This window comes from Durio zibethinus, chromosome 11 (assembly GCF_047325235.1).
Source record: "Durio zibethinus cultivar Kanyao isolate XHJ-2024 chromosome 11, ASM4732523v1, whole genome shotgun sequence".
Classification (NCBI taxonomy): Eukaryota; Viridiplantae; Streptophyta; class Magnoliopsida; order Malvales; family Malvaceae; genus Durio; species Durio zibethinus.
Window position 1 is genome coordinate 10,738,791 of NC_143172.1, and position 121,898 is coordinate 10,860,688.

At 39.0% G+C, this 121,898-nt stretch overlaps 6 non-coding genes and 7 pseudogenes across 6 annotated transcripts; 8 read left to right on the forward strand and 5 right to left on the reverse strand.

Moving 5' to 3' along the window:
- Positions 1-23,159: 23,159 nt before the first annotated feature.
- Positions 23,160-24,862, forward strand: LOC149516054 (18S ribosomal RNA; annotated as a pseudogene).
- Positions 24,863-25,153: 291 nt separating this feature from the next.
- LOC149516055 (5.8S ribosomal RNA) lies at positions 25,154-25,309 on the forward strand. Its single transcript, XR_016346747.1, has one exon. It is a non-coding gene; the product is annotated as a 5.8S ribosomal RNA (ribosomal RNA).
- Positions 25,310-25,542: 233 nt separating this feature from the next.
- On the forward strand, positions 25,543-28,913 carry LOC149516056 (25S ribosomal RNA). Its single transcript, XR_016346718.1, has one exon. It is a non-coding gene; the product is annotated as a 25S ribosomal RNA (ribosomal RNA).
- Positions 28,914-38,297: 9,384 nt separating this feature from the next.
- On the forward strand, positions 38,298-38,451 carry LOC149516057 (5.8S ribosomal RNA). The gene has a single exon (XR_016346720.1). It is a non-coding gene; the product is annotated as a 5.8S ribosomal RNA (ribosomal RNA).
- Positions 38,452-38,648: 197 nt separating this feature from the next.
- LOC149516058 (25S ribosomal RNA) lies at positions 38,649-42,007 on the forward strand. The gene has a single exon (XR_016346723.1). It is a non-coding gene; the product is annotated as a 25S ribosomal RNA (ribosomal RNA).
- A 5,462-nt stretch (positions 42,008-47,469) lies between these two features.
- On the forward strand, positions 47,470-49,246 carry LOC149516059 (18S ribosomal RNA; annotated as a pseudogene).
- Positions 49,247-49,537: 291 nt separating this feature from the next.
- LOC149516060 (5.8S ribosomal RNA) lies at positions 49,538-49,693 on the forward strand (annotated as a pseudogene).
- Positions 49,694-53,343: 3,650 nt separating this feature from the next.
- Positions 53,344-53,450, reverse strand: LOC149516061 (small nucleolar RNA R71). Its single transcript, XR_016346753.1, has one exon. It is a non-coding gene; the product is annotated as a small nucleolar RNA R71 (small nucleolar RNA).
- Positions 53,451-62,074: 8,624 nt separating this feature from the next.
- On the forward strand, positions 62,075-65,410 carry LOC149516062 (25S ribosomal RNA). Its single transcript, XR_016346717.1, has one exon. It is a non-coding gene; the product is annotated as a 25S ribosomal RNA (ribosomal RNA).
- A 2,216-nt stretch (positions 65,411-67,626) lies between these two features.
- Positions 67,627-69,212, reverse strand: LOC149516063 (25S ribosomal RNA; annotated as a pseudogene).
- Positions 69,213-69,567: 355 nt separating this feature from the next.
- On the reverse strand, positions 69,568-70,674 carry LOC149516064 (18S ribosomal RNA; annotated as a pseudogene).
- Positions 70,675-94,931: 24,257 nt separating this feature from the next.
- LOC149516065 (25S ribosomal RNA) lies at positions 94,932-97,274 on the reverse strand (annotated as a pseudogene).
- A 650-nt stretch (positions 97,275-97,924) lies between these two features.
- Positions 97,925-99,720, reverse strand: LOC149516066 (18S ribosomal RNA; annotated as a pseudogene).
- Positions 99,721-121,898: the final 22,178 nt, after the last annotated feature.

Sequence of the window (121,898 nt, forward strand, 5' to 3'; positions counted from 1 at the left end):
GCAAATGACCCTAAATGACATTTAAATACATGGGAACATCCCTAAAATAAACTAATGGCGCCTGACCTAATCTAAATGACATAAAAAGAAATGCTTGGGAATGTAAACCTAGATTAACATATCAATTAAAATTTATCAAAATTTTAAACTAACCTAACTGAATGATAACTTAACCCTAAATGCGCCTAATCCTAAAATGGGTAAACCAAGCAAACTAAACTAGCAAGAACCAAATAGGCATTAACTAATATGACTTAAAATCCAAATCAACAATTAATCACACAAGCAACTGCATATATATTGTAAACTTTAACAACAAAACATGTAAATCAAGCTTAAATTAACTAACATATAAACATAAAAGCAAGCATACTTGAAAATGCAAGTTAAAGGCATAAATTAAAGATTAAATTTAACAAGTTTAGGGGCTGGAACAGTACCTGGAACAGCAAGCAAATAAAAAAAAGACAACCTAACAAAAACGAAAAAGAAAAATTTATCAAAGACTTGGTAAACTAACCTAAATGGACATTTACACAAGCCTAAACCTGCAAGACATTGAATACCTAATTTAAACATGAATAAAACTCAAAGATATAACATTTTAACACTATAAACAGAAATAAACACTAACCTAAAACAGTAAAGAAAAACCAAAATACCAACAAGTAGAAGCCATGCACACATATTAATATACATTTAATGATCTACATGACAAACTACTTAAACATGAGATCTAATCTAGATGACATCAAAACAACCTAAATAAGGCATTATACAAATAGAAAATACATATTTAAAACTTAGAAAACCACTTAGAACCAACCCAAAACAACTACCATGAACAAGATTAGAATAAACCCTAAAAATATACCAATAAGCTAAAATGTAAAGGAAAATCAATGAAAACACATGGAAACATCAAAACAAAATACATGAAAATAGAATAGATCTAAAATGCATCAAAAAGACTTATAGGAACTAACCCTTAAAACCGAATAGAATAGGGACAAAAACAAAGTTGAAAATACACCATGAAAAATGAGAACAACACAGACCTTTTGGCCTAAATGCTAGCGTAACTTAGGAGACATGCAAGATACACTAAATCTAAAAGCATATCTTTAAAATATACTTAAAAACAAGCAAAAAAAAAATGCATAACATATTCAAAAACTGAACACAGATGGGTGAAAATCTAGGTTGAAAATAGCCATAGAAAGCATAACTTAATTGGAGATAAGATAGAGCCAAGCCATTTTAGGACCCTTTCATGATGTCTCACATGTAAGGCCACTTTAGGCTTTCATACCCAAGCCAAAAAACAAGATGAAAACAAAACACATAAGGAAGAGAACACATGAAAACCGAACTGAACAAGGTAGAAAAAGAACAAAGCAAGTAGGATTGGAAACAAAGTAAATGACAATTGAAATTCCATTAGTAACACAAATGCTTGAAATTTAAAGTGAGGTTTAATAAAAGAAAGTTAAATGAACAAGTAAAATGGCTAAAGAAATAACAAGAAAATAATGCTAAATGAAGCCTAAAAAGAGTAGAGCATGACCATCAATTGTGTACCTGTAATGTTGCCTAAGGGCTGGAAAGAAAAGAAAAATACAAAATGTAAGGGAGGCTTTCTCTTTTAGCCCTGTAATGCCCTAGTTCAAGGTAAAAGATAAATCTTTTCTTAGCCAATGAATGGCCTTTAATAATACATCTCAACGTTAAATATTACAACTTAAACATGGACTATTTTGAAAATGATAAAAATCAAAATTGCCATTGCTCTTTTATCCATGTCATTCATCCTTTATGTTAGCTTGTATGTGTGGTCCAATGGAAAGGTAACAAGTAGCCATGTGTGAGGTGTGTTGGCAGCCACCTAAGCTTATCAAAGGTTAATTTTTGAAGCCCTTTAAGTCCTTAACTAGTGACCATCTCAATTTTGGTAGCATTAGGAATAATGATGTAGCTCAACTCCATTTCATGCACGTCACCTTCCTTCTTATACAAATTCTTTTCAAGCTTGTTCCTTGTTTACTCATATCCCTCTTTATGAATTTTGCAACTAAAAACCTTTCTAAAAAGTCAAAGGTTACTATAATGGTAGATATCTAGCAGCATAGAATATTATTTGACAATTCAAAGTTGGAAGCTTTAGCTCCTTCTTTGCATAAGGTTAATGGTCCTTTGTGTGGTGATTCTTGTGCCTTCTTACCATTTAATGAGAGAAGAGGAAAAATATCAAATTAGCTATAAAGATTCTATTGGTAATATGCCCTAAGACCCATCGAATTATCTATAGGATACATGTCATATTATGTATCTATTATTATCAAAGGTATTTTTTATCTATGAGATTGTAGACACATAATTAATATTACTTCTTATAGATAAAGTCCTTGGAATAAATATGCTTTGTAAGGGAATTACAATGAGATTGTAATTATGAGATCATCATTGCATTAAAGCATTATTCCTAAATTATTTCTAATCGATGCTTTGTCAAGAAAAGACTTGATAAAAGCTGTTGAAATGGCATATGGATATGCTCTTACTTATAAAGCAAACAATTGATCTCATAGGTTGAAGTCTATATAAACTTGAGTTAACGTGTGAGTGTTTCTTTTAAGAACAAGTTTACTGAACATAACCTGAGATGAGAATGCTACATGGTAGTTCACATAGTGTCTAAGTTATATTCTCATGTAATGGTTGTATAAGTGATCCTTTGACTTGAGATTACTTATGATCTTATATGATAAATGATATACTTTGACTTTACTTTACTTATAGTTCTAACCAAGAATGCTTTAGTCGAGTATTGTTGGGTATAAGATGAGGCATATAAAGATGCATGAAGTAATCAAGATGGGATTCATCACCTTATGTGATTAAGAGAGCATTTTAATTGGTCTTGATCGAATTAACTTAAGAAATCTTTGGCCAAAGTGAAATAAGAGTTTATAATTATTATAAAACTTATTTGTGAGTTAATATCAAGGATAAAACTTAACATGATTAAACAAAAATTGAATAGACACTAAACAATGCTCAATCTTCAAATCAAGATGCTTAGTGATGAAAGGGTATTAATTATACGTAAAGACCATGCACGGATAGGTTGTCAAGCTATATTGACTTTCTTCAGCAATTGAGGGTCATGATAATGTAGTTAGCGTTGATCATGATCTATAAACATGAGATTGGCTAATTAGAGAATTAGCAAGAAAGGCAAAAGGTTTGATTCATCTAAGTCTAAATATTAAGAATTACAATGCTTATATTTGTTGTTAACATGCTAAGGAGCCAATGGGTCACGCACAATAGAACATGTTGTGAAAGATTAAAATTAGAATAAATTAAGTTGGGCTTAATTTATTGTAAAATCCAATATAAAGAAACATAAAAAAGTTCATTACTAAATGGGATATTGTATGGCTGGCCAAGTAAGTAATCCTATTAAAAATAGGACTTGGTTATTTAATTGAAAATAAAATTAAGCATAAGGAAACCTTAATACCATAGGCTTTTGAATTGCTCCTATCTCTATATAAAGAACTCAAATTACCCTAATCTCTTATAGCATTATAAGAGAATAGGCATCTCATGTGTTGAGAACAATTGAAAAAAACCACAAAAAGGGTAATTGACTAATCTCACTAGCTAGAGATTTTAGTTTTGCATTCTTTTCATCCCTTGTAGAAGGTTTTTTCAGTAGATCATCATTAGAAGCTAAATGTTTAGATAGCTCTAGGCTTTCTAAAATAAATCTGATTGAACTCTTACTTCGTGCAAAGTGAAGTTGGCACAAGAGGCAATATAGTACTAGCTAAAACTAATTATTGTGTTTGCATGATCTTATTGGATGATCTTATCTTATTGAATGATTGTAGCTTTAAAGAGTTAAAATTTTTTAAAATTTTACTGCTAATACTCTGTATATTGATACATAATTCTCTTAAGCAACTAAAACAAAAAGTGGCCAAGGTGAATTATTGTGTGTGACCCATTAAGTTTCTTAGCATGTAACATAGGCAATGATCTACTATTAGATTCCATTATGCTAAACTCTTTTAGCATCTTGACTACATTTATGGATTAGGAGAGTTATGCAACCCTTTGGATTTATCCTTATAGATTTTTATCCCATTATGTGCATTGCCTCTCTTATATCCAATATGAAAATCTTCTTTGGATAGCTAAATCTACTATAAGTTGTAGCATAGGTACTTTGTTCCAACAAGCTATATGTCATCCACATAAAGCTTTATCAAAATGATTATACTCCCATTAACTTCTTGTACACAAAAGGTTCATCTTAGTCTTTAATGATATAAAATTCTTTTGATTATCTCTTATAACTGAATGTTTCATCCTTTTTTGTAGTTTCATCATTTATGAGAAATACATATTTGTCCATAAAAAATCTATATTTCTTAAGAGATTAATGTATCCTACTTGTCCTTTGGGGTTTATGTATACTTTAAGCTTTCGATTGTGCACTGAATGCCTTAGTCTAGAGAGACCATGTTCCATCGAAATGCTTAGTTTTGTGTTCTTAAACTTTTCAAGTTCAATTTTACTCCCACTACCTTTTTTCTAGAAGGGACAATTCTTTTTAGAAAATGGCATGCAATAGAACAAACACGTTTTTCATTGAGATTGTAGATTTAATATCTAACCTTTTAGATATCCACAGACTTACATTTATCCAACCAAGCTCTAAGCTTGTTAGATGATGCATACTTCACATAAGTCATGCATTGTTCAAAATTTTTAATTATGACATGTGTGGCATTTACTATTCCATATCTCATTTCTTATCATGACAATGGATTTGGATGAAACTTCTATTTGGTAGGTAAGTAGTAATCTCTAGGGTATAGTAAGCTTATATATCAAAGATCAAACCATGTCCAACAAGGTTCAATTTCTCCACTTGGAATTGTTATCTTAGGTTGTAGAGTTTCCAATGGAGTCCATTATGAGAGAATCCAATTCTCTTTTAGATAATTCAAAGTTCTTGTCTTAAGCTCTCTACCTTGATTTAATCTTGGTGTTAAGATACTTTGCCAATTCAATTTTCAATCTCACTTCTAAATTCTTTGAATGTTTTAACCATATAACAAAAGAAGAGTTTATTTGCACATGAACTGTCCCTTGTATTCGGCCAAAGAGATTTATTTCAAGAGTGATTATTTTACTTAGCCATGAAGGAATTTTGCTTGCATAATAACTTTATATGCACTCAGTTAGTTCACTTCCAAGAGGAGATTAAACACACATATGATATTTGAAGAATTTCAAGCTTAGAAGGAAAAAGAAAAACTTTCGGCCAAAGTGTTTTCATCCAAGAAGAACTTTATCCATTCATCAATTTCAAATGCAAGAAAAGATGAAACTTAGTTTGAAAGCTTAATAACTCTCCAATCCTTATCATATTTAGCCAATACCTAATTCAAGAAGGACTTTATGCAATTTTCACCAATATGGAGGTTAGATATATTCAGCCAAGAAGAGTTTAAGAGGAATCATGACACTTTAACTTTGCTTTGAAAAGTTTTACTTAGAGGAGGAATTTATCTCTTCAAAGAGTTGGATGAAATTCAAATCCTTGCTTTGGAAACTCATCTTAGCAAAATCCAAGAGTGGAGATTTATCAAGATTTCATCATACATTGATCAAAGGCCAAGATCTTTTCTTCAGGACCCCATTTAGGAAAGTATTCTTGAGAAAGAGGAGTCTCATTCCACCATGCCTTATTAAAATATGAAGATGAGCTCTATCATCATGTATTTGAATTTGAATCAAAATCTTATAATCCTATCCACCTTGGTTGAATCCTTTATTATAAATAAGGAGGTCATTTACCTTTTTCCAACATCTTATTCCTTACTTCTTTTTTTTTTTTTTTTTAAGTTTTTAGTTCTTTAGTTCTTTTCTTTTATTTTAGTTTAGTTATTGGCTTAGGTGATAGATTTGCCAATAACCAAACTTTGTTCTTTAAAATTCTTTTATTTCAAATGAAAAAAGTATTTTCCCAAGATCTTTTCTTTCATTATTTTAATTCTAAATCTTGTTTTTTACATTCTATATTTTGACAAAACATTTTCTTTGTCCTACAAGTTTGATTTCCAATCTCTTTTACTTTCTACAAGTTCGACCATTAGTCTTTTAGTGGTATACAAAGTTTACTTTTATGCCACCTTTTTTTTTTACAAGCATTCAGCAATCACTCTATCTTGTTCTCAAGCTTTCAATTATTATTCTTTTAGATCTAGTTTATCGCTATACATCTTTAGCTTACAAAGTGACAGTTGGTTAAGTGAGATTTAAAGCCTATATTACTTTTCCAATCTTCTGTTTATTTAGATTTGCAACCAAACCCAAGTTTTCATTTGTTTAGATATAGGAATATAAGATCTCACCTTTGGTACTTAAAGAGCAACCCAAAATTTACAATCTACAATCCCTTGAGAGATGATACTAAGATACTTTCATTATTATTGCTTGATTTGTGCACTTACAAGCTATATGAAAAACAACAATAACAAGATGCAACAAGAACAAAAGTACCTTTGTGGTGTTGTTTTAAAAATTTAGAACTCATGGTAGCCAATATCATATATATGGCTTTATCAATATCATCTCTATGATTTTGATAGATTTCTAATCTCTTATTATCCTCAACATGGATAAATAGAATCGAACAAACAATTTCCTTTCTTGCTTGAAAACTATTCTTAAGTTTTAGTACCAATCCAAGAAGTTTTGGTCAAGTTGACATCATTTATGCCTTAAAGTGACAAATTATTATTTTATATTAAAAAAACCATATAAGTATAAAATATAAGCAAGTAAAAATCATTTTGTATTAAAACAATTTAGATATGGTTTCTTATATTTTAATTTGTTGCTCATACTATTTTGGATCAAATCAATAGCTCTCATTATCAAGTTGAAAAAATCTTTTTTTTCTAGTGTGTGAGTATCTTATTTAGTTTATCATAACCTTGAGTATAGTCTTACAAGCCATGATAAGTAAATTAGGTAGATAACTTACTTATCAATCACATCCCATGTGACTCCTAAATCAATTAGTGCAAGATTAAGTGTAGTTTTACCATCACCAAGTCTTCAACTTGGTACTGCACATCTTATCACTTGTGATTTGCCCATTTCTTACTTTTTTTGGCTACTTTGTGTTGACAGATTCTTGCAAGGTCTACTTGCTTTTGCCAAACCTTGGCAAACCTATAAGCTGCTGGATTAGGTCCAGTGTAGCCTGTTGTAATAGCTCTTGGAATGAGTGGCTGCTGGTTTATCACTAACTCAAATGGACTCTGGCTTATTGCCTCACTCCGTTTCAAGTTGTAAGAAAATTGAGCAACATCCAATAGTTTGGCCAGTCATGCTATGTTGCACTAACATAGTGCTTGAGGTAGACCTTCAATAACCTATTAACTCATTTAGTTTACCCATCAATTTGTGGATGCATGCTAGTGGAAAAGTTCAAGTCTGACTTCTAACTACTTGAATAACTTTGTCCAGAATCACTTAGTAAAATGCCCATTTCAATCACTAATGATAGTTTGTAGTATGGCCCAATACTTCACCATATTCTTCAGAAATAAGTAGACTTTCTATTCAACTTTGCACTTTTTGGTTGTTAGAATGAATGTTTCATACTTGAAAAATCTATCCATCACTCTCTATCCATCACTACCATGATGTTCCCAAACTTATATGACTTAGGTAGTCTAACTATAAAATCTTACAAAATGCTTTCCCATGAATGCTTCGATATAAGCAATGGCTCCAATAGACTAGCTAGTAACTTCTATTGCACCTTTTCCTATTGGCAGACTAGACAAGTTTTGACATAAGCCTTAATGTCATCCTGTATGTAAGGCTACTAGTATTGGTCTTGCACCAGTGCTAAGGTGCAGTGCACTCCAATGTGGCCAACTCACTTTAAGTCATGGCATTCCTACATAACTTCCTTGCGGAGTTTCCCATGCTGTTGCATAAATATCTTATTCCCTCTGGTGAAAAGTGAGTCATCCTACAACTAAAAACATTTGGTTTTATCTTTTTGAGCATACTATATGAGTATCTTAGTTATAGGATCATGGGCTAGTCCTTTTTTAATGTGTGACACCAAGGAACTATTAAGATTGTTGATGGTAGCAAGCATCACCTTTCTACTAAGTGCATCAACCATTAAGTCAGCTTTTCCAAGCTTGCTTTCCATGCTAAAATCAAACTCTGTAAGGAAATCTTGCCATTTACCTACTTGAAAGGTAGCTTCTTCTGAGTTTAGAAGGAGCTTGTTGTAATATTATCGGTTCTAACCATAAATATGGATCCCAATAGGTAATGTCTCTATGTGGACAAATAGTGCACCATCGTTGTCATTTTTTTTCTTAAACTGTGTACCTATACTCGATCTCATTGAGCTTTTGGTTTTCAAAGGCAATCGGATGGTTTTCCTACATCAACACCCTTTTAATGGCAAAGTTTGATGCATCTATATACACTATATCTGTTTAGTGTGATTTGCTAAAACAAGAATAGGCTTTTTAATCACTGTATGCTTTAGTCGATTAAAGGCTTACTGGCACTCTTAACTCCAATCCCACACTCTCACTTTCTTGAGCATGTCTATTAATGGTGTGGTGATTGTAGAATGGCCTTTGATGAAATGTTTGTAGTAGTTCACCAATCTAAGGAATGTATCAGCTCTGTGACCTCGATTGGTGACTATTAATCTAGTATAGCCTAGGCTTCGCTTCCATCCATTCAGATCTTGCCACCTTCAATAATGTGGCCTAAGAATGGCACCTCTTTTTGAGTAAAAAAATATTTCTCCTTCATCATGAATGGCTCATTTTCGTGCAATACCTGGAACACTTGCCTAAGGTGCTCTATATACTCTTTCTATAACCATAAATCATAATATTGTCAAGATAAACCATAACAAAATGGTCTAGGAATGGCTAAAGTACCTTGTTCATTAAGAAACAAAATGTTACTAACGCATTGGTCAAGTTGAAGAGTATCACCAAGAACTTATAAGATCCATAGTAGGTGACACAACTGTCTTAGGCTTATCCCTCTTAACAATTCTGATTTTGTAGAACCCTAACCATAAGTCTAGTTTGGTGAACTATCTAGCATCTCCAAGCTGGTCAAACAAATTTGTAATGAGTGGGATTAGGTACTTGTTCTTCACTATCAGCTTGTTCAATGCCTTGTAATCTATACATAGTCGTAAGGACCCATCATGCGTCCACTAGAACAACACTAGGGTGCCAAATAGGGCTTTTAATGGTCTGATATAACCTATATTAATAAGCTTCTTGAGTTATCTCTGTAGGTCCTTCAACTTTGGGGTTGACATTCGACATGGGGCTCTAACTGGTGAGACAACATTCAACACCAACTTAATTTCGCGATCCACTTCTTTCTTTGATGGTAGCCTCTTGGGCAATTCAGTGGGCATCATGTCTCTGAATGACTCCAGTACCTTTAACACCTCTAAGAGGGTGTCAACACTATTCTACTTAGACTCTTCCATCTTCAAGGTTGCAAGAAAAGTTTTTCATTCTTGCTCACTCCTTTGGCCAACTGTATGACAGATAGCATTTTGGTCTATGACCCTAATTCTTATTTCATTGGCATAATGCATATGTATTGATGGTCTAGTATGCAAATAAAATTGACAAAAGACACAACAAGTGCACTAATATGGTCAAGAAATTCTAAACCAACAAGAAGATCATAATCATTTAGAGAAATTACCTCAACTAATTCCTTGCCTTTCCACTCACCAAGTTGTAGATCCACTTTATGGGCTATGCTAATTGTTGGGACTTTTTTAGAGTTGACTATTTTAATTATACTAGCCCATTTCTATGCTTTTAGGTTTAGCTTCTAGGCTACATCTCTAGGTATAAAATAGTGAGATGTTTTTATGTCCACAAATGCATTCAGTTTTTTTCCTATAATAATCAAGTTGACAAACATCAGTCCTTTCTGCTTGTGGCACTCTTTGGCCTAGACTGAATTTAGCATTATCGAGCCAAGCTTCATGGTTTCCTTCTCTGACCCCTTACCATCCTCCTTATTAATGGTAGATAGCTTAGTTTTTTTGGGGTAATCTTTCGACAAGTGTGGATCTTCACAAATATAACAAGTTAATGGTTCATGATATTTGTTGTTCCACTGCTTTGGCTTTCACTTCCCAGATGGTGGCTTGCCTTGACTATTCTTGGTCTATCGTCCTTTGTCCCCATCCTTGGACTATCAATCTTTCTCTTCCTCTTTGGACTATTGGTCTCTACCATTACCTTTTGGCTTGAATGACTCAGACTTCTTTTATGGCCAGATTTCCACCAAGGATTCAATAGTTGTCATGGCTTTGACTAGATCTTTGACACCTTTTCACTGTAACTCATTCTTAGCCTATGGTTTGACTCCATCCATGAAACAAAAGAGACTTTCCTCTTTTCCAAGATTTGAAATCTAGAGTATTAGTTTTAGAAACTTTCAAACATACTCTCACACCTCACCTCTTAACTAAGCCTATAAAATTTACCCTTGCCTCATCATTAGCATACTCAGGGTAAAACTGCTACTTAAACTCTACCTGAAACTCCTTTTAAGTCCAGACAATAACATCTTTGTGGCTTGCATCATTACACTTGCATCTCTACCATAATAGTGCAATGTCAACCAAATACATAAAAGCTGTGCTTACCTTAGTGGCATCCTCATCAATGCCTATGGCTCAAAAGTATTGCTCCATTCCCCATAGAAAGTTGTCCACATCTTTTATGGACTTAGCTCCTTTATACTCCTTTGGCTTTGGAACTTTTACTTGAGCCTTAGTTGTTACAGCTAACACACCATTCCTAATAGCTACCTCGCATGCTATGAGCTCCATTTTGAGCTCATTCATCTCCTTGTGCATCACCTTAACCATGGCCTCCAAGGCTTCATTCTTTTAGGTGAACATGTTGATGGATTCGTTGAGGGCACCATGGAATTGTTCCTTGATCTCCTCTTCAGTCTTTTTGAACCTCTTTCTAAGATCTAACACTATTACCTCTATCTTGGTTAAACGACCATCCAGGGTTGACATCATGTCCCATGGGGTAGCCTTTTCTTCTTTTCCATGGGTTGGCTCTTGAACCTCTAGCTTTTGGCTACCAACATCTCTTTGAGATGCCATTCCCTCGAACACCTTGAGTGCAAACTAAACACAACCTTAAAGCAAACCTGCTTTGATACCAACTGTCATGGGCCTAGGACTTATGCCAATGCTCCATGCAACCTTAAGTTGGACTCTTTTCTTGTATGCCCAAGTTAGCCTAAAAACATTCTTAAAGAGTGAGCGCTCAGAAGAACATTAAAAGTCACTCTAAAGCTAGAAAAGACTAAAGAGAAAGAGATGCTTGAAAATGCTGTAACTTGTATTCACTCAAGTGTTTCTGTACATCCAATGAAAGTAGAAAGGCCCTCTATTTATAGTTGAAGACCCCATGAATCAGTGGCAAGAATGACTCAATCCAATGGCTATTACAGAGTTTAAGATTACAAAGAGATTACATGAGATATATATCAAGAGTTCAAATTGTATAGGAAACTATACTATCCTTGAAAGTCTCTAGATCCTTTTAGAAAGTTTTTTCTATTAGGTTTGCTTGGGCTTGGTGCTTTGTTGGGTCTGATGTGGCTTGGTGTGCCCATAGTGGGGCTTGGTTTGCATGCATTAGGGCTTCGTCCATTTGGGGCCCTTCTAGAAGTGTAACTTTGGTTTAAGAGCTTGTGCAAGCATTCTATGCCCTTGTTTTAGACCTCAAGCTTAAGCCCTCATCAGAAGTGCCTCGACCATGTTATACACGTATGGGCTGTGACACTGGCACTTGGTGCCAATACTTACCTTGACCATCGTTAGCACAAATGGGCCCTTGGTGTGGGTTTTTGCCTCGAACACCTCTTTGGCAGATGTTGGCACTTGGTTTAGCATGTGTATCATGACTTTCTTACCCAAGGCACTTGTTTGCCTCTTGATCGCCATTGACACCAAATGACACTCAATGCATGTGTCACGAGCTCCGGTCTTAAGCCAAACTCATACAGCCTTAGATAAGGAATTGACACTATCTACCTAAGTTAGCCTATAAAACCTAAGTGCTCAGTATAATTTTAGCTTATCAAAGATTGTATTATAGTACTAGGCTTTTTAGAAGCCCACAAATTTGATCCTTCCAAGGTTGTGTTTAGGTGTGACCACACCTGGGTCTAACTATGTGCCTGCGTATCACTCACTAGTGCCGACATTAGGGCCTGGCTCAATTCTACTAAACTAAACATCATGCTTGAGCCTTTAGAGTCTTGATCACTGCCTATGCCATTATTTTGGGCTAGTTTTCCATGACCTGGGCCTTTAATAGGCTTCAAGGCCTGGTTCCTTTAGTTGTCAAACCCTGTCCCACTAGAACTTGAACTATTTCTCAATTTGAAAGGAATCTCTAAGCCTGAACCAGTTTACGGACCATGACACATACACATGCCTCGACCACCATTAGGACATGTTGGCCTTTGGTCTCAGCACATACTTTGACCATCATCAACACATGCTAGCTCTTTGTATGGGTAGTTCCCTAAAACTCCATTGGCATATGCTAGGCCACATACCTCACATGGGTATCTTGGGCCCAAGCCATGCACCATGCACACCATGATTGGGCAGTAGGTAGGTTTAGGCACTTCTTTATATTTTTCTGTGCCAATGCCATTTTTATGGCTTGTAAATTCATGTAATGCTCACCAACGCTTGCACCTAGGCTAACCTCAATTCTGTCAAGCCTGAACATTATGCTTGAGTCTCTAAAGTCTAGATCACTACTTATACCACTATTCTAGGCTAGTTCCATGTGACTTATCCTTCAATAGGCCTCAAAGCCTAGTCCTTTGGCTATTAGATCCTGTCCCATTAGAATTAGAATTGCTCTTCAATTAAAAAAAAACCTCTGAACCTAGACCAGCTTGTGGACCATGACACATGCACATGTTTCGACCACCATTTGCACATGCTGGCCATTTGTGTGGGCAGTTTTCTCTAACACCATCTGCACATGCTGGGCCATACATTGTGTATGGGTATCCTAGGCTTGGGCCATGCTTCATGTACAATACAATTGAGTAGTAGGTAGGTTTAGCACAGCTTCATATTTTTGTTGTGGCATGCTATTTTTATGGCCTGTAAATTCACATAAAGCTCACCAGAGTTGGCATATGGGCCTGGCTCAATTCTGCCAAACCTGAACATCATGCTTGAGCCTCTAGATTCTTGATCATTATCTGTACCACTATTTTAGGCTATTTCCCCATAACCTAGACTTTTAGTAGGCCTTAAGGCCTGGTCCCCTTGGCTATCAGACTTTGTCCCACTAGAACTAAAACTATTGCTTGACTTAAAAAGAACCCCTAAGCCTAGACTAACTTGCAAACTATGACATATGCACATGCCTTGACTGGCATCGGGATATGTTGGCCCTTGGTCTTGGCACATGCTTTGACCACTATCAGCACACGCTGGCCCTTTATGTGGGTAGTTCCCTCAAATGCCATTAGTATATGCTAGGTCGCACACCAAGCACGGGTATCCTAGGCTTGAGTCATGCATCATGTGCACCATGATCGGCCAGTGGGTGGGTTCAGGCACATCGTCATATTTCTACCATGCCAATGCCATTTTTATGGCTTGTAAATTCATGTAAAGCTCACCAATGCTTGCATTAGGCCTGGCTCAATTTTGCCAAACTTGAACATCATGCTTGAGCCTCAAGAATCTTGATCATTGCCCATACCACTGTTCTAGGCTAGTTTCCCATGACTTGGGCCTATTGTAGGCCTTAAGGCCTAGTCCCTTTGGCTATCAGACCCTGTCCCACTAGAGCTAGAATTGCTCTTCAACTCGAAGAGAACCCTTAGGCCTAGACCAACTTATGTATCGTGACACATGTACATGCATCGACTACTATTGGGACATGTTGGCTTTGGTCTTAACTCATGCTTCGATCACTATCGACACATGCTGACCCTCTATGTGTGTAGTTCTTTTGAACACCATCGATACATGTTGGGTCACGTACCACGTATAGGTATCTTAAGCTTGAGCCATGCACCATGCACACCTCGATCGAGTAGTAGGTAGATTGAGGCATATTTTTATATTTTTATATTTTTATCATGCCAATACCATTTTTATGGCTTGTAAATTCATATAATGCTCACCAATGCCGTACCTAGGCCTTGCTTAATTCTACCAAGCTTGAACATTGTGCCTGAGCCTTTGGAGTCTTGATCACTATTTGTACCACTATTTTAGGCTAGTTTCCCATGACTTGGACCTTTACTATGCCTCAAGACCTGATCTTTTTAGCTATTAGATTCTGTCCTGTTATAACTAAAATTGCTCATCGACTTAAAGAGAACTTTTGGGCCTAGCTAGCTTATGGATAGTGACACATGCATATGCCTCGATTGCCTTTAGGGCATGTGGGCCCATAGTCTTGGCATATGTTGGGCCATGCACCAAGCGAAGGTATCCTAGCTTAGGCCATGCATCATGCACGCCTTGATCAAGCAGTAGGTGGGTTTAGGCACATCTTTATATTTTTACCATACTAATACCATTTTTTTGGCTTGTAAATTCATATAATGCTCACCAGTCCTGCACCTGGGCCTGTCTCAATTCTGTCAAATTTGAACACTAGGCCTGAGCCTTTGAAGTCTTGATCATTGTCTGTACCATTGTTTTGAGATAGTTACCCATGGCCTAGACCTCTAGCACCCTTCTAGGCTTGGTCCCCCTAGCTATCAAACTCTATCTTGCTAGAACTGAAACTACTAATTAACTAAAAAAGAACCTTTAAGCATAGACTAGCTTACGGATCATAACACATGCACATGTCTTAACCACCATCGGGACAGTTGGCCCTTGGTCTCGATTCTTGCTTTGACCACCATTGGCATTGCTAGCCCTTGGTGTGTGTAGTTCCTTCAAACACCATTGGCATGTGCTAGGTTGTGCACCATGCGTAGGTATCCTAAGCCTGGGCCACGCACCATGTATACCACAATCGGGTAGTAGGTGGGTTCAGGCACATCTTTATATTTTTACCATGCCAATGCCATTTTTATGGCTTGTAAATTAATATAATGGTCTCCTTAGCCCTCATGTGAAGTTTTACGGTAAGATACTTATTTTTTATTTTTCATGATTTTTAAAAATTTTCATGGTTTGAGATTTTTTAAAAATTTTTTAAGGAGTTCTGGCTCCAAATTTGTATACGTGATCCTTGTATTTTTGTTGGCATCCATAAAAACATTTTGCTAAAAAATCAAAGTGTAAAAGATTTTATGGCCATTTGAAAAAAACATCCTTATTTTAAACACTTGAATAGCTACTAGCTACAAACCTAGAAATGCTCCTATGCTCTTTAAGGGGGCATGAGTTATTGAGGTTCCTTGAGGGATAGGTAGCCAATATAAGGGCCAAGGACCAACACCCATCACACATCATATGCATGCACCCCCAACCCCCTTCTCTAATTGTTAAACCTTCAATGCTATCAGTTAGGTTCTGTGATGATGGTGCCTTGGCAAAAAGATGCAACACCAGTACATGCTTCAGCCTAGCATGTGCACCATGGCCTAGAATTAAACTTTGGCCAAGGCCTTGAGCCTCATCGGCACATTCTAGTGCATGGTACGAGAACATGCCTCGACCATCATTGACACAAGTTGGCCTTTGGTATGGGCACTTGCCTCAACCACCATCGACACAAGCTAGCATTTGGTATAGGACACTTGCCTCAATCACCATGGGCACATGCTGGCCCTTGGGTGCAGGCACATGCCTCGATCAACATCGGTACAATCTAGACCTAGTGCAAGAACATGCTTCAATCAACATCGATAGAAGATGACCCTTTGGTGAGGCCAGTTGCCTCGAACATTATTGGCACATGTTAGCCCTTACTATAAGCACTTGTCTTAAACACCATTGACACATGCTGGGCTTTGGTGCAGGCACATGCCTCAACCACCACCAACACCTGAAGACCCTTGGTATGAGATATGCCTATTTCAAACACCTTAACTCTATTATTAGCATATCTATAAAATCTCTTATGCTTTTTAGAGAGTGGTTGTAAGGGCTTACTCTCTCTTTCCCACAGAGGGAATAGGTGTACATGATGGGCCTGTCATTGTGTGCATCCATGGTAATGTCATTAGAGTAAAATCTAGGCTGTGTATGCCTTTTGGCTATATTGTCAGGTGACTGGTTGCTACGATAACCCACAAATGCCCATGGCCTCAACTGGTTGGGGTGCATATGAAAAAAGAGCTCAATTATGAAAAGCTCAAGCCCGTGCCTGTGATTGATGCTACCCTAGACCATAGACCAAGTCCTTGAATTGGACTACGACTCTTTGGGGTGGTGCAAGCAAAAGCTATAGTCGTAGGCTTAGTTTGGCCAAGTCTCTTTGGTATTTGGTAATCTCGTGGTCCCTTCTTATTAACCATAAAAATGCCTAGGCCTAGCCAAGCCTATGCATACAGCTAATGCTACTCAAGACCCCAAGAATAAGTCCCTAAATCAAGCAACGTTCCCCTAGGTTGGTGAAAACAGAGTTTGCTTGTGTGATCTTGGCTAGACCAAGCATTGGTGGTGCCATGCCATTGTTGCTTGTTGGATGGCAGTGGTAGTATCATGGCCTTTGCTTGTGTTTTTCCTATGCCAAGAAGTTGTGGCATGGCTTTGTACATCATTTCCACCATTCTCTCATTGAGTAATTGATTGAGCGGGTTATGGATTGGTGTATGTGGAAACTGCCACTTGTATGCAATAGGCATATGAGTGGTGCTATGGTTATGTATGTTGGTAGGCTTTATGCTTAATGCATCAAACTACTGACCCATCATCCTTTTCAATCTCTTTTTATGTGGTCATCGTACCCTAGGGGCATAATCGGGATCTTGTGTTGCATACCTAAATCGATGGAAACCAGATGTTTTGCTATCTTTCACCCACCTTATGTCCTTAAGGGCTGTGAGTTGAATCACAATTGTGCCCTGTGTCCCAAGTGTGCCACCAAAACCCCCGTGGTTGCATTAGTGCACTAGTGTTCGATTGTACTCTCAGTGCAAAACGTTTTGTAGTGTGGGCTCTCAACCTTTGTTTGTCTAATGCTATGCATTATATGTGCTTAACACACACGGTGCTTATAATTCGTGTTGGCTTTCTTCACTCTTGGTCAGTGTGTTGAGGCCCATATGGTGCCAATGCCTTAAAGGAATGCTACCTGGTTGATCTTACCATTAGTTATATACTTGTCTTAAAGATTAAGCCATGCATGTGTAACTATGAACTAATTTAGATTGTGAAACTATGAATGGCTCATGAAATTAGTTATAGTTTATTTGATGGTATCTACTACTCAAATAACCGTAGTAATTCTAGAGCTGATACATGCAACAAACTTTGACTTTTGGAAGGGATGCATTTATTAGATAAAAGGTTGATGTGGGCTTTATCTGTTGCTCTGATGATTCATAATAACTTGTTAGATTGCATAGCATTTGTGTTGGTGACACATCATTCAAAATTTTTCCCTATCAACTTTTGATGGTAAGACAGTGGCCTACTATGGTGGTGATGGGTGATAGAGAATTAAGGTTCGATTCCAAAAAAAGAGCATAAAAAATGGCTACTACATCCAAAGAAAACAGTAGTTGTACAAATTACCCAATCCTGACATAAGGAGGTAGTGACAATAAATAACAATATCGGGCTTTATAAGTCTGGTAATTAGAATGAGTACAATCTAAATCCCTTAATAAGGATTAATTGGAGGGTAAGTTTGGTGCCTATAGCTGCAATAATTCTAGCTTTAATAGTGTATATTTAAATTGTTGCAATTAAAAAGCTTGTAGTTGGAACTAGGGTTAGGTTATTTGGTCTACCTCACAATGAGCACCGTTCTACTTGTCTTTATTGTCAATAATGCACTCTTGGTTGAATGTGGCTCTAGGTTGGCTATTGACTAGCATTTGTGTTATGCCTTTGGGTTTTAGGCATGATAGCTTGCAGATGATCCAAGCAGGGTATTAGGTTCTCACCATGCCAATATGAGATAATATTATGAGAACTGGGGTTGTGCACCCTTATGAGCAAGGTGGGTTGGTGCTTTGGACCTTGATGCCCATGTCATGGGCTGAGGGCTTAAACCTAGCACTCATGTGGCCTTAGGCTAGAAATTACCATCCATGTGTCGAAAGTCAGCTTTTTTTCTAACTTTATGCCAAATATTTATGCCATGCACTCCATTAGCTCCCTAAGAGCTTGGAGAAAGCTAGAAAAGAGGTTAAAGCTTGTAACTTCTATGTACTTGATGCTATATACAATTGCTCAATGCCCTTATAATGACTCCTAGTCTATCCCCAAGTCTCTAAGTATGGCTAAGTCTATGACTTGGTTCCTCTTACTTTTTTCTTATTGTTTACAAATAAGAGAGAGGGCCCCTATTTATACTTGAGCCTCTCTAGCATATATGGCCCTTATTGATCAAAGTGTGTGGCCCTTATAGGCCTTCTAGATGCTTTCATAGTCCTTAGACACTTCCTAGGTTGGCTAAGGCCTTTGTAAAATCCAGCTTGTTCTAAGCTCCCCACTGAGCCTCAGGTTTGGAAGAGTTCGGCCACTCTTGCTAAGTGTCCATACCTAGTGGGTTCCAAAACCTTTCCCCTTTGGTTGCTACTTTACCTACAGCTAGGGCCTTCCAATCCCTTCCTCATCTAGGTGTTATAGTACCGATTACTATTCCCATGCTAGGCCCTTCTAGAACCTTTGGTGCTTGTGCACTTGGCTGGTCTTCAGGCTTTTCTAAACTTTTTTACCCCTACACACCGAGCCTATCTCCAAGCTAATCTAAAGCCTTTTATGCCTATTGCCTGTGCCATTCTTCTAGGGCATTCTAGATCATTCCAATGAGTAGTCCCCATTCTCGACACTTGGTTACTCACCTTGCCATGCTCTCATACTTTAGCTTAGGCCCTAGTCTAGACACTTAGGCCTCATATATGCCTTTAAGACCTTGTTCTCAATCCTTCCCAATCCTTCACTTGCATCAACTCAAACAAGCTGTGTCTCTCAACCCATTCGACTTAGGACTTGTGCATGGACTATGACATTCTCCCTTACTTGTTCTAGCAATGCCCTCGTTGCTAGAGGATGTCATTCTTTCATGGCACGAATACACTAGATTTATGTCCCATTCTCGTTCTAATGGTTCTTGGCACATGATGGTTATTTGTCCATAATGGTTCTCGATACACCTTCACTGTCATCCTTTATTTTAATCATAATCAAATGCGATTCCCATGACACCAATGCTTGTCAAAGTAAGCAGTGCCTTAGCTGGTGACATGTAATTACCTTTTTTCTATGCTCAATGGGCCCTTTGAGGAATGCAATGCTTATGTCCCATAGGCTTCTGTAATTCTAGCTTGTCAAAGTGTGTAATGCCTCAATGTTTGATGTGCCATTATCCTTTCCTCTAAACCAGGGGGTCTTTTGCCTCTTCTCTCACTTAATGAGCCCTTTAAGGTGTGTAGAGCACACAGGTGCAAGGCATGCAATGCACATGTCTAGGCTATTACCATTTCTTTGACAAACTATCCATCTCTAGAGCTAGTGGCTCTTCATAGCCACACTCACCTTGCCTTCATCAAAAGCTTGAGAGATCTTCTTCTGTCGACTCAACTGCCATCATGACTCTTGCCATTGGACTTTCCCTAAGTCTTCACAATGGCTCAAAGCTTTTTCTACTATGGGTGTTCCATGGCCTTATACGGTCATAAGCATAAAAAGTAGTTAAAAGACATGGTCATTGTACCTTTATCCTGGATCGAACCCTTGGTCATTGCCTTCCAATGTTATGGTTCTTCATTAGCCTTCTCTTCCCCTAAAAATATATTACTCTTATCTTTCTCACTCAGGCCCTTACCCCTAGGCTCAGCCCTTACCCATAGGCTGTAGAGACTTAGTGTACTTAGCCCTGACCATCGACTTAACAATGGCAATGCTCTTGCTTTAAGTCTCGCACCTTCCCATTTCACTTAGCTTTTATCCATGGCTTTTACCTTTTTTTGGACTCCTTGCATGTGGAGTCTAGCACTCTTATATGATCTTTGGTGTCATTGAACTAGCATTCATAGATGAGAACCTCTCACTCATACTAGCCTTTCTCTCTTTGTTTATGGGTAAGCGACCTTTATGGACATCACTTGTGCACTCAGCCACAAATGTAAAGCTTGAACTAAGGATCTCTTACACATATTTAGGAGCACTCAAGTGTCCATGTGCTCTACTCTCAACACCTATTACCAATAATGCCTATAGCTTGTAACTTTAAATGCAAGTTAATAGCCTAAGTGACACATAAGCATGGAAGCTACACGTGCACTCTAATTGACACCAACACTGGTCATTGCCAAGGTTCAAAACCTTCTCTAATACTAATTGTCATGGGTGGGGGGCTTAAGCCTAGCACCCATGTAGCTTTAGGCTAGAAACTACCATCCATGTGCTTAAGTTAGCATCTTTTCTGACTCTATGTTGAATGCTTATGCCATGTACTCCATTGGCTCCCTAAGAGCTTGGAAGAAAGCTAGAAAGAAGAGTTAAAACAATTGTAACTTCTATTTACTTGATGCTATATACAATTGCTCAATGCCTTTACAATGACTCCAATATCTATCTTTAAGTCTTTAAGTATGGCTAAGTCTATGACTTGGTTTCTCTTTCTTTTTTTTTGTTGCTTAAAAATGAAAGGAGGGCTTCTATTTATACTTGAGCCTCCCTAACACATATGGCCCTTATTGATCCAATTGTGTGGCCTTTATAGGTCTTCTAAACCATTCCAATTCCTTAGACACTTCCTTGGAAGACTAAGGCCTTTACAATATCTAGCTTGTTCTAGGCTCCCCATTAAGCCTTGGGTCAGGAAGAGTTCAAACACTACCATTAAGTCCCATGCCTAGTAGGATCTAGAACTTTCCCTATTTGGTTATTATTCTACCTGTAACTAAGGCCTTCTAAAGTATTCATTGTTTGCTCGCTACAGTACCCACTATTGTTCCTATGCTAGGCCCTTTTAGAACTTTTAGTGCTTGTGCACCTTGTTGGCTTTGGGCTACTATAGACTCTTCTATGCTCACACATCTGGCCTATCTCTAGGCTAATCTAGAGCCTTCCATACCTGTCTACTTGTGCCATTCTTTTAGGGTATTCTAGATCCTTCCAATGAGCAGTCCTTATTCTCAGCACTAGGTTGCTGACCTCACCATGCTTTAGTACCTTAGCCTAGGCCTTAGTTTGCACACTTGGGTTACATAAGTGCATTTTTGACCTTGTTTTTGATCTTTCTTGATCCTTCATCTGCATTAACTTAAAAAAGCTATATCTTTCAGCCTACTTGGCTTAGGACTTGTGCATGGACTATGACACCTACAAATAGAGATGGGTGCTTGAGGCCACCTTGAGAATCGTGAGCTATGAGTTGATAAGAATTAGGTTCATTTCTATTAAGTTTGAGATTGTTGCGTGTGACTATACGGGGTTAGAACTAGGAAGGGCTCATGAGTATACGGCTTGAAGGATTGAGATATCGAGTTATCCTTGAGAAAATGGACTCACGAAATGTTGACCTTGACTATGAGTAGTCTTGGTGCCAAATGAATATGTGGTTTCAATGTAAGGAACACATGGCTCGTGAAACTGGGCCTTGGTATAGGTACATGCCTCAATGACCATTGGTACCTATGGACCCTTGGTGTAAGATATGCTTGTTTGAAAAAAGTGTTTCCATTATAGACACTTTAATGTCTACTACTAGTATATCTATAAAATCTTTTATGCTCTTTAAGGGGTGATTGTTTAGGCTTTCTTCCTTCTATGAGAGGAAAAGGTGTACGTGATGGGCCTATCATTATGTACATCCATGACAACATCTCTAGAGCAAAATTTAGGCTATGCATACCTTTTGACTGTGTTGTCTGACAACTAGTTGCTTCAGTGACCAGCAAGTGCCCATGACCTCAATTGATTGGCGTGCATATAGAAAAAGGGCTTGGTTATGCTGAGCTTAAGGCCATGCTTGTGATTGTTGCTGCACTAGACCAAGTCCTTGAATTGAGCAATGCTTCCCTGGGGTGGCAAGCAGAAGTTGTGGTCACGGGCTTGGTTTGGCCAAGTTTTTCAGGTATTTGGTAGTCTCATGATATCTTTTTATCGACCATAAAAATGCTTTGGCCTGGCCAAGCCTTTTCATACAACCGATGCTACCCAAGACCCTAGGAATAACTCCCTGAATTAGGCAATATCCCCCTGAGGTGGTGACAATAGAGTTTGCTTGTAGTCTTAGCCAAACTAAGCAATGGTGGTGTCATGCCATTGTTGCTTATTAGATGATGGGGCAATCTTGTAGCCTTTGCTTGTGTTTTTCCCATGCTAAATGGTTATGGCATGGCCTCGTACATCATTTCCTCCACTCACTCATCGAGCAATTGAGTGGGTGGGTTATGGATCGGTGTGCGTAGATGCTACCACTTGTAAGCAATGGGCATATGAGTGGTGCTACGGTTGCTTGGTTGGCATGCTCTATGCTTGATGCATCAAACTGCTGACCGTCATCCTCTTTAATCTCTTTCTATGTGGTTATCGTACCCTAGGGGCATAATTAGAATCCTGTGTTACAAACCTAAATCATTAGAAACCAAATGTCTTACCATCTATTATCCATTTTATATCCTTAAGGGCTATGAGTTAGACCCTAATCGTGCCTCGTGTCTCATGTGTGCCACCCAAACTCTTATGGCTGCATTGGTGCACTGGTATTCTACCATGCTCTCAAATATGGAATGTTTTGAGGATATGGGCTCTTGGTCCTTGTTTGTTTGATGCTAGCATTTTACGTGCTCGACCTACATGATGTTTGTGCTTTGTGTTGGCTCTTTTCACTGCTTAGTCAGTGAGATGAGGCCCATGTAGCACTAATGTCCTAAAGGAATGCTACCTGGTTGATCTTGCCAATAGCCATATGCTTGTCTCAAAGATTAAACCATGCATGTGTAAATATGAACTAATTCAGACTGTGAAACTATGAATGGCTTATTAAATTAGTTATAGTTTGTTTAATGGTATCTACTACTTGGATAACTGTAGTAATTCTAAAGCTTAATATGTGCAGCAAACCCTAACTTTTGAATAGGATGCATTTATTTTATAAAAGGTTAATGTGGGCTTTGCCCATTACTTTAATGATTCATGATAGCTCGACGGATTACATGGCCTTTTTATGCCGGTGACACATCATTCAAATTTCTACCCTATCAACTTTTAATGGTAGGATAATGGCCTACTATAGTGGTCACAAGTAATGGAGAATTAAGGTTCGATTCCAGAGAAAGAGCATGAGAAATGGCTACCACATCCAAGGAAGGCAACATGCATGCAAGTTACCTAATGCTAACATAAAGAGGTTGTGATAATAAATAACAATATATTGGAGGGAAATCTAAATCCCTTAATGAGGATCCATTAGAGGGCAAGTCTGGAGCTAGCAGCTATAATAATTTCAGCTCTAATAGTGCATATTTAAATTGTTATAGTTAAAAAGCTTGTAGTTAGAACTAGGGTTAGATCATTTGGTTTGTCTCATGATGAGTATCAATCTACTCATCCCTACTGTCGGCAATGCATTCTTAGCCTTAATTATTGGGTCATTCCTTCTGTGCCATTACTTTGAAAAAATTATAATGCTCAAAGCTAGCTTATGTTTGTATACATTAGCATAGGATAACATCATAAGATTTTGGTGCTATTGTGTTGGCCTTCAGGATCAAAGTAATGATTAATAGAGATAGTAACGAGCATTTTTATTTTATAGTTTGAGGTAAAATTCTTTGATTTATGAAAGATGAACAACTGCCAACGCATTTGCCAAGGATGTTTTCATTAATCAAGAATGAAAGTTAGGGGCCCAAAGATGATCAAATACCATCCTAGTCTCAACCATAAACAATGTCGACCACGGATTAACAGATGTTATTTTTAGGACTCTACCAACACCTTAGAGAAATCAAAGTCTTTGGGTTTTAGGGAGAGTATGCTTGCAAGGATGAAACTTACATAGTAAGGATTGATAGACTGAAAGTTTTCACTTGATTCTATGGGTGGTGGTGCATGGCCATTCTTAGTTGGTAGAGTCATTTGTCTAGTTAATTTTGTTAACAAATAAGACCTCAGCTTGCTAACTAGCTGCATGGAGATGATCCTTTATGGCTGGCTTCTTAAAAGGACTATGGCCGGTTAAGCTAAAGAAGTTTGAGGCATTAACAGGTCTATGAAGCCTTTAGATGTTATAGGTTGCATGCGTACTACACTGATGTATTCAATGAGTTTATAGCCTTGGCTGATAGGTCTGCGTAATCTTTAAAATTTCATCATGATGGGGATAGATCATTGCAGTTGTTGGTTTTCAACAAGGAATTCCTAGTAAACATGAGTCATCAGCTTGCATTAACTATGTTCTTTCCCTTTATAGGCACCATTTGTGGTTTCTACTGATTGAATGATTTGGTGAAGCATTTAGATCATGGTGACATGGATGGTTTGATGCCTGCAACATCACAAGAATCCATTGAAACCTTATCATTTAAAGGAAGGAGAAGTTGTAACAAGATTTTTGTAGGAGAACTTATGAAAGGATCATTGTAGAAACCCGCTTAATGAATGACCCATGAATGCATTAATGAAACACTAAGGAGGCGAGGGTGTCTCCATGCTTTAAGCCCCTTTTGGCCCTCAACAGGATTGATGGTCACTTTGTTCCACCTCTAAGGTAGGTGAAACAATTGGTATCATTACCCCCAATTGAATAACGAGCCCTCAGCACAAATCGCACCAAGGAACCAAAATGAAAAAGAGCTCATATGCCGTCGCCATCCCTTTTGCAGTGCATAAACGAGTGGCATCATGACTCCTTTTATTATGAAAAACCAAGACAACTCTCGACAATGGATATCTTGGCTCTCACATTGATGAAGAATGTAGCAAAATGCGATAAGTGGTGTGAATTATAGAATCCCATGAACCATTGAGTCTTTGAACGTAAGTTGCACCCTAAGCCATTAGGTCGACGACACACTTGCCTGGGTGCCATGCATCATCGCCCCTTCCAACCCCTTACCCATTGGGCTATGGGTGAAGGGGCTGGAAAATGGCCTCTTATGATCTCATCGATCGTGGTTGGTCTGAAAGTGTGTCACCGACAATGATAGCACCATGACCATCAGTGGTAAAGCTCCTGACGTGCCTCGTCTCTGGTGACACGTGCTCGTTGTCCATCTAGACCCCATTGGAGCCCTCATATAGCTCGGTTGATGCTTGCATCATGACTTTAGGTTAGGTAAAATCACCGTTGAGCTTAAGCACATCAATAAGCAAAGGAAAAGAAACTTACCAAGATTCTCCTAGTAATGTTAAGCGAACCAAAAAGAGCCTAGCTTGAAAATCAGTGTTTGAATTGTAGTCTGAAGAAGCATCCTCAGTGGTAGACCAAGCCTAAGTCCCTAGAAAGGAGCACCAGAGAGGGTGAGAGCCCCATTATGCTTGGACCCTATTACACCATGAGGCACTATTTATGAGTTGAGTTGTTTGGGAATACAGCCCCAATCGGGCAGTAAATTCTATCCCAGGCTAAATTTGGGTGAGAGATTGATAGTGAACAAGTACCATGAGGAAAAATGAAAAGGACTTTGAAAAGAGAGTTAAAAAGTGCTTGAAATTGTTAGGAAAGAAATGGATAGGGCCTGATGATGTGCCCCAATTAGATGTGGGATTGCGAGAGTCAGTCCATCGATCAGCTCGGGGCATGTACTAATATGGATCATAGTGGCAGCCCAAGCTTGGGCTTTCAATATGCCCGTTGAGACGTCATCACCGTGATCATGGAATAAAGTACGTGCCATCTTAACCTACCTCAGCACCTATACACTTTCGGTGTCACTTTGCGAGCTCCCTATCCGACCCATCTTGAAACACGAACCAATGAGTCTGAATGTATTCAAGTTAACAGGCTAGAAAACTCATAAAATATAAGGAAGCTGATTGGTAGGATCCCTCATGGGTGTACCAACGATTGACCGTGATCTTCTGAGAAGGGTTCAAGTGTGAGCATGCCTATTGGGACCCAAAAATGGTGAACTATGCCTGAGTAATGTAAAGCCAGAGGAAACTCTAGTGGAGATTCACAGTGACATTGATGTGTAAATCATTCATTTGACATGGGTATAGGGGTGAAAGACTAATCAAAGCATCTAGTAACTAGTTCCCTCTGAAGTTACCCTCAAGATGGCTGGAGCCCTTAGCGAATTCTATAGGGTAAAGCCAATGATTAGAGACATTGGGGGTGCAATGCCCTCGACCTATTCTTAAACTTTAAATAGGTAAGACGGCATGGCTGCTTTATTGAGCATCACCAAGAAATTGAGAGCTCAAAGTGGGCCATTTTTGGTAAGCAAATATGATGATGTAGGATGAAAATGAAGCTAAGTTATGGTGCCTAATTATGCACTAACCTAGAACCCATAAAGGGTATTAGTTACTTAAGATAGTAGGACGATGGTCATAAAAGTTGAAATTTGCTAGGGAGTGTGTAATAACTCGCCAAATAAACTAGCCTTGAAAATGGATGGTGCTTAAGCACACAACCTATACCTGGCCATCAGGGCGAGGGCCATTCCTCGATGAGTAAGAGGGCGTGGTAGTCATTGTAAAACTCAGAATGTGAGCCGATGTAAAGTGACCATTAGTGCAAATCTTAGTGGTAGTAGAAAATATTCAAATGAGAACTTTGAAGGTCGAAGAATGGAAAGGTTCCATGTGAACAACTCTTGCATATGGGCTAGTCAATCCTAAGAAATGGGAAAAACCCATCCAATAGCACGTCTAGTACAAGCTTCAAAAGAAAATCTGGTTAAAATTCTTGAACTAGGACATAGTGGCTGACGATAACTTTAGGGAGTCTGGAGATGTTTGCTGGGGCCTTGAAATGAGTTATCTTTTCTGTTTAACGACTTGCCCACCTGAAAATGACTCAGCTAGAGGTAGGGTCTAGTCATCCAAAGAGCATTGCATGCCATGTGGTGTCTAGTGCACCTTCAACGGTCTTTGAAAATTAGGAAGATCGAGTGCCATCCACGCCTGATCATATTCATAACTGCATCAGGTTTCCAATGTAAATAGCCTATGGTTGATGAAACAATGTATGCGAAGGAAGTTGACAAAATGAATGTGTAACTTTGAGAAAAGGATTGGCTCTAAGAGCTTGGCATAGGGGTCATAATCCTGAACCCGTTAGCTACCGATGCATTGCTCGAGCTACTCCCATAGTGAGAATGGGTCATCGCATGCTAGTCGAGGGACAAACTAGGAATGACTCCCTTAGGGTCCTTCCCCATACAATGAATAGTTATCTCAAAATTGGTATGGACAAGGGGAATTCGATTGTTTAATTAAAACAAGGCGTTATGATGGTCCCTACAAATGCTCACTCAATGTGATTTTTGCTTAGTGCTCTGAATGTCAAAGTGAAGAAATTCAACCAAGTGTAGGTAAATGGTAGGAGTAACTATGACTCTCTCGAGGTAGCCAAATACCTCATAATCTAATTAGTGATGCATATGAATAGATTAGTGAGATTCCTACTATCCCTGTCTATTATCCAATGAAACCACAAGTAAGGGAATGGGCTTGGTAGAATCAGTGGGGAAAGAAGACCCCATTGAGCTTGATTCTAGTCTAACTTTGTGACATGACTTGATAGGTGTAGGATAAGTGGGAGCCTTCAAGTAAAATCATAATACCACTACTTTTAACATTATTTTACTTATTCTCTGAATGAAAAGAAAAGCATGACCCCTTCTTTTAGACCCATGGTCAACCTTGGTCAGTCAATCTGAGTGAAAGACATTTTTTGGTAGGGAGTTTGGCTTGGGCAGCCCATTTATTAAAAGATAACACAAGTGTCCTAAGATAAGCTTAACGAGAATAGAAATCTCGTGTGGAACAAAAGGTTAAAAGCTCATTTGATTCTAATTTCTAGTACAAATATGAACCATGAAGGCATGGCTTATTTATCCTTTAGATCTTCATAATTTGAAGCTAGAGGTGTCAGAAAAGTTACCACAAGGATAATTGGCTTGTGGTAGCCAAGCATTCATAGCGATGTTGCTTTTTTACCTTTCGATGTTGGCTCTTCCTAACATTGTGAAACAGAATTCACCAAGTGTTGGATTGTTCATCCACTAATAAAGAATGTGAGCTAGGTTTAGACCATCATGAGATAGGTTAGATTTACCCTACTGATGGCAGCTTCACAACAGTAATTCAACCTAGTACGAAAGGAACCACTGATTTGCACAATTAGTCATTGCACTTGGTTGAAAAGCTAGTGGCGTAAAGCTATCATGCTTTAGATTATGACTGAATGCCTCTAAGTCAAAATCTGGGCTAGAAGCAATGTACATGCTCATTGCTCAATTGCCAACCTATAGTAGGGGCCCATAACCCCTAAGGGTATGTGTCATAGGTGCAGCCCTCATGGCGGACAAGCCATACGTGCCTCTTTGGAGCTCAAGTCCCACCAAGCAGAGGGTAAGAATCCTTTGTAGACAACTTAAATATGTGACAGGGTATTGTAAGTGGTAGAGTGGCCTTACTGCTATGATCTTTTGAGATTCAGCCCTTTGTCACTCTGATTCATCCTTCCCCTCCATACCTATTGAAGTCCTTTCGCTTCATTTTTTTACCCCATACCCCTCTAAGGTTGGGGATGAATGGTATTCTTCATTGCAACCCATTCGGCTAGGTGATCACATCCCTCCCTCAAGCGTTCAAGTAAATGACAACCAAATGCCCTTGGTATTTGTTAAAGGGATGGGTTCACCTTTGGTGTGGGCACTTGTTTTAAACTCTATCGGCATATACTGGCCTTGGTGTAAATTGTTGTCTTGAACACCATCAATAACATCTAGCCTTTGGTTGGTGCGAGCAATTACATCCAACACCATCAGTAGATGTTGGCCCATTGTTGCTTTAGACACCATTAGTAGATATTGGCCCCTTGGTGGGATATGTTGCCTCGAACATCATCTCTAGATGTTGGCACTTGGTGAGGGCACTTGCCTCAACCACCGTTGGCATTAGTGGGCCCATGGTGTGAGCTATTACCTTGGACACCTATTTAGCATATGCTAGAACTTGGTGTGGCATATGTGTTATGAGCTTCCCACCCAAGGCACTTATCTGTCGCTCAATCGCCATTAGCACTAAATGATGCTCGGTGTATGTGTCACGGGTTCCAATCTTAAGCCAAACTTCATGCTGCCTTTGATAGGGAATTGACTTCATATGCCTAAGTCAGCCTAAAAACTCAAGTTCTCAACATAATTCTAGCTTGCCAAAGATTGTGTTGCAGTACTGGGCCTTCTAAAAGCCCACGATTTGATCCTCCTAGGGTTATGTTCATTAATGCCTGCACTTAGGTTTGATTATGCGCTCATAGCTAGGTTTGACCATATGCTCACACCTCAATCATCAATGCTTACACTGGGTCTGGCCTTGCACCCACACCTCAATCATTAGTACATAGATCTGACTGTGTGCCCATGCATCTCTTACCAGTCCTAGTACTTGGGCTTTCTTAATTTTGTCAAACTTAAACACTATGCCTGAGTCTTTGAAGTATTGATCACTGTCATACCACTATTTTGGGCTAGTTTCCCATGACCTAAGGCTTCAGTAGGCCACAAAGCCTAGTTTCCCCTGCTATCGAACCTTGTCTTGATAGAACTAGAACTGCTCTTTAACTCAAAGAGAACTTTAGGGCCTTGACCAGCTTGTGGACTATGACACATGCACATGCGTTGACCACTATTGGGACATGTTGGCCCTTGGTCTTAGCACATGCTTTGACCACCATCGATACATGCTAGCCCTTTGTGTGAGCAATTCCCTCGGACACCATTGACACATGCTGGGCGATGCACCATGCATGGGTATCTTGGGCCCAAGTCATACACTATGCACACCACGATTGGGTAGTAGGTGGATTTAGGCACATCTTCATATTTCTACCATGCCAATGCCATTTTTATGGCTTGTAAATTCATATAAGCACTTACCAGCACTTGTACGTAGTCCTGGCTCAATTATGCCAAACTTGAACTCTGAGCTTGAGCCTTTAGAGTCTTGATCACTGCCCATACTACTATTTAAGCTAGTTCCCCATGACTTGGGCTTCTAGTAGGCCTCAAGAATTAATCCTCCTAGCTGTTGGACCCTGTCCTACTAGAACTGGAATTGCTTTTTGATTCAAACAAAACACTTGGGCATAGACTAGCTTACAGACTGTGACACATGCACATGCCTCAACCACCATTAGGACATGTTGACCTTTGGTCTCGACACATGCTTCAACCACCATCGACACATGCTAGGTCGCATACCATACAAAGTATCTTGGGCTCATGCCATGTACCATGCCAACCATGATTGGGTAGTAGGTGGGTTCATGCACATCTTCATATTTTTGTTATGTCAATGCCATTTTTATGACTTGTAAATTCATATAAGCACTCACAAGTACTCGCACCTGGGCTTGGCTCAATTCTAATTGACCTTAACATCATGCTTGAGCCTTTGGAGTCTTGATCATTACTTGTACCATTATTTTGGGCTAGTTCCCTATGACCTAGGCCTTTAATATACCTTAAGGCCTGGTCTTCCCAGTTGTTAGACCCTATTATGCTAGAACTAGAATTGCTCGTCAACTTAGAGAGAACCATCAGGCTTAGACCACTTTCAGACAATGACAGATACATATGCCTCAACCACCATCAGCACCTAATGACCTTTGATGCATGCACATGCCTCGACCACCAATGAGATGTGTTGTTCCTTGGTCTTAGTACATGTGTTGACCACCATCGACACATACTGGCCTTTAGTGTAGGTTGTTGGCTCAGACACCATTGCTAGATGCTGACACTTGGTGCAACCTGTGCACTATAACCCTTTCACCACTCTTATATCCCTACCAAGGCATTTGTCCCCACTTGAGTGCCATCAACACCAAATGACTCTCAGTGCATGTGCCATGAGCTTTGGTTTTAAGCTAAACTCTTTATGGCTTTAGATAAGGAGTTAACTCCATATGCCTATGTTAGGCTATGAAACTCAAGTGCTCAACATAATTCCAACTTGTCAAAGATTGTGTTACAGCATTAGGCCTTCTAGAAGCCCTAAAATCTGATCCTTCCAAAACTATGTTCAGGTGTGCTTGCACCTGGGTCTAATCATGCACTTATACCTAGATCATTAGTGCTTTTGCTTGGGTGTAACTGTATGCCTGTACATTACTCACCAGCACCCACACTTGGGTCTGGCTTAATTCTTCCAAACTTGAACACTGTGTTTGAGCTTTTGAAGTCTTGATCATTACCTATACCACTATTCTAGGCTAGTTCTTCACAACCTGGGCCTTCAATAGGCCTTTAGGCCTGGTCCTCTTGGCTGTCAGAACTTGTTTTGCTAAAATTAGAATTATTCCTTGACTTGAAGAGAACCTATTGGCCTAGAATAGCTTGTAGGCTACGACACATGCATATGCCTCAACCATTATCGAGACTTGTTGGCCCTTCATCTTGACACATTCCTCAACCACCATTGGCATATGCTAGCCCTTGTTACGGTAGTTCCCTCAAACACTAATAGCACATGTTGGGCTATGCACCACACATGGGTATCCCAGGCTTAGATTGTGTACCATGTGCACCATGATCAGGCGATAAGTGGGTTCAAGTACAATTTTATATTTTTGTCATGCCAATGCCATTTTTATAGCTTGAAAATTCATATAACAGTCCCCTAAGCCTTCATGTGATGCTCAATGGCAAGATGACTTATTTTCTATTTTTCATGATTTTTAAAATTTTTTATGGTTCAAAATTTTTTGAAATTTTTTTAGAAGGATTTTTGGACCCAAATTTCTTTTACATGATCCTTGTATATTTATTGGTGTCCATAAAAAAATTCAGCTAAAAAATTGAAGTGTAGAAGATTTTATGGCCATTTAAGAAAAGTATCCTCATTTCATACACTTGAATGCCTACTGGCTTCAAACATGTAAAAGCTCTTATGCTCTTTAAGGGGGTACGAATTGTCAAGGTTTCTTGAGGGATAAGAGGCTAATATAAGAGCCAAGGACTAGCACCCTTCGTACATCATATGCCTACACCTTGACCCCTTTTCCTAATTATCGAAACCTTTAATCTTGTCGGTGAGGTTCTCTGACGATGCTTCAATGATGGTGCCCTAGGCAAAAAAATGTGGTACTAGCTCATGCTTAAGCCCACCATGTACATCATGGCTCATAATCAAACTTTGACCAAAGCCTCAACCATCATTAACATATGCTGGTGCATGGTGCAGGCATATGCCTTGACCATCATTGGCACAAGCTAGCCTTTGGTACAGACACTTACCTCGACCACCATCGACACATTTTAGCCCTTGGTACAAGTACATTCCTTGATCAACATCGATAAAAGATGGCTTTTGGTGTGGGCAGTTACTTCAAACATCATCGGCATATGTGTAGATAGTTGCTTTGAACGCCATCAACATATGTTGGGTGTTATGGTTAGGCCTTGGTGTGCCTCGATCTTGCCATGACTAATCTTAAGCTAATTAGTGAATGAGGCTTTATGGTTGGGATAGTGGTCTTGAAACTATGCACAAACAGTGTAAGCCCAGAAACATATTGCTAATATTGTGTGTGGGTAATGTGAGCCCTAGGCCCTAAGATGCACAGGCAAGTGCAAGCTATGGGCAAGTATTTTAGAGTCGATAGCTAGTCAGGTGTTATTGGTCAAACCTATATGCATGCACCCTTGAGTGGGTTGGTAGAGTAACAAATAGAATGTTGGAATTATGGTGACCAAGAAAAAAGTCACCGGGCCTTGAATTCGATGAAGAAAGGCCTTGAGATGGCTGAAGAAAAAAGTGTCTCCATTTCAAACAGTCTTATGATTCTTGGTAGGATGGTTGGGAAATCTTTTTTGCTTTTTATAAGGAGATGACTAGTGTTAGCTCTCGACCACCCCTTTAGCTAGTAGGCATATAAGGGCTTGGCTAGTTTGAAGTGAGCTACTCTTAGGCACATGTGGTGTCCAAGTGGGCGGGTATTATCGAGTCATGAGTATGGCACAGTATCTCCTTGGGATATGGTAAACCCAATGATGGTTATGGCTAATAGGACTTGTATTGCACATCTATGTTGAACCATAGGGTTAGGTGATAACATTCACCATGCCTTTTGATTTTCCCTCATTGAGCTGGTTTGATCAGTAACGAAAGACCATGAAATGGTGTTTACGTAAGAAGGGCACCATTGAGCTTGAAGGATGAGCAGGCTTGCAAACAAGCATACTACTAGACCCTTGTGGCTAATTAGTAAAGGTATATTATGGCTAAGAGAGCACACCTGAGTTCCCCAAGGTGGGACGAGCATGATGTTGGGTGTCCATCATGCGTGTGGGTAGCCTAGAGAGATGTTAAGGGCTAAGGCCCTGAGATATGAGTTTTATGGGATGAGATGAGCCTAGTATGGTGTTGGGCTAGCTACTGACCAGCATCTATGTTATGCTTTTAGGTTTTAGGCATGAGAGCTTGCGGATAATTTAAGAAGGCATGGTGTTGGGTTCTTACCATGCCAAAATGAGATAATATTATGAGAATTAGGGCTGTGCACCTTTACGAGGAAGGTGAGTTAGTGCTCAGGACCTTGATGCCTATAGGCAAATATGGGTGCTCAAGGCCACCTTGAGAATTATGGGCTGATGAGATGATGGGAGTTAAGTTCCTCCCTGTTGAGTTAAAGAATGTTGTGTGTGACCCTACGAGACCAAAGACAAGAAGGCCTCATAAGTATAAAACTTGAAGGATTGAGTTATCAAGCTATCGAAGAGAAAATAGATTTATGAAAGGTTGACTTTAACTATGAATAGTCTTGGTGGTGCACGAACAAGTTGGTTTGGAATAAGGAAAACATGGCTCATGAAAGTTGGTATTAGAGCCTAGTTTGGATCAGTGGTGGGACTAACATCACCTTAGATATAGGCATGATAATGATAGGCCAATGTGGTGCTATGCTCAAAGAAAGTTATCAATGTGCAGTTGTGATAATGTCACTATATGGGCTCGAGAACAAGCTGTTGATGCATGTTGTGGGAAAAATTAGCCTAAGTGGAAGGCCTTCGAGTGGACACTTGGATACCAAGTGAAAGGGCATGAGAGTTTAGCCTCACCTAGTGAATGGTGTTTGCTTATACATGCATGCGATGCCCATCGAGTGGTGGATAATAGATGAGACTGATATGCAAAATGGGCATGCATCATGGAATGGTGCTAGGCAAGGCCATGTAGGCCAGGATGCATGTAGTCTTGAGGGACATAAGTTGAGCTTTATTGAGATTAGTTACTAATACATACACTTATTATGTGGTGCAAGTGCCTTAGCAGGGGTACGAGCTGATTATAGTGGCCCAAAGCATAGAGCCACTTTGCAGAGGCAACAAGCTTGAGTTGGTTAAGGATTAAAACCTTGAGTTTGTGATAGTCAATGGACCAACAGTTATGGTGGTTAAAAGACCATGAGATTATGTTGGTTAGTGGACTATGCTTGTATTGGTTGAGAGAGAAAGCCTTATGAGATATGGTGGTTAATGGACCACGACAGTGTGTAGTTTAGTGGAACAAGCAAGTGAGAGTTGGCCAGTTGATAAGGCCATATGAGTTGTGTGGTCAAAGGGCCGATCGAGTTAAGTAAGCCAATGGTATTAGCATTTAAGTTGCATTTGTTCAATAGATTGGATGAGTTCGAGCAAGGCAAAATAGAGCTGATTAGGATTATGAAACCTTTTGAGTAGATATTGGCCTATGGGATGGCTTTGAGTTTGAGTAAGTCAACAAGTATCGAGCTGGTTGGTAAACTTTGAGATGGAGTAGTTAGTGAACAATGTGATCAAGTGGATTGGTGGATCATGGAGCATCAAGTTGGCTTTGAGTTGCCCTTTGAGATATGCAAAGTCAAGGTAGATAAGTTATGGAACAATCGTGGAGACATGGTTACTGTAGAACCAAGCTGAGTTCAAATGAAAGTGGGGGAGACTTGTGATTTTTGGTGGTATTGAGCTAAGGTAGTGGAGCATACAAGTATTAAGTATGTGATTGAGTCTAAGATAGCATACGTTAAGGTGTTGCCATAAGGGCAGTTTGCCAGAGGGCCACATCTAGAGAGGTGACCTTGGAGGGGCTGAGAGGACCCAAGTTGTAAAATGAACAAAATGTTTGAATGCCACCACACTAGGGTCTATTGTGGGTGGTGCCATATAAGTGTAGTTGACTTAAGCACCTTGTCTAGAGGGGTACATTGAAGCATCGGTGCCATAGGCATGTGTTTGGTGTGATGGGTCACGTCCAACAAGGAGCACCAATATGTGGCAAGGTAAGTGGTCTTTCATTTTACTGAAGGTCATGATCGACAAGGGTGCCTTAAGGTTCTAACATTATTAGATCATGAAAGAAGCTGTGTAATGGCACATATTGAACAATCAAGATAGAGTCTGATGGTTAGATAAAGAAATCACATAGAGGTGCAATAGAGTTAAGATGAGATCCATCTACATCGATAATGAATGAGTACTATGAACGATGCTTTATAAGATGAGATCTTGACCCAATCGTGATGGCACAAGTGAGAGACATGAAAAAATATCAACTGTGTACTACATGAGAGTTGGGTGTGGTTTTAGCATTGATAAGGGCATCAACATAGTAAGTGGGGAAGAATATCAAGGTTAGGCCCAGATATGCCTTGATCCTGTCATGACTAACCCTGAGTTGTGCAATAGATGAAGCCTTATGGCCAAGATAGTGGTCCTGGAGCTATGTATAGGCAGTGTAAGCCTGATAACATGTTGATGATAGTGTGTATAGGCTATATAAGCATTAGACCCTAAGATGCATGGGAAGTGCGAGCCAATGCGCGGGTACCCTAGAGCCTGGTAGCTAGTTAGGTGCTGTCGATCAAAGCCATGCACTGGCATGCATGATTGGGTTAGTGGAGCAACAGGTGGAATGCTAGCATTATGGTGACCAAGAAGAACGTCACTAGGCCTTGAGTTAGGTAAAGAAAGGCCTTAAGATGGCTAGGGAGAAAAGTGTCCTTATTTCAAATAACATTATGGTTCCTGGTAGGATGGTTGGGAAATCTATTATGCTTTTTATAGAAGATGATTAGTGTCAGCTCTCCACCACACTTTTAGCTAGTAGGCAGGTTAGGGCTTGGCTAGTTTGAAGTGAGCTACTTCTAGGCACTTATGGTGTTTAGGTGGGTGGGCATTGTTGGGTCACGAGTATGGCATGATGTCTCATCGGGTCATGGTAAACCTAAGGATGATTGGGGTCAACAGGCCTCGTATTGTGGCTTTTCGTTGAACCATTGGGTTAGATGATAACGTTCACTATGCACCTTAATTTTTTTTCTTTGAGTTAGTTTAAATAGTAACCAAGGATCTTGAAATGGTGTTTGCATAGAAAGGGCACCATCAAGCCTAAAAGATGGGTGAGCTAGCATGCAGGCATGTACTAGACCCTTGTGGCCAATCAATAGGGTGTGTTGCAGCTAAGGTAGCACACTTGTGTTCCACAAGGTAAGATGAGCATGATGTTGGGTGTCTATCATTTGTATAGGTAGCCGAGAGTAAGGCTAAAGTCTAAGGCCCTAAGATATCAATTTCATGGGATGAAATGAGCCTAGTGTGGCTTTGAGCTAGCTGTTGGCCAGCATCTATGTTATTCTTTTGGGTTTTAAGCATGAGAGCTTGTAGCTAATCTAGTCGGGCATGGTATTGGGTTTTCACCATGCCAAAATAAGATAATATTATCAGAACTAGGGCTATGTGCCCTTATGAGGAAGGTGGGTTAGTGCTCAAGTCCTTGATGCTTATAAATAAAGATAGGTACTCAAGGCCACCCTAAGCATCATGGGTTGATAAGATGATGGGTATTGGGTTCCTCTCTATTAAGTTCAAAAATGTTATGTGTGACCTTATAGGGTTAGAGCGAGAAAGAGCTCTCGAGTATACAGCTCGAAGAATCAAGATATCTAGCTATCAATAAGAAAATAGACTCACAAAAGGCTAACCTTTACTATGAGTAGTCTTGCTACCACATAGACGTATGGTTTTGGTATAAGAAACACCCAGCTCATGACATTGGGCCTTGGTGTAGGCACATGCCTCAACCACCATTGGCACTTATGGACCCTTGGTGTAGGATATGCCTATTTGAAAAAAGTGTCCCCATTATAAACACGTTAATGTCTACTGCTAGCATATCTGTAAAATCACTTATGCTCTTTGGGGGGTGGTTTTTTGGGCCCTCTTTCCCTTATAAGAGAGTAGGTGTGCGTGATGGGCTTGTCAGTGTGCGTGATGGGCTTGTCAGTGTGCGTGATGGGCTTGTCATTGGGTACACTATAGCAATGTCCCTAGAGGAAAATCTAGGTCGTGCATGCCTTTTGGCTGTGTTGTCTAGTGACTAGTTGCTCAATGACTCGTAGGCACCTATGGCCTTGACTGGTTGGTACATATAAGGGAAAAAGGCTTGGCCAACCTCAAGCCCATGCCTACAGTAGATGCTATCCTAGACTGAGTCCATAAATTAGGCAACAGCTCTTTGGGGTGGTGCAAGCCAAAGCTACAATTGCAAGCTTGGTCTGGCAAAGTCTTTTGGGTATTTGGCAGTCTTGTGGTCCCTTCTCATCAACCATAAAAATGCCTTGGCTTGGCCAAGCTTATGCCTATAGTTGATGGTGCCCAAGACCCTAGGAACAAGTCCCTAAGTTGGGTAACATCCTCCTTGGGTGGTAATAGCAGAGTTTGCATGGGCGGTCTTAGCCAGACCAAGCATTGGAGGTGTTATGCCATTGTTGCCTATTGGATGGCAGGGGCAGTCTCGTGGCCCTTGTTTATGTTTTTCCATTGCCAAGTGGTTGTGTCATGGCCTCGTGAAAATAAAAAATGACTCTCGACAATGGATATCTTGGCCTTACATCAATGAAAAATGTAGCAAAATGAGATACTTGGCGTGAATTGCAAATCCGATGAACCATTGAGTCTTTGAACATAAGTTGTGCCCTAAGCCATTAAGCTAAGGGCATGCCTGGTTGGGTGGCATGCATCGTCACCGCCTTTAACCTCCCACCCATTGAGCTCCTAGTGAGGAGGCAAAAGATGGCCTTTCATGATCTCACGGGTCATGGTTGGCCTAAAAGTGAGTCCCTGGCAACAATAATGCAGTGATTGTTAGACGTAAAGCTCCTACTGTGCCTCATCTCTGGTGATGCATGATCGTTGCCCATCCAGTCCCCATTAGACTCTAAGTCAACCTGGATCACCCATTAAGTTTAAGCATATTAATAAGTGGAGGAAAAAAAGCTTACCAAGATTCCCCTAGTAATGGCAAATGAATCGAGAAGAGCCTAACTTGAGAATTAAGCACCTTCAACATCCAAATTGTAGTTTGTAAAAGATTTTTCATGGCGGACCAAGCCTCAATCCCCTGAAGGGGGCATTGGAGAGGGTGAAAGCCCCAATGTGCTTGGACCTTGTCGCACTAATATTGGCTATTTGTGAGTTGGGTTATTTAGGAATGTAACCCCAATCGGGTGGTAAATTCTGTCCAAGGTTAAATATGGGCAAAAAACCATTAGTGAATAAGTATTGCGAGGGAAAGATGAAAAGGACTTTGAAAAGAAAGTTAAAGAGTGCTTGAAATTGTTGGGAAAAAAATGAATAGGGATCAGTGATGTGCCCCGATCGGATGTAGAATAGCGAGAGCTAGTATGTCGATCAACTTAGGACATGGACCAATGCTAGTTGCTGTTCCAGCCCAAGCTTGAGCTTTAAATATGCCTATAGAGATGTTGTCTCCATGATTGTGGAATACAGCATGAGCCATCTTGGTGTGCCTCAGCATGCATGTGCTTTCAACATTGACCTATAGGCTCCCTATCTGACTCGTCTTGAAACATAGACCAAAGAGTTTGACATATATGTGAGTTAACAAGCTAGAAAACCCGTAAGGCGTAAGCAAGCTATTTGGCAGTATCCCTAACGGGTGCACCACCAATCAACCTTGATCTTCTAATATGGGTTCGAGTGTGAGCATGCCTATCAGGACATGAAAGATGGTGAACTATGCCTAAGTGGGGCGAAGCTAGAAGAAACTTCGGTAGAGGCTCGCAGTGATACTGACATGCAAATCATTCATCTGACTTAGGCATAGGTTCGAAAGACTAATCAAACCGTCCAGCAGTTGGTTCTTTCCAAAGTTTCCCTTAGGATAGTTAGAACCTTTAGTGAGTTTTATTAGGTAAAGCCAATGATTAGAGGCATTGGGGGTGCAACACCTTTAACCTATTCTTAAATTTTAAATTAGTTGGATGGTATGGCTGCTTTGTTAAGCTGCGCCACAGAATTGAGAGCTCTAAGTGGGCCATTTTTGGTAAGGAAAACTGGGGATATGGGATGAACCAAAAGCTAGGTTACGGTGCCCAATTATATGTTAACCTAGAACCCACAAAAGGTGTTGATTGATTAAGATAGCAAGACGGTAGTCATGGAAGTCAAAATCCATTAAAGAGTGTGTAACAACTCACCTGCCAAATCAACTAGCTCCAAAAATGGATGACATTTAGGCCTACGACCTATACCTAACCTTCGAGACAAGGCTAAACCCCGATGAGTAGGAGGGCACGACAGTCACCATAAAACCCTTGGTGAAGTGACCATCAGTGTATATCATGGTGGTAGTAGCAAATATTCAAAGAACTTTAAAAATAAAAAAAAAGAAAGGTTCCATATGAAAAGCACTTGCACATGGATTAGTTGATCCTAAAAGATGGGGGAAGCCTATCCTATAGCGCGTCTAGTGTGAGCTTCGGAAAGGAGTTGGGTTAAAATTCCTAAACCAGGATGTGATAGCTAGTGGCAATGTTAAAGAGTCCAAAGCTATCAGTGTAGGCCTTAGGAAAGGTTATTTTTTTTTGTTTAATAGGTTGCCCACCTTGGAAATGGCACAACTAAAGGTAGGGTCTAGCAACCAAAAGAGTACCACACATCACACGGTGTCCAGTGCACCCTTAATGGTCCTTGAAAATTAGGAGGATAGAGTGCCATCCATGCCCGATCATGCTTATAACCATATAGGTCTCCAAGGTGGACAACCTCTAGTCAATGGAAAAATGTAGGCAAGGAAAGTTGGCAAAATGGATCTATAACCTTGAGAAAGGGATTAGCTCTAAGGGATTGGCACGAGGGTCATAGTCCCAAACTTATTAGTTGTGGGTGCACTACTCGTGCTACCCTATGATGAGAGTGGGTCACCGTTTGCTAGTTGGGGGATGGATCAGGAACGTTTCCTTCGAGGTTTTTCCTCGGGTGATGAACAGTCGACTCAAAACTAGTACAGACAAGGGGAATCCAACTATTTAATTAAAACAAAACATTGCAATGGTCTCTATAAATGCTCATGCAATGTGATTTCCACCTAGTGCTATGAATGTCAAAGTGAAAAAATTCAACCAAGTGCAGGTAAATGGTGGGAGTAACTATAACTCTTTCAAGGTAGCCAAATGCCTTTTCAGTTAATTACTAATGCTCATGAAGATTCCCACCCATTTTGTTTACTATCTAGCAAAACCATAGCCAAAGGAACGGGCTTGGTAGAATTAGTGAGGAAAGAAGACCCTGTTGAGCTTGACTCTAGTTTGACTTCGTGAAATGACTTGAGAGGTGTAGGATAAGTGGGAGTCCTTAGGCAAAATTGAAATATCATTACTTTTAACATTATTTTACTTATTCTATGAATCAAAGGTAAGGCATGACCCCTTCTTTTAGACCCAAGGCTAACCTCGGTCGATCGATCTGGGTAGATGACAATGTCAAGTGGGGAGTTTGGCTGGGGTGGCACATCTATTAAAAGATAATGCAAGTGTCCTACAATGAGCTTAATGGGAGCGAACATTTTGTATGGAATAATGAGTAAAAGCTCATTTGATTTTGATTTCTAGTATGAATACAAACCATGAAAGCATGGCCTATCGATCCTTTAAACCTTTGGAATTTAAAGCTAGAGCTGTTAAAAAAGTTACCACAAGGATAACTGGCTTATAGTGGCCAAACGTTCATAGCGTCATGGCTTTTTGATCCTTTGATGTCTGTTTTTCCTATCATTATGAAGTAGAATTTGCCAAGTGTTGGATTGTTCACCCATCAATGGGGAATGTGAGCTGGGTTTAGATCATCGTGAGATAGGTTAGTTTTACCTTACTAATGGCAGCATCATAATAGTAATTCAACCTAGTATGAGGGGGACTATTGATTTGCATAATTGATTATCGTGCTTGGTTGAAAAGCCGGTGGCTCAAAGCTACCATGTGTTGGATTATGATTGTATGCCTCCAAGTTAAAATCTAGGCTAAAAGTGACAGAAGTGCCTATCGCTTGATTGCCAATCCGTATTAAGGCCCCATGGCCCCAAAAAGCATGTGTCATAAGTGTAGCCCTTATGACAGATAAGCTGCGCGGGCCTTTTTGGAGCTCAATTCCCACTGTTCGATGGGTAGAATCCTTTATAGATTACTTAAATATGAGATAGGGTATTATGAGTGATAGAATGACCTTGCTACCATGAACCACTTCGATTCAGCCTTTTGTCACTTTGATTTATCCCTTCCCCCATACTTATTGAAGTCTTTTCACTTCATTTTTTTACACCGCACCCTTTTGTGGTTAGGGATGAATGGTGTTCTCCATTGAAACTGATTTGGCCAGGTGATGACATCCCTCCCTTGAGCATCCAAGTAAATGATAACCAAATGCCTTAGGTATTTGTTATAGAGACGGGCTTGCCTTTGGTGCAGGCACTTACCTTGAACTCCATTGGCATATGCTGGCCTCTGGTGAGGGTTGTTGCCCTGAAAGCCATCAACAACATCTAGCCCTTGGTTGGTACGGGCAATCACATCTAACACCATTAGTAGATGTTGGTCTATTGTTGCCTCGAACACCATTAGTAGATGCTAGCCCCTGGGCACAAGATGTTGCCTCGGACACCTCTTTGGTAGATTCTGGCATTTGGTGTGGCATGTGTACCATGACCTTCCCACCTAAGGCATTTGTCTGCTCATCGATCACCATCAACACCAAATGATGCTCTATGCATGTGTCATGAGCTTTGATCTTAAGCCAAACTCTGTACGGCCTTGGATTGGAATTGACTCCATCTACCTAAGTCAACCTACAAAACTCAAATGCTCAGCATAATTCTAGCTTCTGAAAGATTATGTTATAGTACTAGGTTTTGTAGAAGCCTATAAATACTGATCCTCCCAAGCTGTGTTCAAGCGTGCCTGCACTTAGGTTTAACCATATGTACACCCTCAATCTTTAATGCTTTCACCCAGGTCTGACTCTGTACCCGTTTATTGCTCAGTAACGTTTGAACTTAGGTTTGACTATATGCCTATGTCATAGGCTGAGACTTAACCTTTGGGCCTATATAGCTCTTAGACCTAAGCATGCACTCCTTCGATGTCCCAAATCCGCCTACCTACCATGGTTCACACCCTTGTTAGGTATTGTCCATTCTAGCCCCTATGGCCTTATGGTTTTGTCCCACAAAAGGTTCCTTACAAGAAAAAGGTGGTGTGAACCCTTTTATACCCCAGTGACTCCCATTTTATGTCCGATGTGGGATTGGAGTACCCTACCTACTTTTCTTTAGAGCGCTTAGCATGACATTCTCCCACACCCAACCTTGTGATGCCCTTATCATAGAGGTTGGCCACCATGCCTACCTTTCTTGAGGCATTTGGCATGTGTCAAATATCTAGGGCCTGTTCTGATACCACTTATCATGGGCTGAGACTCAACCTTTAGGCCCGCGTGGCTCTAAGACCTGGGCATGCACTCTTTCGATATCCCAAATCAGTTTACCTACCATGATTTACATTCTTGTGAGGTATTATCCGCTTTGGCCCCTCTAGCCTCATAGTTTTATCCCACAAAAGGTGCCTCATAAGGAAGAGGTGGTGTGAACCCTTTTATACTCCAATGGCTCTCTTTTTATGTCCAATGTGGGATTGGAGTGCCCTGTCTACTCCTCTTTGGAGTGCTTGGTGTGACACCTGTACATTACTCACCAGCACTCACTCCTAGGCATGGCTTAATTCTACCCAATCTAAATACTGTGCCTGAGCATCTAGAGTCTTGATCATTGCCCATCCCATTGTTTTGGGCTATTTCCCCATGACTTGGTTTTCTAGTAGGCTTCAAAGCTTGGTTCCTTTGGCTATTAAACCTTTTCTCATTAGAATTGGAACTACTCTTTAACTCAAAGAGAACTCTTAGGCTTGAAGCAGCTTATGCACCATGATAGATGCACATGCCTTGACCAATATTAGGACCTAGCATTATGTAGGGGTATCTTGGGCTAGGTCACATACCATACACATTACAATCAGGCATTGGGTGGGTTCAGACACATCTTTATATTTCTACCATGCCAATGCCATTTTTATGGCATGTAAATTCACCTAACTCTCACCAGCATTGACACCTGGGCCTGGTTTAATTCTGCCAAACCCAAATATAGTGCTTAAGCCTTTGGAGCCTTGATCACTACATATACCATTATTTTGGGCTAGTTTCCTACAACCTGAACCTTCAGTAGGCCTCAAGGCTTGGTCCCCTTGGCTATTAGACTCTATCCCACTAGAACTAGAACTACTTGACTTGAAAAGAACCCTTAGGCCTAGACCAGCTTGTGAACTATGACACATGCACATACCTTAACTGCCAATGAAACATGTTGGTGCATGTTTTTGACACATGCTTTGACTACTATCAGCACATGTTGAACCATACACTATGCATGAATATCCTGCACCCAAGCCACACATCTTGTACACTATGATTGGCAATAGGTGGGTTCAGGCATATCTTCATATATCTACCATGCCAATGCCATTTTATGGCTTATAAATTCATATAATGTCACCAGCGCTCGTACCTAAGCCTGACTCAATTCTGCCACACCTGAACACTATGCTTAAACTTTTGGAGTCTTGATCATTACTTGTACCATTATTCTAGGCTAGTTTCCCATGATTTGGACCTTTAGTACACCTTAAAGCCTGGTTCCCCTAGCTGTCAGACTTTGTCTCGTTAAAATTGAAACTACTCTTCAACTCGAAGAGAACCCTCAGACCTAGACTAGTTTATGGACTGTGATACATACACATGCCTTAATCACCATTAGGACATGTTGGCCTTTGGTCTTGGCACATGCTCTGATCACCATCGGCATATGCTGGCCTTTTGGGTGGGTAGTTCCATCAAATACCATTGACAGATGCTAGGCCATGCACTAAGTGCAGGTATCTTGGGCCTGGGCCTTGCGCCATGCTCACCCTGACTAGGCAGTAGGTGGGTTTAGCATATCTTCATATTTCTGCCATGCCAATGCCATTTTTATGGCTTGTAAATTCATATAACTCTTACCAACGCCCGCACTGGGCCTAGCTCAATTTTACTAAACCTAAACACCAAGCCTAAGCCTTTGGAGTCTTGATCACTACCTGTACCATTATTTTAGGTTAGTTCCTCATGACTTGGGCCTCTAATATGCCTCAAGGCCTAGTCCTTCTGGCTATTAAACTCTGTCATGCTAAAACTAAAACTATTTCTCAACTCAAAGAAAACCTTAGGTCTAGACTAGCTTACAAACTGTGGCACATATGCATGCTTCGACCACCATCGGGACATATTAGACCTTGGTCTTAGCATATGCTTTAACCACCATCAGGACATGTTGGCCTTTCGTGTGGGTAGCTCCCTCGAACATCATTGGCACATGCTGGGCCATGCACCACTCATGGGTATTCTGGGCTCGGTGATGCACTATACGTACCACGACTAGGTAATAGGTGGGTTTAATCACATCTTCATATTTTTGCAATGCCAATGCCAATTTTATAGCTTGTAAATTCATATAATGGTCCTTTTAGCCTTCATGTGAAGTTTCATGGCCAGATGACTTATTTTTTATTTTTTATAATTTTAAAAATTTTTCATGGTTCAAAATTTTTTGAAATTTTTTTGAGGTGTCTTGGCCCAAATTTTGGTATATGTGATCCTTGTATTTTTGTTGGCATCCACAAAAAAAAATTTAGTTAAAAATATGAAGTGTAGAAGATTTTGTGTCTATTTGAAAAGAGCATCCCCATTTCAAACACTTGAATGGCTATTGGCTATAAACTTATAAAAGCTCTTATGCTCTTTCTAGGGGGTGTGAGTTATCGAGGTTCATTAGGGGATAGGGGGCCAATATAAAGATAGGGACTGACACCCATTGCACATCATGTGAGCATACCCCCTAGGCCTTCTTCCTCCAATCATTGGTAAAAAAATATGGCACTAGCACATGCCCAAGCCCAACATGTGTATCATGGCCCAGAATCAAATTTCAGCCAAGGCCTTGACTTGTCAGCACATTCTAGCACATGGCATAGATGCATACCTCAACCACTATTGGCACAAGTTTGCTTTTGTCCGGGTATCTACTTGGACCACCATTGGCATAAGCTGGCCTTTAGTATGAAGCACTTGCTTTAATTACCATCGGCACATGCTGGCCATTGGTATAGGCATATGCCTTGATTAGCATCGACATAATTTGGACCTGGTGTGGGCACATGCCTCAATTAACATGGGTAAAATATGGCCATTGGCATTGGTAATTGCTCGAACAACATTGGCACATGTTGGCCTTTGGTATGAGCACTTACCTTAAACACCATCAACATATGGTAGGCCTTGATGCGTGCACGTACCTCAACCACTATCAGCACTTGTAGACCTATGGTATGGGATATGCCTATTTGAAAAAAATGTCTCCATTCCAGACACCTTGATGTCTACTGCTAGCATTTTGTAAAATCTTTTATGCTCTTTAAGGGATGGTTGTTAAGGCCTTCCCTTTCCCTTCTACGGGGGAGTAGGTGTGTGTGATGGGCTTGTCATTATGTACATCTATGACAATGTCCTTAGAGCAAAATCTAGGCTATACATGCCTTGTAGCCATGTTGTCAGGTGACTAGTTTCTCTGGTGATCCACAGGTGCCTATGGCCTCAACCAATTGATGTGCATGCAAATAAATGGCTCAACTATGCCAAGCTCAAGCTCATTCCTATGGTTGATGCTGCCCCAAACCCCAAACCCCAGACCCTGACCCCAGACCAAGCCTTTGAATTAGGTTATGGCTTCTTGGGGTGGTGTAAGTAAAAGCTATAGCCGCGGGTTTGGTCTAGCTAAGTCTCTCGGCTAGTTGGCAATCTCGTGATCTTTTTTTGTCGACTATAAAAATGCCTTAGCCTAGTCAAGCTCGTGCATGTAGCCAATGCTACCCAAGACCCCAAGAACAAGTCCTTGAATCAAGCAACGTCCCCTTAAGGTGGTGACAGCAGAGTTTGTTTGTGCAATCTCCACTAGACCAAGCAATGATGGTGTCATGCTATTGTTGCCTGTTAGATGACAATGGCAGTCTTGTGGCCCTTATGTTTTTCCCATGCCAAACGGTTGTGTGGCCCTATATATAGTTTCCTCTACTCGCTTGTCGAATAATTGAATGGGTTGGCTGTAGACTAGTGTGCATGGATGCTATCACTTGTATACAATGGGCATACAAGTGGTGCTATAGTTGTGCATGTTGGCAAGCTCCATGCTCGATGCAACAATTTGTCGACTCATCATCCTCTTCAATTTCTCTCATGTGGTCATCGTACCCTGGGGGCACAATCGGGATCCGTTGTTGCATACCTAAATTGATGAAAATTGGATGCCTTACCATCCCATATTCGGCTTGTCTCTTTAGGGACTACAAGTCAAACCTCAATCATGTCCCATGTCCTAAGTGTGCCACCCAAACCCCATGGCCGCATTGGTGCACTAGTGCTCGATTGTGATTTTAGATGTAGAACATTTTGCAAGCACGAGCTCTTGACCCTTGTTTGTCCAATGCTATGTATTTTACATGCTTAACATGCACGATGCTTGTGCTCTATGTTAGCACTCTTCATTGTTCGGTTGGTGCTTTGTGCCTATGAGGTGCCAACATTTTGAAAGAATGCTACCTAGTTGATCCTACCAATAGTCATATGCTTGTCTCAAATATTAAGCCATCTATGTGTAAGTATGAATTAATTCAGACTGTGAAACTGTGAATGGCTCATTAAATCAATTATAATTGTTTGATGGTATCTACTACTCAGATAACTGTAGTAATTCTAGAGTTAATACATGCTACAAACCCTGACTTTTGGAAGGGATGCATTTATTAGATAAAAAGTCGATGTGGGCTTGATTTATTAGTCTAATGATTCATGATAACTTGATGGATTGCATAGCCTTTGTGCCGATGATGCATCATTTAAAATTTTGCCCTAACAACTTTCGATGGTAGGATAGTGGCCTACTATAGTGGTGACAAGTGATGAAGAATTAGCGTTCGATTAGCACATCTAAGGAAGGTAATAGGTGTACAAATTACCCAATCTTAACATGGGGAGGTAGTGATAATAAATAACAATACTGGGCTCTATAAGTCTGGTAATTGGAATGAATACAATCTAAATCCCTTAACAAAGATCCATTGTAGGGCAAGTTTGGTGCCAGTAGTCATGGTAATTCCAACTTCAATAATATTTAAGTTGTTGTAGTTAAAAAGCTCGTGGTTGAAACTAAGATTGGGTCATCTGATCTTTCTCATAGTGAGCACCAGTTTACTTGTCCCTACTAACGACGATGTGCTACTGGCTTTAACTAGTCGAGTTATTCCTTCGATGCTATTATTTTGAAGAAATTAGAATGCTCAAAGTAGGCCTATGCTTCTATACATTAGCATAAGATAACAACATAGGATTTCGATCCTATTGTGTTGGTCTTCGGGATCGTAGTGATGATTAACAATGATAAAAAAGGGCATTCATATTTCATAGTCAGAGGTGAAATTCTTGGATTTATGAAAGAGGAACAACTACAAAAGCATTAGCTATGGATGTTTTCATTAATCAAGAATGAATGTTTGAGGCTCCAAAACAATCAGATACCATCCTAGTCTCAACAATAAATGATGTTGACCAATGATTAATGGATATTACTTGTAAGACTCCATCGGCATCTTATGAGAATTCAAAGTGTTTGGGTTTCAAGGGAAGTATGATCGCAAGGCTAAAACTTAAAGAAATTTATAGAAGGGCACAATTAGGAGTGAAGCTTGTGGCTTAATTTGACTTAACACAAGGAAACTTCTTAGTTCCAGGCATAGTAAGGATTGACAGACTAAGAACTCTTTCTTGATTTTATAGGTGGGGTTGCATGGTTGTTCTTAGTTGGCAGAGCGATTTATCTAGTTTATTTCATTAATGAATGAAACCTCAGCCTACTAACTAGCTACACAAAGGTGATCCTTCATGGCTTGCTTTTTAGAGGGACTATGGCCATTTAGGCCAAGGAAGTTCAAGGCAATAACAAGTCTGTGATACCCTTAGATGTTCTAGGCTACATACATGCTACATTGATTTATTCAATGAGTCTATAGCTTTAGCTGACAAGCCCAGGTAATCTTTAAAATTTCATCATGATGGGGATAGATCATTGCAATTGTTGGCCTTCAATAAGGATTTCTTAGTAAGCGCGAGTCATCAGCTCATGTTAACTATGTCCCTACCTTTTGTACACACCACTTGTTACTCCTGTTAATTAAATGGTTTAATGAAGTGATTAGATGGTCACAATGTGGAGAGTTTGCTGCCCATGACATTGTGACAAGTCCACTGAATTATATCATTTAGAGGAAGGAAAAGTCATAACAAGGTTTTTGTAGGTGAACCTGTAGAAGGATCATTATTGAAACCAGTTCAATGAATGAGCCATGAATGCATTAAAGAAACACGTAAAGGGAGAGGATGCCTTCGTATCTTAGGCTTTTTTTGACCTCGGGTAGGTGTGATGGTCATTTCATTTCACCTATCAGGCGGGTGAAATGATCGGTATCATCACTCGTAGCCAAATAATGAACCCTTGATGCAAATCATGCTAAGGAACCAAAATGAAAAAGAGCACGTGTGCCATCATCATCCCATTCGTGGCACATGTACTGGGGCCACCAGGACTTTTTTTGTTGTAAAAAACCAAAATGACTCTTGGCAACAGATATCTTGACTCTCATAATGACGAAGAATTTATCGAAATACAATACTTGGTGTGAATTGTAGAATCCCGTTAACCATCAAGTTTTTGAATGAAAGTTTTGCCACAAGCCATTAGGACGGGGGCATACCTGCCGAGGTGTTTTGCATCTTTGGCCTTTCAACCCCCAGCTTATTGGGATCTAGGTGAGGGGGCAAAAAATGGTCTCCTATGATTTTGTCAGTCATGGTTGGCCCAAAAGTGAGTCCCTAGCAATGATAGTGCCTAACTATCAGTGGGAAAGCTTCTAGTGTGCCTTGTCCCTAGTGGCGTGTACTCGTTGTCCATCCGAAACCCATCAAACCTCCTTTATCGCTCAATTGATGCTTGCATCGCAACCTGATAATTTTTTTTTTTAGAAATATCATGTACTTATTTGGTTAAATTTTAACTTAATTTAATTTGGCTTGATTATCCACCTAAATTCTCCAAATTTCATGTGTAGAAAAAAAACTAAACACCATGCTTACACCTAGTATCATCATCAAGAAATGGTCAAACCTAGTTGGAAATTTGCAAAGGCAATTGAAAGGCTTTTAGCTGATTTCCATGAGAAAATGGAGCCATGAAGAAAAAGAAAAAAAATGCCAAGCCATGACCATAAAACCCTAAGTCATGAGCATTAATAAAGGCATGCGAAACTTTCCTTTCTTACATAAAATGGCTTCTTTGAAATGAGCTATTGTACAAGGTGATTTGAAGGATCTTCAAGCTAAGTTTAGAGCTAAATTGATGATAAAAAGCAAGCCAAAAATCAAACAAATTTGACCAAAGAGAATCGACAAAGAAGGAGAGAGTAGAAGGAACAAATTGCAAGTCAACAAGTGGGAACACAATGAAAAATAAAAGTCAAGCATGGCTACAAGTTTGTATGGCTCAAGAAACTATTTATTGGTTGAGAAAGGACCTAGGATAGGACTGGAAAATAGGACATTATGAGGAGACAAAAGGGATAGCTGAGCATGTCATTGCTTATAGCATTTTTTTTTTCTTCCAGTTTCCTATTCTAACATCATTGGCAAGCCGCCCTTTGTGGATCTTGCCTTGACTTTTAGGGGATTATTTCATCTTGCTTGGATGTATTTAATAAGAGCTTTGCTTATGCTTTAGAAAAAATTTTTGGCAAAAAGCTTGGAATTTTACATTTGGCTCTTGTTTCCTTGATGTTTTTTGAATGAAATTTTAGCTTTCATATTGGTTTTCCCAGCTTTGATTTTTATTATTTTCTACCTTAGTTCCTCTCATTTCCAGCTTTACTTTGTTTCATGTTTAAGCTTTTGGTTACAAGAAAAGGATTTTCCAAGGTGGCCTTTGTTTAAGGAATTTCCCATGGGGGCCTAAGGGACTTGATTCTTCCATTTTAATTTCATTTCATGTTTTGTTACATTGTGATATTTTTTGCCCAATTTTATTTTCGTTGTGTTCTATTTTGTAGGTTTTGTGTTATTTTTTTACATTCTATTTTTGTGACTTTGAGTGGATGAAAATGTTGGTTATTTGATGTTTATTACATGCTTGCTAAACTAACTTTGTTATGGTTTTTGCTTCCAAGCATTTCCATGCATTTTGATTATCATTTTTAACCTAGTTTTTCAACTGGTTTTGATTGTGTTTTGGTGAAGTTCCCTTGATTATTTTTTTGTTGAGTTTCATGTCTATTTTAAGATTCTAGGCTTAGATTTCATGTTACATATGTGTATTTTTTATTTTGGTAGTGTTTAGCCTATTAGATTTTCATTTTAGGCCTTTGTTTTGCTTTTGGTTTGAACTGTTTTACTCATATTTTGGTCAGTTTTAGCAAAGATTTCCTGCAGTTTTTTTTGCTTGTTTGCATGTCTATTTTAAGTTATTGAGATAGTTTTGGTAAATGCTTTAAGTAGGATTACGTTTGCCTAGCATTTTAGTTGATAGGTCCTAGTGTCCATGCATTCTAGTATTTAGGTTTGCATTTAATTTTTGCATTTTGTGTCCTATTTTAGGGAGGGGTCACATGCATCTTGTTGTTTTATTTTTGAGTCTATTTTAAGGTAGAAAAATAGCTTTTACAAATTCCTTAGGTAGGGTCAAATTTGCATAGCATTTTAGGCCATAGGTTGCATGTAGTGTGCATTTTTTCATTTGGTTTTGCACTTTAAATTTATGTATTTTTGGTTGGTCTTCAAACCTATTTTCATACATCATTTTAGTTCATTTCTAGGTCTATTTTTATTTAGTTCAATTAGTTTTTACAATACCAAATAGATTTAGATCATTTTCATTCGGTAAAGCAAGCTAGGTTGCATTTTAGTTTTCATTAAGGTGTTTAGAAATTTTTATTTATTTTGTCTTGTTCTACATTTTTATTTGTCATTTTTATTAAGATTAGCTTAGACTTAATTCTGGTTGTATGTCTTAGGATTTGGGTTAGTTAATTGAGGAGTTTGCATATAGTATACTAGATGTTCGATGAAATGCCTCAATGAAATTTGATGGCCATTTCATTTAGGATTTTAGTTTAGCTTTTAGGTAACCTTTAATTTTTTATTTTTAAGACATCATTCCATGCATTTCCATGTTATTTTCATGTTTAATTTTTGTTCCATACATTTCATACATTCTAGGATAGATTAGGATTTTTAAGTAAGTTCATTTATAAATTAAAATGCTAATTATATATATATTTTTTATTTTGTTAGGTTAATTTCAATTTTTTCTTGCTAATTCCAAGTTTTGTTTTCCATCCCTTTGCTCTTAAATTTCAATGTTAAGTTATCTTTTTAATTATGTTTAATTTAATTTTTGGTTTTGCTATTTTTCATTTTTAGTAACCTGCCATTTTAGGAAATTATTTTTTTTTAATAATTTTCCTTAAAGATCTTTAACCTCGATAATTTGCAGTTAAATTTAGTTTTTAATTGTCTGGTAATTTTATTAGATTAATCTTAGGTTAATTAGATCATTAAAAACAATTTCATAGGACCAGATATACTTGAAAGGTTGAAATTGATAATTACCCTTAGGTTTAGAACTTCTAGATCCTTGAGGAAATGATATCCGGAATACTTTCAATCTTTATTACTTTTACGAGCGTACACTTATAGTACTCTTAATGGGTAGCAACAAGTTTTTTGCACCATTGCTAGGGATTTGGTGCATTTAGGCTAGGGTTAATATCAATAGAGACATGTTAGGGTGGAGTTTGGTATTTTTGTAAATATATTTTAATTTTTAAAAAATATTTTATGTATTTTCTCTATTGGCCTGTAACCCCATGGTTGGTGCATGTGTAGGTCTATGGGTCTCAATCTTCTACCTTTGGGCTTAGAAATAGAAAAGATTATTGGAAACCTTAAGAAAGAAAGATTTGGCAACTCTACCCCTAAACAATCCATGGCCAACTTACTTGATCATAGAACTTTACGAGATTATGTTGTGCTCGACATTGATGGATTCCAAGCTAGTATTAGAAGGCTAGCAATCCAAGCAAATACTTTTGAAATTAAGCCCACCATTATCTAGATAATCCAAAGCTTTGTCTACTTTATAGGCTTAGCTAGTGAGGACCCAAACACCCATCTTAGGAACTTCTTTAAAATCTGTGACACTTTTAAGAACAATGGCTTTTTTGATGACACCATTTATCTTAGGTTGTTTCCATTTTCCTTACGAGATAGGGTTAAAAGTTGGCTTACCTCTATGCCTTGTAGATCAATCACCACATGGGATGATTTGGCACATAAATTCATGGCAAAGTTCTTCTTTCTGTAAAGACAACAAAAATGAGGAGTGACATTACTACTTTCTCCCAACAAAAGTATGAAACTCTATATGAGGCATGGGAGAGGTATAAGGAATTGCTTAAGAGGTGTCCCCATCACGATCTTCCACCATGGCTTAAGATTTAGATTTTTTACAATGGACTTTTAGGACCCCACTGACTCGTCATAGATGCTATTGGAGGCAAAGATCTGATGAACAAATCCTTTGAAGACACATATGAGCTAATTAATGAGATGGCTGTGAACCACTATTAGTGGATATTTGAGAGGCAAAATCCTCAAAAAGTTACTCGCATGTATAAGATTGATGCCATTACTTCTTTGATTGCTCAAATAGTAGCTCTTAGTAAGAAAATGGACACTTTGGGATCTAACCATACTCAAAACCCAATCCATTCTATTAGCCTAGTTAAGTCCATTAGTCCTTTTTGAAGCTGTGAGATGTATAGGGCAACCATTCAGTGGATCGTTGCCCTATTAAGATAGATCCTATCCATTTTATCACTCACCCTAGTGGGCAACAAAACAATCCATACTCCAATACATATAACCTTGGTTGGAAGAATCACCTGAACCTTTCATGGTGAAATACTCAAGGTCAATCCTCTAGTTTTAAACCCTAATACCTTACTGGTTTCTCTTAGCACCTAGTGCCCTAGTACACACCACACCTTCTCCCACCTCAAGAAAAAAAAATTCCTTTAAAGACATATTCTCTTCCATTCTTCAAAACCAAAACAACATGTTGATGAATCCGTTACACTCCAGATTCAGGCAACTGCCATTAAGCAGATGGGATAGATTGCTAATGCCTTAACACTTGCCCTCAAGGTAGCCTTCCGAGCAACACTAAAACCAACCCAAGGAAGAAAGGAAAAGAACATTGCAAGGCAATTACCCTTATAAGTGGTAGGCACTTAACTCACTACCATAGCTATAGCATGTTTTAATTCTCCCACCCAGCCTATCCTTATTGATGAGAATGAGTAAGAAAAGGAAAGACAGTCAAAGAAAAAAAACAATGTAGGTGATGTTGTGATTCCTTAAAATTTCTTTAAGTAGTGTTTGTTTCTTCACCCAATATACTAGAAACCTACTGACCTCCAATACCATTTCTCTAAAAATTTTAAAAGCAGAAGAACAATTTGCAAAATATCCTAGGATTTTAAAGAAGTGCCAATTATCCTAGGCAAAACTTTCCTTTCTACTGGTAAGACCATCATTAATGTCCATAAAGGGTAACTCACTATGCGAGTCTAGAATAAGGAGGTGAAGTTTAATGTCTTTCAAGTAATAAAATATCCTAGAGACTTATATGACTATTTTAAGGTAGATACAATGAACAAATTAGTTCATTATGCTTTTTAAGATGATCACCCTAGTAAGCCCTATGAGTCTTTCTTTGACAATGAGTTCTATGATAGTGTTAAGTGGGTTAAAACCACCAATTAAGGTCCTCAGTGTTGATTTAAGTCATTAAAAGTGCCTTTGTCTACTAGCCTTCTAAAACCTTTCATAGAAAAGCCTCTCTCCTTAGAACTAAAACTTTTGCTGATCATCTTAGGTATCCATTCTTAGGAGATGACTCTACCTTGCCAATTATTATCTCCTCCACTTTAGATCCTACTCATGAGAGTGAATTGCTATGAGTTCTTAAGGAGCATAAGAGAGTGATAGGCTAGTTTATTATAGATATTAAAGGTATCAGTCCTTCTGTGTGCATGCACAAGATCCTTTTTAAGAATGACCATCAAGTTACCATAGAGCATTAGTGTTGCCTAAATCCTATGATGAAAGAGGTGGTAGAAAAGCAAACCATTAAATGGCTTAATGCTGGTATTATTTATCTCATTTTTGATAGCTCATAGGTTAGCCAGGTGTAATACGTACTAAGAAAATGTGGAGTAACCGTGTCTCTAATGACAATAATGAGCTTATCTCTATGATGACTATTACGGGTTGGCATGTGTGTATAGACTAAAGCAAGCTCAACAAGGTGACCAAAAAAGACCATTTTTGGCTCCTTTCTATTGACCAGATGCTTGATCAATTTTTCAAACATGAATTCTACTATTTCTTTGATGGTTATTTTGGTTATAACCAGATCACCATCACTCTAGAAAATCAAGAGAAAAAAACCTTTACTTGTCCATATAGGACCTTTGCCTTTATGAAGATGCCTTTTGGATTATGTAATGCATATGTTACCTTTCAATGGTGCATAATAGCCATCTTTTATAACATGGTAGAGGATTTTCTCTAAATTTTTATGGATGACTTCTCTGTCTTCAGAGGCAGCTTCAAACAATGCCTGGCTTACCTCAATTTGATTTTAAAAACATGTAAAGAAAACAATTTGGTGCTAAATTGGGAAAAATGCCATTTTTTTTGTGCAAGAAGGAGTGCTACTAGGCCACAAGGTTTCTTCGAAAGGCATTGAGGTTGATCGAGCCAAACTTGAGGTCATTGAGAGACTTCCACCTCCTATCACAATTAAGGGTATTATAAGCTTTTTTTAAACATGTGGGTTTTTATCGAAGGTTCATTAAGGATTTCTCCAATATTTGTAAACCCTTATGCAATTTGCTTGAAAGAGAGGTGCAATTTAAATTTGATAAGTCCTGTATGATTGCTTTTAGGATCCTAACAGAGAAATTTAAATTTGATGAGTCTTGTATGATTGCCTTTAGGACCCTGAAAGAGAAATTGATTACTGCACCTATCATTGTAACTCTTGATTGGGACCTCCCTTTTGAAGAAATGTGTGATGCTAGTGACTATGCTATCAGGATAGTTTTAGGACAATAGAAAGGTAAGTTGTTCCATGCCATCCACTATACAAATAAGACTATTTCGGATGCTCATCTTAATTATACCATCACCAAGAATGAGCTATTAGTTGTTGTTTTTGCATTTGATAAGTTTTGTTCTTATCTCATCGATACAAAGGTGATAGTTTACGTAGATCACTTTGCCATCAAATACTTGATAGCAAAGAAAGATGCAAGGCCTAGACTTATTCGATGGATCCTTCTTCTTCAAGAGTTTGATTTGGATATTAGGGATAAGAAAGGGTCCAATAATCAAGTCACTGACCATTTTTCTAGATTAAAGAATGATAGAATGAGTAAGATCATCATTAATGAGACATTCCCTAATGAATAACTCTTTGCTTATAGCCATTCCAACTTACCTTGGTATGTAAACTATGTTAAGTATTTGGTTGGTAAGGTCCTGCTTCTAGAATTGTCCTACCAGTAGAAAAATAAATTTTTGCACTATATCAAGTATTATGTCTGTGATAAACCTTATCTGTTCAAACAATGGAAAAGTTAGATCCTTAGAAGGTATGTCCCCATAAAAGAAATAGAGAGCATACTTAGCCATTTTCATGCATCAAATTATAGAGGACATTTTGGAGGAAAGAAAACCATAGCAAAAGTTCTATAATCTGGTTTCTACTAGCCTATACTTTTTAAAAATGCACACCAGTTTGTCTCTTGGTATGATTGATGTCAATGAGTGGGGAACATCTTAAAGAGACATGAAATGCCCTTGAATAACATACTTGAAGTTGAAATTTTTTATGTGTAGGGTATTGATTTCACTAACCTTTCATCTCATCTTATGGCAACCTTTACAACCTGGTAGCAGTTGATTATGTCTCTAAGTGGGTGGAAACATTGGCCTTACCCACTAATGATGCCAAAGTGGTCATGAACTTTCTTAGAAATAAACATTTTTACTCACTTTAGGATAACTAGGGCAATCATTAGTGAAGAAGGAACTCATTTATATAACGAACATTTTGCTAGACTTGTAATGAAATATAGAGTCTCCCACAAGGTTACTGCTAGCTACCACCCATGGACCAGTGGTCGGGTTGAGGTATCAAATAAGAAAATTAAAAGGATCTTTGAAAAAAAGGTGAATATCTCAAGCAAAGACTATTTTAAGAGATTAGATGATTGATTCACTTTGGGCTTACAGGACTACCTTCAAAACTTTTATAAGGATATCACCAAACCAACTAGTATTTGGAAAAATATGTCACCTTCTAGTTAAGTTGGAACATAAAGCTTTATGGGCTATGAAAAATCTAAACTTTGATCTAAATGCAGTTGGTGAGAAAGGTTGCTGCAACTTAATGAGCTTGATGAGTTCATATTACAAGCCCATGAAAGTTCCAAGCTATACAAAGAAAAATAAAAAGGTGGCATGATAAGAAAATCTTGAAAAAGAGCTTCAAGCTTAGTCAATAGGTTCTGCTTTTTAATTCTTGATTAAAACTCTTTCCAGGTAAGCTGAAATCTAGATGGTTAGGTCTTTAGGTGGTCCCATGCATATTTTCCTATGGGACCATTGAGATTATGGACGAGAATGCAAAGAAGCCATTCAAGGTGAATGGCCAGAGGTTGAAGAACTATTTCGATGGAGTTGTTGATAAGCCAAAGTTTGTAATTCTGCTCTGACCCGTATTGAGATTTAAAAGAATATCGAGCTATAGACTTCTTGGGAAGCAACCCGAGTTTTCTATCACTTGTTTTCATTTCTTCACTATTTTTATTTAGTTTATGTTCACTAATCCCTTCTTTTCTATGCCTTGTAAACATGAATAAAAACACCTTTTGAAGTCACATGATCACCTCTAAAACATTAGAATGGGTTTTAATTTTTTGCAATTTACATTATATTTGTACCTTTTGCTTTGTTTGATGTTTTGTTAGGTTGTTTTGTTTTGTTTGTAGGAAAGATAAAAGCCAATCATGGGAACTTCAAGGAAAGCCTTAGCTAGTTAGGGGAGTATTCTTCACCTCTTGTGCTTAAATTCATATTTGCCTACACATTGAAGACAATGTGCATTTTAAGTTAGGGGGTGGGAAAATTTGAGTCAAATTTTCAAAACTTTTTTTTTTTTACTTGGGCTTAATTGACTGTTGCTTTGAGTTTTTAGAATGCTTCCCTTGGTTGATTGTTATTGATCCCATGATAAAGACCATGATTAACCTTGATTTTAGCTTTAGGAAAAGAATAAACTTAGGTAAAGCATGAGATGAATTTTTGAATTTGTTGATCATTGAACTGCATGTCATTTAGAATTGTTATGTTAATCATAAAAATTGTAGTTCATTTTTTAAGTTGTGCTTATGTTCTAAAAATTTTTTTGATCACTTCTAAAGGCAAAATTCTAAGCTACACTAAATTAGAGACATGACTTAGGCCATCCTTGGATCGATTGAGCCTTTCAAGTCGACCTTAATGCATATATCCATAATCACCCCTTTCAAGCTATATTTTATCCTTTCTTTGTTAAGCATCCACATCAATAAACTGAGACCTTATTTTGCATTTTCATTCTTAGTTATGTCACATTTGAGAAATGAAGGAAATAAAATTTTGAAAAAGAAAATTTCAAAAAAAAAAATGCAAGAAACAAAAAAAAAAGAGAAACAAATAAAGAAATAAAAGTGTGCTAAATAAAGAAAGTGAAAAAAAAATTCAAGTTTGGTGGTATTACTATTCTTGAATAGCTCTCTAATTGACCCTAAGATTGTAGTGCATGATTGGGGTACTTGAACTTAAACATTCCTTTATATCCTACCTCTAACCTAGCCTAACATTACAAACTAGTAAAGACCTAAAGATCTCGAGTTTAGTGTTGGCCAACTTTAGTGGAGACAAGTGTGAAAGGCAAACTTATGAAATGTATGTACATTTCGATTATGTTATATTAATTTCATGGTTGCATATTCATAGTTAAATGGTATGTGGTGGTAAGTGATGAATGTTGCACACAATGAAACTTCAATTGAATAGATGCACATTTTGGGATAAATCTTATACTAGCCCTTGTTTAAATTTACCTTAAGCTATAATTATTATACAATTTTTGAGGAAATAACTTCTAATTGATCATAGGAAATGGAATTGACTCATAGCATAAGTTGATTTTGCTTGAGGACAAGCAAAAAGTCAAGTTTAGGGTGTGATAATTCTATTTTTTTTAGAATTATCATACTTAATTGGTTAAATTTTAACTTGATTTAATTTTGCTTGATTATCCACTTAAATTCTCCAAATTTCATGTGTAGAAAAAAATTGAACACCATGCTCGCATCGAATGTCATCATGCAAGCAATGGCTAAACCTAGTGAGAAATTTACCAAGGTAATTCAAAGGCCTTTAGGAAAGGAAAAGAGATGATTTCCATGAGAAAATGGAGCCATAAAGAAGAAGAAAAAAATACCAAGCCATGGCCATGAAGCCTTAGTTGTGAGCACTAACAAAGGCATGTAGAGCTTTTTTTTCTTGTATAAGATGGCTTGCTTGCAAGAAGCTACTGTACAAGCTGATTTAGAGGAGATTCAAGATGAGTTTAGAGCTAAATTGATGATAAAAAGCAAGCAAAAAATCAAGCAAATTTTACCAAGGAGAATCAACAAAGAAAGAGAAAGCAAAGGGAACATATTACAAGTTAACAAGTGGGAAAACAATGAAAAATCAAAGTCAAGCACGGCTATTAGTTTGTATGGCTCAAGAAACCATTTATGGGTTGAGAAAAGACCTAGGATAGGGTTGGAAAATAGGACATTATGAGGAGACAAAAGGGATGGCTGAACATGTCATTGCTTGTAGCATTTTTTTTTTCTTCTTACATTTTCCTATTCTAACGTCATTGGCAAGCCACCCTTTATGGATCTTACCTTGACTTTTAGGGGATTATTTCATCTAGTTTGGATGTATTTAATAGAAGCTTTACTTATGCTTTAGAAAAAGCTTTTGGCAAAAAGCTTGGAATTTTACATTTAGCTCTTGTTTTCTTGACATTTTTTAAATGAAATTTCAACTTTCATATTTGGTTTTTCCCAGTTTGGATTTTTATTATTTTTTACCTTAGTTCCTCTCATTTCTAGCTTTACTTTGCTTCATGTTTGAGCTTTTGGTTACAAGAAAAGGATTATCTAAGGTGGCCTTTGCTTAAGGAATTTCCTATGGGTAGTTAAGGGACTCGATTCTTTCATTTTAATTTCATTTCATGTTCTATTACATTGTGATATTTTTACCTAGTTTTATTTTAGTTTTGTGTTCTGTTTTGTGGGTTTTGTCTTATTTTTTTACATTCTATTTTTGTGACTTCGAGTGAATGAAAATGTTGGTTATTTGATGTTTATTACATGCTTGTTAAAATAACTTTGTTATGGTTTTTTCTTCCAAGCATTTCCATGCATTTTGATTATCATTTTTAACCCAAATTTTCAACTTGTTCAATTGTGTTTTTGGTGAAGTTCCCTTCATATTTTTTGATTAGTTTCATGTCTATTTTAATATTTTAGGCTTAGATTTCATGTTACATATGTGCATTTTTTATTTTGGTAGCATTTAGCCTATTAAAATTTCATTTTAGGCCTTTATTTTTGCTTTGGGTTTGAACATTGTTTTACTCATTTTCTGGTCAGTTTTAGGAAAAGCTTTCCTACACCTTTTTTGCTTTTTTACATGTCTATTTTTAGGTATTGAAATAGTTTTAGTAAATTCCTTAGGTAGGATTACATTTGCATAGCATTTTAGTTGATAGTCTTAGTGTCCATGCATTCTAGTATTTTGGTTTGCATTTAATTTTCTGCATTTTGTGTTCTATTTTAGGGAGGAGTCACCTACATCTTTTTGGTTAGAAAAATAGTTTCTGCAAATTCCTTAGATAGGGTCAAATTTACATAACATTTTAAGCCTTAGGTTGCATATAGTGTGCAGTTTTTAATATGGTTTTGCACTTTAAATTTTTGTATTTTTTGTTGGTCTTCAAACCATTTTTATACATCATTTTAGTTCATTTTTAGGTCTATTTTTATTTAGTTCAACTAGTTTTTATATAGATTTAGATAATTTTCATTCGATAAAGTAGGCTAGGTAGCATTTTAGTTTTAATTAATGTGTTTAGCAATTTTTATTTATTTTATGTGTTGTTCTACATTTTCACTTGTCATTTTCATTTAGATTAGCTTAGATTTAATTCTGGTTGTATGTCTTAGGATTTAGGTTAGTTAATTAAGGAGTTTGCATATAGTATACTAGGTGCTCAATGAAATACCTTGATGAAAATTGATGGCCATTTCGTTTAGGATTTTAGTTTAGCTTTTAGGTAACCTTTAGTTTTATTTTTAGGACATCATTCCATGCATTTCCATGCTATTTTCATATTTAATTTTTGTTCCATGCATTTCATACATTCTAGGATAGATTAGGATTTTTAAGTTCATTTTTAAATTAAAATGCTAATTATATATATTTTTATTTTGTTAGGTTAATGTCTCTTTTTATTGCTAATTCTAGGTTTTATTTTTCATCCCTTTACTCTTAAATTTGAACTTTAAATCATCCTTTTAATTGTGTTTAATTTAATTTTTGGTTTTGCTACTTTTTATTTTTAGTAGCCTACCATTTTAGGAAATTGGCTTTTTTTAGTAATTTTCCTAAGAGATCTTTAACCTCCATAATTTGTAGCTAAATTTAGGTTTTAATTATCTAGTAATTTTATTAGGTTAATCTTAGGTTAATTAGATCTTTTAAAAAAAATTTCATAGGACTAGATATACTCGAAAGGTTGAAATTGATAATTGCCCCTAGGTTTAAAAGTTCCAGGTTCATAAGGAAATAATATCCAGAATACTTCCAATCTTTATTACTTTTACGACCCATACACTTATGATACTCCTAAAGGTTAGCAACTTGACCCCAGGTCACACAGGATTAACCATTGAGTTTAAGCATATCAATAAGAGGAGGAAAAAAAACTTACCAAGATTCCCCTAGTAACGATGAGCGAATCAGGAAGAGCCCAGCTTGAGAATCAGGCACCCTTGGCATCCAAATTGTAATCTAGAGAAGCATTCTCAACGGTAGACAAGCCCAAGTCCCCTAGAAAGGGACACCGAAGAGAGTGAAAGCCCCGTTGTGCTTAGACCTTGTAATACCACAAGGTGCTATTTGCCAATCAGGTTGTTTGGGAATGCAGCCCCAATCAAGTAAAAAATTCCATCCAAGGCTGAATATAGGTGAGAAATTGATAGTGAACAAGTACCATGAGGGAAAGATGAATAGGAATTTGCAAAGAGAGTGAAAGAGTGCTTGAATTTGTCAAAAAGGAAGCAGATAGGGGCCAATAATGCACCTTAATTGGATGTCGAATGGCGAGAGCCGATATGTTGATCTCCTTGGGGCATGGCCCAATGTGGGTCGCTATGGTAGTCTAAGCCCAAGCTTTTGATATGCTTGTAGAGATGTCATCGTTGCATTTGTGGAATGCAACATGCTTTGTCATGAGGTGCCTTGGCATCCGCATGCTCCTAACATTGGCCTGTGGGCTCCCCATTTAGCCCGTCTTGAAACACAGACCAGGGAGTCTGACATTTGTGTGAGCTAATAAGCTAGAAAACTTATAAGGTGCAAGTAGGTTGATTGGCAGGATCCTTCACAGGTGCACCGTTGACCATCTTTAATCTTCTAAGAAGGGTTCAAATGTTAAGCTTGTCAAGACTTGAAAGATGGTGAATTATGCTTGAGTAGGGTGAAGCTAGAGGAAACTTTAGTGGAGGCTTGTAGCAATACTGACGTACAAATCATTCATCTAACTTAGGTATAGTGGTGAAAGACTAATTGAACCTTCTAGTAGCTAGTTCCTTCCAAAGTTTCCCTTACGATAGTTAGAGCCCTTAGTGAGTTTATTTCGGTAAAGCCAATGATTGAGGCATCAGGGGCATAATGCCCTCAACCAATTCTCAAACTTTAATTAGGTAGGATGGCGTGGCTGCTTCATTGAGCCAGGCCATGGAATCAAAAGCTCAAAGTGGGCCATTTTTGGTAAGCAGAATTGGTGATGCAAGATAAACCAGAAGCCAAGTTATGATGCCTAACTGCACACTAACCTAGAACCCATAAAGTGTGTTGATCAATTAACACAGTAGAACAGTGGTCATAAAAGTTGAAATCTACTAAAGAGTGTGTAATAACTCACTTGCTAAATCAACTAGTCCCCAAAATGGATGGCGCTTAAGTGCATGAACTATACCCAACCATTAGGGTAAAGGCTAGGCCCTGATGAGTAAGAGAGTATGACAATCCTCATAAAACCTGGAGTGGATATTGGTACGGATCTTGGTAGTAATAGCAAATATTGAAATGAAAACTTTATAGGCTGAAGAAGGGAAATGTTCCATGTGAATGACACTTGCTCATAGGTTAGTCAATCCTAAGAGATGGGGAAAACCTGTCTGATAGCATATCTAGCATGAGCTTCAAAAGGGAATCGAGTTAAAATTCTTGAATTGAAATGCAGTGATTGATAGCAACGTTAGGGAGTCCAAAGACGCCGGTGGGGCCTTGGTAAAAGCTATCTTTTCTGTTTAACGCCTACCCACCCTGGAAATGACTCAACCAAAGGTAGAGTTCAACGATCGAAAGAGCACCACATGCTGCGTGGTGTCCAATACACCCCGAACGACCTTTGAAAATCTAAAATATCGAGTGTCATCCACACCCGATCATACTCATAGTTGCACAAGGTCTCTAAGGTGAATAGCCTTTAGTCGATGGAATAATATAGGCAAGAGAAATAGGCAAAATAAATCTATAACCTCAGAACAAGGATTGGCTTTGAGAGCTAGGCATAGGGGTCCTAGTCCCAAACCTATTAGCTATCAATACACTACTCGAGTAGCTCCCACGATGAGATTGAGTCGTTACATGCTGGTTGAAAGATAGACTGGGAATGGCTCCCTTAGAGGCCTTTCTCGAGTGATAAACAATCGACTTAGAATTGGTACAAAGAAGGGGAATCTGATTGTTTAATTAAAACAAAGCATTGCGATGGTCCTTGCGAAATGCTGACATAATGTGATTTCTACCTATTGCTCTAAATGTCAAAGTGAAGAAATTCAACCAAGTGTGGGTAAACAGTGAGAGTAACTATGACTCTCTTAAGGTAGCCAAATGTTTCATCATCTAATTAGTGATGCACATGAATGGATTAATGAGATTCCCATTGTCCCTGTCTACTATCCAGTGAAATAATAGCCAAGGGAATAGGCTTGGCAAAATCAATAGGGAAAAAAAACCCTATTGAGCTTGACTCTAGTCCAACTTTGTGAAATGACTTAAGAGGTGTAGGATAAATGGGAGCCCTTGAGCGAAATTGAAATACCACTTAATGTTATTTTACTTATTTCTTGATTCAAAAATGGAGCACGACCCCTTCTTTTGGACCCAAGGCTAGCCTTGATTAGTCAATTTAGGCAAAAGACATTGTCAAGTGGGGAGTTTGGCTAGGGTGGCACATCTATTAAAAGATAATGCAGGTGTCCTAAGATAAGCTCAACGAGAACAGAAATCTTGTATGGATCAAAAGGGTAAATGCTTGTTTGATTTTGATTTTTAGTACGAATATGAACAATGAAAGTGTGGCCTATCAATCCTTTAGACCTTCAAAATTTGAAGCTAGAGGTGTCAAAAAAGTTACTACAGGGATAACTAGCTTATGGCTATCAAGCATTCATAGTGACATTACTTTTTGATCATTTGATGTCAGCTCTTTCTATCATTGTGAAGCATAATTCACCAAGTGTTGGATTGTTCATCCACCAATAAGGAACGTGAGCTAAATTTAGACTATCATGAGATAGGTTAGTTTTACCCTATTGATGGCAACATCATAATAGTACTTCAACCTAGAATGAGAAGAACCATTGTTTAACACAATAGGTTATCATGCTTAGTTGAAAAGCTAATGGCACGAAGCTATTGTGCGCTAGATTATGACTGAATGCCTTTAAGTCAAAATCTAGGCTAGAAGCAATGCATGTACCCATCACCCGATCGCCAACTCGTAGAAAGAGCCTATGGCTCTTAAGGGCATGTGTCGTAGGTACAGCCTCTTTAGAGCTCAATTCCCATTAAGTGACAGGTAGAATCCTTTGTAGATGACTTAAATACATGATAGGATATTGTAAGTGGTAAAGTGGCCTTGCTGCCATGATCCATTAAGACTTAGCCCTTTGTCACTCTAATTCATCCTTTCCCTACATACCCACTAAAGTCCTCTCACTTTATTTTTTTTACACCACACCCTTCTGGGGTTAGGGATGAATGGTGTTCTCCATTACAATCGATTTGGTTAGGTGATGATATCCCTCCCTCAAGCGTCTAAGCAAACGTTAATTGAATGCCTTCGATATTTGTTACAGATATGGGTTTGCCCTTGGTGTAGACACTTGCTTTGAACTCTTTTGGCACACGCTGGCCCTTGGTTTGGGTTGTTACCTCAAACATCACTAATAACATCTGGCCCTTGGTTGATATAGGCAATCACATCCAACACCATCGATAGATGCTGGCCTGTTGTTGCCTCAGACACCAATAGCAGATGTTGGCCCCTTGGTGTGACATCTTACCTTGGACAGTAATGCCAGATGCTGGCACTTGGTGTTGGCACTTTGTGTTGGCAATTGATACAGGCACTTGCCTTGACCACTATCGGCACAAGTGAGCCCTTGGTATGGGTTGTTGCCTTGAACACCTCTTTTGTAAATGCTGGCACTTGGTGTGGCATGTGTACCATGACCCTCCCACCTAAAGCCATTGTTCACCCTTCGATTGCCATTGGTACCAAATAATGCTCGATGCATGTGTCATGGGCTCTAGTCTTAAGCCAAACTCCTTACAACCGTAGATAAGGAATTCACTCTATCTGCCTAAGTCAACCTATGAAACTCAAGTGCTTAGCATAATGCTAGCTTGTCAAAGATTGTGCTACAATACTAGGCCTTCTAGAAGCCCACAAATCTAATCCTTCTAGGATTATGTTGCAACATGCATCTGCACCTCGATCTTCAGTGCCTATTCTTGGGTTTGACCATGCACTCACACCTCAATCATCGGTGCCCACACTTGGGTCTAACTATGTTCTTATGCATCATTCACCAGTGCCCACACCTATGCCTAGCTTAATTTTGCCAAACCTAAACACCTTGCCTAAATCTCTAGAGTCTTGATCACTATCCATACTATTGTTCTGGGCTAGTTCCCCATGACTTAGGCTTACACTAGGCCTCAAGGTTGGGTCCTCCTAGCTATTAGACCTTGTCCCTCTAGAAATGGAATTGCTCTTTGACTCAAAGAGAACCTCTAAGCCTAGACCAGCTTATAGACTATGAGACATGCACATGCCTTTACCACCATCAAAACATGTTGGCCCTTGGTCTTGGCACATGCTTTGACCATCATTTAGACATGTTGGCCCGTTATACGGGTAATTCCCTCTAACACCGTCAGCACATGTTGGGCCACGCACCATGCATACCATGACTGGGCAGTGGTGGGTTCGGGTACATCTTCATATTTTTGTAATGTCAATGCCATTTTCATGTCTTGTAAATTCATATAAGTGCTTACTAGCATCTATACCTGGGCCTAGCTCAATTCTATCGAACCTGTTCTCTTTAAGCTCATTTTAGGACACCTGTGTTATCTTTTAACAAGTATGCTACCCCTGGCAAACTCTACACCTGACAATGTCTTCTACCTGGATTAATTAACCGAGGCTGGCCTTAGGTAAAAAAGAAGGGTTCATGCTCTACCTTCGATTCATGAAATAAGTAAAATAATGTTAAAAGTAGTGGTATTTCAATTTCACCTAAAGACTCTCATGTATCATACACCTTTCAAGTCATTACACAAAGTTGAATTAGATTTAAGCTCAACAGGGTCTTCTTTCCCTGTTGATTTTACCAAGCTCTTTCCTTTGGTTATGGTTTCACTACATAGTAGACAGGGATAGTGAGAATCCCATTAATCCATTCATTCACATCACTAATTAGATGATGAGGCATTTGGCTACGATAAGAGAGTCATAGTTACTCTTGCCATTTAACCATACTTGGTTGAATTTCTACATTTTGACATTTAGAGCATAGGGTAGAAATCACATTGCATGAGCATCTGTGGGGACCATTAGAATGCTTTGTTTTAAAGAAATAGTTAGATTCCCCTTATTTGTACCAATTTTGAGTTGACTATTCGCAGTTTAGGGAAGGCCCCTGAGGGAGCTATTCCCATTCTATCCCCCTACAAGTAGATGATGACCTACTCTTATCATGAGATTTGCTTGAGTAATGCACCGATAGTTAGCAAGTTCGAGTCTAAGACCCTTGAGCGCTACCCTCAAAGCCAATCCTTTTGTCGAGGTTATGAATCCATTTTGCCAACTTCCTTTGCCTACACTATTCCATCGACCAGAGGCTATTCACTTTGGAGACTTGATGCTATTATGAGTATGATTAGGTATAGACGACACTCAATCCTCTTAATTTTCAAGGGTTGTAAGGGGCAGATCGAACACTACATGATGTGTGGTGCTCTTTCGATCACTAAACCCTATCTTTGACTAAGCCATTTCTGGGGTGGGTAGGCCATTAAATAGAAAAGATAACTCTTCTAGAAGACCTTGCCAATGTCTTTAGACTCCTTAATGTTATTGTCAACTGTCATGTCTTGGTTTAAGAATTTTTACTCGATTCCCTTTCTAAGCTTGCACTGGATGCACTATTGATGGCTTGTCCCCTCTCTTAGGATTGACTAATCCATGTGTGAGTGCCATTCACATAGAACCTTTCCCTTCTTCGACCTTCAAAGTTTTCATTTGAATATTTGCTACTACCACCAAGATCTACACTAATGACTACTTCACCCGAGCTTGTGCCTTAGGTTTTACTACAATGGATGTGCCCTTCTACTCATCAAGGCTTGGCCTTTCCTCAATAGCTTGGTATAGGTTGTGTGCTTAAATGCCAACCACTTTTGGGGCTAGTTGATTTAGTAGGTGAGTTGTTACACATTCCTTAGTAGATTTTGACTTTCATGACCACCGTCCTGCTATTTTAATCAACCAACACCCTTTGTGGATTTTAGGTTAGTGTATAGTTGGGTGCCGTAACCTGATTTTTGGTTCATCTTGCATCACCAGTTTTGCTTATTAAAAATAGCCAACTTGGAGCTCTCTATTTCATGGCATGGCTTAATGAAGTAGTCGTGCCACTTTACCTATTTAAAGTTTGAGAATAGGTCGAAAGAGTTACTCCCCTAATGCCTCTAATCATTGGCTCTACCTAATAAAACTCACTAAGGGCTCTAGCTATCCCAAGGGAAACTTCGAAAGGAACCAGCTAATAAAGGGTTCGATTAATCTTTCACACCTATACCCAAGTTAGATGAACAATTTGCACATTAGTATCATTGCAAGCCTCTACTAGAGTTTCTTCTGGCTTTGCCCCACTCACGCATAATTCACCATCTTTTAGGTCAAGCATGTTTATACTCAAACCCTTCTTAAAAGATCAAGGTTGGTCAATGGTGCACCCACAAGGGATTTTGCTAATTAGCTTCCTTGTGCCTTATAGGCTTTTTAGCTCATTGACTCATGCACATGTCAGACTGCTTAGTCAGTGTTTCAAGATGGGCTAGGTAGGGAACCCGCAGGTCGATGCTACGAGCATATGAGTGCCAAGGCACACCGAGATGGTGCGTGTTGCATCTATGATCATGGTGATGACATCTCCATAGGCATATCAAAAGCCCAAGCTTGGGCCACCACTGTAAGCCATGTTGGTCCATGCCTTGATCTGATTAACAAACTGGCTTTTGCCATTCCATATCTGATTAGGGCATATTGCCAATTCCCATTTGCTTCCCTTTCGACAATTTCAAACACCTTTTGACTCTTTTTTCAAAGTCCTATTGATTTTTCCTTTACGAAACTTGTTCGCTATAGGTCTTGTTAGCCAAGGCTATAGACTCATTAAATACATCAGTGTAACACATGTGCAACCCAAAATATCTAAGGGCATCACAGACCTGTTATTGCCTCAAACTTTCTTAGTCAAGTGGCCATGGTCTCTCTAAAAACCTAGCCATGAAGGATCAACTCCACATAGCTAGTTAGTAGGTTAAGGTCTCATTCGTTAATGGAATTAACTAGACAAATTGCTCCACCAACTAAGAACAGCCATGCACCACCACTCATTTAATCAAGAAAGAGCTCTCAATCTATCAATGTTTCCTATGTCTAGACCTGGTAAGTTTCTTTGTTTTGAGTCAAATTAAGTAGCAAGATCCACTCTTAGTGGTGCCCTTCCATCAATTCCTTAAAGCTTCAACCTTGCGACCATACTCCATTGGAATCCAAAGACTTTGATTTCTCATAAGGTGCTGGTAAAGCCCTAAAATTAACATTCATCGATCTTTGGTCGACATCATTTATGGTTAAGACTAGGATGATATCTGATCGTCATCGAGTCCCCAACTTTCATTCTTGATTAATGAAAACATCCTTGGTAAATGCTATTGTAGTTGTTCATCTTTCATAAATCCAAGAATTTCACATTTGACTATGAAATACAAATGCTCCAAACTATCCCTATTAATCATTACTTTGATCCTAAAGACCAACACAATAGGACTAAAATCCTATGATGTTATCCTATGCTAATGTATATAAGTGTAGGACTATTTTAGGCACTCTAATTTCTTCAACGTAACAGTGCTGGAGGAATGATCCAACCAGTTAAGGTTAGAAGTACATTATCGACAGTAGGGATAAGTAGATCAGTGCTCACTGTGAGTTGGATCAAATGACCTAACCCTAGTTCCAACTTTGAGCTTTTTAATTACACCAACTTAAATGTACTCTGTTGGAGCTAGAATTACCATGACTACTGGCACTAGACTTGCCCTCCAATGGATGCTTGTTAAGGGATTTAGATTGTACTCATTCTAATTACTAGAATGATAGAACCCAATATTGCTATTTATTGTCACTACCTTCTCTTGTCAAGATTGGATAATTTGTACACCTATTGCCTTCCTTGAATGTGGTAGCCATTTTTCAAGTTCCCACTTTGGAGTTGAACCCTAGTTTTTCATCACCCATCACCACCATAGTAGGCCACTATCCTACCTTTGAAAGTTGATAGGGCAAAAATTTGAATGATCCGTCACTCGTACAAAGGTCGTGTGATTTGTCGAGTTATCATGAATCATCAGAGCAATGGGCAAAGCGTACATCGACTTTTTATATAATAAATGCATCCCTAGCAGCAGTCGAGGTTTGTTGCATGTATTAGCTTTAGAATTACTATGGTTATCTAAGTAATAGATACCATTAAACAAACTTTAACGAATTTAGTGAGACATTCATAGTTTCACCATTTGAATTAGTTCATACTTAGACATGCATGGCTTAATCTTTGAGACAAGCATATGACTACTTGTAAGATCAACCAAGTACCATTCCTTCAGGGTGTTGGCACTATAAGGGCCTCAATACACCAACTGAACGATTAAGAAAGCGAACACAGAGCACAAGCATCATGAGTGTCAAGCATATAAAATGCATAACATCAGACAAATAAGGGCTGATAGCCCATACCCACAAAACATTCCAGGTTTGAAAACACGATCGAGCATTATTGTACCAATGTGGCCATGGGGGTTTAGGTTGCACACTTGGGACATAGGGCATGATTGAGGTCTAACCCATAGCTTTTAAGGACATTAGCTGGATGAAGGATAGCAAGACATCTTATTTCTATTGATTTAGGTATGCAGCATAGGATCCTGATTGCACCCATATGATATAATGACCACATGAGGGAAAGATTGAAGACAATGATAGGTTGACAGTTCAATGCATTGAGCATGGAGCCTACCACCACACACAACCATAGCATCGTTCATATGCCTATTGCGTACAAGTGGCAGCATTTATGTACACCTATCCACGACCCACCTAATCGATTACTTGATGAGTGAATAGAGGAAATGATGTACAAGGCCTAACCATAACCACTTTGCATGTGAAAAACACAAGTAAAGGCACGAGACTGCCCCTGCCATCCAACAAGCAATAATAGCATGACACCACCAACACTTGGTCTGGCCAGGACTGTACATGCAAACTCTACTATCACCACCCCAAAGGGATGTTACTTGATTCAAGGACTTGTTTTTGGGGTCTTGGGCAGCAACGGTTGCATGTGTCAAAGGTCGAGGGCTAAAGCCTACCATCTATACGGCCTTAGGTTGAAAACTATCATCCATGTGTCTAAGTTAGCCTTTTTTTTTACTATGTGCTGAACACTTATGCTGTGCATTCCATTGGCTCCCTAAGAGCTTAGGAGAAAGTTAGGAATGAAAGTTAAAGCAATTGTATTTCTATTTACTTGATGCTACATACAATTGCTCAATAACTTTACAATGACTCCTCTGTCTATCCTTAAGTCTCTAAATATGGCTAAGTCTATGACTTGGCTCCTCTTACTTTTCTCTTATTGCTTACAAATGAGGGGGAGGGCCCTTAGTTATACTTGAGCCTCTTTAGCACATATGGCCTTTATTAATCTAAGTGTGTGGCCTTTATAGGCCTTTTAGACCAATCCATGGTCCCTAGACACTTCCTAGGTTGACTAAGGCCTTTGCAAAATTTAGCTTGTTCTAAGCTTCCCATTGAGACTTGGGTCTAAAAGAGTTTGGGCCCTAAGTGAGTGCACTAGAAGATGAGGCTCCAGCACCTGCAGCCAAAGCTCCAGCACCTGCAGCCAAGGCTTGAGTACTAGGGATAGTTATAAAGATTTGGCATAATAAGCTTGGGAGGAGAGCTCAAACCACCTGCACAGCATGTAGGCTTGCCCATACAGCTAGAACCAGGCCTACAATATGCCTGCACCACACCTTGGTGGACCCAGGGGAGCTAGGCTGATCCAAAATCTTCTAAAGACATCCAAGATCGACAGCATTCAGTAAAAAGATTTGGTTAACCCTAAGAATCAGGATAAGCCTTATATAATCTATGTAATAATGTGTAATCCTTTATTTTTAAGAATCATATAAACCCATTAATTTTAAGAGATAGCCATAAGTAGAGCTGGGGGCCTCAACTATAAATAAAAGGTCACCTCACCCTTAATTGTACATCATTAAAGACATTTTATCCTCAGTAATATATAGCATATTCTAGTATTCTATATGTTCTCTCTAATTTGCATATTCTGCCTTTTCAGTTGTTTGTTTGCACGCACGTTTGGTTCAGAGGTTGACTTAGACCTAAGAAACACATTCTTGGTCTAAGGCTACTTGAATTCTGAGTCAGAGGTTGAAGTCCATGATAATTGGTATCAGAGTAGGTTTGGTGCAAGTTTTATTCGATGGTGTTCAGATCACACTCAAGGCATTTGTAGAAATGGCATCCTAGAGTGATGTTGCTAGCCAACAACCAGAGGCTCAAGAGTAAGGCCATGGAAAGAGGAAAAAAGCTAGTTTAAGGGATATCTGGTCTACTGTAGATGGGAGGCTATCCAAGGTGGATGTGACATAGGCGATGTGAAGGAGAAGCTTGACGAGGTGGATGCTTACTTTGAGGCATTAGACTTCATAGAGGAAGAGCTCAAAGGTGAGTTACAAGATGCTCTGAATGAGGGCATTAACATGATCACCCAGCAAAATGAAGCTTTAAAGGACCAGATGGATACCATATATAAGGAGATAGAGGAGCTTAATAAAGTGCTTGCTGGTTGCAAGATAACCATTAGGAATGGCATGATAGTTGGAGTGTCTAAGACCTTTGTGGAGATTCCTAAGCCCAAGGAGTTCAAGGGGACTAGGTCAACCAAGTAATTAAACAATTATCTATGGGGGATGAAGCAGTACTTCTAAGCCACGGGCATGTAGGATGATGCTACTAAGTAGGATGATGCTACTAAGGTAAGCACTGCTTTAATGTATCTAAATGATATTCCCTTATTATGGTGGAAGCACAAGTATGATGATGTCAAGCATAGAGGTGCCTTGATTAGAACCTAAGAGGAGTTTCAAAAAGAGTTCAGAGAGCAGTTTTACCTAAAGTATGCCAATGATAAGGCACGAGCAAAGTTACGTCAACTTACTCAATAGAGGGACATAAAGGAGTATATCCAAAAATTCTTTGAATTGATGCTTTAGATTTCAAATCTAAGCGAGATCGAGGGTCTATTTACCTTCATGGATGGGCTCAAGCCATGGGTGAAATGCGACCTACAAAGAAAGGGAGTTCGTGAGTTGGCCAAGGCCATGACCACTGCTGAGTCTTTAGTGGAGTTCAAGTCAGAAAACAAGAAAGAGTCTACCAAGCCCAAGGGGAAGGGCTGGCACAAAAGGGACCAAGAATGACATTCTAGGGGAAAAGACCATGACTAATAGTCTAAAAAGGGAGACAAAAACCATTCGAATAAAGGCGTTTAAGGTAAGCCACTAGTAGGAAAGTGGAAGGTAAAGGGAGATTGGGAATCTATCTCATGCTACTTGTGTAGAGAAGCACATTTAGCTCAAAACTGCCTAAAGAGAGGCAAGGTTGTTGCCATAGACAAGGAGTCAGATGAGGACCCAGAAGATATGACAGTAAAGCACGGGTTGATAGTGCTCAATGTTGTTTAAGGTAAGGGAAGCCATAAGCCAAAATGGTTGATGTATGCAGATATATTGGTTGCAGGTAAGAAAGTGAGCGCATTGGTGGACATAAGTGCATCATATTTGTTTATTTCTGATGATAGAGACTAGAAACTTGACCTAAAAGTGCATAAAAGGACTGGTACCATCAAGATGGTGAACTCTAAGGAAGTTCCAGCCATTGGAGTAGTGAAAGGAGTGGAGATACAGCTTAAAGCTTGGAAGGGCAAAGAAACCATTGAGGTAATACCCTTAGATGACTATGAGTTTGTGATTGGGTTAGATTTTCTTGTTTAGATTAATGTCATCCTTGTGCCTTTTGCAAACTATATATGCCTTCTAGATGCGTGGTGCAGATGCCTTGTACCATTGAGGTATAGGTCTAGTATTAGGTCTAAGGTGATGTCGGTCGCTCAATTCACCAAGGTAGTGAGTGGAGACGAAGGCACCTTTTGGCTGCCCTGAAGTATGATGAGCTGAGGGAGAGGGAGATCGATACCCCTTTAAAGGTGCTAGAGGTGCTTGAGACCTTTAGCGATGTGATTATAAAACTGCCTAGCAAGCTGCCACCAAAAATAAAGGTGGACCATAAAATCGAGCTAGTGCCTGAGGCTAAGCCACTAGCCAAGGCCCCTTATTGAGTGTCCCCACTAGAGTTAGAAGAGCTAAGAAAGCAGCTCAGGGAGTTGATTAATGCTAGCTACATCAGGCCATCTAGGGCATTATATGGTGCCCTGGTTTTGTTCCAATACAAGCATAATGGGTCCTTACGACTGTGTGTTGACTATTGGGCTTTGAACAAGCTGACCATAAAGAACAAGTATCCTATCCCACTCATTACAGACTTATTCAACCAACTTGGACGCATAAGGTGGTTCACCAAGTTAGATTTGAGGTCAGGTTATTACCAGGTTAGGATTACGGAGGGAGATGAGCCCACGATAGTGTATGTCACCCACTATGGCTCTTATGAGTTCTTAGTTATGCCATTCATACTCACAATTACCCCGACAACATTTTGCACACTTATCAATAATGCTTTAATCGTTTCTTGATTATTTTGTTATGGTTTATCTTAATGATATTATGATCTATAGCCAGACATTAAGAGAGCATGTAGACCACTTAAGACAAGTGTTTGAGGTATTATGGGTGCATAAACTATATGTCAAGAAGGAGAAGTGCTGATTTACCCAGTGAGAGTTACCATTTCCCGGCCACATAGTGAGAGCTGGCAAGATATACATAGATATAGGCAAGGTGCATTACATTCTAGATTGGGAACCACCAGCCAAGGTAACTAAGCTAAGGTCATTCCTTAGGCTGGTCAACTACTACCAACATTTCATCAAAGGCCACTATGCTATAGCAACACCATTGACTGATTTGCTTAAGAAGAGGAGAGAGTCGGAGTAGAGCATTGAGTGCCAAGAGCCTTTGATTGGTTGAAATGGGCAAGGACCATAGAGCCAGTGTTGGCCTTACCAAACCATTTAAGCCATATGAGGTGCATATGAATGCATCAAACTTTGTGATAGGAGGAGTGCTAATGCAAAAGAACCATCCAATCATGTTTGAGAGCCAGAAGCTCAACAAGAATGAGCACAGGTACATGGTCCAAGAGAAGGAGATGACAACAATAGTGCACTACTTGCGCACTTGGTGGCCTTACCTATTGGGTTCAAGGTTCGTGCTTAGAATAGATAATATGGCAACCAACTACTTCCAAATGCAAAAGAAACTATCCTTCAAACAGCCCATTGCTAGGATTTTCTTATGAAATTTGATTACAGGTTAGAGTACAAGCCAGGGTGGGCAAACATAGTGGCTGACGCCTTGAGCAATAATGTGGACTTTGCTACCATTAGCCAACCAGAAGGGTCTTTGGTGTCGTACATCAGAGAGGGGCTCACACATGATCTTATAGCCAAGGCTCTCATCAAGCATGCTAACCAAGGTAAGACTAGGCAATTTTGGTTCCAAGATGACTTGTTGTACATGAAGTGCAGTAAGATGTTTGTGTCATAGCATGGAAAGCTCCATAGGGAAGTTTTGCAAGAGTGTCATGATTCCAAGTGGGTTGGTCACCTAGGGATGAGTCACACCTTATTAGCTTTGCTAGAGGATCGATACTACTAGCCGCACATGAAGGATGATATAGAGGCCTATGTGAAGACTTGTCTTGTGTGCCAACAGGATAAGGTGGAGCTTAAAAAACCAAGCGACCTCTTTAAGCCATTGTTGATACTAGAGTGACCATGGGAGAGCATCACTCTAGACTTCATAGTTAACTACCCAAGACAGAGGGGTTTGGGAGCATCATGGTAGTGGTGGATAGGTTTTCCAAGTACGAGATTTTTATTCCAATAAGCAAATAATGCCTAGCTAAGGAGGTAGCCTGTTTATTCCTAAAAGACATGGTGAAATACTGGGGAGTACCAAGAACTATTGTTAGTGATTAGGATGAGAGTTTCACAGGGTAGTTTTGGACTAAGTTGTTCAAACTATTACGGTCAAACTTGAAACTTTCCACCAGCATGCATCCATAGATCAATGGGTAGACTGAGTGAGTGAATGAACTATTGGGTGTTGACCTCAGGTACTATATGAGTGCCATACAACAAGACTGGCCCAAGCTATTAGATATTGCCTAGTTCTCATACAACCTACAAAGGAGTGAAGCAATAAACCAGAGTCCTTTTAAGATTGTGATAGGTTAGAAACTGTTAACACCTAGTTTGATTACTACAAGTTATACAGGACCCAATCTAGTAGCATACAAGTTTGCCAAGGCTTTACAAGAGCAAGCTGACTTAGCTAGAGTATATCTACATAAAGTTATAAAGAGGTTGAAGAAGTGGGTAGACCAAAAGAGGAGGGACATGCAGTTTCAAGTAAAAGACTTGGTTTTGGTGAAGCTACACCCCATTATATTCCACAAAAGGCTGCACAAAGGCCTAGTTTAGAGCTACAATGGACCTTTTAGAATTTTGAAGAGGGTAGGCAAGGTTAGCTATAAGCTAGATATGCCACCCCAGCTGAGGGTAAACTCAATGTTCCATTTAGCATGCTTAAGCTGTTCCATAAGGATAAAGGGGATTCAGGATGAGCAAAGTCAAAGCGTACACAATTAAAAGCCAAAGCCTTATAAGAGAGGGAGGTTTATAGCATTCTTACTAATCGTAAGATGAGATAGAAGAACTATCAACCAAGATAGGAGTACTTGGTGCACTGAAGAGACTTTCAGATAGTGAGGTGAACTAGGAACTAGCAGAAGACTTACGGTAGTTCCAGGACCAGATCAGGTAGTTCCATGCAAAGGATGCAATGACGGTGTCATGTAATCAAATGGGGGAGAATGTCATACCCTGGGCGGGTGCACCAAGAGCTGAGGCTTGAACACCTGCGGCTAAGGCTTGAGCACAAGAGGTAACTGTAGGGGTTGGTGTAATAAACATAAGAGGAGAGCCCAGATCACCTGTATAGCATACAAGCCTACCCGCATAGCTGGACTAGGCCTACAATATGCCTGCACTGCACCTAGATGGACCCAAGAGAGCCTAGCCAATCCAAAATCTTCCAGAGGCATCCAGGATCAGCAGCATTCAGTAAGAACATCTAGTTGACCCTAAAAATTAAGAAGAGCCTTATGTAATTTGTGTAATAATATGTAATCCCTGATTTGTAGGAATCATGTAAATCTCTTGATTTTAGGAGATAGCCATAAGTAGAGTTAGGGGCCTCAACTATAAATAGAGGGTTGCCTCACCCTTTGTTGTACATCATTAGACACATTTTATCTTCAGTAACATATAACATATCCCAGCATTCTCTGTGTTCTCTCTAACTTGCATATTCTACCTCTTTAGTTTTTTGTTTGCTCACACACTTGGTTCAGAGGTTGATTTAGACCTAAAGAACACATTCTTAGTTTAAGGCTACACAGATTCTAAGTCAGAGGTCAAAGCTCGTGACACCTGCACCTAGCAAGTTTTAGAACCTTCCCCTTCTGCTCACTGTTTCCTTTCAGAGGCTTCTTCATCTAGACACTTTAGTACCTACTATTGTTCTTGCACTAGGCCCATCTGGAATCTTTAGTGCCTGCACACCTAGCTAGCCTTCAGGTTTTTCCAAACTTTTTATGCCCATACACTTGGCTTGTCTTTAGGTTAATCTAGAGGCATGCCTATTTGCTTGCACCACTCTTCTGGGGTAATCTAGATCCTTCCAATAAGTAGTCCCCATTCTTTGTACTAGGTTGCTCACCTCACCATCCTCACTACACACTCGAGTGTCATATGTGCCCTTGGTCTCAATCTTTCCCAGTCCTTTATCCACATTAACTTGATCAAGCTGTTTTTCTTAACTTTTTGGCTTAAGACTTGCGTAAAAACTCTGACATTCTCCCCTACTCATTCTAGAACCTCCCCTGTTGCTAGGGGATGTCATTCCTTCTCCATATGTGCATCCTAGATTAATGTCACACTCTTATCCTGATGGTCCTTGGCACACAATGGTTCTTGGTACATGATGGTTTTCGGTATACCTTCACAATCATCCCTTGTTTTAGTCATGATCCAATATGGTTCCCATAAAATCGTGCTTGTCAAAGCAAGTAATGCCTTAGCTGGTGACATGCAATTACCCTCTTCCTATGCTCAATGAGCCTTTTAGGGTGTGCAGTGCTCATGTCACATAGGCTTTCGCAATCTTGGCTTGTCGAAGCGTGTAGTGCCTTTATGTTTGATGTGCCATTACTCTCTCTTTTGTACTATAGGGTCCTTATGCTGTTCCCATGCTCAATGGGCCCTTCGAGGTGTGTAACACACACTGGTACAAGGTGTGCAACACTTATGTCTAGGCCATTACCTTCTTCCCGCACTCAACGGGCCCTTCAAGGTGTGCAGCACACATAGGTGCAAGGTGTGTAATACTTATGTCTAGGCCATTACCTTTCTTTAATAAACTGTCCATCTCCAGGGCTGATGGCTTTTCATAGCCACACTCACCTTACCCTCAGCAAGAGCCTGAGAGATATTTTCTTTTTGGCTTAACCACCATTTCGACTCTTACCATTAAACTTTCCCTAAGTTCTCATAATGGCTCTAAGCTTCTTCCGCTGTGGGCATTCCCTAGCCTTATGTTATCCTGAGTATAAGAAGTAGCTAAAAGACATGGTTACCATACCTTTATCCTGGATCAAACCTTTGGTCCTTGCCTTTCGATGCTATGATCTTTCATTGGCCTCCTCTTCCCCTAAGGAACTACTACTCTTTTCTCTTCCACTAATGTCTTTACCCTTAGGCTAAGCCTTTACCTTTAGGTTATGAAGACTTAGTGCACTGAGTCTTGACCACTGAATCAACAGTGACAATACTCTTATTTTAAGCCTAATACCCTACCACTTCACTTGGCTTTTACCTATGGCTTTTACCCTTTTTTGGATTATTCTCATGTGAAGTCTAGCACTCGTATGAGATCTTTTATGCCCTTGAACATACTTTTATGGATGGTAACCTCTCTTTTGAACTAAACTTTCTCCCTTTGCATGTGAGTGGGGGGCCCTCATGCACGTCACTAGTGCACTCAACCACAAATGTGAAGCTTGAACTAAGGATCTCCCACACATCCTTAGGAGCACTTAAGCATCTTTTTACCCTACTCTTGGCATTAACAATAAGCAATGCCCTCACCATGCAACCCCACATGCAAGCTATCAGCACAAATGGTAGACTAGCACATGAAACTACTCGTGTAACAAAATCAACACCAATTCCAATCATTACAAAGGTTTTAATCCCACCACGATTAGAACCTACTCTGGTACTAACTCTGGTTAGAATTAGCTTTGGTACCAACTATCATGGGTTAGGTGCTTAAGCCTAGTCCTTATGCGGCCTTCGACTAAAAAGTATCGTCCATGTGCCTAAGTCAGCCTTTTTTTGACTCTATGTCGAACACTTATGCTGTGTATTCCATTGGCTCTATAAGAGCTTAGGAGAAAGCTAAGAAAGAGAGTTAAAGCAATTGTATTGCTATTTACTTGATGCTATGTATAATTGCTCAATGACCTTACAATGACTCCTATGTTTATCCTCAAGTCTCTAAGCATAGCTAAGTCTATGACTTGGTTCCTCTTACTTTTCTCTTATTTCTTACAATTGAGAGGAAGGGCCCTATTTATACTTGAGCCTCCTCAGCACATATGGCCCTTATTGATCCAAGTGTGTGGCCCTTATAGGCCTTTTAGACCCTTTCATGGTCCCAGACACTTCCTAGGTCGGCTAAGGCCTTTGCAGAATCTAGCTTGTTCTAGGCTCTCTATTAAGCTTTAGGTCTGGAAGAGTCTGGGCACTCCCACTAAGTGCTCATGCCTAGCAGGTTCTAGAACCTTCCTCATTTGGTCATTACTTTGACTACAATTGTAGCCTTTCAAAGGCTTCTTCATCTAGGCATTATAGTACCCGCTGCTATTCCTATACAAAGCCCTTCTAGAATTTTTTGGTGCTCACTTACATGGCTGGCCTTCAGGTTTCTTTAGACTCTTCTACACCCATGCACCTAGCTTATCTCCAAGCTAATCTAAAGCCTTCTATGCTTGTCTACCCATGCCATTTTTTTGGGGCATTCTAGATCCTTCTAATGAGTAGTCTTCATTCTCAACATTATGCTACTCACCTCACTAACTCTCACACCTTAGCCTAGGCCCTAGTTTGTACACTCAAGCCTTGTATTTGCCTTTAAGACCTTGGTCTTGATCCTTTTTGGTCTTTCTCCTACACCAACTCGAACAAGCTACATCTCTTGACCCTTTTGGCTTAAGACTTGCACACAGACCATGACACATACACGAGCTTAGCCAAGCTAAGGCAATTTTTATGGTTGGTGAAAAAGGACCATGAGACTGCCAAATACTTGAAAGACTTGGCTAGATCATGCTTGTGACCACAGCTTCTACTTTTGTCACAGTTTATGTGCATGTCCTAGACTAAGAGGGTTGCGTGATGGGACTTACTTAAGATGGTCCAGGCAAAGTAATAGGAAAGATTAATACCATGGTCTTAAAGGCATATGCTTTACCCGTGTGTACGGGTAAAGGCCAAGGCTAAAGTGCAAGAGTACACTCATGGTGAGTTGTACCATGCCAAGCATGAGGACTATTTACTGAAAGGTTCTAAAACACCCTAAGATATGGCATGAGCAGTCAAGCACAAAAAGGCCTAGAACCATCTGGAGATAGACCAGGCATATGGGCATGAAAATATCTAAAGAAAAATGGAGGCAAGCCAGGTGTGTAAGTGCAAAAGAGTCTAAAGAAACCTAGAAGTAGGCCAAATGCATGAGTACCTAAGGTTTCATAAAGGCCAAGAGTGGGCACAGTGATGGACACTATAGCACCCAAATGAAAAAGTCTCTAGAAGACCTTAGCTATAAGCAGGTGGCACCTAGATGGAGAAGACTTTAGAATTCGCTAGGCATGGGCACTTGGCAGAAGTGCCCGAACTCCTTTAGACCTATGAGCTTGGGAGGGAGCCTGAAACCAACATATCTCTAAAAAGGCCTTAGCCAACTTTGTTAGAGCCTAGGCACCCTATAACTGTCTAGAAGGCCCTTAATAGCTATACACTTGGATTCATTTTAACCACAAGTACCAAGAGGGCTCAAGTATAAGTAAGAGAGCATTTTTCTCATTTATGCCGAAGCAATAAACCAGATAAGCAAGTCAGAAGAACCAACTCATAGACTTGGGCATTAGGCAATTGTATTTAGCATCAAATAAATAGAAGTTACAATTACTTTAACACTCTTTCCTAGCTTTTTCCTAAGCTCTTAAGAGCTAATGGAGTGCACGACACAAGCGTTCAACACAGAGTCAAAAAAATGACTGACTTAGGCACATGGACGGTAGTTTCCAAACTAAGGCCACACGAGTGCTATGCTTAAACACCCAACCTATGATAGTTGGTATCAAAGTAGGTTTCAATTGAAGTTGGTATCAAAGTAAGCTCTAATTATGGTAGGATCAGAACTTTCATTATAACCAAAATTGGTGTCAATTTGATGAGTGCAAGCAATTTATGTGCTAGTATGCCACTTATGCTATTAACTTGTATGTTGGGTTGCATGTTGTAAGCATTGTTGGTCATAGGTGCCAAGAGTAAGGCACAAGAATGCTTCAGTGCTCCTAAGGACATGCGAGAGATCGTTAGTTTGAGCTTTATGTTTGTGGTTGAGTGCACAAGTGATATGCATAAAGGTAGCCCACCCACGTGCAAAGGGAGAAAGGCTGGTTTAAAAGAGAGATTGTCATCCATGAATGCCAGTTTAAGGACATGAAGGATCACATATGATGCTAGACTCCAAATGAGAAGAGTTTTAAAAGGGTAAAAGTTATGGGTAAGAGTTGAGTGAAGTAATAAGGTATGGGACTTGAAGTAGGAATACTGCCATTGTTGAATTAGTAGTTGAGGCTGAGTGCACTAAGTCTCCATAGCCAAAGGGTAAGGGCTAAGCCTGGGGCAAGGGCTTGAGTGGGAGAGATGAGAGTAGTAATTTCTCAGAGGAAGAAGAGGCCAATAAAGAACTGTACATCAGAAGGTAAGGACTAAGGGTTCGGTCTAGGACAAAGGTGTGATGACCACATCCTTTAACTATTTTTGGTACTTATGATCGCATATGGCAAAGGAACACCCATAGCAGAAGAAGCTTGGAGCCATTGTAAGGACTTAAGGAAAGTCCAATGGCTAGAGTCATGATGGTGATTGAGCTAAGAGGAAGGGATTTCTTAGGCTTCTAATGAAGGTAAGGTGAGTGTGGCTGTAGAGAGCAACCGACCTCGAAAATGGATGGTTTGTCAAAGAAAGGGTAATGGCCTAGACGTGAGCATTGGATACCTTATACCTATGTGCAAGGGCCCATTAAGTGCAGAAAGAGGGTAAGGACCCCATGGTATAGAGAAAAGGGTAATGGCATGTCAAACATAGAGGCATTGCACACTTTGACAAGCCAGGATTATAAGAAGTCACTCTACCAAATAAGTTAACAACTTTATGTGGGGCATAGAGTAGTACTTTTAAATGGCTAATACATAAAAGAAGCCAAGGTAAACACCATGCCATGTACCTAACTGATGTAGCCCTATTATTGTGGTGTTAAAGGTACGATAGCATATAACAAGGAGAGACTACAATAACCACATGGGATCAGTTTAGAAAGGAACTAACGGGATTGTTTAAGTTAGAGTATGTAAAAGAATAAGCTTGTTCAAAGCTTCATCGACTCACTTAAAAAGAAAGAGTGTGAGACTATTGTTAGAGTTTTTAGAACTATCACTTATGGTTCCCAACATGGGCAAGCAGGAAGCTTTATTCTGCTTCCTCCAAGGGTTAAAGCCATGGGCAAGAATTAAGTTGAAGTAACATAGGGTTAAGGACTTAAGTCATGCAATTGCAATTGTCGAATCATTGGTCAAGTATGAGTGCACTAAGTCTCTCAAGCCTAGGGATAATGGCTTGAGTGGAGGATATAAGAGTAGCAGCTCCTTATCAAAGGTTGAGGATAAGGAAAAGCCCTGGCATCACAAGGCAAGGGCCAATGAGCCTAACAAAGATAAAGGTAAGAATGACATTACCTTTAGCTACTTCTTAGGTTTAAGATCACATAGTCCCATGGATTGCCTACAATAAAAGAAACTTGTAGCCATTGTGAAGACTTATAAAGAGTCTAATGGCAAGAATAGTGGTAAGCATCAGCACTTTAAAGACTTTACGAGAAGGATAAGGCTAGGTCTTATTCGGTTGAATAGGAAGGAGTGAACCTCTTAAGCTCCCAATGAAAGTGATAATAGTGTAGCCATAGAGAGCCACCAGACAAGCCAACAAGATCAGTAGAGTGTGGCCGAGGAAAGCCACTAATCAAGATAAAAAGATAAGCTAGACCCCTCCTATCAAAGTGTGCGTAGGCAACTTTTATGAAAAAATTCATTTGACAGTAGACTTGCTAACATCAAGGCAAGAGAAAGGGATTATTATGACCAAAATGTTAAGGACCATTAGGATAAGAGACAAAAATCGATCCAACATCCATGTGTGGTGAAGGATTAGCATTACCCCTAGCAACGAGGGTGTTGCTAGAATAAGTGGGGGAGAATGTCACGGTCCATGTGCATTTCTTAGACTAAGACGATCACATGATAGGACTTGCTCGAGATGGTGTGGGAAAAGCACTAGAAAAGATCGAGACCAAAGTCTTAAAGGCATATACTTTACCTAAGTGTGTAGGCTAAGGCTAAAGCCAAAGTGTAAGAGTACACTTGTGGTGAGTTGTATGGCACCAAGCATGAGAACTACTTGCTAGAAAGTTCTAGAACACCTCAAAACGTGGCATGGGTAGTTAGGCAAAGAAAGGCCTAGAACAACCTAGAGATAGGCTAAGTGCATAGACATGGAAGGGTCTAAAGAAGCCTAGAGGTAGGCTGAATGTGTGGGCATAGAAGAGTCTGAAGAAGCTTGGAGGCAGGTAAGGTGTGTAGGTACCAAATATTCGAGAAGGGCCAAGCATGGGCATAGTAATGGGCATTATAGTGCCTAAATAAAGAAGCCTTTAGAATACCCTAGCTATGAGTAGAATGGCACCCAAATGGATAAGACTCTAGAATTTGCTTGGCATGGACACTCAACGAAAATGGCCAGACTCTTTCAGACCTAAGGGCTAGATAGGGAGCTTTAAATTAGCATGTCTCTAAAAAGGCCTTAGCCAACCTTGTTAGAGCTTGGGCACCCTAGATCTATCTAGATGACCCTTAATGGCCATACATTTAGATTCATTGTAACCATAAGTACCAATGGGGCTTAAGTATAAATAAGAGAGCCTTCCCCTTATTTGTACAAAAGTAATAAACAAGATAAGCAAGTAAGAAGAACCAAGTCATAGACTTAGGCATTAAGCAATTATATTTAGCATCAAGTGAATAGAAGTTACAATTGCCTTAACTCTATTTCCCAGCTTTCTCCTAAGCTCCTAGAGAGCCAATGGAGTGCACAGCATAAGCGTTTGGCACAAAGTTAGGAAAGAGGTGAACTTAAGCTAATGGATGATAGTTTCCAACCTAAGGCCACATGAGTGCTAGGTTTAAGCCCCCTACTTGTGACACTTGTGCTACCCTAGGGAGCCATTACCCAATTTAGAGATTTAGTTTACGACATCATCAACCATAGGCATGAGCTTAAGCTTGGCACAGTCAAGCCTCTTTTTCACATGCACACCAACCAGTCAAAGCCATAGGTGCCTTTAGGTCACCGAAGCAACTTGTCGCTAGACAACATCACTAAAAGGTCGGCATGGCATGGATTTTGCTCTAGGAACATTGCCATAGATGTACGCAATGATAGGCCTATCTTGAACACCTATTCACTTTGTGGGGGAAAGAAAGGGGACCTGAACAACCACCCCTTAAAAAGTATAAGAGATTTTACAGATATGCTAGTAGTAGACATTAAGATGTTTGAAGTGGGAACACCTTTTTCAAACAAGCATATTTTTAGAGCCAAGGGTCCGTAGGTGCTAGTGGTAGTGAGGCATGTGCCTACACCAAGGCCCATCATGTGCCGATGGTGCTCAAAGAAATTGCTCGTAGCAAGGGCCAACATGTGTTGATAGTATTCAAGGTAATTGCTAGTACCAAAGCCCATCTTCTACTAATGCTGATTGATGTATGTGCCTACACTAAGTCTAAATTTTATTGATGTAGATCAAGGCATGTGCTTGCACCAAAGGCTAGCATGTGCCAATGGTGGTCAAGTAAGTGCTCATACCAAAGGCTAGCTTATGCCGATGATGGTTGAGGCATGTGCCCGCACCTTATGCTAGCATGTGTTGATAATGGTGGAGGCCTTGGTCAAAGTTTGATTCTAGGCCATGATGCACATTATGAGCTCGGGCATGTACTGGTTTTGTATTTTTTTTGCCTAGGGTACCATCGTTAAGGCATCACCAAAGAACCTGATTAGTGACATTGGGGGTTTCAACAATTAGGGGAAGGGGCTGGGGGTGTGTGCACATGATGTGCAATGGGTGTTAGTCCTTAGCCCTTATATCGGCCCTTTATCCCCTAAGAAACCTTGACAACTCACACCTTCTTAAAGAGTATAAGAGATTTTACGAGTTTGCAGCTAGTGACCATTAAAGTGCCTAAAATAGGTACGCTTATTTTCGAATGGCCACAAAATCTTCTACACTTTGAATTTTTAGTTGAATTTTTGTATGGATGCCAACAAAAATACAAGGATACATATGCCAAATTTGGGGCCAAAACTCCAAAAAAAAATTCAAAAAATCTTAAATCGTAAAAAAAAATCTAAAAATCATGAAAAATAAAAAATAAGTCATCTTGCCATGAAACTTCACATGAAGGCTAAGAGGACCCTTTTATGAATTTACAAACCATAAAAATGTCATTGGCATGGCATAAACATAAAGATGTGTTTGAACCCACCTATTACCTGGTCATGGTATGCATTGTGCACGACCTTAGCCTAGGATACCCATGTATTATGCATGACCTAGCATGTGCTGATGGCATTGAAGGGATTGGCCATACCAAGGGCCTGTATGTGCCAATTGTGGTAAAAGCATGTGTCGATACCAAGGGCCAACATGTCACAATGACAGCCAATGTATATGCATGTATCAAAGTCTATAAGCTAGTATAAGCTAAAGGGTCTTTTTGAGTAGAGAAACAATTCTAGTTCTCATAAGACAGAGTTTAATAGCTAGAAGGACTAGGCCTTAAGGCATAATAGAGGTCTAGGTAGTGAAGAACTAGCCCGTAATAGTGATATGGGTAGTGATCAAGACTCTAGAGGCTTAGGCTCGGTGTTCAAGTTCAATAAAATTGAGCTAGGCCTAGGTGCAGGCACTAGTGACCATTTTATGAATTTACAAGCCATAAAAATAGCATTGACATGGTAAAAAAAATGAAGATATGCCTAAACCCACCTACTGCCCAGTCAGGGTGCATATGGTGCACAGTTTGGGCCCAAGATACCCATGCTTGTTATGCGACCCAACATGTGCCGATGGTGTTCCAGGGAATTACCCACAGAAAAGGCTAGCATCTGTTGATGCTAGTCAAAGCATGTGCTAAGACCAAGGGCCAACATGTCTCGATAGTGGTTGAGGCATGTACATATGTCACAGTCCGTAAGCTGGTCTAACTTAAAGGTTCTCTTTAAGTTGAAGAGCAATTGTAGTTCTAGCAAGACAGAGTCTGATAGCCAAGGAAACTAAGCCTTAAAACGTATAGGAGGTCCAAGTCATAGGGAACTAGCCCAAAAGGCACGACATTTAAGCTAGAGAAAATTGAGCTAGGCCTAGGTGTGGTCATTGGTGAGCATTATATGAATTTGCAAGCCATAAAATAACTTTCACATGGCAAAAATATGATGATTTACCTAAACCCATCTACTACCTGATCATGATGTGTATGGTGTATGGCATGGGCCTAGGATACAAATAAATGATGTGCGACCCAACATGTGCTGATGATGTTTGAGGGAATTACCTACAAAAAAGGTCAACATGCATTGATGGTGGTCGAAGCATGCATTGAGACCAAGGGCCAACATGTCTCGATGGTGGTTGAGGTATGTGCATGTGTCATGGTCTACAAGCTAGTCCAAGCTAAGGGGGTTTTTTTAGTTAAGAAGCAGTTTTGGTTCTAGTGGGACAAGTCTAACAGTAAGAAAGACTAGGCCTTGAGGCCTACTAAAGGCCTAGGTTATGGAAAACTCCCCAAAATAGCGATATGGGTAGTGATTGAGACTCTAGAGGCTTAGGCATAGTGTTTAGGCTTGGCAAAATTAAGGCATGCCCAGGTGCAGGTATTGGTGAGCATTATATGAATTTACAAGCCACAAAAATGGCATTGGCATGGCAAAAATATGAAAATATGACTAAACCCACCTATTGCTTGGTTGTGGTGCACATGGTGTATGGCTCAAGCCTAGGATACCCATGTGTGGTGCGTGACCCAGCATGTGTCGATGGTGTTCAAGGAAACTACCCACATAAAAGGCTAGCATGTACCGATGGTGGTCAAAACATGTGCCAAGTCTAAAGGGCAACATGTCCCAATGGTGGTTAAGGCATCTGCATGTGTCAGGGTCCACAAGTTAGTCTAGGCCTAAGGGTTTTCTTTAAGTTGAGGAGTAGTCCTAGTTCTAACGGGATAGGGTTTAACAGATAGGGAGACTAGACCTTGAGGCTTACTAAAGGTTCAAGTCATGGGAAACTAGCCCTAAACAATTATATGGGCAGTGATCAAGACTCTAGAGGCTCAGGCACAGGGTTTAGGTTTGGCAAAATTGAGCTAGGCCCAAGTGCAGGCATTGGTGAATAGTGCATAGGCGTATAGTCAAACACCAATGCAGGCACTGATGAGTAAGGTACAGGCACACGGTCTAACCCTGGTGTAGGCATGCCTGAACACGATCCTGAGAGGTGTAGATTTATGGGCTTCTAGAAGGCCTAGTTCTAACGCACAATCTTTGACAAGCTAAAATTATGCTAAACAGTTAAGTTTTTTAGGTGACTTAGGCAGACGAAGTCAATTTCTTATCTAAGGTCATATAGAATTTGGCTTAAGACTAGAGCCCATGACACATACACTAAGTGCCATTTGGTGTCGATAACGATTGAAGGGTAGGCAAGTGCATTAGGTGGGAGGGTCACGGTACCCATGCCATAATAAATGCTAGCATCTGCCAAAGAGGTGTTTGAAGCAACAACTTGTACCAAGGGCCCACTTTTGCCAATGGTGGTAGAGGCAAATGCTTGCACCAAGTGCCAATGTCATGGCAGCGTGTGTGCAACCAAGGTTGAGGCATTAGTGATAAAGGCTTAGGCTAGAGGCTCGAAACTGGGTTGCAGAATGCCTTGTAAAAGACTAGAATCACTCGTACAAGCTCTTCAGACCAAGGTTAACACTTTTAAAAGGGCCCCAAATGGACTAGGCCTTGGTGCAGGTAGACCATGCCTAAGTGTGGGCACACCAGGCTCTAACAGACCCAACAAAGCATCAGGCCCAAGCAGATTCAATAGATAGAACTTTCTAGAAAGATTTAGAGATTTTTAAAGATAATATAGTTTCCTGTACAATTTAAACTCTTAATGTATATCTCATGTAATTTTTTTGTAATCTAGGACTCTATAATAGCCATTTGATTGAGTTAATGTTGGCCATTGATTAATATGGGCTTTAACTATAAATAGAGGGCTTCCCTACCCTCATTGGATGTATAGAAATGCTTGAGTGAATACAAATTACAATGTTTCCAAGCATCTCTTACTTTTTTAAAGCTTTAGAATGTCTTTCAATGTTTTTTTGAGTGCTCACTCTTCGAGAGTGTTTTTTAGCTAACTTAGGCATACAAGGAGAGAGTCCAACCTAAGGCCATATGGAGAATTGACATAAGTCCCAGGCCCATTATAGTTGGTATTATAGCAGGTTCTACTTCAAGGTCGTGTTAAATTCACAAGGTGTTCAAGGAAATGGCATCTCAAAATGATGTTGGTAGCCAATAGCCAAAGGTTTAGGAGCCAACCTATGGAAAGGGAAAGAAGGCTACCTTGAGGGATATAATGTCAACCCTGGATGACCATTTAGCCAATGTGGAGGTGTCAGTGTTAGACTTTAAGGAGAGGTTTAAGGAAATTGAATAGGAGATCAAGGAAGGATTTCATGGTGCCCTTAACAAAACCATCACTATGTTCACCCAAAAGAATGAAACCTTGGAGGACATGGTTGAGACGATGTGCAAAGAGATGAATGAGGTCAAAAGGGAGCTCACGGCATGCAAGGCAACCATTGGGAATGGTATGGGAGCTGTAACAACTAAGGCTCGAGTGGAAGTTCCCAAGCCAAATAAGTATAAAAGAGCTAGGTCCATGAAGGATGTGGATAACTTTTTATGGGGAATAGAGCAATACTTTCGAGCAATGGGCATTGATAAGAATGCCATTAAGGTAAGCACAGTCTCTATGTATTTGGTTGACGTAGCACTATTATGGTGGAGATATAGGTGTAATGATGCAAGCCATAAAGATGCTATTATCTAGACTTAGAAGAAGTTCAAAGTAGAGTTTAAGTAGTAGTTCTACCCTGAGTATGCTAATGAAAAGGAAAGGGTGAAGATTCACAAGCTCAGTCAAAGAGGTGAAGTGCAGAGTATGTTCAAAAGTTTTTATAATTGATGCTTCAGATTTCAAACCTTGAAGAATAAGAAGGTTTCTTTTGTATCATGGATGGACTCAAATCATGGGCCAAGTATGAGTTATAGTGAAAGGGTGTCAAAGATCTAGCTAAAGCCATAACAAGTATTGAATCCTTAGTGGAGATTTGGCCATAAAAGAAGTCTGAGTCATTCAAGCCAAAAGGTAATGACAGAGATCGATAGTCTAAGGAGGGAGATAAAGATCAACAGTCGAATGATGGGGATAAAGGTTGGTAGACTAAGAATGGTCAAGGCAAGCCACCATTTAGGAAGTGAAAGCTAAGACAGTGGAATAAAAACGATTGTGAGCCGCTAACTTGTTACATTTGTGAAAGTCCATACTTGTTGAGAGACTGCCATAAAAAAACTAAGTTATCTACCATCAATAAATAGGATGGTGAGAAGTCAAAGAAAAAGACCATGAAACTTGGCTTGATAGTACTGAATTTAATCTAGACTAAAGGGTGTCACAAGTAGAAAGGATTGATGCTTGTAAAGAAGATTATTACAGGGAAAAAACTAAATGTACTTATAGACACAAGAGCATCTCACTTATTCATGTATGGAGATATAGTCCAGAAGTTGAACTTAAAGGTATAGAAAAGGGTTGGTATGATCAAAATAGTCAACTCCAAGGAGGTCCTAATAGTTGCCATAGCTCATGGATTGGAGTTACAACTTGGTGAGTGGAAAAACAAGGAATTAGTTAGGGTAATTTCTCTAAATGATTATGATCTTGTTGTTGGTTTAGAAAACATTGACTGTATTAGTGCACTTGTGGTGTCTTTTGTTAATTGTATTTACATATTGGACTGTCAATAGCCATGCATTGTGCTAGTAAGACAAGAATCGAGGTTAGGGACTAAGATGTTGTCTACCATATAGTTGGCCGAGGTAGTGAGCAAGAATGAAAACACTTTTTTTGTAGCCTTGAAGATGGAGAAGTCTAAGCAAAATAATGTTGAGACACCTTTGGAAGTGCTAGAAGTGCTGGAGTTATTCAAAGACATGATGCTCGCTAATTGCCTAAGAGGCTACCACCAAAAAGAGAGGTGGATCACATAATTGAGCCGATGACGAATGTTATCCCACTAGCCAAGGCCCCATATCGAATGTCACCCCTTGTGTTGGAGGAGCTATAGAGATAACTCAAGGAGCTTATTGATGCAAACTACATTAGACCATTAAAAGCCCCATTTGGTGCCCCAATGTTGTTCCAACAAAAGCATGATGGGTCATTGTGACTATGTATATATTACAAGACATTGAACAAGCCAGCAGTGAAGAATAGGTACCCAATCCCACTTATTGCAGATTTGTTTGACCAACTTGGAGATGGTAGGTGGTTCACCAAGCTAGACTTATAGTCAAAGTACTACCAAGTTAGAATTACTAAGGGGAATGAGCCCAAGATAGCTTGTGTTACCCATTATGCATCTTATGAGTTCTTAGTTATGCTTTTTGGCTTGACTAATGTGCCTACAACATTTTGCACCTTAATGAATAAGCTATTATAGCTATTCTTAAATCATTTTGTTATGATTTATCTTAACAATATTGTGATTTACAGTCGATCATTGGAGGAACATGTAGCACACCATAGGCAAGTGTTCCAGGTATTGTAGAAAAATGAATTGTTCATAAAGAAAGAGAAGTGTTTCATTGCTTAGAAAGAAGTGCCATTCTTAGGCCACCTTGTTAGAGATGGCAAGATCTGGATGGATGGAAGTAAAGTCTAAGCCATACTAGATTGGAAGCAAGCAACTAAGGTCATAGAGCTAAGATCATTCCTTGGGTTGGTGAACTACTATAGGCTTTTCATCAAAGGTCATTCTACCATCACCACACCATTGATAGACATACTCAAGAAAGGGAGAGTGTGGGATTAAAGTCAAGAGTGCCAAGAAGCCTTTGATTGACTAAAACGTGAAGTGATTGAAAAGCTTGTTCTTGCTTCGTTGGATCACACTACATCGTAAAAGGTACATACAAATGCTTCATACTTTGCCATTAGAGGGGTGTTGATGTAAGAAAACCATCTAGTTGCCTGTGAAAGTTGAATGCTCAATAAAATCAAATACAGGTACATAGTCTAAGAAAAAGAGATGATAACAATGGTGCACTATTTACATACATGGAGACATTACCTACTAGGATCCAGATTTGTGCTTTGAACTGATAATATTGCAACATTTTACCTCCAAACTTAAAAGAAGTTTTCTCCCAAGTAGGCTAAATGGTAGGATTTCCATGTAGAGCTTGATTTTAGCATGGAGTACAAGCCTGGAAAGGATAACTTAGTGGCTAATGCACTCAGTAGGAAGGTGATACTTGCTACCATTAGCAACCTGATAGTTCCCTAGTGCCATGCATCAAGGAGGGATTGGCGTATGATCCTATAACCAAGATGCTCATAGAATATGCCCAATAAGGTAAAACCAAAGGTTTTTGGTTATAGAATGACTTACTTTTCACCAAAAGGAATAGGATATTTGTTTTACAGATTGGAAAACTCTATAGGGAAGTCATCCAAGAATGCCATGACTCAAGGTGGGCTAGCCACCCTAGAGTGCACCTCACCTTAGCACTGGTTCAGGACCGATACTACTAGCTTTACATACAGGATGACATTAAGGTCTATGTCAAAACTTGTCTTGTTTGGCAATAGGACAAGGTAGAGTGAAAGTTACCAACCGATCTATTAGAGCTATTGCCTAGACTGGAGTGCCCATGAGAGAGCATTTTGTTAGATTTTATAGTCAGACAACCCAAGTTAAATGGGTTTGGAAGCATCATGGTAATGGTGGACAAATTTTCCAAGTATGGAACATTCATTCTAGCAACCAAAGAGTGCCAAGCCAAGTAGGCAGCCTACTTATTCCTAAAAAATGTGGTGCGATATTGTGACATACCACAAACCATCATTAGTGATCAAGATGGGCATTTTATTAGCTTGTTCTAAATAGAGTTGTTCAAGCTATGGTGGTCAAACTTGAACTTTTTCACTAACATCCATCCAAAAATTGATGGGCAGACTGAATGAGTTAATGGGTTATTGGAGGTCTACCTCAGGCATTATGTTAATGCAGCATAGTGAGACTGGCCCAAGCTATTAGATATTGCCTAGTTCTCTTACAACTTGCAACAAAGTAAGGTGACAAACTAGAATCCATTTGAGTTAGTGATAGGCCAACAACCACTCACTCCAGGAGCTATTGCAGCAAGCTATACTGGACCTAATCTAGTCGCTTATAAGACTCTGAAAGCTTGGTAGAGCAAGCAGACCTTGCAAGAATCTATCTATATAAAGCAGCCAAGAAGAGTAAAAAGTGGGTAGATTATAAGCAATGAGATGTGTAATACCAGGCTGGGGACTTGGGGATGGTGAAGCTGCTTTCAGTCTTATGCCATAAGGGCAAGCATAAAGGCCTAGTCTGAAGATATAAAAGACCTTTTAAAGTTCTAAAAATAGTAGGCAAGGTAACCTATAAGTTGGAAATGCCACCAAAGCCTAAGGTACACTCAATTTTTCATGTCAACATTTTAAAGCCATTTTATTAAGATTGAGAGGATCTAGCATGGGCAAAGTCATAGTAAGCACCCATAGGGATAAAGGCCTCATATGACAAAGAAGTCCAATGCATTTTAGCTTACAAGGTTTTGAGGTAATAGAATTACAGGCCAAGGCATAAGTATTTAGTGCAGTGGAAATGACTTCCCAACATTAAGGCAAGTTAGGAACCAACTAATGATCTTTGGCAATTTGAGGACTAGATCAACTAGTTTTATGTAAAGCATGCGATGAAGGCATTGCAGAATTAGGTGAGGGAGAGTGTCATGGCCTATGTGTGCTCAACCAAGGCCAAGGCATTAGTGATGAGGGCTTAAGCCTAGCATATAGAACAAGGGCATAGAATGCCCATACAAGCACCAAAACCACCTGCATAAGCTCCCCAAACCAGGGTTAACACTTCTAGAAGGGCCCTGGATGGACAAGGCCTTTATATAGGCAGACTAAAAACAAGTGTGGGCACACTAGGCCACAGTAAACCCAACAAAGCACTAGGCCAAGCAAAAATAATAGATAAAACTTTTTCAAAGGATTTGGAGACTCCCAAGGATAGTATAGTCCTCTGTACAATTTGAACTCTTGATATATATCTCATGTAATTTCTTTGTAATCTTAGACTCTGTAATAGCCATTGGATTGAGTCAATCCTAACTATTGATTCATGAGGGCTTCAACTATAAATAAAAGGCCTCCCCACTCTCATTAGATATATAAAAACACTTAAGTGAATACAAGTTATAGCATTTCCAAACATATCTTGCTTTCTAACCTTTTCTAGCTTTAAAGTGTTTTTTAGTGTTTTTTTTAGTGCTTGCCCTGTAAAAGAGTTTTTAGGTTGACTTAGCCATACAAGGAAGGAGTCCAGCCTAAGGCCACATGGAGCATTGGCATAAGTCCTAAGCTTATGACACCAGTATCTGGTGATGGTGTCTGAGGCAACAATTCACACCAAAGGGCTAGCATCTACTGATGATGTCTAAAGCAACAATGAGCCAGTATTTGCTAATAGTGTTAGATGCGATCAATTACTCCAACCAAGGGCCAGATGCTATCATTAGCATTCAAGGTAATAACCTACACCAGGGGTAAGTGTGTGCTGATAGAGTTCGAGGCAAGTGCCTACATTAAAGGCAAGCCCACTTTGTAACAAATACCAAGGGCATTTCACAAAGTTGGACTAAGGTCAAGCTCAACAGGGCCTTTTTTCCTCGTTGATTCTACCAAGCTTGTTCTCTTGTCTATGGTTTCATTAGATAATAGACAGGGATAGTAGGAATCTTGTTAATCCATTCATATACATCACTAATTAGATAATGAGGCATTTGGCTATCTTAAGAAAGTCATAGTTATTCCCGCCATTTACTTGTACTAGGTTGAATTTTTTCACTTTGACATTCAAAGCACTAGGCAAAAATCACATTATGTGAGCATCTGCAGGGATCATTGCAATGTTTTTTTTTTAATTAAATAGTTAGATTCCTTTTGTCTATACCAGTTTTGAGTCGATTATTCATTGCCTAAAAAACGCCCTCAAATGAGCCATTCCCAATTCATACCCTGACTGGCATTCAGTGACATGCTTTCACTGTAAGAATAGCTTAAGTAGTGCACTAGCAACCGATAGGTTCAGGACTACGACACCCATACCTAGCCTTCAGAGCCAATCTTTTTCTCGAGGTTATGGATCCATTTTGCCAACTTCCCTTACCTACATTATTCCATTGACCAAAGGCTGTTCACCTTGGAGATCTGATGTAGTTATGAGTATGATTGGGCATGGATGACACTCGATCCTTTAGATTTTCAAGGGTCGCTAGAGACACACTGGACACCACGTGACGTATGGTGCTCCTTCGATCACTGTACTCTACCTCTGGCTTAGCCAATTCTAGGGTGGGCAAGCTATTAAACAAAAAAGATAACTCTTCCTAAGGCCTCCACTGATGTCCCTAGACTCCTTAACATTGTTGTTAGCCATTGTCTTGGTTCAAGAATTTTAACCTAATTCCCTTTTGAAGCTCACACTAGATGTACTATCAAATAGGCTTCTCCTGTCTCTTAGGATCGACTAACCCATATGCAAGTGTCATTCACATGGAACCTTTCCTCTCTTTGACCTTCAAAGTTCTCATTTGAATATTAACTATTTATTATTACCACCAAGATTTGCACCAATGGCTACTTTGCTTAGGCTTGTGCCCTAAGTTTTATGGTGACTACTGTGCCCTTTTACTCATCAGCGCCTAGCCCTTGCCCAAATGATCAGGTATAGGTTATGTACTTAAGCACCATCCATTTTTAGGGCTAGTTGATTTGGTAGGTAAGTTATTACACACTCTTTAGTAGATTTTGACTTCTATGACCACCATCCTACTATCTTAATTGACTAACACTCTTTTGTGGGCTCTAGGTTACTGTGCAAATAGGCACCATAACCTAGCTTTTCAGTTTATCTTGCATTGCCAATTCTACTTAGTAAAAATGGCCTACTTAGAGCTCTTGATTCCCCGGCATGGCTCAATAAGGCAATCTCGTTGTCCTACCTATTTAAAGTTTGAGAATAGCTCAAGGGTGTTCCACCCCTGATGCCTCTAATCATTGGCTTTGCCTGATAGATTTCACTAAGGGCTCCAGCTATCCTTAGGCAAACTTTAGAGGGAACCAGCTACTAAACAGTGCAATTAGTCTTTCGCCTCTATACCCAAGTTAGACAAATGATTTGCATGTCAATATCATTGCAAGCCTCCATCAGAGTTTCCTCTAACTTTGCCCTGCTCAAGCATAGTTCACCATATTTTGGGTCTTGATAGGCATGCTCACACTCAAACCATTCTCAAAAGATTAAGGTCAATTAGCAATGCACCTATAAGGGATCATGCTAATCAGCTTCTTTCTGCCTTATAACTTTTCTAACTCATTAACTCACACACATGTTAGACTTCTTCGCATGTGTTTCAAGACAGGCTAGATGAGGAGCCTATAGGCCAATGCCAAGAGCACACGAGTGCTGTGTTTCATGATTCCTGAGATGATGCCTCCACCGATATATCGAAAGCTTGGGCTTAAACCACCACTGCAACCCATATTTGTCCATATCCTACACTGATCGATAGATTGGCTTTCACCATTCCACATCCAATTAAGGTACATCACCAGCCCTTATTTACTTCCCTTCTAACAATTTCAAGCACTCTTTATCTTTCTTTTCAAAGTCTTTTTCATCTTACCCTCGTGGTACTTGTTCGCTATCGATCTCTCACTCATATTTAGCCTTGGATGAAATTTATCACCCGATTAAGGTTGTATTCCCAAACAACCTGACTTGCTAACAGTGCCTTATGGTGTGACTGAGTCTTGGCACAATTGGGTTTTCACCCTCTCTGACACCCCTTTCTAGAGGACTTAGGCCTAATTTGTTATACTAAGGACACTTTTCCAGACTATAATTCAAATGCCGATGCCTCTCGATTCTCAAGCTAGGCTTTTCTCAGTTCGTTCACCGTTGCTAGGGAGTTATGGTAAGTTTCTTTTCCTTTACTTATTATATGCTTAAACTCAGTAGGTGATCTTACCTAACCTGGGGTCATAATGTAAGCATTGATCAAGTGATAAAAGGGGTCTAATGGGGTCTAGATGGACAATGAGTGCATGTCACTAGAGACAAGACATGTTGGGAGCTTTACCACTGATGGTTACAGCACTATCATTACAGGGACTCACTTTTGGGCCAACCATGACTGACAAGATCATGGTAGGCCATCTTTCACCCTTTTTACCCAGAGGGTAGGGGATTGAAAGGAGGCGATGATGCATGACACCTAGGCAAGCAAGCCCTTGATCTAGTGGCATGGGGCACAACTTACATTCAAAGACTTAATGGTTCATGGGATTTTGGCTCTCAGACTAATGCAAAAGCCAAGATATCCATTATCAAGAGCTGTTTTGGTTTTTCATGACAAAAAGAGTCAAGATGCCACCCAAGCATGCACTATGAATGGGATGGAGATAGCATACATGCTCTTTTTCATTCTGGTTCCTTGGTGCAATTCACGCTGGGGGTTCATTATTCACCTACGAGTGACAATACCAATCATGTGGCCCATGTAAAAGTAGAACAAAGTGATCATCGGGCTTGCCTAAAGTCTAAAAGGCTCATGGCATGGAGGCATCCTTAACCCCCTTGGTGTTTCGTTAACGTATTCGTGGGTTTTGACAATGATCCTTCCATAAGTTTACCTATGGAAACCTTTTATGACTTCTCCTTCCTCTAAATGATATGGTTTAGTGGACTTCTCATGACATCGTGGGTAGTGAATAGTCCATGTCATCATGATCCAAACACTTCATTGGACCATTCAATTGGTAGGAGTGATGGGCGGTGTGTACAAAGGGTAAAGACATAGTCAACGTGAGCTGATGACTCATGCTTACTTGAAATTCCTCAATGAAGACCAACAATTACAATGATCTATCCCTATCATAATGAAATTTCAAAAATTATGTAGACCTATCTACTAAGGCTATATACTCATTTAATATATTAGTGTAGCATACATGCAGCCTGAAACATCTAAGGACATCACAAACCTGTTATTGCCTTAAACTTTCTTGGCTTAAACAACCAAAGTCCCTCTAAGAAGCTAGCCACAAAGGTCACCTCCATGTAGCTAGTTGAGAGGCTAAAATCTCATTCGTTAATGGAATTAACTAGACAAATCACTCCACCAACTAAGAACGACCATGCACCACTACCCATAGAATCAAGAAAGAGCTCTCAGTTTATTAATCCTTACTATGTTTGGACCTAGTAAGTTTTCCCATGTTAAGTTAAATTAAGTTGCAAGCTTCACTCCTGGCGGTGCCCTTTCATCAATTTTTTAAATTTCAACCTTGTGACCATACTCCTCCCTGAACCTAAAGACTTTGATTTCTCATAATGTGCCAGTGGAGTCCTAAAAGTAACATCCGTCGATCTCTAGTAACCATCATTTATGGTTGAGACTAGGATGGTTTTGATCATCTTTAAGCCCCTAACTTTCATTCTTGATTAATAAAAGCATCATTAGCAAATGCTTTCACAGTTGTTCATCTTTCATAAATCCAAGAATTCCATCTCTAATTAGGAAATACGGATGCCTTAATTGTCCCTATTAATCATTACTCTTATCCCAAAGGCCAACACAATAGGATTGAAATCCTATGATGTTATCCCATGCTAATGTATACAAGAGTAGGCCTGCTTTGAGCACTCTAATTTTTTCAAAGTAACAGTACCAAAGGAATGACTTGGCTAGTTAAGGCTAGAAGCACATCATCGGTAATAAGGACGAGTAGACTGGTACTCACCATGACATGGACCAAATGACCTAACACTAGTTCCAACTACAAGCTTTTTAATTGTAACAACTTAAATATATGCTATTAGAGGTGGAATTACAACGGTTGCTCACACCAGACCTACCCTCCAATGGAACCTTGTTAAGGATTTAAATTGTACTCATTCTAATTACTAGATAAAACCCTGTATTGTTATTTATTGTCACTGCCTCTCCATGTCAAGATTAGGTAATTTGCACACCTACTGCCTTCCTTGCATGTGGTTGCCATTTCTCAGGCTCCTTCTTCAAAATCAAACCATAATTTTCCGTCGCCTATCACTATCTAGTAGGCTACTATCCTACCATCAAAAGTTGATAGGGTAAATATTTGAATGATGCATCTCTAACACAAAGGCCATGCAATCCGTAGAGTTATCATGAATCATTAGATCAAAGGGCAAAGCACACATCAACCTTTTATCTAATAAATGCATCCCTTCCAAAACTCAAGGTTTGTTACATGTATTAGCTCTAGAATTACTATGGTTATTTGAGTAGTAGATACCATTTAACAAACTATAACTAATTTAATGAGTCATTCATAGTTTCACAGTCTGAATTAGTTCATACTTACACATACATGACTTAATTTTTAAGACAAGCATATGACTACTGGAGAATCAACCAGGTAACATTCCTTTAAGATATTGGCACCACATAGGCTTCAACGCACTAACTGAGCAGTGGAGAGAGCCAATATGGAGCATAAGCATCATACACGTTGAGCACGTAAAATGCATAGCTGCATACAAATAAGGACCTGTAGATATCGATTTGTGTTCGAGATCGATTTTTGTTATTATTATTATTTTCATTATTATTAGTATTATTACCATAGTATAGTATGCTATTTTATTATAGTATAGATTATTATTATAGTGTAATATTATATTATATGTTATTATTATTATATTATATGTTATTATTATTACAGTTTATCAGTATTATTACTTTTATTATTATTATTATTATTATTATTATTATTATTATTATTATTATTATCATTGTTTTTTTTATTCCTTTTCATTTCTTCTTAATGACAATCAAAGAAACTGAAACTTGGAATTCAATACAATCAAAGGCTTTAATTTATAATTAAAAGGTTTTTGAATCAATCCAAAAAATCAACAAAGAACCTAGATCTAAATTGAGGTTTAGGCAGAATCCAATCCTAGGATTCAAGCCTGGGATTGGTTTTATCCATTTCCTAAAATCTGTTTTAAGGGTGGCTATAAATTGGACATTTTTCAAAGAACATGTAGAGGGTTAATTGGAGGGGGAAGGAAAATTTTGGAAAAATTCTAATGGTGAGTTTCGGTTGTTGGGATTTTTGGTTTTGGAATTTTGGAATTGGATTTTTTAGGATTTGATTTGAAGTTTCTAGGTTAGAATTTAGGTTTTTGGGATTAGGATTAAATTTCTGGGAGATTTTTGAAAGAATCTGGAAAAAATTGGGAATTTCTAGAAGTTTTTTCTAGAAACTATGTTTTGGGGATGAATGTTTGAATTTTTTGATGATTTTTTCAGTGAAGGTTGAAGTTTCTAGTGGGATTTTGGCAAAATTTCTAGAAACTGGTGGCCAAATCTAGTTTTCGATGGTGTTCTTGGCTGGGTTTTAGAGAGAATTGAGAGAAAATTAGTTTTAGAAAGAGAGGGAGTAGAGGACTTCTGAGGCCAAAACACAGAATTTGACCTTTATAAGGTGCCAAAAAGATGTCAATTCGGAGAACCTAGATCCACGCATAACCTGACTAAGATCTGCACACCACCCATGGTTCGACCCGACCCGATCGTATGTTTTTTTTTCTATTTTAATTTTAATTTTTTATTTAATTTTTGATTTATTTTTATATTTTGATTTTGATTTTATTTTATTTTTCAATCTTTTTACTTATTGATTTTTATTATTTATTTATTTTTATTGAGTAACTTAGCCTTTATTATATATTTTGCAAAAAAAATAAAACCTTTATTTTTGGAAAAAAATATAATGAAAGAAAGAGAAAATAACCAAAAAAATAAAGAAATCTTTTCAAACAAATTTATGGAATCTACAAAACTATTGGGAAATTTTATAAATCAGCTTTCTAAAATAAAAGAAAAATAAAAAAATAATAATTTTATCTTCTAATAGTTTGGAGGATTGCGTTCTAAATTAAGTCTTACAAAACTATTAGGAGACTTAATGAAATTCTCAAATTTTTTATAAACATTTTTGTAATAAAATCTCACCAAACTATTGAGATATCTATTTCAAAGTAACTCCTACCAAACTATTATGAGATTTTACTAATATTCTTAAATGAAATATATTAATAAATCTGATGACGAAGCCTCTTCAGGGTGGGACACTAGTCCCTGTGAATACTCCTGAGGTGAGAGAATTATCTTAAATTGCTAACAAACTATTAGGGTGATTTTAAGATTAATTTTCAATATTAAATATTTTAATAGATTACAAACATGTTGAAGGCTTGGATAATTCGAAATCAAATTGGTACCATCTTTTGGATGGGTGCTGTAAAGGTGCTATAACCTTCTTTACACATAACCGTACTCCTAAACCTAAAATCTGGTTTCATGGATCAGAATCCGCTTCAAGTGGCCAATCACACCTAAACAAAAAATATTGATGGTGACTCTCTTTAATCCATGTCCAGCGATAGGACCATGGATTTATACTTTATGACAGTTTGGCTATTCCACTAAGGACATTGAGAGTCAAGCTAGTAAATGATTTCTTATTATCCAAGCCTTACCTAATAAATTTAAAATTTATTTTCTTTTCATTGCTTATGTGTGTTTTAGTTATTCATTTATTTATTGTATATATCTACCATTCATTTGCATGTGCATAACATAAAGCTCTCCACTCGAGCTCTACCTTTAGAAGGGAGTGAAGTACCTATGCCCTTATGAGATTTCATGTCCCACATGGGCTAGCAAAACACATCCACTCAAATTGAGCCTTTTTCACTAGTAGCCTATAATGGGTGAGGATCGGGGTACCTTACTAGTCTATGATGGACAATGATGTAAGGAACAATTTAGGAACCTTCAAAAAGTAATCCAAGCCACAGATAGTTAACCCTAAGGGTCCAAACCTAGATAAAGCCATGCCTTCCCCTGTGTTTGAAAATCTTAAATAAGACACATGATTGGATGTTTGTTTTACTTGTAAGACTATGTATTATTTTTTTTTTTGTATATGTTTGTATACTAACCTTGTATGTTCATCTTTGTATATTATTTTTACTAATCCTTTTATTTTATTATGCATTCACATCACTAAGGAATATTTGCCATAAAATAATTTCAATAAGGAAAATCTCAATTACATCCATGGAAAGCATAGCAAAGTCCTCAACCGGCCTAAAAAGGGAGTTTGAAGAGTTGAAGCTTGCAAATAAAAAGCTAAAAAGGGAAATCCAAATAATGGAACAAGAAAAGGACGAATGGAGGAGTTTGTGCATTGAGCTTAATACAACACGATCATCTATTAATCAAGAATTGGCTCAACTTTTGCACGAAAACAAACTGTTGCAAGCAAAACTACAAGAAAGGGATGCAATGCTCCTTAAAGTGCAAAGGCACATCCAAATGCTAAATGGAGTAGTGGCAGGAATCAGAGCATAAATAAGGGCCATGACTGAAGATTGTTAGCAAATGAAAGAAGCATATGTGAAGAAACATAACCAATGAAGTCTTTGCTTGATCGAATAATTGTGGCTATTTACAAAGCCAAAGACATGGTAGATATAATTGAAAAATGGAAGGCAAGAGTGCCGCCAATGGAAGCACATGGTAAAAAATTGATAGATTTCCTTAATGAAGTGTGAAGCCAGTATTGATGAGCTATGGATTTCTTTTCTCAATAGTTCTAGACTTTTCATGAATGTAATGTTGGATTTGGTTAAAAGTGACTTTCAATTTAATAAAGATTTTCTTTGATAACAATTGTTATGTAGTAAGTTCTCCTTATTGCATTCATGCATTATATTTTTGCATCTATTTTCATGCATAATTTAAGAGTTCTATAAACATCATCTTAAACTTGCACATTATGGAAATCAAGGTTCAAGGATAGCTCAACACCAATATTATACCCAGGCTAGAGCTAAGAAGATGGATCAGGATAATGCAAATCGCTTCGAAAGGTTAAAAAAGGCTAAAGAGATAATGGAAGGAAAGTTAAGTAAGATCCTTGAAGCTCTAGAAAAGATGAACAAAGGAAAAAAGGTAGAAGAAGATACCTTACATGAAGATACTAAATCATTGTACCTTCTAGGCTTTGGTCCATACCAAACCTATATAACTCCAAATTTTTAACCATAATAGATTATGTTTCTAATTTACAATCAAGAGAATGTTCAGAGTTATACTAATCCTATCTTCGTTAAAAAGGCAATTGAGCCCACTCAAATCCCCAAAATGGATGAGACAAAAGAAGAAATGAAATTGCAAACAGTTGCACCCTTAGAAGACTTTAAGACCAATCAAGCTATAAGCATGATTGAAGAAAGATTGCGAGCTATAGAAGGCATTGATTTCTATGGATCCATGGATGCTGTCAACCTTTGTTTTGTGCCAGATGCTGTAATTCCTCTAAAATTCAAAGTACCAAAATTTGAGAAGTATGACTGTACTAAATGTCCCATTACACATATCACAATGTATTGTTGTAAGATGGTAGCATATGCCAGCAATAAGAAACTACTCATGCATGTGTTTCAAGAGAGCTTGACCAGGTCTATTGTAAGTGGTATATTTAGTTGGATAAGACTCACATAAAATCATAGAAAGATGTAACTCGATCCTTCATCAACTAATATTGCCATATCATAAATATGGCTGCTGATTGCCTTTCATTGTAAGGAATGGAGAAAAAAGCATTTGAATCTTTCAAAGAGTATGCCCAAAGGTGGCAGAATGTCATTACTCAGGTATAACCTCTTCTAATACAGAAAAAAAAATGACAGTGCTATTTGTAAGCCTGTTAAAGTCACTGTACTATAACAAGATGATAAGGAACACGACTAAAAATTTTATCGATATGGTGATTTTAGGAGAGACCATTGAAAATGCAATCTAGAGCGATAAATTAGAAGAATGAGAATCATTTACTACTAAAAAGATATCTAAGAAAAAGGAAAGTGAGACTCAAGCTGCGAGTTTCAAAAAATAGTAACTTAAAAATTACTTTTATCAATCTATCCCACATGTCATCCTATTGTAAGTCATGCTTTTACTATAGCCTACCAACCAACTACATGACCTTCTTATCCACTCACACCAAGGCCCTCTATTTTTCCAACTACCCCAATAAGTGGTTTGCAGGAATCATGGAATAGGGAAAAGCCCACATTTGACCCTATTCCCATAAGCTACACAGAATTGTACCAAGAGCTTTACAAAAACCATTTGATTGCACCCATTCATGCAAAACAACTTGAACCTTTCTATCTCAAATGGTATGATTCCATTACTCACTATGACTATCATTATAGGGCGATTGGTCATTGTACCAAAAATTGTATCGCTTTGAAACATAGGGTGCAAAGTCTTATTAAAGAAAGGTTAATAAACTTCGATACTAGTGGAACACGGCATCTAATGTCAATTGAAGTCCATTGCCTAATCATCTAGGGGCATGATTTTAGGGAGGGTGATTGAAATTGCTTATCCTCTTAGGATTTCTTGAAAATACAAATTTCTTTTATGTACTTAGATTTCATCTAATTTTTCATCATTTTGATAAAGTGACATGTTTGATGCATTTTCATGATATTCCTCTTTTGTGTGAATTCCCATTATTTAATTTTACTTTGTCATACCTTTTTCCCATATTCATTCCTTGATTCCAAATAATGAATGCTCAAACAATTATGATGATAATTCAGGATTTGATTTGGAATTCATGATGATTGGATTGATAGATACAGATTATTGGAACTGCTAAATAAAAGAAAGGTAAATCTAGAGAAGAATCTAAAAAAGATGCAATATATGATCTTTGCAATTGTTCATTCATAAATCTAATCTTAGTCAATAAATATTCTTCATTGAGAGTATTCTTGTTTGAGATGAGAAATTGCCATCTTTCTTCTATCTTAAAAAAAATAGTAAAATTTCCTTTGCTACCCTATTTAAGCCTGTTAAAAATTTCTTTCAAATAGCCCTAACCAAGGATGACCCCCACACTAAAGGACAAAATTTGAGAAATGTGTTTATCCTCAATAATTTTAGGGGCAAAGCCCTATTATGCTTAAATTTCTTTCAAAAAAAAAAAGAAAAAAAATTGATGGGACAAAATGCCAATGCGCTTTACATGAAGAAATGATCATTGGTTTCATTACCCTTCAAATACAGTTTGGGCTTGTTTCATCCATTTCTTTTATAACCCTTTACCCCAGCCTATGTTATGTCTTTTAAAAGTCCATTTCGATCGAATATGAATACTCAAATTGGAGAATCATGAATTGAGTTAAGGTAGATTTGCCATTGCATTATGTGAGACTTTTAATAAAGTGTCACTAATGGATAAAGGAGAAAGAGAAATGAAAGAAAAATAAGAGAAAAAAGTGTGTAAAAAAATAACAAGAACAACAAAAAAAAAAAAAAAGGAAAAAGGGAGACTTAAATTGAAAACCCAAAAGGGCAGTTTAATTTGAGAACTTAGAAAAACAACTTCATTTGAAGGTCCCAGGAATAAGGATGATGATTGGCTCAAAGATCGAAGATATTGATCGAGTATGTTTTTGAAAGAAGATTTTGAGTTGGAGTTCAAAGTTATTTGAACAATCATTATTTTGGATGCTGATATCCTTTTTGAATAGTCAAAATATTTTACCTTTTGTTCACTTTTGATTTATTAGTAACCATATTTCTTTGCATAAAAACCCACCTTTCTTACCCTTTCCCAAATGTACATCCCTTGAAGAAATCAAGGAAATGTATCATATCTGTCACTAACTTGAATGATGACAAATAAGTGAATGACAATGTTCGTAGAGAGTTTTCCATTCTTTTGAAAGAAATCCAGGATGAAAAAAGTAAAAAAACCTAAGAAAATGATTTTAAAAGGGCAAGTAAAATGACCTAGAGATGAATTTAGTGATAGATTGATTGGCATGACTAGTGAATCATGACCAGATGAGAAGAATGACATGGATTAGTTGAGAAAATTTGTTTTGAGATTATTAATACTAAAAAGCCAAGAAAGATTGGTGGAGTCTTGAGAACTTTGTCACCATAATTGAAATTTCATGACATTGGCACTATATACATTGTGTTTACATTTGCATCCTAGATAGAACATGCATTTGCATTATTACATTATCACTTATCACTCATTTTGATCTTGGCTCAGTCCAGATCATTTTCTCAACCAGCGATTTCATCCCTGTCATTCATCTTCGATCTCAGCTTAGTTCATATCATTTTCTTAATTTACGATTTTATCTCGATCATTCATTTTTCACCTCAACTCGATCCTAGTCACTCTATCTTTTAGACTTACGGCTTTATCCCAATCATTCGATCTTAACTCAGTCCAGATCATTTTTTTACTTACGATTTAATTTCGATCATTCATCTTCGACCTTTACTCGGTCCTGGTAATTTTATCTTTTAGACTTGTAGCTTAGTCTCGATCATTCGATCTTAGCTCAGTCCAGATCATTTTCTTGACTTACAATTCAATCCCAATCATTCATCTTCAACCTTGACTCGATCTTGGTAGCTTTATTTTCTAGACTCACAATTTCATCTTGGTCATCCGATATTGGCTTAGTCTAGATCATTTTCTTAACTCATGATTTTGTCTTAGTCATTCATTTTTGACATTGACTCCATCCTATTCACTTTATTTTTTGACTAGTGGTTTCATCCTGGTTATTTGATCTTGACTCAATCCAGATCATTTTCTAGACTTATGCTTTCATCTTGATCATTTGATATTGGCTCAGTTTAGATCATTTCTTTAACTTGTGGGTCAGTCTCGGTCATTCATCTTTGACCTAGACTCGATCCTAGTCACTTTATCTTTTAGATTGTGGCTCAGTCTCAATCATTTGATTTTGGCTCAGTCTCAATCATTTTTCAAACCTGTGGTCAATCTTGATAATTTTTGCTTATTGATTTGACTCTTGGAATAAAGTGGGTATCTAGGTTTTTGCATCATCCCTATTTAACAGATATGTGCAAAGAGGGGTAGATGTAGACATTCTTCTATGTCTGAGGTCAATTTTCATTGTTATTATTATTTTCATTATTATTAGTATTATTACCATAGTATAGTACGCCATTTTATTATAGTATTGATTATTATTATAGTATAGTATTATAAATATTATTATTACAGTTTATTACTATTATTACTTTTATTATTTTTTTTTATTCCCTTTCCTTTCTTCTTAACTAGTGATTTTATTTGAGGATTTTCGGATTAATAAAAAAAATCAGCAAAGAACCTAGACCTAAATTGAGGTTTAAGCAAAATCCAATCCTAGGATTCAAGCCTGGGATTGGTTCTATCAATTTCCTAAAATCCATCCTAAGGGTGGCTATAAATTGGATATTTTCCATAGAACACGTGGAGGGGGAAGGAAAACTTTGGAAAATTTCTAAGGGTGAGTTTCGGTTGCTGGGATATTTGGTTCTAGAATTTTGGATTTGGATTTTTAGGGTTTGATTTTAAGTTTTTGGGTTAGAATTTATGTTTATGGGATTAGGATTAAATTTTTGGGAGATTTTTTAAAGAATATGGAAAAAACTAGGAATTTCTAGAATTTTTTCTGGAAAACTGGCTTTTCTAGGATGAATGTTTGAATTTTCCAATGATTTTTCCAGCAAAGGTTGAAGTTTTTAACAAGATTTTGACAAAAATTCTAGAAACCGATGACCAAACCCAACTTTGGTGGTGTTCTTGGTTGCGTTTTAGAGAAAAGGGATAAAAAATTGATTTTAGAAAGAAAGAAGGATCAAAAGACTTCTGAGGCCAAAATGCAGAATTTGGCCTTTATAGGGTTCCAAAATGACGTCATTTTGGAGAACCAAGATCCGTGCGTAACTCGACTAGAATCTACATTCCACCTGTGGTTTAACCCAACCTAATCGCAGGTTTTTCTTTTTCCACTTTAATTTTAATTTTAATTTTTTATTTTAATTTTTTAATTTATTTTTATATTTTGATTTTGATTTTATTTTATTTTTCAATTTTTTACTTACTGATTTTTATTATATATTTATTTTTATTGAGTAACTTAGCCGTTATTATATATTTTGCAAAAAATAAAACCTTTATTTCTGAAAAACAAAAGAAACAAAAGAAATATAATAAAAAAAGAAAATAACAAAAAAATAAAGAAATCTTTTTAAATAAATTTATGGAATCTACCAAACTATTAGAAAATTTCATAAATCAGCTTTCTAAAATAAAAGAAAAAAATAATTTTATCCTCTAAACTATTGTAGGATTGCTTTGTAAATTAAGTCTTACCAAACTATTAGGAGACTTAATAAAATTCTCAAAATTTCTATAAAACATTTATGTAATAAAATCTTATCAAACTATTGGGAGATCTACTTCAAAATAAGTCCTGCCAAACTATTGGGAGACTACTAATTTTTTTGAGCAAAATATATTAATAAATCCGATGACGGAGCCTCTTCAGGGTGGGACATTAGTCCCTATGAATACTTATGAGGTGATAGAATTAGTTTAAATTGCTACCTAACTATTGGAGGTGATTTTAAGATTAATTTTTAATATTAAATATTTTGATAAATTACAAACATGTTGAAGGCTTCGATAATTCAAAATCAAATTGGTACCATATTTTATATGGGTACTGTGAGGGTGCTATAACTTTTCTCACACGTAATCGTACTTCGTATCTAAAATCTGGTTTTATAGATCAAAATTTGCTTCAAGTGGCCAATCACACCTAAACAAAAAAGGTTGGTGACAACTCCCTTTAATCCATGTCTAGTGGTAGGTCAATGGATCTATATGTTATGATAAGGCTGAGAGCCCACTCCCACAAAATGCTCTACATCTGAAAGCACAATCGAATACTAATGCACCAATGTAGCCATGGGGGTTTGAATGGCACATTTGGGAGACGAGGCATGATTGAGGTCTGACCCCTAACCCTAGGACACATGATGGAGAAAGGATGGCAAGACATTCGATTTCTATCGATTTAGGTATGTAGCACATGATCCTGATTATACCTCTAAGGTACAATAACCAAATGAGAAGGAGATTGAAGAGGATGAGTGGTCAATAATGTAATATATCGAGCATAGAGCCTACGAACACATACAATCAAAGCACCACTCGTATGCCCATTGCATACAAGTGGTAGCATTCACACACAATGACCTATAACCCACCCAATTGCTTACTTGATAAGTGAAAAAAGGAAATGACATATGAGGCCATGCCACAATCACTTGGCATGGGTAAAACACAAGGGCCATGAGACTGCCCATGCCATCCAATAGTCAATTATGACACGGCAACATAAATGCTTGGTCTAACTGAGACTGCACACGAAACTCCACTATCACCACCTTAAAGGGATGTTACTCAATTCAAAGACTTGTTACTAGGGTCTTGGGTAGCATTGGCTACATGCATGAGCTTGGGCAAGTTTGGGCATTTTTGTAGCTGATGAGAAAAGACCACTAGACTATCAAATACCTAAGAGACTTAGCCAGATCAAGCCTGTGACCATAGCTTTTGCTTGCACCAACCCAAGGAGTTGTAGCCCAATTTAAAGACTTGGTCTAGGATCTGGAGCAGCATCAACCATAGGTATAAGCTTGAGCTTGGCACAGCTAAGCCTCTTTTTTATGTGCACACCAACCAATTGAGGCCATAAGTGCTTGTGAGTCACTAGAGCAACCAATCGCCTAACAACATGGCCAGAATGCATGCATAACTTGAATTTTACTCTAGGGACATTGTCATGGATGTATGCAATGATAGCCTATCACGCACACCTGTTCTGCTCATGAGAGGGAGAGAAGAGCCCAAACAACCACCCCTTAAAGAGCATAAGAGATTTTACAAATATGATAGCAATAGACATTAAAGTGTTTGAAATAGGGATACTTTTCTCAAATAGGTATATCATGTACCAAGGGTCAAAAGGTGCTGGTGGTGGTTAAGGCATATGCTCGCACCAAGGCCTAATATGTGTCACTACACTAGTGTTAGAGGCAAGTGCCGGCCACAAGGGCCAACATGTGCCAATAGTGCTTAAAGTAATTGATCGTACCAAGGGCTATCTTCTATCGATGTTGATCAAGGTATGTACCCATACTAAAGGCTAGTATGTGCCAATGGTGGTCAAGCTAATTGCCCCATACCAAAGGCTAAGTTGTACCAAATGGGGGTTAGGGCAAGTGCCCTTACCAAAAGCCAGCTTGTGCTGATGATAGTTGAGGCATATGCCCGCACCATATGCCAGAATGTGTTGATGATCGTTGAGGCCTTAGTCGAAGTTCAATTCTAGGCCACAATGTATATGTTAGGCTTAGGCATGTGTTGTTGCTATATTTTTTTGCTTAAGCCACCATCATTGAAGCATCACCAAAAATCTAACTAATGGTATTAGAGGTTTCGACAATTAGAGGAAGGGGCCAAGGGGTGTGCACACATGATATATGATGGGTGTTAGTCCTTGGCCCTTATATTGGCCCCCTATCCCCTAAGGAACCTCAACAACTTACATCTCCATAAAAAGCATAAGAGCTTTTATTGGTTCGTAGCTAGTAGCCATTCAAGTGTTTGAAATAGGAATTTTTTTTTAAATGGCTACAAAATCTTCTACACTTTTATTTTTTAGTTTAATTTTTTTGTAGATTCCAACAAAAATACAAGGATCGTGTATACCAAATTTGGGACCAAAGCTCTTTTTAAAAAATTTTCAAAAATAAAATCACAAACTAAGAAAAATTTTAAAAATTATGAAAAATAAAAAATGAGTCATTTTACCGTGAAACTTCACATTGAGGCTAAGGGGACTATTTTATGAAATTACAAGCCATAAAAATGGCATTGGCATGACATAAATATGAAGATGTGCTTGAGCCCACCTATTGCCTAGTCATGGTGCACACAGTGCATGGCTTGAGCTTAAGATACTAGGACGTGATGTGTGGCCCAGCATGTGCCAATGGTGCTCGAGGAATGACCTGTACCAAGGGCTAGCATGTGCTAATGGTGGTCATAGCATGTATCGAAACCAAGGGCAACATGTCCTAATGACGATTAAGACATGTGCATATGTCATACTCCACAAGCTAGTCTAAGCCCAAGGGTTCTTTCTAAGTTAATAAGCAATTCCAATTCTATCAGGACAAAGTTTGATAGTTAGGGGGACCAGGCTTTTAGGCATACTGGAGGTCAAAGTCATGGAGAACTAGCCCAAAACAATGGTACGAGCAATAATCAAAACTCTAGAGGCTTAAGCCTAGTGTTAAGTTCAACAGAATTGAGCTAGGCCTAAGTGAGGGCACTAGTGAGCATTATATGAATTTATAAGCCATAATAATGGCATTGGCATGGTAGAAATATTAAGATGTGCCTAAACCCACCTACTGCCTAGTCGAGGTGCATATGGTGCACAACCTAACATGTGCTATTGGTGTTCAAGGGGATTGCCTACACAAAGGGCTAGCATGTGCTGATGCTGGATGAAGTGTCATGGGTTGAGACCTTATGCCTAACTACCATGTGACCTTAGGTAGGAAACTACCATCCATATACATAAGTTAGCCTTTAACTGACTTTTTGTGCCATGCATTTGTGCTAGAACTCGACTGTCATTTTAAGAGTTTAAGAGATAGCTAGGAAAGAAATGGTTAAAGCAAGAGTAGTTTATTTACTAGATGAGGTATAGACACTCACTTTCAAAACACAGTCCCTATGTGTTCTTTACAAAAGCTTTCAAGGTTAAGTCTCTAATGTCCACACTCTTACTTCTTTATGCTGTCACTTAGTTATTGCTTATATACAAATGAAGGGGAGGCTCTTCTATTTATACTTGAGGTTACAATGAATCCAAGTGTATGGTCATTAAGGGCCTTTTAAAAAATTCTAGGATGCCTAGGCTCTAACAAGGTCGACTAAGGCCTTTCTAGAGATATGCTAGTTTTAGGCTCTTTACTAAGCCTCTAGGTTTTGAACAGTTTGGGCATTTTCGTTGAGTGCTTGCATCAATGTCTTTTAAAGTCTTTTCCATCTAGGCACCATTTTGCCTATAGCTAAGGCCTTTTAGAGACATTCGCATCTATGTCTACATGCTCATCACCATATTCGTGCCTGGCCTTTCTTGAACCTTCGATGCATAAGTGCAGAGTCTAAAGAAGCTTGGAGGCTAGCCAAGTGTGCTGGCAGTGAAGGTTCCAAGAGGGCTTGGTATGAGAATAGTAGTGGGTACTATAGCTCCTAGATAAGGAAGGCTCTAAAGGACCTAGTTATGGTTAGAGCAGTGACCAAATGGGGAAGGTTCTGGAACCTGCTAGGCATAAGCACATAGCAGGAGTGCTCAGACTCTTCTAAACCCAAGGCTCAATAGGGATCTTGGAACAAGCTAAATTTTGCAAAGGCCTGAGCTAATTTAAGAAGTGTCTTGAGACCATAGAAGGGTCTAGAATGCTGATAAGGGCCACACACTTAGATCAATAAAAGCTATATGTGCTGGGAAGGTTTAAGTATAAATAGAGGCCCTTCCTCTCATTTGTAAGAAATAAGAGAAATGAAAGAGAAACCAAGTCATTGACTTAAACATACATAAAAACTTTGGGATAGACATAGAGTCATTGTAAGGTCATTAAGCAATTGTACATAGCATCAAGTAAATAGAAATACAATTACTTTAACTCTCTTTCCTAGTTTTCTCCCAAGCTCCTAAGGAGCCAGTTGAATGCATGGCAGAAGTGTAAAGTCAGAAAAGAGGTTAACTTAGGCATATGGACGATAGTTTCTAGTCTAAGGCCATACGAGTGCTAGGTTTAAAGCCTCAGCCCATGATAGTTGGTATCAGAGCTAGTTTTAACCAAAATTGGTATCAGAGCAGGTTTTGTACCTTGGGGGTGAATGGTGTTTATGTCAGTTGGAGTGCATGTGCAGCTTACATGCTTATGTGTCACTTATGCTATTAACTTGTATATGACGTCGCATGTTACGAGCATTATTGGTTGTGGGTGTCAAGAGTAGGGCACAAAGATGCTTGAGTGCTCTTAAAGACGTGCAAGAGATCCTTAGTTTAAACTTTGTGTATGTGGATGAATGTACAAGTGATGTGCATGAGGGCCACCCACCGTATGCAAGGGGAGAAAGGCTAGTTCAAAAAAGAGATTGTCATCCATGAAAGTCAATTTGAAGGCACCAAAGATCATGTACGAGTGCTAGACTCCGCACAAGAAGAGTTTAAAGAAAGGTAAAAGTCATAGGTAAAAACTGAGTGAAGTAGTAGGGTACAAGACTTGAAGTAAGAGTATTACCATTATTGAGTCAGTAGTCAAGGCTGAGTGCACTAAGTCTTCAAAGCCCAAAGGTAAGGGCTAAGCCCAAGGGTAAAGGCTTGAGTAGGGGAGATGACAGTAGCAGTTCCTCAAGAGATGATGAGGACAATAAAAAACTATAGCATTGAAAGGTAAAGACCAAAGGTTTGGTCTAGGACAAATGAATGGTGACCATGTCTTTTAACTACTTCTGGTGCTCTAAACCACATAAGGCTAAAGAATACCCACAACAAAAGAAGCATGGAGGCATTGTGAAGATATAAGGAGAGTTGTAATGGTAATTGAGCTGAGAAGAGAGGATCTTTCATGCTTTTATTGAGGGAAAGGTGATTGTCATTATGAAGAGCCACTAACCCCGTAGATGGATGGCTTGTTAAAAAAAGGGTAATGGCCTAGACATGAATGTTACATGCCCTAAACCTACACCTTGAAACACCCATTAAGAGCATGAAAGGGGTAAGGGGCCCATGGTGCAAAGGAGAGTGTAATGGCACATTAGACATAGAGGTGCTACATGCTTCGACAAGCTAGGATCATGAAAGTCTATATAACATGAATGTTACATGCCCCAAAGGGCCCATTGAGCTTAAGAAAAGGGTAATGGTGCATCACCAACTAAGGCACTACATGCTTTGATAAGCAGGGTTTTAGAAGAACCGTATTGGGATCGTGATCGAAATAAAAGATGACTACGAAGGTGTACCAAGAATCATCATATGCCAAGGACTATCAGGATGAAAGTGGGACATCGATCCAGCATGCACATATAGTGAAAGAATGACATCCCAGGGCATTGCTAGAATGAATAAGAGAGAATATCATGATCCGTATGCAAGTCTTAAGCTAAAAAGGTCGAAAGATATAGGTTGTTCGAGTTGATATAGGTAAAGGACCAAGAAAGATCAAAACCAAGGTCCTAAAGGGACATACGAGGCCTAAGTATGTGGACCAAGGCCTAGGCTAAGGAGCAAGAGCATGGCAAAGTGAGTAGCCTAGTGTCGAGAATAGAGACGACTTGTTAGAAGGATCTAGAATGGCCCATAAGAGTGGCACGAGTAAGGGGCACAAACGGCTCTAGATTAGCCTGGAGATAGGTAGGTGCACGAGTGCAAAAGAGTCTATAAAAACCTAGAGGCTAGCTAGGTGTGCAGGCACTGAAAGTTCTAGAAAGGCCTAGCACGAGAACAGTAGTGGGTACAGTAGTGCCTAGACAAAAAAGGCTTTAAAAGGCTCTAGAAGGCCCTAGCTACGAGCAAAACAGCAACTAAACAGGGAAGGTTTTGGAACCCGCTAGGCCTAGACACTAGTGAGAGTGCTCGAACTTTTCTAGACTCAAAGCTTAACAGGGAGCCTAGAACAAGCTAGATTCTACAAAGGCCTTAGTCAACCTAGGAAGTGTCAAGGGACCATAAAAGGGTCTAAAAGGCCTATAAGGGCCACACACTTGGATCAATAAAGGCCATATGTGCTGGGAAGGCTCAAGTATAAATAGGGGCCCTCCCTCTAATTTGTAAGAAATAAGAGAAAAGTAAGAAGAACTAAGTCATAAACTTAGCCATACTTTGAGACTTAGGGACAAACATAGGAGTCATTGTAAGGTTATTGAGCAATTGTACATAGTATCAAGTAAATAGAACTGTAATTGCCTTTACTCTCCTTTATAATTTTTTACCAAGTTCCTAGGGAGCCAATGGAATACACGGCACAAGTGTTCAACACAGAGTAAAAAAGAAGGCTAACTTAGGCATATGGATGGTAGTTTCCAACCTAAAGCCACACAAGTGCTAGGCGTAAGCCCTTGACCTATGATAAAAGCATATGTAAAGACTAAGGGCCAACATGTCATAATGGCAGTTGAGGCATGTGCATGTGTCACAGTCCACAAGCTAGTTTAGGCCCAAAGGTTGTCTTTGACTCAAAAAGCAATTTCAGCTTTAGTGAAATAATTTGACAACTAAGAGGACCAAGCCTGAAGGCATACTAAAGGTCCAGGTCATGAAAAACTGACTCAAAATAATGGTACAGGTAGTCTTAAGACTCTAAAGGCTCAGGCATGATGTTTAGGCTTAATAGAATTGAGCCAAGCCCAACTGTGGATGCTGGTGAGTGTTATATGAATTTACAAGCCATAAAAATACTATTAGCATGGAAAAAATATGAAGATATGCCTAAACTCACCTATTGTCGGGTCATGGTATGAGTGGTGCATGGCCTAGGCTCAAGATACTTGTGCGTGGTATGTAGCCTAGCATATGCTGATAGTGTTCAAAAGAACTACATACACGAAAGGCCAACATGTACTGATGGTGGTCAAAGCATGAGTTGAGACCAAAGGCTAACATGTATCATTGGTAGTCGAGGCATCTATACATGTCATGATCCATAAACTGGTCCTGACCCAAGGGTTCTCTCTGAGTCAAGGAGTAGTTTCAATTGGTCACTACCTCCCTATGTTAGGACTGGGTAATTTATGTACCTGTTACCTTTCTTTAATGTGGTAGTCATTTCTCAAGCTCCCTCTTCAAAATCAAACCTTAATTCTCCATCACTCACCAACACCTTAGTAGGCCACTACTTTATAATTAAAAGTTGAAAGGGCAAAAATTTGAATGATGCATCTTTGGTACAAAAGTTATGTAATTCATTAAGTTATCATGATCATTAGAGCAATAAGCAAAGCCCACGTTGACCTTTTATCTAATAAATGTATCCTTTCCAAAGCCAAGGTTTGTTGCACATATTAGCATTAGAATTACTATGGTTATCCACATAATAGATACCATCAAACAAGCTATAACTGATTTAATGAGCCATTCGTAGTTTCACAATTTGAATTAGTTCTTACTTACACTTGCATGACTTAATATTTGAGACAAGCATATGATTATTGGCTAGGAAACCACCATTGGAGCATCATCAAAGATTAAGTCACCACTATTGCCAATAGTCACCATCATCAATTTGAATTAGTTTATACTTACACTTGCATTTTTTCAGCTAGGAAACCACCATTGGAGCATCATCAAAGAACCTAACTGATGGCATTGGGGGTGGGAGGCTAAGGGGTATGCGTACATGATATGTGATGGGTGCTAGTCCTTGGCCCTTATATTGGCCCCCTATCACTTAAGGAACCTTGATAACTTGTACCCCTTAAAAAGTATAAAAGCTTTTACAGGTTCATTACTAGTAGCCATTTAAGTGTCTAAAATGGGGATAATTTTTTCAAATGGCCATAAACTCTTCTAAACTTCACTTTTTTAGTTGAATTTTTTACGGATGCCAACAAAAATACAAGGATTATGTATACCAAATTTGGGGCCAAAACTCCTAAAAAAATTTTAAAAAATCTCGAACCGTAAAAATTTCCAAAAGTTGTTAAAAATAGAAAACAAGTCATCTTCCCATGAAACTTCAAATGAAGGCTAAAGGGATCATTATATGAATTTACAAGCCATAAAAATGTCATTGGCATGGTAGAAATATGAAGATGTATCTGAACGCACCTACTGCCCAGTCATAGTGCACATGGTGCACGGCTTAGGCCCAAGATACCCGTATGTGGTGCATGTCCCAGCATGTGTCAATAGTCTTCAAGGGAACTATCCACACTAAGTGCCAACATATGCTGATGCTAGTCGAATCATGTGTCGAGACCAAGGGCCAACATGTCTTGGCGTTCAAGGCATGTGTACGTGTCAAGATCCATAAGTTGGTCTAGGCCCAAGGGTTCTCTCCTAGTCAAGAAACAATTCCAATTCTTGTAGGATAGAGTTTGATAGCTAGAGGGACCAAGCTTTGAGGCATACTAAAGGTCCAAGTCATAGGGAACTAGCCTAAAATAATGGTACAAGTAATGATTGAGACTCCAAAGGCTTAGGTTCGATGTTCAGGTTCAACAGAATTGAGCTAAGCCTAGGCACGAGCACTGGTGAGTGTTATACAAATTTACAAACCTTAAAAATGGCATTGGTATCATACAAATATAAAGTTGTGCCTGAACTCACCTACTGCTCAGTCGGGGTGCACATAGTGTGTGGCCTGAGCCTAGGATACATGCGTTTGATGTGTGGCCCAGCATGTGTTGATGGTCTTCAAGGGAACTACTCGTACAAAGGGCCAGCATGTGTCGATATTGGTTGAAGCATGTGCCAAGACCAAAAGCCAACATGTATTAATGGAATTTAAGGCTTGTGCATATGTTATGGTCTGTAAGCTAGTCCAAGCCTAGCAGTTCTCTCTAAGTTAAGAAGCTATTCTAGTTTTAGTAGGATATAGTTTGACAGCTGGAGGATTAGGCCTTGAGGCATACTGGAGGTCTGGGTTTAGGAAACTAGCCTAGGACAGTGGTACAGGTAGGGATCAAGACTCCAAAGGCTCAGGCATGGTGTTCAAGCTAGGCAAAACTGAGCCAAGCCTGTGTGCAGGCACTGGTGAACGTTATATGAATTTACAAGCCATAAAAATGACATATGCATGGTAGAAATATAAACATGTGGCTAAATCCACATACTACTTGGTCATGGTATGCATGGTGCATAGCCTAGGAATATGATACCCGACACAACATATGCCGATAGTGTTCAAGGGAACTGACCACACAAAGGGTTAGCTTGTGCTGAAACCAAGGGTGAACAAGTCCCGATGGCAATCAAGGCATGTGTATGTGTCATGGTCCATAAGTTAGTCCAAGCCCATGGTTCTCTTTGATTTAAAAAACAGTTCCAATTCTAGCGAGATAGGGTCTGACAACTAGAGGAACTAGGCCTTGAGTCCTATTCGAGGCCTAGGTCATAGGGAAGTAGCCCAAAACAGTGGTATGGGTAGTGATTGAGACTCAAGACGCTCAAGCTTGGTGTTCAGGTTTGGTAGAATTGAACCAGGCCTAGGTATAGGTGTTGGTGAGCATTAAATGAATTTAGAAGTCATAAAAATGGCATTGGCATGACAGAATATGAGATGTGCCTGAACGCATCTATTAACCAATTGGGGTATGCATGGTGCAGAGCTTACGCCCAAGATACCTATGCTTCATGTGTGGGTTAGCATGTGGCAATGGTGTTCTAGGGAACTACCTATATAAATGACTAGCATGTGCCAATGTTGGTCGAAGCATGTGCCAAGACTAAAGGCCAACATGTCTTAATGGTGGTTAAGGCATGTGTAAGGCCTAAAGGTTCTTTTCAAGTCAAGGTGTAATTCTAGTTCTAGTAGGACAAAGTTTGCCAGCTAGGATGAAGAAGCCTTAACGCGTGCAAAAGGTCCAGGTCATAGGGAATTTGCCTAGAACAATGGTATGGGTTGTGATCAAACTTTAGAGGCTCAGGCACAATGTTCAGGCCAAGTAGAATTAAGCCAGGCTCAGGTGCAGGTGTGGGTGAGTGTTAAATGAATTTACAAGCCATAAAATGGCATTGGCATGGCAGAAATATAAAGATGTGCTTGAACCCACTGACCATCGATTGTGGTGTACATGGCGCATGGCTCGGGCCCAAGATACCTATGTGTGGTGCGTAGCCTAATGTGTGCCAATGGTATTTGAAGGAATTACCTGCATAAAGGGCTAGCATATGCCGATGGTGGTCAAAGCATGTGCCAAGACCAAGGGTTAGCATGTCCCAATAAGGGTCAAGGCATGTGCATGTGTCACAGTCTACAAATTGGTCCAAGCCTAGGGGTTCTCTCCAAGTTGATGAGCAGTTCTAGTTCTAGTGGGACAAGGTTTGACAGTTAAGGGACTAGGCTTTAAGGCTTACTGCAAGCCAAGTCACAGAAAAATAGTCCAGAATAGTGGTACAGGCAATGATTGAGACTTTAAAGGCTCAAGCATAATGTTCATGCTTGGTAGAATTGAGGCAAGCCTAGGTGTGGGTGTTGGTGAGTGTTATATGAATTTACAAGCCATAAAAGTGGCATTGGCATGAGAAAAATATGAAGATATGCCTAAACCAATTGATTGCTTGATCGTGGTGTGCATGGCATGTGACCTAGGCCCAAGATACCTGTGCTTAATGTATGGCCTAGCATGTGCCGATGGCATTCATGAGAACTACCTACACAAAGGGCCAACATGTGCCAATAGTGGTCCAAGCATGTGTCGAAACCAAGGGCTAACATGTCCCAATGGTGGTCGAGGCATGCGCATGTGTCATAGTTTGCAATCTAGTCTAGGCCTAAAGGTTTTCTTCAATTTGAAGAGTAGTTCTAATTTTAGCAGGACAGGATCTGATAGCCAAGGGGACTAAGCTTTAAGGCCTACTAGAGGCCCAGGTCATGGGGAAGTAGCCCAAAATAGTGGTACAAGCAGTGATCAAGACTCTATAGGCTTAAGCATAGTGTTTAGGCTCAACAGAATTAAGGCAGGCCCAGGTGCAGGTATTGTTGAAAGTTAAATGAATTTACAAGCCATAAAAATGGCATTGGCATAGCAAAACAATGTTACAGGCAGTGATCAAGCCTTGAGGCCTACTGGAGGTCTAGGTTGTAGGGAGCTAGCCTAGAACAATGGTACAGGAAGTGATCAAGACTTCAGAGGCTTAAGAACAGGGTTCAAGTTTGGTAGAATTGAGCCAAGCTCAAATGCTGGCATTGGTGAGCAATATGTGAACTTACAAGCCATAAAAATGGCATTGGCATGGCAGAAATATAAAGATGTGCATAGTGTATAGCCCAAGCTCAGGATACCCATGCATGGTGCATGGCCCAGCATGAGCTGATAGTGTTCAAAAGAGTTGCCCACACAAAGGGCCAGCAAGTGCCGAGACTAAGGGCTAACATATCTCGATGGTGGTCAAAGTATGTGCATGTTTCATGATCAGCAAGCTAGTCCAGGCCTAAAGTTTCTTTTCGAATCGAGAAGCAATTCCAATTCTAGCTAAACAGGGTCTGACAGTTAAGGGGACCAAGCTTTGAGGCCTACTAGAGACCCAAGTCATAGGGAACTAGCCCAGAATAGTTGTACAGGCAAAGATCAATACTCCATAGGCTTAGGTATGATGTTCAGGCTTAGCAAAATTAAGGCAAGCCTAGGTGCAGGTACTGGTGAAAGTGATAAGAATTTAGAAGTAATAAAAATGGCATTGGCACAGCAAAAATATGAAAATGTGCTTGAATCCACCTACTGCTCGATCATGGTGTGCATGGTGCACTGCTTGGGCCCAAGATATCGCACGTGATGCATGCCTTGGCATGTCCTAATGGTGTTTGAGGGAATTGCCCACACAAAGGGCCAGCATATGCCAATGATGGTCCAAGCATGTGCCAAGACCAAGGGCTAACATGTCCTGATAGGCAACGAGCTATATGCATGTGTCATGATCCACAAGCTGGTCTAGGCCCAGATGTTCTCTTCGAGTCAAAGAGCAATTCTAGTTCTAGTGAGATAGGATTTGACAGCCATTAGGACTAGGTCTTGAGGCCTATTGGAGGCCTAAGTTGTGAGGAACTAGCCCAAAATAATGGTATAGGTGGTGATCAAGACTTTAAAGGCTCAAACACAATGTTCAAGTTTGGCAAAAATGAGCCAGGCCTAGGTGTGGGCACTGGTGAGCGATGCACGGAAACACAGCTAGAGCCAAGTGTAGGCATGCTTGAACACAATCATGGAAGGATCATATTAGTGGGCTTCTAGAAAGCTTAGTATTGCAGCATAATCTTTGACAAGCTAGAATTATGCTAAGCACTTGAGTTTTGTAGGTTGTCTTAGGCAGACGAAGTCAATTCCTTGTGCAAGGTCATATGGAGTTTGGCTTAAGATCGAAGCCTGTGACACATGCACTGAGTATCATTTGGTGTCGATGGTGATCAAAAGGCAGACAAGTGCCTCAAGTGAAAGGGTCATGGTACACATGCTGCACCAAGTGCTAGCATTTGCCAAAGAGTTGTTTAAGTCAACAACTCGCACCAAGGACCCACTTATGCCAACGGTGGTCGAGGTAAGTGCCCACACCAAGTGTCAACATCATGGCTCGTATGTGTGCAACCAAGGTCGGGGCACCAGTGATGTAGGCTTAGGCCTAAGGTTTAGAATAGGGGCACAAAATGCTTGTGCAAGGACCATAACCCCTCACACAAGTTCCCTAGACCAAGGTTAACACTTCTAGAAGGGCTCTATATAGACCAGGCCATGGTATAAGCAGACTAGGGTCAGGTATAGGCACACCAGGCCATAGCAAACCCAACAACAATCCAGGCCTAAGCAAACCCGATAGACAAAACTTTCTAGAAGGATTTTGGGACTTCTAAGGATAGTATAGTTCCTTATACAAT